Source organism: Diabrotica virgifera, chromosome 8, assembly GCF_917563875.1.
Source record: "Diabrotica virgifera virgifera chromosome 8, PGI_DIABVI_V3a".
NCBI lineage: Eukaryota > Metazoa > Arthropoda > Insecta > Coleoptera > Chrysomelidae > Diabrotica > Diabrotica virgifera.
Genome location: NC_065450.1, coordinates 151,763,247 through 151,907,425, shown reverse-complemented (window position 1 = coordinate 151,907,425; position 144,179 = coordinate 151,763,247). Strand labels below are relative to the sequence as shown.

The 144,179-nt window shown below is 33.8% G+C and overlaps 1 protein-coding gene and 1 long non-coding RNA gene across 3 annotated transcripts; both read right to left on the bottom strand.

The window, feature by feature from the left end:
* Window positions 1-51,745: 51,745 nt before the first annotated feature.
* LOC126890050 (macrophage mannose receptor 1-like) lies at window positions 51,746-128,753 on the bottom strand. Its single transcript, XM_050658880.1, has 10 exons — window positions 128,598-128,753; window positions 114,080-114,174; window positions 104,195-104,303; window positions 92,610-92,867; window positions 88,921-89,015; window positions 82,465-82,570; window positions 82,105-82,359; window positions 79,553-79,662; window positions 60,314-60,422; window positions 51,746-52,127 (listed from the first exon to the last, which is right to left on the bottom strand). Exons 1-10 carry the CDS (start codon window positions 128,698-128,700, stop codon window positions 51,796-51,798), a joined length of 1,572 nt encoding a protein of 523 aa, XP_050514837.1. The 5' UTR covers window positions 128,701-128,753; the 3' UTR covers window positions 51,746-51,795.
* A 10,041-nt stretch (window positions 128,754-138,794) lies between these two features.
* On the bottom strand, window positions 138,795-140,967 carry LOC126890052 (uncharacterized). 2 transcript variants are annotated; one of them, XR_007700266.1, is made up of 3 exons: window positions 140,529-140,967; window positions 139,874-140,229; window positions 138,795-138,977 (listed from the first exon to the last, which is right to left on the bottom strand). It is a non-coding gene; the product is annotated as an uncharacterized LOC126890052 (long non-coding RNA). The 2 variants fall into 2 exon arrangements; XR_007700265.1 differs by lacking the exon at window positions 138,795-138,977 and adding an exon at window positions 139,362-139,575 and having other exon boundaries at window positions 140,529-140,965.
* Between the last annotated feature and the right edge of the window lie 3,212 nt (window positions 140,968-144,179).

Below are 144,179 nucleotides of genomic sequence, written 5' to 3'. Positions count from 1 at the left end.
AAACCTCTCCGAGGTCTATACCCATACCGTGGCATTTACGTTTCCACTGGTTTAGTGCTTTTGCAACATATATCTTGAACAAAGTTGGTGAAATACAGCAGCCCTGGCGCAGACCCTTGTTAACTATGAACTTTTTAGATAGTGTGTTGCCAATTTTTACTTGTGATGTAGAATTTTCATATAGATTTTTTAAGGCTTTGACTAGAGTAGCTGATGTTAGTTTCTTGTAGTGATTTCCACAATTTAGTACACTACGAGTACATGCAAATTAAAAAAATTATGATCAAAATCCATCAACAACCTCCGGAGATATTAATCGCAGCATAAAAATGCTCATTAATCAAATTTAATCATTATAATTTTCTGAATAATAACATTGCAAAAAAAGCTCTTTGAGATAAACAAATTGAATAAAATTTAAACTATCTGAGTCTTTTTAAACTATGGTCTCAAAAATTTTTGTGCATTATACGGACTGTTTTACTCAACGTTTCATACAATTTGAAAGTCTTAAGGTCATTTTCGCAAAAGTTATAGCAAATTTTTTATTTTCGAAATTTTAGTTTTATTTTGAAATTTCCGAAGCAACAAATAATCGGACCAAAATTCAAAAACTGCCATTTTAAACCTTTGCTCATCTACTAAAAGATGGATACTATAAATAAGATATTTAATTACCATATTTTTACCTGTGGCGATTTAAATGAAAAAAACTGCCATTTTTGACACTTATTTGTTAATAACTAAAATTCTCGTCTGAACTGTGACGGGCATTTTTGTATTTATAATGTATTAGGTATATAGTACCCAAAAAACCCATTTGCAACCTGGCTGCTCAAGTGTCCCGAACATGGTATATTTTTGCCTTATTTCCCTGGTGTAATATGCAGTAGCCTAGGTGCTAAATTAAAAAACATACGTCGTCCGTGTTTAAAATGCTAACTTGCCTATATCCTATAACTAACAAAGATTTAGCTCTAAAAGTGCCTCGAGCATGATTACACTCATCGAATTTTGCAATAAAATTTGGAAAAAAAACACATAACTAAAAATTGTGTAGCGAATTGATTTTCTTAAGCATTTGTTTTCCTTCAGATTTTCCGAATCGAATCTAAGCAGAGATAGACCGTCAGATAGTAATCTCTCCAATCTGATGATGGGGCGGAAATGTCACCCTAATAACCAGCAAATTGTTCAATATTGTCGAGGCTGAGGGGTGAATATTCTCACCCTTAAATATTTCATTGTCGAGCCTCTTCTAACGCTTGATTCATTATTTTGAGATTATATCTGGCGGCCGTTCCGGACGGTTTAGTCTCTAACTTAATTGCAGTCGTTTGATGAAACATTCACGCCTTTTATTTACATATATATTAATGAAATTCTTTTGGATAAGTCCCTTTAAGAGAAGTCAGGTCGGTCGAGAGCAATGATAGAGGTATTAGTGCAGTTTGATTTCACAAGGGGTCCCATCAAGTGGTGTTTAAGTTTGATCATCCTTTAAGTTAAAGGCTGATTTAGCTTTGGATAATTTACAAATTATTTCCATACATTCCCAGAATAATTTTTTTTTAAATTTTTTTACCTTTGAGGTGAAACCAATACGCATTTTTTGCTTTTCTAAAAATAGATATTAAGCGCCTTTTTCACTCCAATCGAATCTGTATTCGTTAGCAGCAGTTTAGCATTAGCTGTATTAGGTAAGTGTAAATTATATGTCACAACATATACTCCTGAGCTAATAAAAGCCATACAACCATCAAAATATGACAGAGCGACAGGTCTTGATGAAATTCCAACTGAAATATACAAGCTCATAAATGATAGCAATGTTTTAAAGGCTATAACTTTGTTTTTCAATACCATTTACACCAGCGGGCAACTACCTAATGGTTGGTCCCATTCATTGTTCATAGCTTTACCTAAGAAGACAAGAGAAAAAACCTGTGCTGATTATAGAATCATCAGTTTGTTATAAACCATTTACTGAAAATTTTTCTGAAGGTACCTAATACATGGTCGTGTCTACAATAAATGCGAAGAATACCTAAGTGACACACAGTTTGATTTCCGTAACGAGTTTGGAACGAGAGAGGCATTGTTTGGAATGAACATACTTGCTCAAAGATGTTGAGATATATCTGTAGACATATACTGTTGTTTTATTGACTTCCAAAAGGCATTTGATCGTGTTAAGCACTCTATATTGATCAAAGTTCTAAAAGACATTGGCTTGGACGGCAGAGATATTCAAATAATTGCAAATTTATATTGGAATCAAAGATCATCAGTTTTAGTAGATGGTGTGGAATCACAGGCTCTTAATATTAAAAGAGGAGTACGGCAGGGATGCCTCTTGTCACCCCTGCTTTTCAACGTTTACTCCGAAAGAATTTTTAGAAATGCACTTTCTTAAAAACTAGAAGGAATAATTATAAACGGTGAAGTCATGTACTCCAAGCTTCTAGTCAAGAAGATCTTCAAACACTAATGATAGTGTCGTTGAGAGTATCTATATATGTAAATAATACCAAACTTGAGCAAGTTGATAAAATTGTTTACCTTGGACAGCAATTAAATTGTAACGCAGAAAGTCACGGTGAAATTAGATCTAGAATAGAGCAGGCCAGAGCCGCTTTTAGGTGTTATGAGGTGTTATGAGTCCAAGGTGTTATGAGTAACAGAGACCTAAAATTGGCATTGAGGATCCGCCTGCTTCGCTGCTACGTGTTCTCGGTCTTACTTTATGGTGTCGAGTCTTGGACTGTGAATAAAATCGATCTAAATCGCCTTGAGGCTTTCGAAATGTGGTGCTATAGAAGAATTTAAAAAGTTTCAAGGAAAAGCAATTTGGACAAAATGAAGGCACACTATACTATTCTGGAAGTGTAGAAGATGACGTATATCATAGGAATGGAGTTGGCATATTTATAACATCTAAATTCAAGAAATATGTAAAAAATTTTGTACTTGTAAACGACAGACTAGCGATACTCCAATTAAATGGTAAACCATTTAATGTCAATGTTATCCAGATATATGCCCCTACTTCAGAAAAGAAATATGACAATGATGTTGAATCATTCTATAGTCAATTAAAACAGACACTTAACAATCTAAAAAGGAACGAAATCACATATATTATTGGATATTTAACGCGAAAATTGGTCAAGAACGAAGATCTGACCTGGTAGGTGAATATGGACTAGGGGAGAACAATGAAAGAGGCGGTAGATTATACCAGTTTTGTCAAGAACATGACATGATAATCGCAAATGTATGTATACACCGTTCTTAGGCGTCAACGCCCTTCGGTAGGGATCTATGGAGGAGTATCACCAAGCCGCAAGCCCTTATCTCTTGCCGTACCGCTCCTCCATAGGCCGATCCGACGCCAGTTTATCCAGACCAAGCCGTAGACTCTATTGAGTTTTATACTACGGCGTTGGCCTTTTATAAATTTCATGACCTAGCTGAGGCTCGAACCAGCGACCGCAAATCGCAAATCCACTAAACTTGTCGATCGACTGAGCTCCAGCTAACTGGACCGTCAAGACCGACATAATCGACAAATACATGGTTCAAATTACACAAAAGAAGATTATATACATGGAAGGGACCAGGAGATAACTCACTTCATATAATTAGAAATCAGATAGATTATATTCTAGTAAACAAGAGATTTAAGAATGGTGTCAAGAGATCAACGACATATCCTGGTGCAGATATCGGTTCAGACCATAACCCTCTAATAGCTGACATCCAAGTGAAGCTCAAAAAAGTCGAAGAAAGCCCCAAAACACCAAAATTACATATATCAGCATCCAACAAAACGCTAATAGAAAATGACTTGAATAATCAGCTAAAGAATTCAACAAATGAAAACAATACAGAAATATGGAACACGTTTAAAGATCTTACCTGGAAAGTAATGGAAAAATATACAACAACGATGCAGAGGCACAAAAAACAACAATGGATGACTGATGAAATCCTGGAATTGATGGAGCAGAGAAGAAAACTGAAAGATAACAAAACAGAATACAAAGAAAAACAGAAACTAATTAAACAAAAAATAAAGGTAGCTAAAGAAAAATGGATGGAGGATAAATGCAAGGAATTAGAAAAGTTGAATGAAAAACATGATACGTTTAATATGTTTAAAAAAGTTAGAGAAGTAGCTGGTCTTTATTATAAGAAAACTCCACATACTATAACCGATTCGTCGGGAAAAATGATAATAGACGAACACGAAATTCGAACTACCTGGTATAATTATATAAATGAACTGTATAATGATGATAGACCCGAAGAACTGGACACTTTAGATGAAGGTGAAGGACCAGAAATACTAAAATCAGAAATACAACATGCTATAAAATTGGCAAAAAACAAGAAAGCCGTGGGTCCCGACAACATACCTACAGAAATGTTAAAGCTCATAAATGAGGAAAACATTGGAATACTAGTCAAACTTTTCAATGATGTTTATTCGACTGGTGATATCCCTGAAGATTGGTTAAAGTCCGAATTCATAACCCTACCAAAAAAACAACGTCCGAAAAACTGTAGCGAATATAGAATGATAAGCCTTATGAGCCACACCTTGAGAATCTTTTTACGTATCATCCACAATAGAATCAGAGATAAATGTGAAGAAGACCAGGATGAAACACAATTTGGCTTCAGAAATGGACTGGGAACCCGGGACGCACTCTTTGCACTAAATGTGTTATTGCAGAAATGCCGAGATCAAAGGAAAGACGTCTTTGCTGTATTTATTGACTATGAGAAGGCCTTTGATCGAGTACAACATCACAAATTAATTAAAATATTAAAGGATAAAGGAGTTGATAGTCAAGATGTGCGAATCATAGAAAAATTATACTGGCGTCAAACAGCGACAGCCTGCATAAATGGAAAATCAACAGAAATATGCAAAATACAAAGAGGTGTCAGACAGGGTTGTATACTGTCCCCACTGTTGTTCAATTTGTATTCAGATAAAATATTTAAGGAAGCGCTGCATAATTTGGAATGGGGTGTGAAGGTTAATGGAATTCTGATAAATACAATCAGATATGCAGACGATACAGTTATTTTAAGTGATGATATGAATGGATTACAACACCTTTTAAATGCCATTGACACAGTGGAAAGAGAGTTTGGCCTAAATATAAACTGTTCAAAAACAAAATACATGGTATTTAGCCGTTTGGCCCATCAAGATTCACGTTTATATGTTGATGGTCATATAATTCAAAGAGTACCCAGTTTTAAATATCTTGGTTGCCATATTACTGAACAACTAGATCCAGATAAAGAGATAAAATGTAGAATCGAGATAGCCCGCACGACATTTTTAAAAATGAGGTCATTCTTCTGTAATGATACCTTGCAACTTCAACTTCGAAAGAGCATGATTAAATGCTACATTTGGTCAGTTCTCTTGTATGGTGTCGAAGCATGGACATTAAAAATATCCACCATTAACCGTTTGGAGGCCTTTGAAATGTGGCTGCACAGACGTATTCTGAAAATACCATGGACGGCTATGCTGACGAATGTGGCAGTCCTTAAGAGAGCAAATGCTACCCGCGAGCTGCTTGATAACATCAAATATAGAAAGATGGTCTATTTTGGACACGTAGTAAGGGGAGACCGGTATAATATTCTTCAACTTATTATGATGGGTAAAATCGAAGGACGCAGAGGAATTGGTAGAAAGCAGGCCTCTTGGTTGAAGAATATCCGGGAGTGGACAGGAATAAAGAAAGCAGAACACCTACTTAGAATAGCTCGAGACAGAGACAGTTTGGCCATGTTAATCGCCAACGTCAAGGGGACTTGATAGGGCACGTTAAGAAGAATACTGATGGTAACCAACGTTCTGAAAGGACATGTTACATGAAGAAGAAGCAGAAGAACATATACTTTGAGGAAATCTTTCTCTGAACAAGTCAGGAGTTTCACTAAACACTAATAAAACAAAATGTACGAATATCTCTAAGAAGGAAAAGCAATTTGGACGAATCAGTGTGAACGGTCAGCAAATAGAAATAGTAAAAACACACAGCTACCTTAGTACGAACGTCCATGAAAATTGGGACCATTCCATAGAAAACAAATGTAGGATAGAGAAAGAGAAAGCAAGATCTGCATTTCAAAAAATGTCTAAGTTATTCAAATGTCATGATTTACCAATATCCATAAAAATCAGGTTACTACGATGTTATATCTTTCCTGTACTGTTGTACGGAGTTGAGTTATGGACTCTCACAGACGCCACCTACAAAAAATTTGAGGCTTCTGAAATGTGGCTTTATTGTCGAATCCTGAAGATATCTGATACCGATCACGTTACTAATCAGGGTGTTTTATTAAAAATGCAGAAAGCAAAAACCAGTTAACCACAATAAAATCAGCCAAAATCGAATACCTCAGTCATACATGAGGAACAGCGAAAGATATGGACTAGTGCAACTAATCTTGCAAGGAAAGGTAAAAAGAAAACTAGTACCAGGAGGCGAAGGATTTCCTGGCTCAAAAATCTACGTACCTATGCGGTACAACACAACATATTTTTTTAGAGCAGCAGTTTGTAAAGTACAGATTGCCATGATGCAGTGCCGGATCTACGGGGAGAGAAAATGGGGAAATTCCCTCCCCCCTGACTCCTTACACCCCTAACACGGTCCCAAATTAAAGAAAAAAAAATTGTTGAAACATAAAAAATATGGTAGCTGATATGAAACTTAGACAACATACAGACAAATTCAACCCAGTAAACACGCTAGTTAGGAAAACTAAGGAAACTTAATGCATATACCAAAAATGAATAACCATTTTCAATTTCGTTGCAAAACGAAAATACAGCTCACCATATTCTAGTCCAATCAGGGAGTTCAGCAAGCACATCTACCGGTTTCGAAACTTATTAGTCTCTCATCAGGAGGCACATATGCTCTCTCTGACTTAACCAAAACAAACCCACGCGTGCAGTTCACAAATCCTATACTATTTCAGTCATGGGGACGACTGAATTCGAGTAGGTTTTGTATGCAGAATATTAGTTACATACCCTATGCTATTTCGGTCCAGAAATTAACTGTATCGGTGTAGGATTTGTAAGCGAAATATTTGATTATTATTAAGCAAATGTCTATACTGTTTCAGTCATGTAAGTAAAACTTATCAAATATTTACTAAGTGGATTTATTATTATATCATAAAATTTAGATATGTTTTGAAAATTAAAATCAATAATATTATATATTTGGATAATATTAAAAATTAAAAACAGATGAATAATTACTAATATAGGAATATATACAGTCCCTGTAAGTTGGAACCATATGGAAAACTTTTTATTATTGATTTTACGAAAAAAAGATACATATTCTTCATAAAAAGTTCTTCATGGTCTAAAACCGAAGAAGCACTCATCTGATATTAAGTTTTATTAATAGTATGTGATAGATGTCAAAAAATATGAATTTTTGTCAAAAGTAAAGTATTTTTATATATTTCACAAGATTGAAAATTGTTATTATGAAAATTTATTTGGACTTAAAAATAATGTTCTACTATGCAACTACATTCTTCTAATTGAAAAAAAAAAATTGAAAATTTCTCAAATTATCTCAAATTAATTTTCTCGATATTATTAGTTTTGCGAAAAAAAAAAGGTATTCTTTATAAAAAGTTTTGCATGGTCTAGAAACTAAGATACAACCTTTATTTATCAAATTTTATCAATTGTATACAAGGTTGGTTAAAAAATATAAATTTTGTTCAAGAGTAAAATACCTTTATAGTTCACAATATTTCAATTAAAAAGATGTAATTGTATACTCATACATGTTTTTGAATTTTGAACAACTTTTTATAATAAAATTTTTCAATATTGTGCAAAATAAAGGTACTTTACTCTTTAGCGAAATTCATAATATTTTTTGACATACCCCGTATAAAATTGATAAAATATGAAATATTATTATTGAATCTTATTTGGTAGAACGTGCAAAGCTTTTTATAAAGAATAACTTTTTTTGGTAAAATTAATAATTTCGGAGTTAAAAATAAAGTGATGTTAGGTATCTTCAATTTTTTTTTTCAATTAGAAGAACATAATTGTGCATTAAAACATAATTTTTAATTCCAAACAACTTTCGATAATAACAATTTTCAATATTGTGGAATATAAAGGTGCTTTATTCTTGAGAGAAAATCACATTTTTTTACATACCTCGTATACTTTTAATAAAATTTGATATATGATGATTGTATCTTAGGTTTTCGACCATGCAAAACTTTTTATAAAGAACAACTTTTTTCGTTAAAGTAATAATAAAAAAGTTTTCCATAAGGTTTAAACTTAGTGGGACATATTGTATAAGAATTAAAAAATATCTAACATGGGTATTTACTAATATTAGATACTTACTAAATTATTGAACAGAGCTTAGTCGGTGTTTTTTTGCACTGGACTCGTTTTTTTCTATGCTTAAATTAATGTTGTAAGGTTTCTTCTTTTTCTTTTTTTTCCAGAGTGGTTGGTCTTCCAGACTGTATGCGATTCTGACCTTTTAATCCCCTATCCTTTCTTCGAACTATAACGGTAGGTTGTACTCGAATTTTTCGGTTCCTGGCAAATCGAGTTGTGTGGGAAAACATAGATACTATTTGTGACGGAGTTTTCATTTTTTCCAATGTTGTCACAAATTTTTTCAGCACTGTGGTATTCGCGGGACATTGATATTTTTTAATATATCTGAAAGTCTTATAAATTCGGCGTGCATTCAATCATTTTTTTTTCAATTAGAAGAATCTAGTTGCATATTAGAAAATTATTTTTAAGTCCAAACAAATTTTTGTAATAACAATTTTCAATCTTGTGAAATATATGAAGGTACTTTACTCTTGAGACAGATTCATATTTTTTGACACCCTTGTATACTATTGATAAAACTCGATATCAGATGATTGCGGTTTTAGACCATGCAGAACTTTTTATGAAGAATATCTTTTTCTTTTTTCGTAAAATCAATAATAAAAAAGTTTTCCATATTATGGTTCCAACTTACAGGGACATACTGTATATATTCGTGTATTAGTAATTATTTATTTGTTTTTAATTTTTAATATTATCCAAATATATATTATTCATTTTAATTGTTAAAACATATCTAAATTTTATGATATAATAATAAATCCACTTAGTAAATATTTGATTAGTTTTATTTACATGACTGAAACAGTATAGTCATTTGCTCAATAATAATCAAAAATTTCGCTTACAAATCCTACACCGATACAGTTAATTTCTGGACCGAAATAGCATAGGATATGTAACTAATATCCTGCATACAAAACCTACTCGAATACAGTCGCCCCCATGACTGAAATAGTATAGGTTTTGTAAATTCGCGTCCCGGATTGCAACGAACGAAATGTCATAGATGCCCTAGCGGCAACTGCTAGCAAAAGACTAAGTTTTCACTCTAATGGCATATAAAACAATCTCCCACCAGACTGAAAACAATGGGAACTTTCTCTGGTTACACCTCCGAGGATTCTACAATTTGCAAGCCATACGGATGCTGAGACTAAGGAAGGTGAGACAAATTTACAATTTATAATGAGCAGATGGGACGTGAATTATATTTACCGCGCTGAGCAGATGGGACGTGAATTATAAATTGTAAAATTCCCTCATCTTCCTTAGTCTCAGCATCCGTATGGCTTGCAAATTGTAGAAGCCTCGGAGGTGTAATCAGAGAAGGTTCCCATTGTTTTCAGTCTGGTAGGATGTAGAGTAACAATATGTTGTTTTACATGCCATTAGATTGAAAAATTATTCTTTTACTGCATATACTTTATTATTTATGTCTTATTGTGTAGTTTGGGTTTATTTTTTAGGTCTTTTGCTTGGTGTTTCATTGGAAGTTTACCCCCCAACCAAGGTAAATTTCCCCTCCCAAGGCAAATGTCTAGATCTGCCACTGCAGGATGATCGCCAACATCCGAAACGGATAAGTAATACAAGAAGAAAATATGTTACAAAAATAAATAAAACCACACTATAAATCAAAATTGCAAAATTTAAATTAAATATACTCTTGTGTTTCAATGCTTTGAACTCATTATTAAACTACATAAGTTCAAAGCTTTGAAAAAAACAGTAACAACATACTCGGGATAAAATTAAATCTTGACAACAGTTATTTATTATCATTATCCAATTACGCACCTGTTAGTCCCTTTTTAAACGCCATCTAGTAATCTAACCCCCATCCTTAAACAAAAGAGACACATTGAAACAAACGAGGATCCTAACAAAGCCTACTCGACACAAATAAAGCCTCTTTTTGTGACAGTTTACACGCATTGGCGACGAGGCAAAAATCGTGAACAGTTGCTCCAAAACGGCAATATGTGAAGATGGAGAGCATTATACACCACTCAAATCCATCTTTATTATACGGGGTCATGAATATCGAGTGTTAAAATTAAAATACACGACCCTTAAGCCGAGCTACAATGGGCTAAGGACCGTCGAGGAGGCGCAGCTGTGTTTGAAAACGCTATGGGGATCCTCAGGATCGGATCTATGATCGTAGGAGTACTTAATAACAATAATTTTAAATTTCTATAATTTAATTCATATATGAATAACCAAGGACTCTTTAATTTAACGTAATAGATCAAGTATTAAGAAGAAATATTATAACAAATATTAAGGGGAAAGGCGCAAAATGTCGCCTGTTAAAATTTTCAATGTGTTTTAAATGTATTCATTTTTTTCTAATCCTGAGAAAACCAACAAGTATTTTTAAAACATTTAAATGCAGAATGAAAGATTAAGTTATTACCGAGGGCCGAAAGTCCAAATAAAAAATTTCTTTTGAATGAAATGTTTGCAAATAAAAATCACACTAAATTTTCTCTTTTATTTTCACCCCTGTAACTTAATTAAAATAAAAAATATAGTTTTCAGGGATTTTCGGCCCTCAGTAATAATGTACATAATCTTTCATTCTGCGTTTCAATTTTTCAAAAATATTTATTAGTTTTCTCAGGATTCGAAAAGAATACCTACATTTAAAACACATTGAACATTTTGACAGGCTACATTTTGCGCATATGCCCTTAATAACCAATTAAAACTAATAAAAACATCGCACTAAAACAAATTACGTAATACGTTTATTTATAAGGGATTTAGCCACAATTATTAGTGTAATGAAAATGACATTTTTAATTAACTAATGTTTTGACGTTTCGATTTCTACTCCAGACATCGTTCTCAAAAAAGAAAAAGAAAATTATTCTGAAAAATTCTGGGAAGATTTATTAAATTTATTTATTTCTAAAAGCTAAGGTAAAGTTTTCATCCTAATAGCAACATATAATATTGAAAAATATTAAAAATATTACTAAAAGATTTTTAAATGAAAACTTTTTGGTCCATTTCCCTGGTAACACCTCCATGGCTTCTAAAATTTGCAAGCCAGATGGATGCTGAAGCGAAGAAGACAAGAGGGAATTCAAAAACTTACAATTCACGACCCTGTCGGTTCAGCTGGTAAATTTTAACAGAAAATGGACCTAGTTACTCAAAGGAGTAAAGACCAATATAAAAATAAAATAAAAATTCCATTTTTATTCAGTTGCAATGCGAAGGCAAAACAATCTTATTTTTCACTTAGAACAGGGAGCGCAGACCAGCACTCTGAATCGAAGATTTTCGACTCATGCTGGCCACTCACTTACGGATATCGAAGAGGCTATGGCATGCAGGCCAGAACTGAAGGCCGTTATTTGAGTAGTTAAGTTAATGAACTGCAGTTGAGACGCCACACACATGCAGTTTTGTGATCGAGCGTGCCAACGCCTTTACGAAAACTGCATGTATGTGGTGATTTTGGCTTCAATTAACCGCCGGTCAGTCGCTCGGCCTCTTCGATATCCGTAAGTGAGTGGCCATCATTATTGCAACAACATAGTCTAGAATTGATTCTTCGGAATCGGAGGAAGATTTGATATTGCTGGTAGCTTTAGCAGACGAGGAGGATCAAAGGTAAAATATCTAAATATATATTAAAATTAAAGATTGTCTTGTTATGTACTCACTAGGCAACTGGAAATATTATACCAAATATCTGTTTTCATATAATGTGCAAGTTTTAATATCTATTTATATTTTTGATAGAAAAAGAAAAATTTGGACTCATGAGATAAATTTGGAAAGACATCAAAAAGGACAATTTCATACGTTAGTAATGCCACAACTTCGAAATGACGAAAAACGTTTTTATAAATACTTCAGAATGAAAATTGCTTATTTTGATGAAATTGTAAACTTAATAAGGGAAGATATTTCTAAGCTTGATATCAATTTTTGGTGAATCTATTTCAGCGGAAGAAAGACTAGCCATTACTTTGAGGTAAATCATCACTCATTGTATTTTTATTTTACTATTTTTTTTATATATCAACATTACAAAGGAGTATAAACTCGTAAAAAGGTGCCTGCTGAAGTCGGAAATGATTGTTCGCAATCTGCACTGCTGGTACCTGGATTATCTTCATGGGAAATGGTTCCTTGGTGCGGCGAAATAAGTGGAGTTTCACAGAAGTTCGAATCAGAGGTGTAACTATTGGAAGTTGATGGTTGAGCACTCTGGTATAGTTCAATTATCTGCTGCTGCTGCTGCTCTTCATAATGCATTAACTCTTGCTTGGCAATTACTTCAGCAATTTGTAATTTTGTTTCGGCCTGACGTTTTCCAGAAAATTGTTTTATCAAGCCTGCATATGATAGAAACAATAAATCTGTGGAGTCTTTTTCTGTTTTTTTTTCTGCTTTCAAAATAACTAATAATAGAGTCAACTGAACTTGGTTTCGTATTTTGTACATTTCTGACTTTTCGTTTTTTTGGTTCTGGTTCTACAATCGGGGTGGTTACATCAGCGCAAGTAGCAGACTCTTTATTTTTTGTAGGTAAGGGTACCTCAGATATATCACCAATTTCACTCTCTTCATTACGCGAAACATCTACACCATCATCTTTCTCAGTTGCAGACTCTACATTAGTCGCAACTTCCGGCACATTTGAAGAGGTTTTAGCAAAAAGCAAGAAAGGTTGGAAAATTTTTATACTTTCAGCCCATTGCCATGTTTTATTTTATGCACCTTGCCCAGTTCTTGTTTTGATTACTCTTAAGTATCGCACATAAGAATCATGTAAACTTCTCCACCTTCTCTTTAGTTCCTCACCTAAAAAATATACTGTTTTAGGTTTTTAGCAACAGGCGACAGCTTCAGTCCAATAGGGCACAGTTATCGTGTTGGATTTTCAACAGTCTCTACAATTATAAATGAAGTATGTGAAGCTATACGTAAAAGATTACAGCCTATTTATCTTCCCGAACCGACAACAGAAATATGGTAAAAATCAGCTGAAGATTTTCTAAACATGTGGCAATATCCTAACTGCATCGGCAGTTTGGACGGAAAACATGTAACTATAAAATGCCCTGGAAAAACCGGGTCAAACCATTTTTGTTATTTGAAAAAATTCTCAATTGTACTGATGGCCATCGTTGATGCTAATTACAAATTTATATGCATTGCTGTAGGAGGCTACGGAAAAAAGAGCGACGGAGGCATATTTGAAAATTCAAACATGGGCCAGAGATTTGAAGCAGGTTTAATGAACCTTGTCCACATGTTTTGATTGGAGATGAGGCCTTTGCTTTGAAATCTTTTTTAATGAGACCTTTCCCTACAAGCAATCTAGAAGTGACAGACGAAAGAAAATTATAATACTCGTTTATATCGAGCTAGACGTGTGGTGGAAAATGCATTTGGCATTTTAACTCAAAAATGGCGAGTATTTTTTAGGCCAATTGAGACAAAAGTTGAAACGACAATTTCAATCGTTGAAACTTGTTGCATTTTGCATAATTTTTTACGCACTAAAGTAAACCAACAAGGACGAGAGTTTTCAGAAACTGAAGAAAATTCAGGTAGAGCTTTTATCAATATAGAAAGAGACCCAAGGCGTGCAACCAATTTAGCATTTTCAACTAGAGAAAAGTTTGTTAACTATTTTAATATTTGAAATGTGAATAAAAACTCTAAATTAAAATAATTAAAGTGAATGTATAAAAATTATTATTTAATATAATAATTAAAGTGAATAAAAACTTACAACTAAAATACTTACGGCATTCTTTCATCTCTTGACCAATTTCATCCCATATTTTTTATCCTTCTTTCTAATATTTTTATAGTCATAGTGTATAGTGTGACAAATCATAAAGTATTGGATATTTTTTAACTAATTCTATTAATTTTTCTGTTGGAACCATTGTAAAATCGCAACGACGATGACAGAAAACGCAACCAACTGCGATAACAAAATATAACGCAGTACTAACGTTGTCGCTGCGAGTAATCATCGCACCTATGTGTTGGTTCTCGTTAACCGCCGGCGCCGTGGCCATTCGTCTCGCGAAAATTTCGCATTGCGATGTTGTCGTCGACGCAACGATTAAATCGCAGCAGTCTGTTCATTCCTTTAATCCCCGCATTGCAACTGACGTGTATGGAGTAGGTGACTAGCGTCATCTGACAACTGAAAGGTAAGGTAAAGTTTTTTAAAAGATTTTTAAATAAAAACCTTTTAGTAATATTTTTAATATTTTTCAATATTAATAATGTTGCTATTAGGATGAAAACTTTACCTTACCTTTCAGTTGCCAGATGACGCTAGTCACCTACTCCATACACGTCAGTTGCAATGCGGGGATAAACTTTTATGGTTTGGTCACTTCGAACAGAGAGCAGCAGGCCTACGCCTCTCCGATGATAACTCCAATAAGAGTCAAAAATCGTCGGTTCAGAGTGCTAGTCTGCGCTCCCTGTTCTAAGTGAAAAATAAGATTGTTTTGCCTTCGCATTGCAACTGAATAAAAATGAAATTTTTATTTTATTTTTATTTATTTCTTTTCAAATAATAAAATTTTGGTCTCCATCCAATGGACTATAGTAATGTGTCGTTGAAAACATTGTTTGAAAATTATGTTATTGCCCTAGGGGGTAAATTCTGCCTGTTATTTTGTGTTAATGTGTTTGTATAATCTAGCAAGTATAACATCACAACAACGTTCAAAACAAATAACACTCTGAGGTCCATCCTGTCCAAAACCAAACCCAACAACACATAAGAAAGATCCAAAAACTGCATCTACAATATACGTGAATGCAACAATTTCTAAGTGGGTGAAACTGTAAGACCACTAAGTGCCAGGGTAAACGAGCATAAAACATACATCAATAATAGTGACTTCGAGAAATCCCAGATATGTAAAAATGCCTGGGATAAAGAAGTAAAATAGAAAGATGCATCAATAATCATGAAAGAAACAGACATGAAAAAGTGAATAGTCAAAGATGAAGCCCTCATCCTATTTAACGAAGAAAAATGTGTAACAAACCCATCAGCAGAATGTAGTAGGTTTTGGTTGTCAATACTAAAAGAAGAAGTCAAAAACAAGAACAACCCAACAATAGCGGAATAAAGGAAGTTGAAGAGCAAACCATCGAAAATCCCTTACAAAATACATAATATGTATATGTAACACACAACACAACCATGAACAAAATTTAAAAAGTTACTTTTTTCAACAATCACACCTATGATACATTATTTTTATTGCATCGTCTCTTTTCCAAGGTTGGCGATCCAAATGGCAACTGTAGCTTTGGAAACTGCTGCACGAAAAATTTCTACGGATGAGCGGTCAAGCCATCTTCTCAGGTCCCTCAGCCACGAGTTCTGGGAGTCAATTCTCGAGAACGATCGTTCGCTGAACGTATACGTTCGTGACGTAATGAGCGAACGTTTCTAAAAAATGCAATTCTGGAGGAATGAATCTTGAACGATTCGTTCGAAATCATTGCTCAAAGTGATCGTTCGACAACGAGTGGTCTTCATCATACGTTCGATAATAGTAACGGCGTTCTTCTCAACCCAACTCTGTTTTTTGTTGTAAATAAGATTTTGGGAAAATGAATGTGGAAGATTTGATATTAGAAAATATGATGAGTGTTGTGAGGGAAGCTGAAATTTTAGTGGAAGACGGCCGCGAAAGACATTTTTATGATATATTTAGGTTAGATTCCTGGTAATTTTACATTCTTTCAAAAATTGATTGGTACAGTAAATAAGTTATTTTTAGATATATGTAGTAATTATAAGATAATAAATGTAAATACACGTTATCCAGGCGCTACACATGATGAACTTATTTGGAATCAATACTACTACCAAAATGTGGCACGAAATCTTTTTTTAATATCAAGGTCCTTTTACCTATTAGGTCAGAATTTATTTATAATATACCACAAGGTGTGGCCTAAAAATTGAACCTGAATTACGCCCGATCTTTTCACCTCCGGAAAAAAAGTTGTGAATGATGAGTGTTGTGAGGGAAGCTGAAATTTTAGTGGAAGACGGCCGCGAAAGACATTTTTATGATAGATTTACGTTAGATTCCTGGTAATTTTACATTCTTTCAAAAATTGATTGGTACAGTAAATAAGTTATTTTTAGATATATGTAGTAATTATAAGATAATAAATGTAAATACACGTTATCCAGGCGCTACACATGATGACCTTATTTGGAATCAATACAACTACCAAAATGTGCCACGAAATCTTTTTTTAATATCAAGGTCCTTTTACCTATTAGGTCAGAATTTATTTATAATATACCACAAGGTGTGGCCTAAAAATTGAACCTGAATTAGGCCCGGTCTTTTCACCTCCGAATAAAAGTTATTCGGAGGTTTATTTGACAGATTTACATGTAATCTGCCGGATAAACTTCCTAATAAATATTTATTCGGAGGTAAAAAGACCGGGCCTTAATAGAATAAGATTTAATTAGTACTGTTATACCTATTATTATGAATTATTTTCACAATTAAAGAAATAAATTGAAAATTTACTGACTTTTACTAATTATTAAACTGATATCATTTTCCATTTTCATAATGTAATATATTTCTATATTGGTGAATGAATGTGACAAATCAGGTTTTAAATAAACACCGAAACAGTTTTATCACATGGAACACAAACTTTTCAATAATATTTACCACGATGCCAAATCTATAGATCTGTTAAAATGATCGAATACGTTCATCGGAGCGAGTAGTTAAAAATATACTCGAGAATTAACATTGCAGGAACTATACGTTCAATTTCATTCCTTCGTGAGCGTGTACGCTCAGGGAACGATCATTCCCGAGAATTGACTCCCTGACGTCTTCCTACTGATCTTTCGCCTGTACTTTACCTTTCAATATGATTTGGAGTAGTTCGTATCTTCCCCTCTCAACACGTGGCCTATTGAATTTTTCTTAAACGTCACACTTTACATGTGACTTTTATAACGTTACAATTTTTTCTTATATTTTTTTATAATTTATTGTTACTCTGGACTAATTAGCAAAATATAAGGAAAAGTTATCTACCAGAAATTTTATTACTGGAATTAAATCTTATGATTCTGTGTATTAATCATATAGGTATGTGCTACTTTTCTTATAAACAAAATGGCGCCTGAAAATCGTGTTTTTCAATTTTTTCTCTATAACTCCAAAGATTTTAACTTTACACCAAAAACACCCAAATAAAAATTCACTTTTTTAATTAAATTCTGCATAGAGACATGATTTTCCCGATTTACTCCGACGAAAATTTTCCTCGGAAAATGCGGGGTTTTCCAACAAAATATTTAATTTTCTACTAAAATTTTAGGTAAGTAATTATTTATGAATAATTAAATAACTTGGTGATATAAAAGCTCCTTTGATATAGATTATATTTCCAGAAGTCGATGGAAATTGAATGAAGAGTTTAGAAACAATTAAATTGATAATTAAAAATTTACGGTCGGTATAATAACCACAATAATTATGATGCCACTCCCTGTGGGAGTTTTTTGTCAGTTCTTCTATCAGGCGCTGCCCCCTGCGAATGGGGGATGTTTTCTTGGTGTTTGTAGCGCCAATACTCGGAGGGTAGCAGGGATACCTGTAGTGGAGCAAAAACTGACACCTGGCAGTAGGTATAAAATGCAAACCCATTAATATGTTGAATAATGATTTATGTTTAGGATCGCTGCCTGGGGATTGACAGGGCACGTCTGGAGTTGACGCTGGACGTGACAGCATGCGAGACGTCGGTGGCAGGGCGTTGAGGAGGCGGGCCCCTATCACACAAACAGCTACAGCCCAATAACAACAACCACCAGAATGAGCCAAACAACAAGAGCTCCACTCGCTGAAGTTGCTGCGCTGGAACATCAGCCAGTGCTCATTCAAGCGGGACGACCGAGACAGCGTATGAAATGGACTGTGTCCATGAACGAAAACATCCTGCGCTTTTACTATAAGGTGACAAACCTCGGTGAAGAAGCAATCGGCTACCGACAACAACTGTATGCCGAATTTTGCACGGAGTACCCAAATATTCAAGTATCTGAACAACGAGTAGCAGACCAATACCGGGTAATCATCAGAAATAATCTTATCCCTGAGACTAGACGCGATGCCATCAAAAGCGAAGTCGAAAGGGAAATTAATAACCAAGAGCTAGTTGTGGATCAAGTCCATAACGAAACACATGAGCAGATTCCCGAGCCTGCCATACAAGAAACTCGACCTGAGAACACACATGAGAACAACAACGAGTTGCACGATAGTCTGTTAAACGAAATGGCACGAGTCGTACAAGAGTTTAGTGGAACAAGCCCACTTAGCAAACCACCGCTACCAAGAATAAACTCTTGTAAGAAACTAGGTGCGCTGTTACAAATTATGAACACTGAAGTCCTACCCAATTATGTCGTAGAAACTCAAACATTGGAGTATTTGCATATGATGATCTACTGTGCAGCAACATCTATTGCTAATTTAATGGGCATTAAGATCAGAATACGACGGGATACTAACAACGGAAGGACTGGTGACAGAATTGCACCTTGGGAAAAACGGCTGCAAAGAAAGATTGAATCGTTGCGAAGGGATATTGGTCAAATAACGGAATATATTCGAGGAACAACGAGTAGAAAATTAATTAGAAGAGCTGAAGAAATAATGAGAAATACTCCGAGACCCTCACAGCATGATCCAGAAAACAACATAGCTGAACATTGCCTGGACACATTAAAACAAAAATTCTCTGTTTATTCAGACCGTCTAAGGAGATACAAAGTCAGTAACAACCGAAAATGCGACAACATACTCTTTAGCATTCATAGAAGGCGTTTCATAGGAAACTTAACTCCACTGTAGAAAATGAAAATAAAGTATACCCAAGTCAAGAAGAAATTCATGAGTTTTGGGGAAACCAACTTTCAACGCCAGCTACTCATAACAACAATGCTGGGTGAATTGAAGACACGACGAAGAACTGTCAACATTACAATAATATTCCTTACGAACCTTTCACCACTGAAGAAGTCTCGAATACTATCAAAGAGCTTCACAACTGGAAATCTCCTGTCCCGGACGGAGTCCAAAACTTCTGAGTGTTCATGAGCGATTGTCAATTTTAATTAATTATGTTATTTCTAATCCGCAGGAAATACCATCATTCCTTACTAAAGGGACCACTTATTTAATACCGAAGGATCAAAATAACACCCAAGATCCAGCCAAGTACCGCCCGATTACTTGTCTACCAACATTGTACAAATTGGTCACATCCTGTGTAGCTCAGCGTATCTACCAACACTGTGCTCTAAACAATATCATAGAGCCTCAACAGAAAGGATGCGCTAAGGGTTCCATGGGCTGTAAGGAACAGCTTATTATGGACTCAGTCATTTCTAACCAGGCATATATCAAAAAACGAAATCTCTTTACTGCTTTCATTGACTACAAGAAAGCGTTTGATTCAGTGCCGCATGCATGGATTATCGATATATTGAAAATATATAAAGTCGATGAGAATATAGTGAGCTTTTTAAAGCATATAATGACTGAATGGAAGACAAAAATTCACCTTCAAATACCTGGTGAAAACAATATCGAAACTGAAGATATCCCAATTAACCGGGGGCTTTTCCAGGATGACTCCTTGAGTCCACTTTGGTTCTGCCTAGCAATGAACCCACTATCTCAGCTACTGAATTCCACTGACTCAGGCTTTAGCATCAAAAATAACAATACTGTTTGTAGCGAAGCTTAATCGTTTGTTGTATATTAGTCCTGTCGCCAGCGGGGGTACAACGGCCTCCTTAATTCAGATGAACTTACCCAAGTTTTTTTTATGTATTTTGACCCGTAGAACACGAATTTTTTGGGTAACAGTTGATCCGGATGTCGATAAGTTTGTTATAAACAAAGACCTTGAGGAATTACATAACAGAGATGTTTCGCAAAACAAAACATTTTTTTGTATTTTTTTGGGCGATTCTCAGCAAAAAAGTTACAAGTTTTTTCGTCGGATTCATAGTTTTAGAGATAAACGCGGTTGAACTTTCCAAAAAATCGAAAAAGTACAATTTTTGAACCCGAATAACTTTTGATTAAAAAACAAAATAGCAATTCTGCTTACTGCATTTCAAAGTTCAAGTCAAATTCTATCGGTTTTGATTATTTACATTGCTAAAAATTAAGTTTTTATTTGTTAAACAAAGCCATAAACACATAGTATTTCCCATGCACAATGCATGCGTTTTAATGTACGTAATCTACGTAGAAATTGTCTGTATGCGCTTCTATTCGTTCGATTTCAAATAAAAAATGCATTGAAAACATCATTCAGTCACTATGTGTTTATAGCTTTATTTAACAATAAAAAAATTAATTTTTAGCAATGAAAGTAATCAAAACCCATAGAAATTGACTTGAACTTTCAAATGCGGTAAGCAGAATTGCTATTTTATTTTTCAATCAAAAGTTATTCGGGTTCAAAAAATGCAATTTTTCGATTTTTTGAAAGTTCAACCGCGTTTATGTCGAAAACTATGCATCCTACGAAAAAACTTGTAAAAACATTTTTTGCTTAGAATGACCCAAAAAATACAAAACAATATTTTGTTTTGCGAAAAATCGCTGTTATGTGATTCCTCAAGTTCTTTGTTTATAACAATAATATCGACATCCGGATCGACTGTTACCCAAAAAATTCGTGTTCTACTGGTCAAAATACATAAAAAAACTTGGGTAAGGTCATCTGAATTAAGGAGGCCGTTGTACCCCCACTGGTGACAGGGCTATATGGATGATTTAAAATTAATGGCTTCAACTCGAAAACACTTAGATCAGATGCTAAAAACTGTAGAAACCTTGTCTAATGATATTAGTATGCACTTCGGTCTAGACAAGTGCCGTATCTTAAATATAGTCAGAGGACAGGTTCAGCCCGGTGGTTTCGATATGCAAAATGTCCAGAACATCGAGGCCATGGGTGAAAATGATATGTATAAATATCTCGGTGTAAAGCAAGCGCGGAAAATTGACCATAAACAAATGAAAACCGAACTAACTTCTGAATTTGTACGAAGGGTAAGACAGCTTAATCGGTCATATCTCAATAGTAAAAATTTATTTAAGGCATTAAATACGCGCCTTTTCCGCGCTTAGCTACTCATCTGGTATTATCAAATGGTCAAAAACCAATATAGAAACTCTTCAGCGGAAAGCAAGAACACTTCTTACAAAGGCACACAACCATCATCCTCGCAGTGTAGTAGAGAGAACAACATTACCGTGGTATCTAGGAGGAAGAGGACTCATAGACATAGGTGAGCAATTGGATAAATAAGTGGCTAACTTAAGAACTTATTTTCAGGCACAGGCTGAATCATCTACTTTACATCGTGCAATCTTCTCAGTAGATGACTCAACGCCGCTTAAACTAAGGGAACAAGAAATGCGCATAAACCACCTATCTAAGGACGAAAAAATGTGCATCTGGATGGGTAAACCATTGTATGGACGGCATCTCAATGAGGCAACCAAGAATATGTCGACAGTAGAACGTCAAACTATTGGTTGGTATCAGGAAAGATGTTTCCCGAGACAGAAGACAGAAGGTTTCCTACTTGCCATTCAGGATCAGGTTATTCCAACTAGAAATTACATGAAGTACATTGTAAAAGATCCTTAGGTCCAAAACGACAAATGCCGATATGGATGTTAAGCTCAAGAATCCATCCAACATCTTACCGGGGGCTGCCAGGCGTTTGTCGGAACTGATTATAAAGAACGCCACGACTCAGTAGGAAAGATTCTCCACCAAGAACTAGCTAACAAACTTGGACTTCTCCAAACCGACCATCTTCCTTATTATCAATACATCCCTGATAGAATGCTTGAAAGCGACAACTACAAGCTATACTGGGATCTCACTGTGCTTACAGACCAAACAGTGGCACACAATAGATCGGATCTCATACTAGTTACAATAGAACGAAAAGAGAATGGAAAGTACCCAGACAATACCTATTATTCTTTCTACTACTGGAGTCATTCCAAAAAACCTCATAGAAAACATAAAAAAGCTGGGTCTAAATGAACATCTTTACAAGACTATGCAGAATGCTGTGCTACTCTCGACCTCCAGATGCGTGCGAAAATTTTTGGGAGATACTCCGGCGTTCCAAGTCACCTAGGACTCGATAACACGGAAAGAGTCCCACCAGAGCTCAATCCTTTTGATACCCTAGGTATCTGGGATGAGTGAATTTTCCCCTTAGAGGGAGTGCGGGCCGTATGGCTAAATCTGGATGATGCATAAGAATAACTATTATTTTTGTATAAAAAAGCACTATACCTATCTAATGTACTTTACAGAATTTGAAATTGGACTATTTAAGCAGCCTCAGGAATATTTTAAAATTATAAATAATTTTTTGGCTTATAAACAAATAAAATAACTCGGGAAATATTAAATTAAATTAAATTATGAAAACGGTATTGAAAAGAACGCGGCAGGACGCTTCTTTTAAAAGAAAAACGTTTAATTGCGATGAGTGGTTCCTAAGATACAACCGGTCAAAGTTGACCGGTATGTACGCGAAGATATAAATAATAGGATGGTAATTTTTGAACCATCCCCTTTTCATTTCGGTCCTCTTTCTCCACACAAATTTTCATATCTTTAAAAGACTCATAACATATATTACAATAATAAAAACTATCGGTATTACGAGTGAAAAATACCAAAAATACCGAAATTTCAATCAAAAATCAGGTTGGAGAAAATGGGATCTCAAAGTTCAAAATCGGTGTACGTTAAAAAAATGCATTTTCTCGGCTTTCCATGGAGAAATTTTCTTCATTTCTCTCTTGCCAAGTAACTTAAGTAGGCGAGTAACTCGAGCGGACTTTGCATACCTATATTATTAATAAACTGCTCGTCAAAAGTTAGGGATATAGAAAATTCTGCTGAAAATTTATAGTGGATTTTTTCGTGAACAAATTAACGGATTCCGCTAATTTCTTTTTTATTATTTTAGACTTTTCTTTAGTATTTACACAGTTATGCAAAGGTTTACTCAAACTTTTTTTTGTACTTATACCGGGTGGAAGAAAAGAAATGTTTTTCTTATGTTAAGTTTGAGACGCCCTGTAGGGAGGACGCGGTACAAATGGGAGTATATATCGAAATCGTATTAATTACGTCTTATGTTTTGTGAACATTTTGTTTTTTGAATGTTCCTGATATCTTTAGAAATAAAAAAAAATAACGGTTTTGTAATTTAACATGTGTTTTAACCGAAACAAAAGTTTGAGACACCTTGTAGGGAGAAAAAGGCACAAAGGTGAATATACCTCGATATTTTGTTGTAGTCTCATATTTTGTGAATATTTTATTTTTTTAATTTCTCTGATATCTTTAATAACAAAGAAACTAGACGATATTACTCTTTAATATGTGTTTTAACTGACGACATGCGTCACATCACACATGTGAAACATAGAAAAACATATTAAAGAGTAATACCGTCTAGTTTCTTTGTTATTAAAGATATCAGAGAAATTAAAAAAATAAAATATTCAAAAAATATGAGACTACAACATCATATCGGGGTATGTGTACCTTTGTGCCTTTTTCTCGCTACAAGGTGTCTTAAACTTTTGTTTCGGATAAAACACATGTTAAATTACAAAACCGTCTATTTTTTTTTGTTTCTAAAGATATCAAGGACATTCAAACAACAGCATGTTCGCAAAACATAAGACTACTATATTATTCTGATGTATACTCACATTTGTACCTCGTTCTCCCTACAGGGTGTCTCAAACTTAACCCAAGAAAAACATATTTTTTTCTTCCTCCCGGTATAAGTACAAAAAATAAGTTTGAGTAAATCTTTGCACAACTGTGTAAATACTAAAGAAAAGGCTAAAATAAAAAAATAATAGCGGAATCCGTCTGTTCGCGAAAAAATCAACTATGAAAATCAGCAGAATTTTCTATATCCCTAACTTCTGACGAGCAGTTTATATAGAATCATAACATTCGATTCCAATAATAAAATTGCTGGTAAATAACTTTTCCCAAAAATGGCCTATTCTCCGATAATCTGTCCAGACTATATTTACGGAACAACTATTTTTAAGTTCAGTACGGTTCTGTTCCTGTTGAATATTTACTACCCTGGCAAAGTGGATAGATAGCAGAGGGACTGATAGGGGGCTCTAATTTCGAGGTAATTTCGTTTGGGAGATGTCAGGTGCATTTTCATGACTTTAATTGTGTCGATAGCAGGGATTTTAACAAGTTGTGTAGTGGATTTTCCTAAGCGGCAATTTAGTAAGCGTTGAAAAATATTTTACCTTTTCATTTTAATTAGACTTTAAACTTTCAAACTCCTCTAAAAGCAAAATAGTGATCGTTACGTAGAACAATGTCGTCAGAAATAAATACTACCAACATGATGTCGATAAATAAAAAAAAAATAGCTATTTGTATAACAAGGGAGGAAAGTGCTAGTTTTCCTCCAGAGAATGAAGTTTACTGCCCGACGCGTAGCGGAGGGCAGTAATCATTCAAGGGAGGAAAAGGCACTTTACTCCCATGTTATACATATGGTTTTTCCACCTTCCTCAAATAAAAAGTCATTTTTTCATTTGTACTTAAGAGGAAACAGTAGCGATCAACAGGTAGCGAAAACGCGTTCCAAGATTGCGGCTGTAATTTTAAATATTTTTTCGAGATATTTGGCATACGTATTCGTAATATAATAAAGAATGGTGGTACAGAGCCCAATTTGAAAAATATATTAATATGTGGAAATTACTCTGTAATTAAATACAATATTAAAAAAACGAGCCTGTACCGCCATTAAGAAGAACAAAAAAATACACTTTCTTCAAATAAACTTTTTTATCCGATGCCTAGATTTTTTGTCATTTTGGAACTACTAATGAAATAAAAAATTTTAGTAGTTCCAAAATGACACAAAATCTAGACATCGGATAAAAAAGTTTATTTGAAGAAAGTGTATTTTTTTGTTCTTCTTAATGGCGGTACAGGCTCGTTCTTTTAATATTGTATTTAATTAAAGAGTAATTTCCACATATAAATATATTTTTCAAATTGGCTCTGTACCGCCATTCTTTATTATATTACGAATACGTGTGCCAAATATCTCGAAAAAATATTCAAAATTACAGCCGCAATCTTGGAACGCGTTTTTGCTACCTGTTGATCGCTACTACTGTATCACCTTAATTTATTTATGTAACTAACCAACAAAATTTATTAAAACTAAAACTAACAAGTAGGTACAATATAACTGTCAAATATAAGTCAAATTATTAATGTAAACATTGTTAAATCAAAATAACAATTTACTATTTTTTACCATTCTGCAAAATAGGTTTTTTAAACGTTAAAATGTATAGATACTTACGTAATAGAAAATAGATATTGTTTGTACAGGGCGTAAATAAGTTATATTTCATGAATGAAATACCAGGACGTCACTTTTACTTTTCCTCCCTGGGGAGGAAAAATATTTTCCTCCCTAGGGAGGAAAAGTACAACTTTGCTCCCTACAATCAGGTCCGGAAACGTATACTTTCGGTAGAGGTAGGTGGAAAAATATTTTTCTGTACATCACTGCTATTACAAGTAAAAATATCTGTAGATTTTCCAAAACAATTATTATAAATGCGCTGTTTTTATCTGTCTTTGTTGCATGCAATGTTGCCAGATTTACCATTTTTCTCATATCATTCGTAACTTTGATTTTTAATTACAAAACTCTTACATTGTTTGTTTTCAAGTCTGAGAATTTTTAAGGCTAGCCAATATGGATCGATTCTGTTCTGTTCCTATTGTACCGGGTGTCCCAATAAGAATGGCTCTCGGCCATATCTCAGGAACCGTTTATAGTACAGCTTTGAGAAAAAAATATTTATAACATAAGTTGCCTCAGAAAAAGCCTGGAAATTATTTTCATAATTGTGGGTCCACCGCTAGAGGGCGTAATTGAATATCAAAAATTAAAAAATCTAAATTTTGCAAAATTTAGCTAATGAAAGGGCACTGGAAATCCAATCATCGTATTCTTCATAAAATTCTGCGCGTATTTGATTTCACAAGTTTAAGTCTACCTTTGCAAATAAGAGGTGGGGGTGAGTGGGAACCTTCTTATGAAAAAATGGCAGTAAGTCAGGTTCTGCTAAATCGAATTTTGCATACTTAGTCTTGTTGAAAACAGCTCTTTTTCGTCAATGTAAGTGTCTTATTTTCGAAATAGCCTAATAAGTAATATGCAAGCTAGGAGACGTTATTTAATTATTTTCGGAAATCTAGTTTTCTTTGGAGAATAATAAATAGAAGTATACATTTTTAATCCTGTATTACAAAATTAGACCAAATTAGCAACATAATACCGAAAACCACATGTCGATACCTTTTTTCTATCTCGAGATATCTTAAGAAACGTGTAAATTTTAAACAACTGTTAATGTCATCGGTAAACCAAGTTAAGGAAAAGTAGTGTGCTATGGAAAAAACAAAGAAACATTTTCCAGATGTAAACGTATATAATTAATTAAAACAATGATACAAACAACACTATAAAATATAACAAAGAAATTAAAGCAACTACTTACTTAGTGACGACCTAAATGTTCAAATTGTTGCCCATCATTTTCGATGCAAGCATTTACTCTTTCAAAAGTAGATTGAACAGTACTCTCAATTTCTGCTTTCGCAATGCTTTGAATGGCGTTTCGTATTCTCTAGATTCTAGATTAGGTTTTCTCGAGTAGTGGGCCTAGCGGCAAAAACAAGGTCTTTAATCCGTCCCCATAAATAAAAGTCTAAACAGTTAAATCTGTTGCTATTCTATCTACTCTTGAAAGAGTAAATGCTTACATCGAAAATGATGGGCAACAATTTGAACATTTAGGCAGTCACTAAGACTAGGTAAGTAGTTGCTTTTATTTCTTTGTTATATTCTATAGTGTTGTTTTAGTTAATTATATACGTTTACATCTGGAAAATATTTATTTGTTTTTTCCATAGCACACTACTCGTTTACCGATGACAGTAACGGTTATGTTTAAAATTTACACATTTCTTAAGATAGCTCGAGATATAAAAAAGGTATCGACATGCAGCTTTCGGTATTATGTTGATAATTTGGTCTAATTTTGTAATACAGGATTAAAAATGCATACTTGTATTTAATCTTTTCCAAAGAAAACTAGATTTCTGAAAAAAATTAAATAACGCCTTCTAGCTTGCATATTACTTATTAGGCTATTTCGAAAATAAGACACTTATATTGACGAAAAAGAGCTGTTTTCAACAAGAGCAAGTATGCAAAATTAGATTTAGCAGAACCGGACTTACAGCCATTTTTTCATAAGAAGGTTCCCACTCACCCCCACCTCTTTTTTGCAAAGGTACACTTAAACTTGTGAAATCAAATATGCGCATAATTTTATGAAGAATACGATGATTGGATTTCCAGTGCCCTTTCATTAGGTATATTTTGTAAAATTTGTATTTTTTAATTTTTGATATTCAATTACACCCTCTAGTGGTGGACCTACAATAATTAGGAAAATAATTTCCAGGCTTTTCTCGAGGCAACTTTTGTTATAAATATTTTTTTCTCAAAGCTGTACTATAAACGGTTCCTGAGATATGGCCGAGAGCCATTCTTATTGGGACACCCGGTACATTATAAATTGAATTATTGTAAGCTAAAAATTGGTCAAGTTGCCTGTTGGCAGCCTACTATAGCATTTTACATAGGTTATCTATCAGAAGTTTCCATGTCAAAAAATAACTTCGAGGTAGAACTGAATATCATTAAACAAATAACAGTAAACAATGGATACAAGGAACAAATTATGAACAAAATTTTAAAACAAAAACTGCATAATAAAGCCCTGAAATTAGTCTATCCATCACCAGCCAAAAAATCCAGTAGCTTCTACAGGCAAAATATCAACTAAAATAGTCAAACACATAAAAAAGAAAAGAATAACACCAGCCTTCAGGACCAACAACAACTCCAGCAAATATGTATATCAGTGTTTAATTATTAGATAATATCATCTATATCTGAGCCACTGGTTTAGTGTTAAGAATGCTTTTAGTAGCAATGAAATAAATATATGCATTTCATTATTTTAACACCTTTTTCAATTCCTAAAGGTTCCCACACAGTATGAAGGTGGTAAATCGATTAGCTCCCCCTAATATATCAACATTCACAAAAAACAAATGAACAAACAAACAAATCCTTGCCTTAATCAACAAACTTTGAAACATAAGAGGCTTAGCCTAAACTAACAGAACTATCGAAATGGGTCACGTGTCAATCTTGTCATGGTCGCCTACAACATCCTCTTCACAGAGTTATATGATCCCCTAAGGGAGTGCCCCGGGTTACTTACACTTTTCGCGCTCAAAGGTTGTTGTTTGTCACTGTGCTATGAGCTTTTGTGTAAATAAAATCGACAATCAATTTAGTGTTTTAGAGTTTGCCAGTGACAGGATCGGACTAAAGTTAGCATGTATGGGACGTCACATAAGGTTTAGATATACAGGGTGTTTGGTAAAGAATGGGCCATAGCTTAACCGTAGATTCCTTAAATTAAAATATATCGTTTTAAGCTAACTTACCTTAGTACGAAAGTTGACAATAATCGAAATACAGGGTGACAAAGTTAAACTTTTATTTTATTTATTTTTGAATATTTCCTGACAGGAATGGGATAACATCACGAAATTTGGTAAGTGGGAGTATTTTGGAACGACAAACCTAAATTCCTTACCAAAAATTATATATTACTCAGAGGGCGCCACATACGTCATTCAGCGCTCATTTAATACGTTCAATTTTTTTTTATCCCCCACTCTACATAATTTTGAGATCAAAACTTTTATTCTTCTATTATTTTTACTTAAAAAAGGTTATACTACGTTTATCTCGCTAAACTCAACCGTTTTCGAGGTAAACGCATTTTACATCTAAGATGCAAAATTAAATTTTTTGCATTTCATTGTAGTTACAAAAAACCATTTTACATATTCTTGTCATACTTGGAAGCAAGTCTAGCTACCTACTGTACACCCTACTAAATTATGTTAAACCAACGTTTCTGACTACCACCAGAGGCGTACGACGGGGGAACGTGAATGTTTGACTCTTCCCAAATTCTACGCCACTTGGGATCTTGGGAAATTGCTATTTTAGTGCAATTTTTGGATTCTCCAATATTTTCTTTTTAAATAACATACTTTTCATTCGTAACGATTAAGTAATTCGTTTTCGAGATATTTGAAGTTAAAAGCGAAGGGGCATAATACATTAATCAAAATAACTATGCCATTACATTTTAAACGTCAAATATCTCGAAAACTAATGACTATCATTATTCATTACGGATGAAGAGTATATTATTTGAATAGAAAGTATTGGAGAATCAAAAAATTATGCTAAAATATAAGTTTCGTCAGTGGCGTAGAATTGGGAAAGGGTCAACCATTCACTTTTCTCTGTTGTACGCCTCTGGTAATAGCCAAAAACAATTATTTAACATAATGTAATATAACCTACAGTACCCACACTTTTTGCCAAGTATACCACGGAGATGGAGATGTCAAATAGTTTTTTAAGTACTGTGTAAAAATAGTTCTTAAAGTTTTAAAGACAGAATAAATTATTAAAAAAAATAATACTTTAAAACTATTTGAATCTTTGTGTCATACTTGGCAGAAAGTGTGGGTGCTGTACGTTACTAAATTATGTTAAATGTTCGTTTTTGGCTACTACCAGATACGTACGACAGGGGAAAGTGAATGGTTGACCCTTCTTAAATCCTACCCACTGACGTAATTGCTATTTTAGCATAATTTTTAGATTCTAAAATATTTTCTATGCTAATAATATACCTTCATTCCTAATAATAAAGTCATCACTTTTTGAGATATTTGAAGTTAAAAATGAAAAGGCACAGTTATTTTGATTGATGTATTATACCCCTTCGTTTTTAATTTCAAATATCTCGAAAACTAATGACTTTATCGTTACGAATAGAGAGTACGTTATTTACATAGGAAGTATTGGAGAATTAAAAAATTGTACTAAAATAGAAATTCTGCCAGTGACGTAGAATTTGGGAAAGGTCAACCATTCACGTTTCCCCGTCGTACGCCTCTGGTAGTAGCCAGAATCCTTTGTTTAACATAATTTAGTAGGGTATACAGTACCTACATTTGCTGCCAAGTATGACAAGAATATGTCAAATGGTTTTTAGTAACTACAATGAAAGGCAAAAAATCGAATTTTGCATAGTAGATGTTGGAAGCAGTTGGGAGGAGGTACAATTACACACCACTTAAACATGTCGATAGTTAAGGGTTAAAAATATTTGTCCAATTATCACAGAAATATTTTAATTCCTTAAAACTTAAAGCTGATGACTTTTTTAGTAAAAAAATGAATGTGTGTGTACTTTGTACGCACGTAAGAAGTTATACTTCTATTATATGATTATATGATTATAAACGAAATTAATATACTTTTTATTTATATTTTATTTAAATAGTAAACTAATTTATACTTAAAAATACAAAAATAGACGGTTTAGTTTTGATTTAAATCTGTCTCCTGCCATCCCCCAATTTTTTAATTCTCCCTGCCTGTCTCCTAGGAGACAGATTTAAATCAAAACTAAACCGTCTATTTTTGTATTTTTACTAATGCCATACTCTGTATAAGAGTACAAAGACTCGTTTCATATAGTTTCTCTGAACCGCATTTTTGGAATATTTCCCAGCGGTGCCTGTTGATATTTTGATATCTAGGTCAACAGAAAACTAGAATCGAGTCGCCATTTATTTCACTTAATTTATACTTACTACTTTTCAAACATTTTTATTAAAACAGTGCCAAAAATTAAAATAATAAAAGAATAAAACACACAGAAACACATTAAAAATGCCACAAATGATTTCTGAACATTAATTGTTGGAATTTTTTTTTTACTTACAATCAGTGGCGGCTCGTGGCTTTAGGGACAGGGTCGGCAAGGTTTTGTCTCCTCAGATAGGTATGCCATCTATTTAAAAGGCTTCAATTTCATAGAAGATTTTTGGTTTTTGTTTTTTTTATTTTTTTTTATTTTTTTTTGTTTTTTTTTTGTTTTTTTTGTTTTTTCCTATAAATTTAGAACCTAAACCTGTTTATAAATTAACTCTAGTCTATGTTGTTTCGAAGTAGCAAAATGGGTTATAACGTCATTGTAAAATTTATTATTGTTTTGAAGAGGTTTTAAAAGTTTTTTTCTATTGCCATTTGAGACAAGTTTGACATTCTGTCTTGTTTCATGGTGTTTCGACCATACGTTTTGACTCTTTTGAGACAAGAGAAATCCCGTTCATTTGAGGCAGAATTTTCCCACATTTGAGCACAATAATTTATTAATTTCGGGAACAGTTTGTTATACCTAATGAATTATTGCAGTATATAAAATTAAACATATTTTGTAACTATCCCACCTTCCGAAAATATTTAGATCAGCATATAAAACTGTTAATCCATTTTCTTATTTTATTTGATTAAAGAATGATGGATAATTTTTAATGAACTTGTCTAATAGATATTTTAAAAATTCTTTTGAAATAATAATTGAGTTATCCTTCCACTCAAAAAGATCCGGAACATTGTTTAAATAATCAAAATGTCAAAAAATGATGTTCTGAAGCTATTTACTTGTGGCATTTTAATAATTAAGTATTTTTTATGGGGATAAGCCACAATTTTACTAAAAAATAAATTCATTTTTTAGTAAAATTGTGACTTATTTCCCATAGAAAATACTTAATTGTCAGAAAATGAAGAAAAACTTCGATTTTTTTCTTCGTTTTTTGATTTTAACTTTCAAAGTATTCACTTCAGAGAAAAGTTACACTTACATAAAAGTTGCGTAATTAAATTTTATACAATATAGGATTAGTTAAAATTTTTAAAAAGTATCATCCTTGTTGCAAAACAGCAATAATTGCGAAAAAATCATAAAAAACAAGTATTCGCAATTTACGTTTTTCAACCATTTATGCTACACTTACGATCTTCATATTTTAACCAGAAAACCTGTATGATATAATAAAACAATACTGTAAATTTGATTAAGATCGATTGAATACATTTTGCAAAATAAATTTTGCAATCCAGCTTTGGCAAAAAAAAATATTTTTTTCAAAATGTTGCAGTACTGACAATAAAGCAGATAGCAAGTTGAATTTTTTTTACATACAGAAGAAAGGTAACATATTCTATACGTAAAAATAAATTTAACTTGCTGTCTACTTTATTTTCAGTTATGCAACATTTTGAAAAAACGAATTTTTTTGCGAAAGCTGGATTGCAAAATTTATCTTGCAAAATCTATCGAACCGATCTTAATGAAATTCACAGTATTGTTTTATTATATGATATATTTTTTCTGGGTAAAATTATGAAGGTCCTAAGTGTAGCATAAAGGGTTGAAAAACGATTTTTTTCGCAATTATTGCTATTTTGCAACAAGGGTGACAATTTTTTAAATATATAACTAATCCTATGTTGTAAGAAATTTAATTACGCAACTTTTATGTGAGTGCAACTTTTCTCGAAAATGAATACTTTTAGAGTTATAATCAAAAAATGAAGAAAAAAATCGAATTTTCCTTCATTTTTTGACATTTTGATTATTTAAACAATGTTCCGGACCTTTTTGAGTGGGAGGATAACTCAAATATTATTATATGAGTTATTTTCAAGCAATTTCTGCAAACAAATATGAGTCACCTTTCAACGTCCAAATTAATGTTACTAATATTTTTACAGATGAGCCCCTGGTCTATAGGTACGTGTCTTGTTGCCGTTTGCAGATCACCGCTCGGCAGATTGTTTTTCTGACGTACTTGCCATTCAAATAAATACGGGGAATGTATAATTGGTGCCTATCGGCTAATATTCCATAGCTTGTTATTACAAGCAAATGGTCAAACTGGGTACGGCTTGCCGAAGCGGGCCTTATAAGAATTCACACAATCGCAATCGGGTGCATGGCTAGGATCATTAATTTGAAAAGTATCTTACGCACAGCGCACAGGGATCACTAACGTTAACGTATCGGATCGATCGAATTCTTTTAAAACAATGAATAAAATTTATCTGTATTATCTCACAGATATTTTTTTTATTTCACAGAAACGAATATCATCAACTCTGATTAACTTATATATTTAAAAAAATCTATAATGTGTCCATAAATGTGTGGGTCGGCACTGCCGACCCTGCCGACCCTGACCAGCCGCCACTGCTCACAATCATAAAATGTATAAAAATAATAAAAAAATAAAAGTTTCTATTGGGATTCGAACCAACTTATCAGCGCGGTTGGTATTGGCGTTGTATTGGGGTTCATTCGCATTAAACGCTTCGCCACGGAGACAACGTGTCATTATGTGCGAATATCGACTAACTAAACGGATTAAACTTTTGACATTTTTGAATTACATAAATCAAATTATTTTGATTTTGAATTAAAATGATTTAGAATTGAAAAAATACAACAAAACATAGAGTGAGAAAACAATATATTAGGTGAATATTGATAGAAATTTTGATGGTAATCAAATTATGTAAATAAAAGTATTACATACTATATATTTTGGTAGGTTCAAATAGGTAGGTACCTATGATAAATTTACAATTATTACGTACCTGTTGCTTTAAAAACTATTTAAAGGTCACTACAATTAAAAACTTTTTGTTTCTGTCCTCACAACAATAAAACTAATATATTATACATTTGTTTACCTTCATATTGAACAATTATTTATTATTGACAGATCATTTAAACACCCTATCAGAGCCCGTATAACGACTATTACCATACTGTCGGTGTGCGCATGCGCGCAGATCAATATAAATTCACCCTCAATATCAATCGCGCCTAAAGAAGTATAACTTCAAAAAATGTCAATTTGCGTTTGATAAATAATAAATAAATACTAGTGGCATGTCTATCTAGATTAAAGAGTAAAAAAATTAACAATAAAATACTAAAGACTTTCGTCTTCAACTTCATCTTCTTTCTTTTTTTAGTGGCGACTACACTAATGAAGGTTGGCTATAACCACTGCAAATTAGTCTCTATCTTCTGATTTTCTGAAATGCGTTTGTGTGTTTAACCCGGTCCAGTCGCGAATGTTTCTCAGCCAGGATATTTATCGTCTATCACGAAGTAGTGATGTTGATTATAGTTACTTTCGAGTATTCGTTACAAATCGTTACTTTTGTATAAAGTAATCATTTACAGTATTCGTTACTTTGATTATTATGATTACTTTTGTATTTGAGTACCGGTAATAATATCGAAAATCGTATTTCTCAGTAGGTAGGTATTTTGTATAGGTATTCCAATATAACAACGACCTTCACCGATCTGTTTAAGGGATAAAAATGATTTGATTACTATGATTACTTTTGTTACTTTTATATTTGAGTACCGGTAATCATATCGAGAATCGTATTTCTCAGTAGGTAGGTATTTTGTATAGGTATTCCGATATAACAAGATCTACTATCTAATCTACATCGGCAAATGGCGTAGATCTGAATAAAACTATTGGGTTTTCGCATTCGATCTTTGTTAATGACATACATTACATATTTTACGTAAGTATAACATTATACCTCCCTCTGTTTCATCTTCTTTCTTCTCCTCACTCTCACACCCTTAAAACGCTTCATACCGATAACGATATTCGATAACACTCATAAAATACCGGTCCCGTCCGTTACTTGCTGGGATACGATTGGTAGAAAATAATCAAGTGTACTGGTTGTAGATACAATAGTCGTTACTCGCTCTGATACAATTGGTACGAAGTAATCAGAGTAATCAAAGTATATACAGCTTTTCATTCACAGTCATTTGTTTCGAGCTTCTGTCATATGTCGTATATTTCGTGTATATTAATATTATACACAGATTATACAACATATGACAGGAGTTCGAAACAAATGACTGTGAATGAAAAGCCACATAGTCGTTACTCGCTCTGATACGATTGGTACGAAATATCAAAGTAATCAGAGTAATCAAAGTATATACAATAGTCATTACTCGCTCTGATACGATTGGTACGAAGTAACGAAAGTAATCAGAGTCATCAAAGTAAATATTTGACTCTCTCTCTATAGTAATCGTTACTTTCGGTATTTGTAAGTAACGAGTACTTTGTAACGAATAGATACTTTTTCAACGTCTCTACTAGAAAGAACATCTTTTTCCTTCGATTTTACCCTTCATAATCAGCTGTAATGACTCTTAGTGATCATTTCTAACTATGTGCCCCAAATATGCTGTTTTTCTCTTTTTAATGGTGGTCAAAAGTTCTCTGCGTTTTCCCATTCTGTACAACACCATTTCGTTCTTAATATGATCAGTTCACGGTATTTTCAAAATTCTCCTAAAAAGCCACATCTCAAAAGCTTCGAGCTTTCTCATTAAGTCAACATTAATAGTCCAAGCTATATAATAGTCCACCATAAAGAAGAATAGAGTGGATATTTTACCATGTAATATCGGATTTGCCGATTGAGTCTTTCGTTACTCAGAAATTTTCTCATCTTCAAAAAGGCTACTCTTGATTCCTCTATTCTTGATCGAATTTCTGATTTCGGACTTAGATCTTCTGTAATCCATTCTCCTAAGTATTTCATTTTGTCTACTTGTTCGATATCTTCATATTTTATCTGGATCCTTATTACGACTTTACCCCTTTTACTGATCACCGCGATTTTTGTTTTCTTTTTGTTTATTGGTAAACCAAACTGTTCCCCAGTATCACAAATTGTTTTTAGTAGCGTCTGCAGGTCTTTCTCACTTTCAGGCGATGATGACTGGATCGTCGGCATAACGGATGTTGTTTATATTTTCACCATTTATTCTGATACCTTCTGTGCAATTTTCAAGTGCTTTTGTAAGTAGGTAAGTCTTCGGAGTATATATTAAATAATAATGGTGAAAGTACATAGCCCCATCTCACTCCTCTACTTATCTGTTGCGCATCCGTGCTATTTCCATCCAATCCGAAGCGATCCGATCCGATTCAATCCGATCCGACGTCGGATTGAAAACAAACTCAAGGTATTAAAGCGAAGTGTCGTCGGCCGACATCGGATCGGAGAAATACGGATCCAATGTAGGTGCAGCCTAATGTTACAATAGCATGTTCGCCTGTTGATTCCAATAGATATTTCTCACTATATTAATATGATTTTTGTTGAGTCTCTTCGCTTAAGACATTCCATGAGAATGTTATGGTTACTTTAATTTAATGTTAATTTAATACAACAAAAATATATTTTGTTGGTGTCGACATTTTTGGGCAAGCGTTGTGAAATTATACAGATACAGCTACTGTGCCGAAGCCATTACGAAAGCCAAACTGTTTGTTACTCGTATCCGCTTCACAGTTTCTGAATATTCTTGCATGTATAACCTTTAAAAATGTTTTCAATAATTATTGTGACATTAAGCTGATCAATCTATATCACTACAGTGTTTGGAGTTCTTGGTTTTTGGCAGCGGAACAAAGGTCTATAGTAGCCAATCTCTAGGTATCTCACCAGATTTGTATATTTTATTAAAGAGGATAGTTATTGCGCTTAAGTTGCCTTCATCTATAAGTTTAATCAGCACGATGTGAACTTCATCTGGGCCAGGGGCTTTGGCAGATTTGGAGTTGTTTATAGCATGTTGCCTTCAGATTTTAATATTATTGGAGCTTCCTCGCTATCAATTTGTGTTGGTTCTATTCTTGTATCCATAAAAAGGTTTTCAATATATTTAGTCCATACTTGTTTTATTTAAATTGGGTCATTAATAGGTTTATTGTTGCTGTTAATTAATCGGTTAGGTGTGTTTGTTCGTGATTTTACAGATAATTCTTTAACTTTTTTACGGAAATTATAGTGACCATGCTTTTTCTGAAATTCCTCCACTTCAATGCATGTGTCCATCATCCACTTTTCCACCACTCCCAAAAAAGGAGTGGTGGAGTGATTGGGGGTTGTAGGGGACTGTTTCCGCAACATAAGTACTTCAAACTACATTATATGATTTTATAACTTTTTTATAACTGTAATGATACACCGCGAGCACGCACCGACAGCTAGAACCGTATGAGTTCCACAATCCGCGCAGATACCCCACTCATTTCCACTTCTCCGAAACATCACAGGCAGAGGGATACTTAAGAAGGCCAGCGAATGGAAATTCTCCAGTCTTGAAGCAACAACTCTGGTCTTCACTACCAGCCAAGCGAAATGAGCGAGGCAGGCCGACCTGAGTAGCGAGACACCGTACTGACGTGATCTCGCAAACTGAGGCAGGCCGACTTGAGCAGCGAGGTGTACCGGGGTGAGGTAATTCGCAGGCTCATAATTAAACGGTAGCAAGTGAAGTGAACGAGCTCCCGATAAATTTATATATTTTAATCGCGTGACTATTTTGCAACTTACACTGCAGTGAGGTGTAAGGATATTTCGTTTTGTTATTTATTTTACTTTTCTTTTGCAGACGTCTATCCAGGGGACGACTTCGCTGGAACGGTACGATAAAGAGAATTGTATTTTATTTTTATTTTTGATCTGTACATGCATTTTTTGATCTGCAGTCACTCGAGCGCTTTGGGGACCTATTGGGTTGTGAAGAATAGGTCCCAAAACCAAAAAAAAGTACCAATTTAATTTTCCATTTCCAACAATCGTTTTTTCCGATTATAACGCCATCTATCCATAATTCAACAAAATGTTTCGCATAAAAGTTATTGATTTTGACGTATGGAATCCAAATCTGCAATAAAAAATGGGGGCTCCTATTTAGGATTTTAAAGTAACCCCACCCCACCTCCGTGGGAGGTCGTGTGTGGTGCCATTCTACAGATTTTTCAAAAATATTGAATACGTGCATTTTACAGTTTTTCGATCTGATGTTCATTTCGCGAAATATCGCGGGATTCGTATTTAAAATATTAAATTTACCCCCCATCCCCATCCGTGGGAAGTCGTGTATAGTATCATTCGATAGATTTTTAAAAAATATTGAGCACAAATTTTTTAGTTTTTCGATCTGTCATTTATTTCGCGAAATATTCGCTTTTTCTCGTGAAACTTTGGGACTCGCCCATTTCCTTACGCCCCAGGCTCAAATCGTCAGATTTTTGAAATATACACTCCTTTTCATTTATTTAACTTACCTTATCTTAATCTGAAAATTTGGAGTTTTATTAAGGATAGATTTTTTTCGGGCACCCCTTAACGAACTTCCCTGTAAGAGCCAATATATGGTAGACGTACATCTGCAGGGTACCAGGTTTCTCCCCATATGATAATCTGACTTGCTCGAGTAACTGCAAAAATGCCCGCTTGGGCTCGCCTACCATTAGTGTCTTCCAATATAAACACTAAACGTTAAAGGGTTAATACTTTATTACTATTATTATAATTAGGTTAGGTTAGTTATCTTGTACTTTGTCGTCTAATAATTTAAGTATTCTTTTCGTTCTGTCTCTCATATTAACATCCAATTTAAAGTTTACTGCACTCACTTTGATTTACTGCACATAAAGAGCACCTTTGAAAATACTTTTTTTGCATAGAATCGGATATATATCTCCATTGATCGCAGCGATTTAAGCGGTATAACAAATCGGCGCGAAGTAACATGAGTTATATTAGGTTATATTAGGGAAAGGCGGGGTTGTCAGATTTATGGTGCCACTATGCCACTTTTTTTATTGATGCCAAATTGACTAAAATTATATAGTTACATACAGTTGTATATAGTAGAGCGCCCTCTATCGAAAAATGCCTGAACAAATCAATATGTCCGTTTAGAAAAAGCCTCAATCTGGCACCATTACGTTTTTTACATATTCTGCATTAGGAACACTTGTACTCTCCTAGGACGAAAACATACACGCTGTCGTACTGGCACCCAAAATCGGGTGCCACATCGTCAAATTGGGTGCGACATTGACATGTTTTGCTTAAAAATGGTGCCAGATTGACAGAATATATATATATATATATATATATATATATATATATATATATATATATATATATATATATATATATCAAACAGATGAAATAGAGAATGTGGAAAAATCCCCTTACGAACAATTCACACATCCACCATTTCGGGTTGGGAAAAATTTTTTGAATAGAATCAAAGATCCAAACACCAGTTCTTAGAAATGTGTTTCGCCCTCTTCAACCTCTCTGGGCTTATCAATAAAGATGAGAGGTTGAATATCTTTAGACACATTCCAATCAAAAAACAACATTCGAGACCTAGACATAGAAGGTGCGTAAATCTACGGCAAGTCCGACAATGACAGATTTATTTAAATCGGACTTGCCGTAGATTTACGCACCTTCTATGTCTAGGTCTCGAATGTTGTTTTTTGATTGGAATGTGTCTAAAGATATTCAACCTCTCATCTTTATTGATAAGCCCAGAGAGGTTGAAGAGGGCGAAACACATTTCTAAGAACTGGTGTTTGGATCTTTGATTCTATTCAAAAAATTTTTCCCAACCCGAAATGGTGGATGTGTGAATTGTTCGTAAGGGGATTTTTCCACATTCTCTATTTCATCTGTTTGATTTCGTACGAGTGGTCGTCAAACCATTAACCTTGGATCTTTTGATCACTGAGTGTGTTTCAAGGATCTACATCTCATGTTTTTATATATATATATATATATATATATATATATATATATATATATATATATATATATATATATATATATATATATATATATAGATACAAGTTTTTATTGAGGTTGCAGTCAGTGTAAGGGGCAGGATGAGAGAAACTCTTTGTTACAATCGAGCTTTCGCAAAATTTATTTGCTTCGTTTTATTTTATATATACTTTATTATATACTCTTCTTCTTCTTAAGGTGCCTATCCGTTCCGGATGTTGGCGACCAGCATGGCTATCCTAACTTTGCTTGCTGCTATTCTGAATAGTCCGGTTGTCGATGTATTAAACCACTTTCTCAGGTTTTGAAGCCAAGATATTCTTCTTCTCCCTGGTCCTCTCTTTCCAAATACCTTGCCTTGAAGAATGAGTTGCAACAAGCCATATCTCTGTTCATTCCTCATAACATGGCCAAGATATTCTAGTTTGCGCTCTTTGATTATGTTAATAATCTCGCATTCCTTGCCTATTCTACGTAGAACCTCAATATTAGTCACACGATCCACCCACGAAATTCTCAAAATGCGCCTGTAACACCACATCTCAAATGCCTCGAGTTTTCTCAAAGAAGCCTCGGAAAGTGTCCAGGCCTCTACTCCGTATAATAGCGTAGAAAATACATAGCATCTGATGATAGAGATTTTGGTAGCAAGAGGTAAATCGTGGCTTCTGAAAAGAGACTTCATCATTATGAACGCTGATCTCGCTTTTCCTATGCGTTGTTTTATTTCACTTGAGTGGTCCCACTGGCTGTTTATGTTGGTACCAAGGTATGCGTAGCTGTCGACCCTGTCAATTAGTTGTTGGTTAACCAAAAGCTGTGTATTTAATATTTCGCGCTTACTGACTACCATATACTTTGTTTTTTTCGTATTGAGATCAAGTCCGTATTCTCTACTTATATCTGATATGCGCGACATTATTCTTTGCAAACCATCTAGACTGTCTGCAAAAACTACAGCGTCGTCGGCATATCTAATGTTGTTCAGACGCACTCCGTTGACTAATACGCCTTCCTGTAGTTCTCCCAGCGCTTGCTCGAAGATACATTCAGAGTATATATTAAACAGCACCGGGGACAGGATGCATCCTTGCCTCACTCCTCTATCTATGGAGACTGCCTCTGTTAATTGGTCTTCCACTTTAATATTGGCAGTTTGGTTGTAATACAAATTATATATGATTCTCAAGTCTCTATCATCTACTCCCGCTTCTTTCAAGATGTTTATGAGTTTATCATGTTTTACTCTATCAAACGCCTTTTTGTAGTCGATAAAACAAATATACACTTCACAGTCAACATCCCTGCATCTTTGCATAAGCACTTGGACAGCGAATAGAGCCTCTCGGGTGCCTAAGGCATCGCGGAATCCAAACTGCGTCCATGATATCTGTTGTTCGCATTTTTTATATATTCTGCCATGTATCACCTTCAGAAACGTTTTGAGTAAGTGGCTCATTAGGCTAATGGTTCTGTAGTCTTCACATGTTTTGGCATTTACTTTTTTGGGTAAAGTTACGAAGGTCGACTTTAACCAGCTTTGGGGTATTTTTCCAGTTACGTATATTTTGTTGAATACGGTTGTTATCCATTTTATTCCTTGTTCATCCATAAGTTTTAGGAATTCTACATAAAACTGGTCAGGCCCTACAGCTTTACCATCTTTAGTTGTTTTAATAGCTGACGTGACTTCTTCAATGGTAATCGGGGGTCCTGTTTGGCATTCAATGTCTTCAATGGTATTCTGCCTTTCATCTGCAAAAGTTACTTCCACATATTTCTTCCACGTGTCTAGTTTTTCTTCCACACTTAACAGTGGTTTGCCTTGGTTATCTGCCAAACACCCAACTCTTCTAGGTTTGTATAAGCCTGCAGCTTCTTTAACTTTTTTGTGCATATTGAATGAATCGTGTTTATGTTGCAATTGCTGGATTTCCGCACACTGTTCTCTTAGTCGTGTATCCTTAGCTATTCTAATTGCTTTTTTGATATCTTTATCTATTCTTTTGTATAATGACATGTCCTGATCTTTGGACTTTCGCCTCTCTTCCATCATATCTAAAATCTCGTTTGTCATCCACGATTTCTTCTTTATTTTTGGTGGTTTGAGGAATTTCTCACGTATGTCTTGTGAAACTGTATGCAACTTTTCTATCTCCTGGTCCATTACATCCGATTGAATAACGGTATTCAAGTTGTTCTGTATATACCGTTTTACACTCTGTTCTGTGTTTTGGTCTTTTAATAGCCTTATGTCGAATTTTGGATTGACACTACGTCTAACCTTCTTTAGCCTGAGCTTAATTTTGCCAATCAGTGGGTTATGGTCTGACTTGATATCAGCTCCTGGGTATGTCTTGACTGATGTTATGCTGTTACGGAATCTTTTATTAATCATGATGTAATCTATTTGATTTCTCACTATGCGGCCTGGAGTGTCTTGAGGTGATTTCCATGTATATAATCTTCTGTAAGGGAGTTTGAAGTAAGTGTTAGTAATCACAAACTCTTCTTCTGCCACAAATTCACCCAGTCGGTCTCCTCGCTCATTTCTTTCTCCAAGTCCAAATTGCCCTATGAATTCTCCCGATTGTCCCCTACCAATCTTAGCATTTAGATCACCCATAATCAAAGTTAAATCCTTTTTGGGGAGGCATTTTAAGGTGTTGGATAGTTCATTATAAAATGCTTCAATTATCTCGTCCGGTTTGTCAGCTGTAGGGGCATATACCTGGATAATGTTAGTTGTAATTGGGTAGGTATTAAGTTGAAGGAGGAGTATTCTTTCCGATATAGGTACAAAATTTTTAACATGTCTGGCAGTTTCTTGATTTAAGATTATACCTACCCCATTTTCGTGTCTTCCATTAGGGTTACCTGAATAATATATGTGATGATCATTAATTTTACATTGCCCAGAGTTCGTCCATCTCATTTCACTTATTCCCATTATGTCTACTGATAGTCTATCCATCTCCTTGATTGCATTATGAGTCTTACCTGCCTCGTATAATGTTTTAACGTTCCATGTGCAGATCGTGAGGTTTATCTTTACACTATATTGGCAAGGATTTCTTCTGCTGGCGACCGAGAAGGCCTTGCCGTCTTGTGATTGTCCTTCTCTGCCGGATCTTGGTATCCGAGTTCCATGATCAGTAATATCGTTTCTATGATTTGTCGTAGTCATGCTAATTGTACTAGGGGTACTCTCCGAGTCTTTAATGCAGTGGTTCCCCGTTGCCTTCTGCATCTTTATGCCGTTGACCGTTACGTTGTTATTAGGTTCATCCGCCTTCGAGACCGATTTATCAATCTCAGGACAAAAAGGTGCCCTTCCACTTATCAGCTCATCCGCCCGAAGCCGTTGGCCAGTAAGTGGGGGGATTGCTTATACCGGCAATCGCTCGGACGTCAGAGCCTCGTTTGTTATCTGGCAGGATGCACCGAAAGGTCAGTATCAAGACCATTACACGGGCAGGTGAGGTTGACATTTGGATAGGAGAGGCTATACGTTGCGCATCACTATCCCTTACATCCCCTTATTATATACTCATTTTAGCTAATCTTGACGAAGCAAATAAATTTTGCGAAAGCTCGATTGTAACAAAGAGTTTCTCTCATCCTGCCCCTTACACTGACTGCAACCTCAATAAAAACTTGTATCTACATATTGTCAGTCAATAATACCAAACTATTTTATATATATATAATGTTCTTGAACTCCTAAGTGGAGCATACAGCTTCAATGAAAACGCGCCATCGGGTTCTATTTTGCGCTAGGGCCTTCAGCTCATTCCAAGACTTTCCTTGACTTCTTATCTCGTCCATGATGGATCTTCTCCAAGTTTGTGCTGGGCGACCTCTTTTTCTTTTTCCTTGGGGATTCCACTCTAGGGCAGTTTTTGCTATACTGGAACTATCTTTTCGGAGTGTGTGACCTATCCACCCTCACTTTCTGGACTTTATTTCATATTCTACCCTATTTTGTTGGGTCAGGTGTAGCAGATCATCGTTTCTGATGGTGTTTGGCCAGAAAATACGCACAATTCTTCGTAGACATTTGTTAACAAAAACCTGCAATTTGTCTGTAAGGGATTTTGTCACTTTCCAGGTTTCACATCCATAGAGTAGAACAGACATAACATTTGACTGGAATATTCGGATCTTTGTCCTTGTAGTATATTCCCCAGACCTCTAAACAGGATTCAGCATGCTGAATGCTTGTTTAGCTTTTCGTATCCTCATACGAATATTGTTTTCTGTACCTCCGCTTTCTGTTATGACACTTCCAAGATACGTGAAGTTTTCCACATTTTCAATCTGCATGTTGTCAATATTAAATAGCGTGTTGTTCCTTGCGTTTATTCTCATGGATTTGGTTTTACTAATATTGATGTTTAAACCGATTTTATTGGCCTGAGTGGATAGTGTTTCCAATTGGTCGGCCACATCCTGGAACCTTTGTCCTAACAGGCAGATATCGTCGGCGTATTCCAGATCACTTAGGCGTGTGGTTAACGTCCATCGTATCCCTTTTGTGTCGAAGTCTAGTTTGGAGAGAACATAGTCTAGAGCTATGTTAAACAGAAACGGAGAAAGCACACATCCCTGTCTGACTCCAGTAAGTACGTCAAATTCGTCACTGTTGATCCCATTGTGTGTCACGCTGCACGTCGCCTCAGTGTACAGTGACTTTATAATCGAAATTATTTTATGTGGAATGTTTCTTAGCTCTAAAATTTTCTATATAGCAGCATGAGATAGGCTGTCAAAGGCACGTTCGAAATCAACAAAAACCATGTATAGAGGTGTGTTCCATTCAACCGATTGTTCCATTATTACCCTCACAGTATTAATGTGATCTATGCAGGAAGATTCTGGTCTAAAACCTGCTTGATTTGCTCGAAATTCAACCTTGTTTGTTAATCTTTTATGTACGATGGTCGTAAAAATTTTATTTATGACGGTAAGCAAGGTTATTCCTCTCCAATTTTTGCACAGTGTGAGGTTGCCCTTTTTTGGAAGCTTAATAATGTTACCTTTTTTCCAGCCCGCTGGAATGCGGTTTGTTTCCCACACCTCTCGGACTATGGGGAGCAAAAGTTCAGCGGTTAGATGCGGGTCAGTTCTAAGTAGTTCGGCAGCAATGTTATCGATTCCCGGGGACCTGTTATTTCTCAGAGATTTGATAGCTCTTATTATCTCCGTTTTGGAAGGGGACTCGCAAGATATATGTAAGTCTATATTCTGAGGGTGTTCAACAATTTCATCTGCGTTATCCCCGGGCGTGCCTAGAATCTCCTGAAAGTGCTCTTTCCATCTCTCTACTTGGTCATCCGTTGTAGTAAGTAATTCGCCTGTCTTGGATCTTACAATGTTCGAACAGTTAGGCCCATTTTTTGTTAATCGTCTAGTAATTTGGTACAGCTCTCTAGTCCTGTTGTGTTGTGCAACTGTTTCTGCTTGTTTCGCCAGTTCTTCAGCCCACCTTCTTTTGTCTCTTCTTGCATTTCTTTTAACTCCTTTATTTAGTGTTTTATATTCTTGTTGTCGATTCGTTCTTTCTTTTACAGTTCTTGCTTGCAAGATATCTTTTTTTCGTTGTTTTCTTTCCTCGATAAGATTCCAAGTTTCATCTGATATCCATTCCTTTCTATCTTTCTCTTTTTTACCCAGTTTGTCTTCAGCTATTTCTGTCAGAATATTTGCCAAGTCTTCCTAGCTATTTACTTCACGTTCTCTTGTTTTTACTTGAAGCTCCTCCCTAAACATTTACAGTATATACATTTACAGAATATATTTACAGTAGAAAAAATGAAAGAATACTCATGAACCAACATATAAAACACGCTGTATTTTTCTGTCACCGTGTCACACAAAAAATTGGCCAGCGCAAGTACATGTAATAATTATTATTACATGTACTTGCATTGGACAATTTTCTTTTCCGCAAATCGCCAGGAAATTTTGACATTCCTGTCAAAATTTCTTGAAGAAAAAGTCAGGACTTCCTTACTGTAAGGAAATGTCATTTCCTTACTGTAAGGAAATGATATTTCCGTACAGTTGTTAGTGTTCTACATAAATGATAGAAAACACATTGCTATTAAAACCTTGTAAATTACCTTAATCATTAAATTTTCTTTATCTGGAGCTTCCTGGATAAATTTTTCAATTTCTTCCTTCGTTAAAATCTTAGATTTCTTTGCCCTATAACCTTGAGCTTGCCGTTTCAATAAAGAACGAAGTTTTGAGTATGTAGATATATCTACATTGTGTTTAAGTGCAAGGGTTGACTTCAGCATTGAATAATTGGCCCATAATGTTGAAGATTTCATCTTTAAACAAAGGTCTAGGAAGTATGCCATTACAACATTTTCTGAGAAAGAACTCGTATTTTTACTCATGCGATAATCCATAAAACGTCTGTATGCATTTTCGTACTTTTCTCTTGATTTCTTTGGCAATAATTCTAATGAAGCAGTATTCACTGCCTCAACCAGCTCTGGAGGAGTCCCAGGAATGGAAATTTCATCATCACTTATCATTTTACTTTCGAGAACACCAGCAATTAAATTTATAAGCGTCAAGTTTGACAATTCAACCTCAATACGTTTCCATAGTAACCCAAGTAATTTTATTAGGAATTTCAAAGCACCATTTATTTGGGAATAAAATTATCGCGTTTTTTTTAAATCAATCAATATCTGTCGAATTTTAAACGATTTGCGGAAAAATAGTATGTTTACCTCGTAGGAAAAGCCACATTCCTGGACTCTGTGTTGCTAAGTCTCGGCTTGCGCCTCGACTTAGCAATCTTCACAGTCGTCCAGGAATGTTAAGCTTTTCCTACCCGGTAAACAATGTACTATTGTGACACGGTGACAGGAAAATACAGCGTGTTTTATATGTTCATTCATGGGTATTCTTTCATTTTTCCGACTGTATTTTATTTTAACCTGTGTTTTACTGAGTCTGTCGTCTCGAAAGAACTACCCGTCACATAGCTTGGTATAAATTACAGTGGGTGATCAAATTATTATGATCAGTCACAAAATTTTAAGTTTTTCAAATTTGTTCAAAAATTTTATAATAAAATCATATGCTGCTATACGATTAAGGTATCTTCTTCTTCTTTAAGTACCGTGCCCAAATTTTTAGGCGTGGGTAGCTTCCATAACAATTTGCCGATATCGTTCTCGATCTTGTGCGGCATGTAACAATTGATCTGCTGATAAGCCAGTCCATTGCCGAAGGTTTCGGAGCCATGAATATTTCTTTCGACCAATTCCTCTTTTTCCGTCGATCTTTCCATTGAGTATTAACTGCAGCATCCTGTATCTGCTACCTCTCATTATATGCCCCAGATATTCAAGTTTTCTCTTTTTTATCATCTTCATTAAGTCACCTTCGCCTTGACCTACTCTGTTTAAGACTTCTCTGTTTGAAATGCGTTGAACCCAAGATATTCTGAGCATTCTACGATACGACCACATCTCAAAGGCTTCTAATTTGTTCATCATGTTAACCTTCATGATCCAGGTTTCACATCCATATAGTAATACAGGATACACATAACATTTTAGGAACTTGATTCTTAGTTGCAAATTCAGCTGAGAGTTGCTCAGAATATATCTAAGTTTCATAAATGCTCCTCTTGCAATTTCTATACGAGTTTTAATTTCTTCATCCGGATTTAGTGTCTCGTTTATCCAAAATCCTAGGTATTTAAAATGGTTAACTTTTGTTATTGATTCATCACTGACAATTAGTTGCATAGGGCCGACGTCTTGTTTACTAACCACAAGTAACTTTGTCTTTGTTGCATTTATGTTAAGTCCGTTATTGGAGCATTCTCTAGTGACTCGATCAATAAGGAATTGAAGATCTTCGATATTTTCAGCCATGATCGCGGTGTCGTCTGCATATCTGATATTGTTAATAGTTTCTCCCCAGGCTTCCAGTTTCCAAGGCTTCATTAAAAATTATTTCTGAGTATACGTTAAACAAAGTTGGGGATAACACACAACCCTGTCTGACACCTCTTTGAATGCAAATTTTGTCTGTTTCTTTTCCGTCTACCAGAATAGAAGCTTCTTGATTCCAATATAGATGTTGTAAAAGTCTCAGATCTTTATCATCTATTCCAATCATTTCTTGATATTCAAACAACCTATCATGTTGAACTCTATCAAACGCCTTCTCAAAATCTATAAAGCAGACGTAAATTGGTTTCTGTACTTCCCATGATCGTTGAAGTAATGTTAACATTGAGAACAAAGCTTCCCTTGTTCCCAATCCTTCTCTGAAACCGAATTGTTTGTTTCCCATTGTCTCTTCACATTTCTGCTTGATTCTATTAAGAATTATCTTAAGAAGTAGCTTGAGAGAGTGGCTCATGAGACTAATTAGTCTCTATAGTCTTTACATGATGATGTATTAGGTTTTTTTGGGAGTGGAATAAATGTAGACTCCAACCATATCTGTGGCATCATTCCAGTCTCGTATATATAGTTATAAATGTTTGTTAATTGTGAGACATTATCGTTATCCAGAAGTTTGAGCCAGTCTGATGGTATTTGGTCAGGGCCTGGAGATTTCCCATTTTTGCTCTGTTTGATGGCTTTTTCTACTTCCGCTTTTAAAATACTAGGACCAGTATTCGTATACTTTGTGGTGTTAAGTGGTGGCCTCGTATCCAGGAAGAGCTCTTTTATATAGTTAGTCCATGCTTCCTTTTTTTTAAGGTATGCCAATATATTTTGTCACTAATAACTTTACTTTTTTGACGTTTACAGCTCTAGAACTGTCATTTGTGTCAAATTAAGTGACAACAAACACATTGTGGTGAATTTGCGCTTGGAGTTTACAACTGAATTTGTATGTTTTTGTACTGTTTTTGAAAGTTAGTATCGTTTTATCTTTGTAGTACGTTTTATTGATGTATTAGTGGTGATTTTGAGTAAAAACTATCAGTTTTAATTATAAAGACATTTTCAAAACATTTCGATTGTTGATAAGAAAATCATAATTGGTAAGGTTAAAGACGTCCCTGTATCTAAAATAGTGGAGATAAAGACACTTTTATCGAATACAAAGCTTTCCCAATGTCAGATAGCTCAACAGCGCCAAGTAGTGCAAGCAACAGTGAGCAATATCAAGAAAAAAATTGATACCAACAAACCCCTGACTCACCACCGTGCCCAAAAATGTGGTCGAAAGCGTGTCACTACACCCAGAGACGAGATAAAAATGAGGGATATCTTCCTAAACTATAGAAAGAAGCCAAGAAGAATCCTCACGGGACTTATTTGTGAAGCTGGGATGCCAGTTTCTGACATGACAGCCCGCAGAAGGCTTGCTGAGCAAGGTTTCAAATCATGTCGCCCTTCCAAGAAAACAAAGTTGACCATCGCAATGATAAATAAAAAAATACGAAAAAAAATTTTTTCAGAAACGCTTTTGTTTAGTTACGAATGACTAAAATTAAAAATATGATAAAAAAAATCAACTAAAAAGCAAAAAAAAAACAATTGAAAAAACCTAACCCATTCGTCAAAGAAAAACGTGGCGCGTCTTCATCGAATAAACGGTTTTCGCCCCACGCTTTTCTTTAACGAATGTGTTAGATTTTTTCAATTTTTTTTTTGCTTCTTAGTTGATTTTTTTTTATATTTTTAATTTTAGTCACTCGTAACTAAACAAAAGCGTTTCTTAAAAAAATTTTTTTCATGTTTTTTTATTTTTTACTTTTTAGTCTTACACTTTTCAAACATTCAAATATATCGTCATGTTTATTAAAATATGTATAAAACAATATGATGTACCTACTAACATGAAAAGTAGTCGGAATCGGCAAAAAATTTGAAACTTTATTGTTTATTTATTAAGCATAACGTAACCAACTAACGTAAAAAGAGAAATTATGTATAGTTCATATCATTAGCTACAATCCGTAAAAGTTTCAAGTTTTTACATTGTAAAAACAAGAGAATTTAAGCATTTTCCATTAAAATCGTTTTTTTATTTAAACAATTAATAAACATAAAAATTTTTTTTATTGACTATTCGTGTATTGTTCCCGCGAATGCCTATGTCTGCAAATTTTCATTCATTTGCATTGGAGAAAAGGCAGTCAAATTAACGGCCAAAGATTTGATGCAAACTATTGAACTAAATAAAAGCGTTTAAAAAAGAGACTGGAATGAGTCAAAGAACACCAAAATTGGACAATTGAGTATTGGAATAAGGTAAATTACGTCACTACTAAAGTTTAAATCCCTATAACCACTGTTTTTATTCTAAAAAAAAACATCTTTTAGTTTTTTTTTATTCACAGGTTTGTTTCTCCGATCAGTCTATATTGGAGATACTCATGGATAAGTCGGCCTTCGTCCGAAGGCGGGTGGATGAAAAATATCACAAGGATTGCATAGTGGAGCGAGTAAAGCATCCTCTCAAGATCATAGTATGGTCTGTGATCAGCAGAAAGGGCACAGGGAGGCTGTACATTGTGAATGGAATGATGAATCAACATCAATATAATGAAGTTCTGGAAAGAAAGCTCATGCCACAAATCAAAGACTGGTTTGGCGAATCGGAAGATTTTACCTTTATGCACGATTCAGTACCTGCCAAAAGGCAAAAACAGTAACATAGTACCTGCATAGGCGTAACCAGAATGATCCTAAGGGGGGTTACAACTACCTGAAAGAGGGGTTACAACTAATGGAAGGTCTCTGAGGGCTATGGTGTTAAGCGTATAGAGCTCAAAGTACATCCCAATGGGGGGGGGTTATAACCCCCAAAACCCCCTGGTTACGCCCATGCGTACCTGTAAAAAAGAAAATTAAAGTACTGAAGTGGCCAGGTAATTCCCCAGACCTCAACCCGATTGAAAATCTATGGAAGCTCATAAAGTGGGGGATTGCCCAGGAAACTGTTACAAATAAGCATCAGTTAATTGAGAGACTCATTGCCACCTGGCACAGAGACGATAAAATAAAAGAAGACTGCCTGAGAAATATTTAAAGCATGCCAAGGAGGATCAAAGCTGTCATCGAAGCTTAAAGTGACACAAAATATTAAAAAAAATTGTTATTTAAGGTCAAAGAAAAAAATATTTTAAAATTTTGTAAAAAAACGTGTTTATGATCAATTTTTATATTATGTTTAGATCATTAGACGCTTATATGTATGCAGTTTTATTCTTTATTAAACACCAAAATAAAAAAGTTTTTTGAAGTGATCATAATAATTTGGTCACCCACTGTATATTAACATTTGTTTTTATTATGTTTTAGAAATTATTGTAAATGATAAATATCCTTAATATAAATTAGGTGTTTTCATTTAAAATAAAGTTAACAAATAAAGTGTTAAAAATAATAAAGCAGTAAAATCGTATCAGTATATTTCACAAAATTTACAGATCAGAAGAGATTTCTTACTCTACATAATTATCTTGGTCTCTATCAACAAAAACATTCACAACTGGAGCCTTGCAACATTCATTCTGAGAAGCAATGATTTTTTCACGTGATTCTTCATTCTGAACAGTAACGGCTATTTCACACACCGGAATAAATTTGAAATCGCAAGGATCATCGTTCCATAAAGAACCAGTACCGGATTTAAAGACTGTGAGGCAATTTTCATTTCCTCTTTTATTGTTTGGTTCTCCATCGTTCCAATTAGTAAATGTTATTGGTTCTCCTTTCAGCCAGAACCATTTGTTATCAATTTTGTGACCGGATGTCCAGAAGGCACCAGTTTGAGCTAAAATATAATAAAAAATCATATTTTAAATATTTCAGTCACAATTTAATATACGGTACATTCCATGTCAAATCACTCGAGACAAAAATTTGCGCATATCCGATTTAAGCTTCTGCAGAACGTAAAAATAAGACATTTAAGCCCAAACAGTTGTTTTAGCATAAGAGCTGTGAGACATTTTTGAGTAGGTATTTTAGGCAACCTGAAATTTTTTCAGGTGACTCTTCCATGACAGCCTAATACAAAAATGCCGGTCTGGCTGGAGGGTAGCGGTTATTTTCCCCAAAAATCCCCCCCAACAGTCCCGGCTTAAGAATCTTGAGGCCCCTAGACAACCCTATCTAGGAGGCCTCTTAAGAAACTTTTGTCTTTTCCCTCCAAAACCTTGGATAACCCCTCCATCTCCGAGGGGTATTCCCTTGATATATCAGTGAAAATTTTGTAGAATTAAACTTAAATTTTTGTTTCATTTTGTAAAACGTGTTGCTTGAAAAAATAAAACAAAGAAATAATCAAGAAATTGTTTGTTTATATAATTTTGTTTAAATTTAAACAAAAATTATTCCAAGATATTTTAAATTTTAACGCAATAAAACATTATTCTAGTTTTTTGTTATAGTTATCAATAGATGAACGATTTATTTTAAAGTACAATAATTTTTCTACCAATGAAAAAAAAAACAGAAGGTCGTAGAAAAAGTACAGTATTCTACTCACATGTAATGGCTATTACTCACTCTGATGAATAACGACACTCGCCTTCTGCTCGTTTCGTAAACTTCATCATCGTGAGTAATACCCATCATTACATACTCGTTGAATAATATACTATTACTTATTACATAATGTAATAATAAATACTTATGTATTAAGAGTTTTCAAAGCCTTATAATTATAAAGCAATTTTTCTGAGTTTCATAGAAATAAAACTACTTAAAATATCTTCAAATTCCAAATTTTCGAGCCTATCATTCTCAATAGCCATAATTGAAAAAAATGCTAGTTTGTTTTGTGCCATTGTTGAACGGCGACAGTTTTTAATAATTTTAATTTTTGAAAATGACCGTTCGCCTGTTGCATTTGTAATCATTTGCGTAAGATTAATTTTAAAAGCTACTGACAAATTTAGAAATTTCAATTCGAATTTGTTCACATAAATAATCCAAAAATACTATGAAGCAGAAATAAATTGTTTTCGCTACAAGTCCTAAAGATGGACAATAAAATATTTGAACTGCGTTCATCTTAAATTTCAGGTTCAATATCATCAGTATAGTTTTCATGTAGTACACACCTTTATTTGAGTATCACTCAGTTTTGAAAAAACACACAAAACACCAAATACTGAGTTCACCGACTCGTACGTTGTCAACTGACGACTCAGCTCAATAATTAGCTTATCCAAAATTGGTAGATTCGTTTCAACCATTAACTTTTCTCCACCCTGTAGAAAAACGTCAATGGAATTAGCATCATCAAAATGTAGTTTTCTTGCTCGCGTTTGTTCACTCTCGTTAGAATATTCAGATTATTGTAAATCGCAGGCCTTCTGCTCGTAGTAAGCAAAATGATCTCTTTGGGATTTTAAGAACTCCAAAAGTGAATTTAGAAGTTGAACTGTAGTTTCAAGTTCAATCTCTTCTCTTTGTAATGATACACTGACAGCATTGAATTTCTAAAATTGTAGCCCAAAACTCATTCATTATGAATGATTCTGTTTTGACATTTTTTTCAACAAACACCTAGCCTTATGAACTGTTTCAGCTTCCTGATTAGGGTGTTCAGCAAGAGTATGAAGAACAGAATTGAAGGCGTTGTAACCTTTAGACTAAGCTCTTGTTGAATCAGCCCTTGTAGTACATCTAGTGCTACTGGTTCTTTTAAGGACAAGGCTTAGATCGTGGCGAATGCGATCGCTCACTTGAGTTTAATTTAAGCATTTGTTCGTAGCTTCCCAACGGTGGGTAGAGGCTGAAAACAAAAGTTGTACACGGACTGAACAAATCCAAAATACGACATTGCTCCAACGTTTCCAACACAACTTTTAGCAGCGCTCACTCCAACTAAAACGAGTGTGCGGCACATGAAAATTTCATTTAATGCGGCATTTAATGTAAATTGCAAGTTTGTTAATCTTAGATAAATGTACCTGGAAACCATTGTATTTGCCTGATATGTAGCGAAAGGTATTGGTAATGAAGTAAAAGGTAGCGAAGGGGCGCTGACTCATTTGTTGCTCTTGCTTTTACTACTTTTCTAAGAAACCAGGCAGTATTGTTCCTCTACCAAACGGTATTCATTAGCGACTTATTTTCACAACATAGGCTTTCTACGTGAACAGAAAGAAGTACCTATTAATTGTAATGTAGTTTTATACGTCCACCATGACTTTTATGGTATTGCGTGATATTTAAATTTTTCAACATAATACAGCGTGTCTACTTGAGTTGGAAACATATGGGAAACTTTTTTATTAATAATTTTACGAAAAAAAGGTATTCTTTATAAAAAGTACTGCATGCCCCAAAACCTAAGATTCAATTATCAGATATCAAATTTTCTCAATATTATACGAGGTATGTCAAAAAATATGAATTTCGGCTAAGGGTAAAGTACCTTTATTTCTCTCAATATCGAAAATTCTTATTATGAAAAGTTGTTTGGAAATAAAAACCAAGCTCAAATATGTAATTACATGCTTCTAATTGGAAAAAAAATATTTTCCAAATTTTTCTCAAATTTATTGATACTAACTTCGTTTTTATTCATTACACATACGATAACTCTTTTATTATTACTTTTACGAAAAAAAAAGGTATTCTTTATAAAAATCTCTGTATGTCCTAAGACCGAAGATTCAATGAACAGATATGACATTTTATTAATTTTATACGAGTTATGTCAAAAAATATGAATTTCACTCAAGAGTAAAGTACCTTTATTTTTCACAATATTGAAAACGGTTATTAAAAAAGTTGTTTAGAATTAAAAACTATGTGTCAATATGCAATTACATCCTTCTAATTGAAATACTGTGAAATATAAAGGTGCTATAATATTGAGCGAATTTCATATTTTTTGACACACCTCGTATAAAATTAATAAAAGTTGATATATCATGGTTGTGTCTTAGATTCTAGACCATGCAAAGTTTTTTATGAAGAATAACTTTTTTTCGTAAAATGAATAATAAACGAGTTATGATATTTGTAATAATTAAAAACGATGTTGGGTATCCATAAATTTGAGAAAAATATTTTTTTTCAATAAGAAGCATGTAATTGCATATTTCATCTTAGTTTTTAATTCCAAACAACTTTTTATCATAAGAATTTTCGATATTGAGAGAAATAAAGGTACTTTACCCTTAGCCGAAATTCATATTTTTTGACATACCTCGTATAATATTGAGAAAATTTGATATCTGATAATTGAATCTTAGGTTTTGGGGCATGCAGAACTTTTTATAAAGAATAACTTTTTTTCGTAAAATTAATAATAAAAAAGTTTCCCATATGTTTCCAACTCAAGTAGACACACTAATTTTTATTTATATCTAATTATTATTTTTTCATTTTGGGACCTACGAGGCCCTTTTGGTGCCGAGGCCCCTAGACAACTGCCTACTTTGACTAATGGTTAATCCGGCGCTGCCCCCCAAAGTTAAAAAAAGGGGTGAACTTGTTATTACAAAAAATATCATTGGCGTGACTTTAAACTAAATTTAAATATCCAAATATATAGAAAATAAACAGGCCAGGCGATTTGAGGGCGATTTTAACTCTGCAAGATACTTGCATGGGCGCCCCAGGATTATTTACGGGGGGTGCATCTGAACTTCAGAAGATTTCATGTGAATCTGTACATACTATTAAAGAGTATAAAATACACAACTATACATGCATAGATATGTACATTCCTTCCGGATTAAAAATAAATATTCTAAAAAAGACAGGTTTTTTTTGGTGAAATTTTCCAACTGCCAGGTGATTAAACAAATTACGCGTGCATGTAAATGAAAAGCGCTATAGGTAAGCAGCAGTGTGAGAAAGAACGTATACCGATAGCTGTTTGCGTCCTATATTGTAGCTGAGCGAGAACATTTTATTAATTAAAGAAAAATAATATGTACTATACAATAGATTTTGTAAATATGATAGAAAAAGACAAATTGGTATACTTTGGTATACTTTGGTCATATACTAAGGAATAAAAAACCTGATGTGATTGGTTATATAAGGAAAAGTGCAAGAAAAAAGAGAACCGGGAAGACGATGCATATCCTGGTTGAAAAATTTAAAGTAATGGAGTGTTAAAAACAACAATAGAACTCTTCAGAATCGCTGCAGACAGAATAACATGGGCCGTGATGATCGCCATTGTCATGAAAGGATGAGGCACACGAAGAAGCAGAAAATTGAGTTAACTAAAAAAAAAAAAAAGATTTCAGTTATAAAAAGAACATGTATGTAAGCTTACCTTCAGCAATATAGCTGAAATTCTCTTTGGTTCGCTGATGAACTATAGCATCATAAACTGATTGAGACAAACAATCTCCCTCAAACTAATTAAAATATAATTTATCCATATTTAGTATCCATCCATTTCCGTTAGGTGTTAAAGAACTGGGGACTTGCAAATATGCGATTCGCCAAATTCTCGTGATATACTGAGTTCTTAGCAGAGGTTGTCTCAATTAGGCTTTGCACAGAGGCAAAGTAATTGAATCACACTTTTTCAATATTTTCTTAAAAGGCTCATTTTTCTTATTAGACTTTTAATTTCGGCAGAATGTTTGAAATCGTGCTGTGTTGATATATGATAAATTTTTTGTACCATAAATTTCGCACACAAATTCTTCTAAAGTTTCGAAAATTTCATCGCGCATACCGGTAATGTGGGCAACTCCAAGATCCGTTAATGCTTTCTGATAAATTAATTTTTTTTTAATATTTTAAACGGTCTTATCTTGCCCTTTTGGAAAAAGACGAACTATAATCACATCCGGTTAATGCGTGGAAAGCAGGCAAACTCGTACATAAAGATGGCTCTAATTCATTTATGTGCATTTTAGAATTTCTTATCATACTCCATGAAAATCTCCAGATCGTCACTTTGGAGATGATCCATGTTTTCAAGCATAATTATTAAAACATCTCTATCAGAAGTTTTAATAAGAACATTGGTCTTTGCTAATGTATTAAGCTTACATACGTGATGAACTATCTTCGTGTCGGCTTCTTCGTGATTTTCGCAGGTCATGTTATCGTCGATCGATATTTCTATACCATCATTATTTACAACATACGAATAACATAAATCATAATTTAAATTTATTAATAAATTACCAATAAAAGGCACCATCTCATCTGTAGACCAATGTTCAATAAAATTTTTTACAAAACTCTGCTTAAATTTAATATTTTTTAAATCCTTGACAAAATTTGTTAGTATCCATCCATTTCCGTTAGGTGTTGAAGAATTACCTATAGCCCTTTTCATTCACATGCACGCGTAATTTGTTTAATCACCTGACAGTTGGGAAATTTTACCAAAAAAAACCTGAATTTTTAAGAATGTTTATTTTTAATACTAAAAAATACTCTGTCAAAATAATAATTGCACCTCCCTGTCCGGAAGGAATGTACATAGCTATGCATGTATAGTTGTATATTTTATACTCGTTAATATTATGTACAGATTCAGATGAAATCTTCTGAAGTTCAGATGCAGATGATAAATAATTCTGGGGCGCCCATGCAAGTATCTTGCAGAGTTAAAATCGCCTGGCCTGTTTATTTTCTTTATATACATATTTGAATATTTAAATTTAGTTTAAAGTCACGCCAATGATATTTTTTGTAAAAACAATGTTCACCCTTTTTTTAATTTGGGGGGATTTTTGGGGAAAATAACCGCTACCCTTCAGCCAGACCGGCATTTTTCTATTAGGCTATCATGGAAGAATCACCTGAAAAAATTTCAGGTTAGGCCAGTGGTTTCCAACCTTTTTGTACTGGCGCCCCCCTTAAAAACCCAAAAATTGTTGCGCCCCCCTTAAAAACCCAAAAATTGTTGCGCCCCCCTTAAATACCCAAAAATTATTGCGCCCCCTTAATTTTTCTAACAATCTAATTTGATAAACTCAACTGATACTCTAATTTATTTAATGAGCTACAAAATAATATACCTACAATATCATGTAAAAATAAAACAATTTCCTAATGGTAACAAACAATTGTAACAGCTACAAGCCCCCCTTGTAACAGTCTCGCGCCCCCCTAGGGGGGCGCGCCCCACAGGTTGGAAACCACTGGGTTAGGCCTACTCAAAAATGTCTCACAGCTCTCGGACCATTTTCGGAACGAATTAATGAATTTAGTTCCGTGTCATCCTTTAAAGTAGAAGACGTCGAAATTGAAGTTGTTGACATCTACATATACCTTGGACATATGATAAAAATTAGCAGAGACAATCAAACTTCTGAGTTGCCAAGAAGAATAACTCTGGGATGGGCAGCAGATGGAAGACTGCGTTAGGTATATTTTTAAAGGAGACATACTTATCAGCTTAAAAAGAAGACTGTTTAATCAATGTGTCCTGCCTGTTCTTACATATAGCGCAGAGACAGTAATGACATCTACACGAAAACTACAACTGACGCAACGTAGAACGGAAAGATCAGTGTTGGGCATTATGTTGAGAGATAGGGTAAGAAACAAATCGTAGAAGAAGTGGTGTAGAACACATTACAAAACACATAGCCAAAATTAAATGGAAGTGAACAGGAAACGTCACTAGAATGAATGAAAATAGGTGGACCAAAAAAATCTTGGAGTGGAGACCGGGAGCGGATAGACGAAACCCGGGAAGACCACCCACAAGATAAGGAGAATTACCCGACCATGACATAAAGAGAACTTGTACCAACTGGATTGCAGCAGCGCAAGATATATCTGAATGGAAGTTTTTCGAGGAGGCCTATGTTCAGCAGTGGACGACTATGAGCTGATGATGAATAGTCGTTTTCCTGAAAACCTACAATGTTTTAGTTAGAATCTAAAAATATCATTTTTAGCGAGCGATTTTACAGTAATTTGGTATTTACACTGCGCGCCAAAATTACCGCATAATTTTAAAATAATAATTTCAGTCGCAATGAAAAGAAATTTGTTTGTTCTTTTGTTCTTTAAAGTTGCATTTAGAACATATGAAACACAAAACTTTTCTTTTTTTACAAAAAATGTATTGCAATAAAACTATCTATCATCATAAATAAATGACGGAACTGAAAATTTTTAGAGTCCAAGATACTAGAATATAGCGAGTATTGCATCCTCTGGCATTTATTACTGCTTGGCAACGATCTCATACAACAATTACAGTTCTTATTCCATCATGATCAATTTGATCCTAAATTTCATCTAATCGCAAAAACAGTTGATCTTCTAAAGTATTTGGTGCATTAGATAGTTGTCGTAGTAGTCTCCGTACGCTGTCCCCAGGGGCGTAACAGATGCCCACTCAGCATAAAGCTTGCGGGGGTGAGGGGGGACAATATGTCAGGGGCCCCATCTTGTCGTCTAATATTATGTAAAAGGGTGTTTTATATGTTTTATATTATTTTAGGCATAGATGAAAAATGTAAGTTGCCATAAACGGTGCATGAATACACTAGTATCCCAGTAAATAGCAGTTTTGGAGTGTAATTATCAGCGCCACGACGGATTTGCTTGACAATTTGGATTTAGGTTCCACTTCATCTTTAAAGTTAGACATGTGTAGTTGGTTACTTTTACTTGGGGGCGAACGGGGTGACCCTCGGGGGTGAAAAACATACGTTTAAAATTAGTCCTGAAATGGGTAAATTGACCAATTCTATGCAATCGCTATGACGCTATCGAAAAAATCGCGTCGCAAAAGTGGAATTGGGTAGGACACGTCGCCAGATTGTCAGACAACCGATGGACAAAACGTATTGTCGAGAGGAGGGCACGAGAAGAAGCACTACGGAGCAGAGGACGCCCACTAACCAGATGGATCGACGATCTGAAGCATGTTATCGGCAACTGGATGCAAGCCGCACAGAACAGAGACAGATGAAAAGAGCTGAGGGAGACCTATGTCCAGCAGTGCATGCGCACGGGTTGATGATGATGAAACTTTATACAAATAAAATTACTTACAGATTTTTTGAAGTTTAGAAGTAACACTGTCGCTTTTTTCTTTTGACTGGATACTAACTAATGACATTCCAGCTGCCTCACATGCAGCAACAGCCTGCTTATAATGAACCTATAACAAATTTTATGCATTTTTTATATTATATTTTTTTAAATGACAATGTAAACAGTTTTTTAAGAGATGGATTAAAATTATCTAAATTAATAAATTAGAGCAATAGCTGTTTGCGTAAATTTTTGAGTCTATTCTTCATATAAAGAGTTTTTGGTTCTACAGTGTGCTTCTAAAGTATGGAAACAAAGATATCTGTGACGCCTATGTTTATATTTTCGACGTTGTCAAAAAATGTACATTTTGTGATATACAGGGTGTTAGTAAATAAGTATGAGATACTTTAAGGGCTAATTCTACATGAAAAAATAATGATGCTTTTCTCTATAAACATATGTCCGCAAATGCTTCGTTTCCGAGATACAGGGTGTTGAAATTTTTATTTCAAACTTCCAATTTATTTATTGCTCTAAGACCAGTTGAGCTATGAAACTGAAATTTGGAGAGTTTTAGGAGGTGGTTATTGCGCATTTTTTGACATACAATAAAGAATTTTGTATTCATCATTGGCGCGCATACGGGTAATAGTCTGAATTTTTTTAAAATATAAAAATAGTACGCCACTGAGATATTTCAAATTAAAAATTATTTTTAAATTCCACGTTTAATTTTTGATAAAAACTATTTCTTGCATTTTTTTCATATGGTGCACCGTTTTTATGCAGAAAAATAAATCATGTTGACGCGTATTTTTCATTTTCTTAATACTTTAACAAGAGACAAGAACTATCCAATATAATAATAATACTAAACTAGAACAATAACAGAAAATATTACTAATACGATTTTAACTAGATCCAAAGCTGCAAGAAATGTTTAAAATGATCTCCATTATAGGTAACAGAAGAATTTTATATTCATCATTGGCGCGCGTACGGGTAATAGTCTGAATTTCTTTTAAGAAAAAAAAATAGCACGCCACTGAGATATGTCAAACTAAAAATCATTTTTGAATTACTCGTTCAGTTTCCGACAAAAAATCTTTCTTGCCTTTTTTTTCATATGGCGCCGTTTTTATACAAAAAAAATAAAACATCTTAACACTTAGGTACAAAGTATTCGAGGTAGTTTCCATATTATAGAAACTTAGTTCAAATACTTTGTAAACGTTAAGATGTTTTATTTTTTTGCATAAAAACGACGCCGCACATAAAAAAAGGCAAGAAAGAGTTTTTGTCGTAAATTCAACGAGCAATTCAAAACTGATTTTTAATTTGACATATATCAGTAGCGTACTATTTTGTTCTTAAAAAAATTCAATATTGTTGCCATTACCCGTACTCGCGCCAATGATGAATATAAAATTCCCCTGTCACCTCTAAAGGAGGTCATTTTTAACGTTTGTTATAGCTCTGCATCTAGTTAAAATCTTATTATTAATATTTTCTGTTATTGTTGTAGTTTAGTATTATCATATTGGATAGTTCTTGATAAATGTAATAAAAACATGAAAAATACGCGTCAAGATGTTTTATTTTTCTGCATAAATATGGTGCACCATATGAAAAAAGGCGAGAAAGGATTTTTATGGTAAATTAGACGTGAAATTTAAAAATAATTTTTAATTCGAAATATGTCAGTGGCGTACTTTTTTTTCTTTAAAAAAATTCATACCATTACCCGTAGGCGCGCCAGTGATAAATACAAAATTCTTAATTGTATGTCAAAAAATGCACAAATACCTCTCAAAACACACCAAATTTAATTTTCATAGCTCAACCGATCCTAGAGCAATAAATAAATTGGCAGTTTGAAATAAAAATTTCAACACTCCGTATCTCGGAAAGGAAGCATTTGCGGACATACGTTTATAGAGCAAACTGTCATTATTTTTTCATGTAGAATTACCCCTTAAAGTTTGTCATACTTATTTACTAACAACCTATATATGGTTAATATGCGTATTTTTAAATGGGACCACCCGTACATTTTACAATCTTTGTATATGTATGTAGAAAAACGAAAGACAATTCATAACGACGCGTTCCACTTGCGACAGAATAATAATAATAATAATAATAATAATAACCTGTGGGAGTTTTTTGTCAGTTCTTCTATCAGGCGCGGCCCCCTGCGAATGGGGGATACTTTCTGGGTATTCGTAGCGCCAGTACCCAGAGAGTAGCAGGGATACTTGCCGTGGAACAAAAACTGACACCTGGCAGTAGGTATAAAATGCACACCCATTGATATGGAGAATTATGGTTTATGTTTAGGATCGCTGCCTGGGGATCGCCAGGGCACGTCTGGAGCCGGCGCTGGACGTGACAGCATGCGGGACGTCGGTGGCAGGGTGTTGAGGAGGCGGGCCCCTGTCACACAAACAGCTACAGCCCAACAACAAGAACAACAACCACAAGCGAGCCAAACAACAGCAAGAGCTCCACTCGCTGAAGGTGCTGCGCTGGAACATCAGCCGGCGCTCACTCAAGCGGGACGACCAAGGCAGCGCATGAAATGGACTGTGTCCATCAACGAAAGCATTTTGCGCTTCTATTATAAGGTGACCAACCTCGGTCAAGAAACGATCGGCTACAGACAACAGCTGTATGCCGAATTTTGCAGGGAGTACCCAGATATTCAAATATCGGAGCAAAGAGTATCAGATCAATACCGGGTAATCATAAGAAACAACCTTATCCCAGATACTAGACGCAATACGATCAAAAGCGAAGTCGAACGGGAAATTAATAACCAAGAGCTAGTTTTAGATCAAGTCCCTAATGAAATCCTTGATGAGCAGATTCCTGAGATTCCCATACCAGAAACTCAACCTGACAATACACAGCAGGAAAACAACGAGTTGCGCGATAGTCTAGAAAGCGAAATGGCTCGTGCCGTACAAGAGTTTAATGGAACAAATCCACTTAGCAGACCACCGCTACCACGAATAAACTCTTGTAAGAAACTAGGTGCGCTGTTACAAATTGTGAATACTGAAGACCTACCCAATTATGTCGTAGAAGCCCACACATTGGAGTATCTGCATATGCTAATCTACTGTGCAGCAACAGCAATTGCCAATGTAATGGGCGTTAAGATCAGAACACGACGGGGTACTAATAACGGAAGGACTGGTAACAGAATTGCACCCTGGGAAAAAAGACTTCTCGGGAAAATTGAATTACTGCGTAGGGATATTGGTCAAGTCACAGAATATATAAGAGGTGTAACAAGTAGAAAAATCATTAAGAGAGCTGAAGAAATAATGCGGAGCACTGCAAGACACTCGAGATACGATCCAGAAAATAACACAGCTCAACAGTGTCTGGATACATTAAAACAAAAACTCTCCGTCTATTCAGGACGATTAAGAAGGTATAAAGTTAGTAACAACCGAAAATGTGACAATGCACTTTTTGAGAACTCTGAGAAGGCGTTTTACCGAAAACTCAATTCCACCGTAGAAAGTGTCGACAAGTCTTACCCAAGCCAAGAAGAAATTCATGAGATTTGGGGAAATCAACTTTCCACACCAGCTGCTCTTAACAACAATGCTGGCTGGATAGAAGATACGACGCACAACTGTCACCACTACGTCACTGCTAACTACGAACCATTCACGACTGAAGAAGTCTCAAATGTCATCAAAGAGCTTCATAACTGGAAATCTCCTGGACCAGACGGAGTTCAGAACTTTTGGCTTAAAAAGTTTTGGAGTATTCATGAGTGCTTATCAACATTAATTAATCATGTTATTTCTAATCCGCAGGAATTACCATCATTTCTAACTCAGGGAACTACTTATTTAATACCCAAGGATCAAAATAACACCCAAGATCCATCCAAGTACTGCCCAATTACTTGTCTTTCAACTTTGTATAAATTGGTCACATCCTGTGTAACCCGGCGTATCTACCAACACTGTGCTCTAAACAATATCATAGAGCCTCAACAGAAAGGATGCGCTAAGGGTTCCATGGGTTGCAAAGAACAGCTTATCATCGACTCAGTCATTTCTAACCAGGCATTCACTAAAAAAAGGAACCTTTTTACTGCTTTTATTGACTATAAAAAGGCCTTTGATTCAGTACCGCATGAATGGCTAATAGATATATTGAAAATATACAAAGTCGATGATAACATAGTGACCTTTTTAAGGCATATAATGAGAGATTGGAAGACTAAAATTCACCTCCAAATACCTGGTGAAAACAATATCGAAACCGAAAATATCGCAATCAACCGGGGCCTGTTTCAAGGAGACTCGTTGAGTCCACTGTGGTTCTGTTTAGCTTTGAACCCCCTTTCCCAACTATTAAACTCCACTGACTCAGGTTTTAGCATTAAAAGCAATAATACTGTAGTAGCGAAGCTCAATCATCTGTTGTATATGGATGATTTGAAATTAATGGCTTCCACTCGAGAACACCTAGAAGAGATGCTAAAAACTGTAGAAACATTCTCTAATGATATTAGTATGCAGTTCGGTCTAGACAAGTGCCGTGTTTTGAATATAGTCAGAGGAAAGGTACAGCCCGGTGGATTCGATATGCAAAATGGCCAGAACATCGAGGCCATAGGCGATAACGATATGTACAAATATCTTGGAGTAAAGCAGGCGCGGAAAATTGACCATAAGCAAATGAAAACTGAGATAACAACTAAGTTTATAAGAAGGGTAAAGCAACTGCTTCGTTCACAGCTTAACAGTAAAAATTTGTTTAAGGCACTGAACACCTACGCTTGTTCCGCGCTTAGCTATTCATTTGGTATTGTTAAGTGGACAAAAACGGATATAGAAAATCTTCAGCGAAAAGTACGAACACACCTCACAAAGGCACAAAAACACCACCCTAAAAGTGCAGTAGAACGAACGACATTACCCCGATATTTAGGAGGAAGAGGACTTATGGATATAGGTGAGCAATTAGATAAACAGATTGCTAATTTAAGAACTTATTTTCAGATGCAGGCTGAGACATCTACTCTACACCGCGCAATTTGCGCAGTAGATGACACAACACCGATCAAACTGAGGGAACCAGAAATGCGCATAAACCACCTTACTAAGGACGAAAAACTGCGCACCTGGATGGGTAAACCTCTGCACGGGCGACATCCCAATGAGGTTAGACAAGACTATGTCGACAATACAGCGTCGAACTATTGGTTGACATCAGGAAAGATGTTCCCTGAAACGGAGGGTTCATTACTGGCCATTCAGGATCAGGTTATACCAACCAGAAATTACCTGAAATATATCGTCAAAGACCCTCAGGTTCAAAACGACAGATGCCGATATGGATGTCAAGCCCAAGAAACCATCCAACATATTACAGGGGGCTGCCAGGCATTTGCTGCAACTGAATACAACGAACGGCATGACGCAGTGGGAAAAATCCTTCATCAAGAGATAGCTAACAAGCTGGGACTTCTCCAAACGGACCATCTCCCTTATTATCAATACGTCCCTGAGCGTATGCTTGAGGATGGCAACTACAAGCTATACTGGGACCGCAGTGTGCTCACAGACCAAACAGTGGCACATAATAGACCAGATCTCGTACTAGTTAATAAATTAACAAGACAAACAACACTAATTGATGTGGCGATACCTAACAACAATAATCTACGTAGTAAATTTACTGAAAAGATCGCCAAGTATAGAGATCTGGAAATTCAAATACGGAGACAATGGAGAATGCAAAGTACCCAGACGATACCTATTGTTATGTCTACTACTGGAGTCATTCCGAAGACCCTCCTCGAAAGCATAAAAAAGCTGGGTCTCAATGAACATATTTATAAGACCATGCAGAAAGCTGTACTACTTGCGACGGCCAGAAGTGTAAGAAAATTTTTGGGAGATACACCTGCATTCCAAGTCACCTAGGGCTCGATAACACGGAAAGAGTCCCACCAGAGCTCAATCCTTTTGATACCGTAGGTATCTGGGATGAGTCAATTTTCCCCTCAGAGGGAGTGTGAGCCGTATGGCTAAATCTGGATAATAATAATAAACCGACTTTTATTAACAAAAAATAATAAGTATAACAAAAATGTACATTCTCTAAAGTAGAGGGCGAAGTTTATTTTTGCTGTGTTCTAAGACACAACAAAAATATTCTTCCACTTAACCCCAGTGTAATAGTAGTCTTATGGTTCTAACAAAACAGTAGTAAAGAATATAATATTGAACAGTAAGATAGTAAAAAAAAATGCACCTCACAAGGAAGACGGACCCACTTACTTTTTTATTACTATGAGAAAGAGAAAAAAATCACGGCACCTTAATTTTGAATGTTTAGGAGACGGCGTTTAAGCAAGAATTTAAATTTTGGTATGTTACATGTTACATGTAGATGGAATCTTATTATATAAACTGCTGATTTGATAACTATAAGAGCGTCGATAAAGCTCACTTGAAAAAGGAGGAATAGTCAACAATCCCCTATTTCTTATATTTATATTGTGAACATCAGAGCGATATTTTATTTTTTGATGTAGGTAAGATGGTTTTTTATTTACAATTACTTTATGACAAAGAGTGAGAAAATGATGTTTTCTTCTATTCTCCATATTTAACCATTTAGTTTCTTTTAATTTATGCGATACTCTTTGTCGCCTTCTTATACCAAAAATTAAACGAAAACACAAATTTTGAACCTTTTGGATCTTATTTTTATATACTAGAGTTAAATTTGGTCCATACAATACATCCGCGTAATTAAATAATGATAATACAAGTGTTTCACAAAGCTGTTTTTTCATATGAATTGAAAATAAATGGCGATTTCCATAAATCATTTTAATATTACAGTAAGCGCGTTGTATCAGTATATTTACATGTTTCTGGAACCTTAGTTCGGAGTCAAGAGTAACACCTAAGTTTTTTGCAGCATTTACAACTTCAAGTTTTTCATTGTTTATATAAATGTTAATTGAATTTATCAAATATTGCTGATGATGCTTATTACCAAATAACATTACTTTTGATTTCGTTGGATTAATAATCAGGCAGTGCTCAGTTGCATAATCAATAAATGCTTTTAGATTGTCATTAATAATTTTGCAGGCATTTTCCATATCATCTGGCTTAAAATTTAAATACAATTGGGTATCATCACCATATAAGTGCACGTTGCAATTCCGAATTTTGGTTAAAAGTTGCGAAGTATATATAGAGAACAATAAAGGTCCAAAGATGGAACCTTGTGGAACACCTGATTTAAGTAATAGAAAGTTTGAATTTACACCATTGATATAAACTTGCTGCTCTCTAAATTTGAGATACTGTTCAAGTAAAGTACTGGCATTATTAGAAAATCCTATATATTTTAACATGCTAATCATAAGATCGTAATGTATGGTATCGAATGCACGACTGAAATCTAATAACACTAACACTGTGCACTAACCTTGATCTACTCCTTTTAAAATATCATCAGTAATATGAAGTAAAGCAGTAGTACAACTATATCCTTTACGGAAACCTGACTGAATAGAAGGAAGTAATGAATTAACATGTAAATAATCTTTAATTTGTGTTTCCAAAGCTCTTTCTAAAACTTTCGACAGGGTAGGCAAAATACTTATTGGTCGCAAATCTTTAAATTCAACAGGATTTTGCTTTTTAGGCAAAACCTTAATAATTGCTTTTTTCCAGGAAGTTGGAACGACACAGTTAGTTATGCAAAAATTAACAATATGAGTAATATATGAAATTATATGTGGACAACACAGTTTAATCAAATTAACATTTAAACCATCACATCCCACAGAATTAGTTTTTATGTCACAAATTGCTTTGTAAACAAACAAGTCATTAATTTCATGAAAGTTAAAAGTAGAATCTATAATTTTATTAGTTTTATAAAAAAATTTAACATCTTCTGATGGTTCAGATTGTGGAATTGATTCAATAAAAAATTTGTTTATCTCATCTGGATTATTTAAATTATTTGGTATCTCAATTCTTTTGTCAGGTATAAATTTATTATATTTTAGAGTACGCCACATTTCTCTAGGAGTGTTATTATTAAATTGTTGCACGACTATTGTTGCACGAAGAAGTGACTACTTTTTATAAAGCGTTCATACTACATATATATTGTTATGATCTGCTCCTTATTAATTTTATATTAATTATTATTTATCTGATTAATTATTTAATTGTCGCAAATCATACATAAAAAACAATAAAAAAATCTTAGGGTGCCTTTTTATAATCTTAAAAAAATGTCTAAATAATCTTATGTTATACTTATCTTCTCTCGTGGGTTCAGTATCTCTTAGTTGATCCTAATCGGGGTAAAATAGGAAAAAGAAATAAAGCAAAAATATAAAATAAAAATACAGAATTGTCTTTTATTTATCAAAATTAATACTCGAAAAATCTATCAAATCTAAAACCTGTGGACACAGATGTCCGAGTGAAATTTTTACCACTTAAATTTATTCTATTTAAAAAAAAAACAATTTTTCGGTTTGTTCCCGATGACTTTGGTAAAACAAAATAAACAAAACCAAATTATATATTCGCAAGATTAGCTATACTTCCTATTTACTTTTTGAAATATTGGAATTTTAATTCCTATGCTTTTTACTCAAAATTTTAGTTTCTGAACATAAAAATATCTTTCACATAAGTTGACTGACCTTTTTCTTCACTCACTCTGATGTCTTCTCGTGACCCAAAACAGCTCTCCCTCGTTGACTATGTTAAAGGCTACTCATCAAAGCCCTCTCCGTTCTCCAGCTTCAAAACTATCAGCATACCAGCACCAATTCTCCAACAAGCCGGGCCTCTTTTGACACGTACTCGATTCAAACAAAACTCCAAAAATTCTCTGCTCTCCTTCTCACAATAATACAGAATCAAAGAGGTATTTCGTCTCAATTTGATCTGTCTCTCGTTTCACTTTTCAACACTATTCTCCACTATCAAATAGCCACTGGTACTTGCTAACTACTTATCCACGAAAACGTCGAACTGCTCCTCAGCGATGCCAAAAACATAATGACTTCTTTTTCAAACTCTCTCAATCATTCAAACCACTTTTCCCCTTCCAACTTGCCAAGAATCAGAAACAATCTTTTCCATTCGACAAACAAACAGTCATTTTCAAAATTATTCCGACCATCCTTAATTACTTTCGGGGAAACTCTACAACATTCACTCGGGTTGAAACAAATATTAAAATTCCAAACTTTCTTTTAAACCACCTTTTCTAGAAAGTGATAATTACATCTACCTGTGGGTTCTATAGTTCTCGTAATAAACAATCTATTTCCATTTTAAATCTAAATACATCGTCCTTTTCACTTTAATTATTCACAAAAGTCTTTAATGGTTCATCGGAAAGCTCATTAAAAGAGAAATCCACTTACATCCAAACTAAATTCTAATAAATATTTACAGCTCAATATACAGGATTTATCAAATTTATGTGCCCGCGTTATTAAATAAAAAAATTTAATTTAATTTTCATTTTGCCTTTGATTGATAAATTGAAAACACAATAATATATATAGATTAATGAAATTTTATGTGTGCTTATTACTGAAGTAAAGTCCTCCTATTATGCTATCTTCAACAAAACCAACTTCGTCCGACCTTTCATTAGATATCACAAATCAGTTTGGCTGATTTTTTCTGCAGATATATGTTTGATAAAACTTTTTGGTGAGATTTGATATAATATATGGCATTTTTCAAACATTAAATCACATTCATAGTAATCGTTGGTACAATTACGATCACTGAATAGTTTACGCCTTAATTTTTATTTTGTAATACTGTAAAATTGCAGTGTCGTACGGATTTCATAAATGTCAAAGTCAAAAAATTTTGAAAAGTCAATGGCTGTCAAAAATTTCGCGACTGTTGAAACATGAAATAAAACGATATCAAACATCTCCAAAATGAATAGAATGCATTTGAATGATGGGCAAAAAGCAAAAGAAATAATTGCCAAACTCGAATAAGGTTGGTCACTAAGGCAAGTTGCTGCAGATTTGATCGTGAGCCATATGTGCATATGGAAAATCCAACAAAGACTGGATAATTTTCAGTTTATAGCACGATTGGGCGGTTCAAGAGGGCAGAAGATCTCCACAGATCAACAGGATGAGATGTTAGTAGATTATTTGAAGGAATATCCTTTTGCTACAGCTCAAAAAGCGAGCGAAGAGACAGCGTTTTCGGGCAGTATTTGCACTGAACGTAGAAGAATTAAAGCAAGTGGACTGATAAATTGTGCAGCTTCAAGGAAACTTTTTTACTGAGGATCACAATAGGAGACTAGTCACGGAATAGAATTGTATTATGGGAAGCAATTGATCAGGTATGGGAAGAGCTTGTTGACTATAACATGAGACAATCGGTGCTATCTGTGAACAGAAAACTGCAAAGTTGTATTGACAATAATTAATTATTAATAAATAAATTTAATATCAAATAGATTTAAAATAAAATGGATATTTTAAAGCCAGACTTCCTTAATTTCGTTATTAAGACCCTAATCCAGTTTATTCAAAAAACTTCTTTCTATACTTTCCATTTTGTTAAATTTTGTAAAATACATATTTTCATTTTTTAATTTTAACCAACCTATTCTAGGTACAACACTGGTAACGTCACTTTGACGTAAAAGGTGCGTTTAAACGAGGTAATAATTTAAAAAATCGGCTCCTAGATACGTAAGCCTGTAAACTATTAAATGATCGTACATAAGAATATTAAACTGTCCAATGTTACGGTAGGTAGGTACATCGCAACTATTTCGACTTAGTGAGCACCTACATACATCGGATCCGTATTTCTCCGATCCAATCAGATCCGATCCGATCCGATCCGATCCGATCCGACGTCAGATTGAAAACAAACTCAAGGTATTAAAGCGTAGTGCCTACACTGCAGTGGGAAGCCCGATCCGATATCGGGTGATTTACGCTTTAATGCTACGTACTACGCTTTAATACCTTCAGTTTGTTTTCAATCCGACGTCCGATCGGATCGGATCGGAGAAATACGGATCCAATGTAGGTGCAGCATTAGTCGATTTCGGCACTTTGTTTAATCGAATGTATTAAATAGTATATAGAATTTATTCATTATTTACATTTTTATTATTATAATTATTAGCGGCCAGCTGGAGTCTCGAAATCCCTACTAAATAGTTGACGCTATTCTCGACTCTCTGGTGCTTGTCTATTATCGAAATTTCTAGCAAAACATCGAAGCAGGTTTACGGAGTCCCCGCCAAAATGACTAGTCTACACAGGAAGGTTCTCAAATTATTGCCGTAGCATAATAAGAGAATTTTTAATGAAAGGGACTTAAGGTCTGCGCTCATTAGATCGAATCGGTCGGCAACGGAACGGACTGCTATATCCCGGAATTAAATGCCTAAGCGTGTATTTACGGGTAATACATCGGCAACTTTCCGCAAGCCCAGTCAGTGTGTTTACATATTTCAGAGAAGGTGGATCCAAAAACGGTTATTGTTAGTTTGTTGTGCGCGGAAGAGGAACAACAAAATATTAAACTTTCCAAAAGGATGCGCAATACATGGGTGCATGAAATTAGCAAAAAAAGAAACACGGAGAGTAAATTTGCTACATTATCGGATGATTTAATCCAACACTTCAGAATGAGTTACGAAAAATGTCAAGAACTCTAATCTGTTATAAAAACTGATATCACAAAACAAAATACTTTTAATTCTTTCACTTTAAAAATCATCTAATTTATAGTTTTCAAAGAAAGCATATAACGCTTGGTTCACACAATAAGAATTTTGACCGTGCGATGGTTAAAATCTACATAGTGGCCTGAGCAATCATAATATGGAATCTTTCTCCCTTCACCGCTTGAAACGTTCGGTGAAGGGAGAAAGATTCCATATGATTGCTCGAGCCCAGGCGCGAATCTAGAAATTCATAATAGAGGGGGGGGGGCAGACTTACCTCAAATAAATATTTAGCCATACGACTCACACTTACTCTAAGGATAAAATACACTATACAATCCCAGATACCTACGGTATCAAAAGGATTGATAGAAAATTCACGACTATTAATCTCACTGGTCGTTCTTTACCATAAAGAATAACCTTTTTACCATCAATGGGTAGGTACGCATGGATTATCTAGAAAAATACAAATTTTTATATCTTTCTTCTTCTTCTTCTTCAAGTGCCATCTTCGTTCCGAAGGTTGGCGATCATCAGGGCTATACGTATTTTCGAAACTGCTGACCGAAACAATTCGTTGCTGCTACAGCTATACCATTCCCGTAGATTTTTAGCCAGGAGTTTCGTCTTCTTCCTATGGATCTTTTTCCTGCTATCTTCCCCTGCATAATTATTCGAAGCATTATATCTTTATTGTATCGCAAATTTGAAACGTGACTTTTCATGAGATAAGGTTTATACCCAGTGTAATGTATTTGCATTTTAAAATATCATTTTTGTTATACTTTGAATTAAAAAAAATATTTCCGTTGTCTATGGTTCCACCGGTACCCAAACAAATGCGCCTGCAGATTATTTTTCAGAGAAGGGTGTTTTATTAGATTTTATGGCTTCTCTCAATTCTTTGGAAGCGGTTGTCGTGTAATTTAGTGTTATACTGATGGCTTAAAGTTTAGAGTTAACAGAAAAAAATAATAAATAATAAAAAAATACTTATAGACTAAATACAATAGGGGGGTCCATGGACCCGTTGACCCCCCTGTATCCGCGCCTGCTCGAGCCACTATGTTAATTTAAACCATCGTACGTTCAAAATTCTTATAGAGTGTCTCGACCGTAATGGTTTTCGACAGCAACATATTGAATTCGGCATCTATCCTCACATCTGGTTATATTAAAATATATTATTATACAGCTCTTGGGCACCCTCGTGAAAGTTTTCTGTTCGTTCCGTTATCGAAGCGCTAATTGTTCAATATGTATCGAATCGCTAGGCTACTGTGGCGTAATTGTCTTTTTACGCGGTTGACTCTACCATTTTATTTATTTATATTTTTAGGCACTAATTTAAATAAAGGAAGACTTACTTATATTATTTTATTTACATCGCTTATTTATTTAATAATTACAAATAACACCAACTAACACATCTAATTTATTTACAACTCAAATTTATGATTTAATTAACTAAACATACTTCCGATAACTAATAAATACATTTCACTAAATCCGATTTCGAATACAATTATATCACGCGTCGCGGCTCGTTCATTGACTGACTGACTGCTGCTTAAACATCATCCGCTTATATAGATACGGCTCTGCTTCGAGAACATTTGGAAGGCCTGAGGCGGGTCTCCGCCTATCATCGGGAAACTTCTGGATTAGCGGAGACATTACTCGTCGATGACGTGTCGCTGTTGTTTGTTGACTGCTAGGGGCAGGACCGGCCTCAGTTAGAAATTCGTCACACTACACTACACTCCAACGGCGAAAATATTTCCGTCCGCTTCAGTAAAGTAAGCCCATGGTACAAAGACGCCAGGTACAATATTGCGCATGCGACGATCAGCTGATCGCGTTCTGTCGACGTCACAATGAGAGTAGCCGCTGTTGGAATACATATATTTATATGGGAGTTTTATCGATTTTTTAGCTTTTGAGGAGATTTTTGTGAGATTTAAGTTGATTAGTAAGCCTGTTAGTGTAAAAGAATTATTATTTACCCCTTAATGTATTGTCCCCAAAAATAGATTATTTAAAAAACAACTGAACGGTATCTTAAAATAAGTTTATTGTAGTTTATTATTCTGAGATGTTTGATAGTTTAAAATTTATTGTTTATAAAGTACAGCTTTATTAAAACTTTTGTAAATGAATGCCGTTAATAAATAAATAATGTACAAATTAGTTTTGAAATTTCATTTGGTAGACAAATTATTGAATTTTACAGAAATGATTCAAATTTAAAGATGGATAACTATACCTAATATTGATGATTTGATATACTTACTACATAAATTATATCCAATGTTCTTAATTTATGGTAGGGGAGCCCAAGCGGGGATTTTTGCAGTTACTCGATCGCGTCAGATTATCATATGGGGAGAAACCTGGTGCCCTGCAGATGTACCTCTACCATATATTGGCTCTTAACACAGGGGAGTTAATTAAGGGGAGCCCGAAAAAAAATCTATCCTTAAAAATACTCGAAATTGTCAGATTAAGATAAGGTAAGTTAAGGACATGCAAAACAGTGTATATTTCAAAAATCTGACGATTTGAGCGGGGCGTAAGGAAATGGGCGAGTTAAAAATTTTCACAAAAAAAAGCGAATAATTCGCGAAATGAACGTTAGATCGAAAAACTTAAAAATACGTATTATTCATATTTTTAATGTTTTTCAAAAATATATCGAATGATAAAAAATATTAGCCCCCACGGAGAGGGGTGGGGGGTAAATTTAAAATTTTAACTACAAATCCCGCGATATTTCGCAATATAAACAGATCGAAAATTTGCAAAATACACTTAATCAATATTTTTGAAAAATCTATCGAATGGTACCAAAAACGGCCCCCACGGAGGTGAGGTGGGGGTTACTTTAAAATCTTAAATAGGAGCCCTTAAATTTTTATTCCAGATTTGAATTCTTTGCGTAAAAATAAGCAACTTTTATTCGAAATATTTTGTCAACATATGGATAGATGGCGTTATATGGAAATCTTTACTTAAATTTTTTTGGTTTTAGGACCTACTCTTCACAACCCAATAGTTCTCAAAAGCGCTCGAGTGACTGCACATTTAGCCTACTTCGCTCCCCTACTATTACAATTTACGCTATATATGTCGGTATATACCTACTCAATATTTTTCATATGCTAAATAGTTCAAATTTCAAAATTGCTGTGGTAAGTATTTTATATTGAAGACCAAAGTAATAATTATTTATTCATCAAATTTTGCCTTATCGCAAAACAAAATTCTGACATAAATACGTATCAGTTATCAATAGTTCCAACTGGACGTTATTAGATAGAAAATAAATATCATCTTACAGTGACTCGACCCCGGCTGGGCATTGAGCAATAAAAAAGGTACTATTTAGATAGGTACTGCCGCATGTATAGGTATACTTATTGCCATTTTAGTCCAGAGAAATAAAATTTTCGTCGGGACACTTGAGCAGCCAGGTTGCAAATGGGTTTTTTGGGTACCATATACCTAATACATTATAAATACAAACATGCCCGTCACAGTTCAGACGGGAAATTTAGTTATTAACAAATAAGCGTCAAAAATGGCAGTTTTTTCGTTTAAATCGCTACAGATAAAAATAGGATAATTAAAAATATCTTCCGCTTACACGTGGATTGACCAAGTCTCCGAAGGGGGCCTAAAGAAACCTCTAGAAAAATTGGTGGTAAAAATGCATCAACTGGATACTATATTTAATAATTTTAAAATGGGTCTGGACTTCAGTTAAAGTCAGGGAAAAATTATTTGCAAAGACTTGTCTGAAAAGATTGAATGTGATTACAAAACCAAACACCTGTTTTTTCGGTCGCCCATGTATTTTAGGATTAAGAAATTAAACACACTTAAAAAAATATGAGAAATAAGAGAAAATTAAAGAAAACCGTAACTTAGTCTTGTGTTTTATTTGTTTTGTGATTTTGTTTCACACCATTAATGTAGGATTGTAAATAGTTTACCTTATATTTTAAATTCCCCTGTATATCATTTTTTTAATTATTAGTATTTACAAACACGAAACGAGCGGTTGTCGGCGAGGCTTTAATGCACAGATGGGTGGGCGTATCCAATCGAGGGGTAGTATAAAGAGGAAAACTGACAGAGCTTGTTGCGACATTATGAGTGAAATAAAAAAATGTAACAGAAAAAGATAAAAACTGAAGACGCGATTCAACCCAACGTGAAAAAGATTAAACCCAAGAAGGGATGGAGAAATTTCTGTCAAAATTTGGTATTTATGACCCTTAAAATAACACCAATTGCTAAAATTTATTAGCCTGTGGATAGTGTGGATGTCTCGTCAGCCGAGGGTACGATCAGTGGCGTGGTAATTTTATGGTCAAACTACGTTTTTTTCTAATTTTTATCATTGTGAGAATTAAAAAAACCAACTAATATTTTTATCTCCACCACTGAGGACGGTCAACTTTTTGGTTGCCTGTATTCTTTGGGACATATTCGGGACATTTTATCACAAAGTAAATATTACTAATTTTACCGTCTTTTAGGGTATCTGCGTTCTCTTTCTTTTCCACTATTATATATATTATATCTCTCTTTGCCGACGTTCAAATTAGGACCCACTTGAAGCTCGCTTCAACACGCGCCTCGACCTCGTCGTGAGAATTCTCCATAAGTGAGCAGTTTCTCTTTATTTTTAAGACATAAAAATAACAAAGTAGAGCCCTTTGACCCAATTTTTATTACTAATAGGCTAGTTCCCTTGAAAGCTAATTAAACCATGAAAATGGGAAGATTAGCAGTAAGGGAATTTTGGTTGTGTGGGAACGAATACATTTAGTCGATGATAACATCATAAACGCGACGGACCTATGTTCTTAGGTTAAGGGATAATACTTATTAGACGGGTATTATATTGATTAGACGCAAATTATTTATAAATACATTTCCCTTTTGTAAGAGTAAGAACATGTAAGATTTTTGGTCGCAATTACACAAGTACTTTTATATTTCGATAATTTAATAGTAACAATAATTTAGACATCTATTTTATTAATTAAAACTATTAAACATCAAACGGACTTTTATTACGATCGTCTCTAAACAAAACCTACATTAATATAATCAATTATTTTAATCTGCTTACGTGCAACTAAATAAGGGCTCGATTCATAGGCGCCCATACATATATGGGTAGGGGGGCGTGGCCCCCCATGGCTTTTCGGGTGCTTTAAACTATATATTGTCATCCAAAGTATACAAAATGTAATGTGCAACATCTTCAAGTCTAGCCCCCCTACAAATTTTTATATGTACGCCCATGGCTCGATCCCCTCCTTAACACTGGCCCCAAATAAGACAAGCCAATCAAAAATAAGCTCGTAAAATTTATTTAAAAATCCACGAATACAAAAAAATTTTTGAATATACATCACAAATTTATTTTAGAAATTTATTTTTGTTCAATGTATTGTTAATTAATTTTTTAAATCAAAAGAATAAAACACCTACATTTCAATAAATCCTAGATAGTGAAACAGAAATTATATTAATCTATTACAATGACTCTTTATGACCAATTTAAGACTAATTGTGCTCCGAGCGCTAATGTTTTAAATGGGGAATATTTAAAATCACTCTCATTGTGACGTCATGCGCGAACTCATGCGAATTTCGGATATTCCGGCTATCGTACCTGGCGTTTTTGTACCATGAAGTAAGCCTGAGTAATGTGAATATACGAAGATATTAAAATACCGATCGTCCTGGTCCGTTCCGGTGCGTGCTGTTCCGGACAAGTGAGAGCGAACATTTAGTCGTTAGATAAATATCTGAGTTTAATCTCGATGTAACAGTCTCGTTTATAAATTGTAATAAATTGTAGAGAATAATTAAGATATAAATTATATGTATTACGTAGTATGTGTTTAAGTTTTATTTTATTTATTGAGCTTAACAGGCCTTGTAGGCCTAGTGCTAAAATATATAATTATTATATATCAAGTCTTATAAATTCTATTTAATTTCACTTCAGTCTTTTTATACACTCCTTCGCCATCTCCCTCCATTTCCTTCTGTCCAATGCTAGTTCTTTCCATCTCTCAATGTTACTTCTCTTCAAATCGTCATACACACTGCTCTTCCATCTTTTTCTTGGACTGACTTTTCTCCTTTTTTGTATTGGTCTTCGTGAGAGTACGACTTTTGGCATTCTTTCACTTCCCATAGGTATGTGTCCCGTATATAGTATTCTCTGTGCTTTGATTGTCGTCGTCATCGTTGGCTCTTGATATAGTTCTTCCAATTCTTTATTGGTTCTTCTTCTCCACTGATCTTCCATTTTCACACCTCCATATATTGCTCTTTGAATTTTTCTCTCCCATCGTTCTAAAAGATCTATTTCTGACCTTTTAAGCACCCCTGTTTCGCATGCGTGTATTACTCTAGGTCTGAAAACAGTGTTATAAATTCTGATTTTTGTTTTTCTTGATATGTATTTGGATTTCATTAGGGTTCGTAATGCTCCATACTTTTTATTTCCTTTAGCTATTCTTCCCTTTATCTCCCCTTCCTCATGGCCATATTCATCTATTTTGGCTCCCAGGTAATTAATTTCTTTAGCTCTTTTGAACGAGTATGTTTTTCTCAATCGATTTGTAACATGATGTTATTTTCTTTTTCTTTGATCTGTCCTGTTATCATATATTTGGTCTTTTCTTCATTTACATGTATTTTAAGTACAAACTTTTTGGCTTCGTTTATTATGTTTTTCAATAACTGTTGTAGTTCTTTCTTGCTTGTTGCTAACGGTGTCAGATCATCTGCAAATGCTATGGATTGGTGACCGTTTTTAAATATCGTTTCTTACATGTTTATTTTGCTTTTCCTGATTATTCCTTCCAATGTAAGATTAAATGCGGCTGTTGATAGTGTCGTAGTCCTTCCTTGGTTTCAAACTTTTTGGATGTATGCCCTTCCCGTGCTATTTCGTTTGTTGTGTTTTTCATTGTCATCTTTACCATCCTGACAATTTTACTTGGTGACACCAATTCTTTCACAAGTTCGTATATCTGCTGGCTGCTTACTGTATCCTGTATCGTATGCCTTAAAGTCGATGAACAAAGCAAATACTACTATTTTCTGTTAGTTAACAGGTAGTCTGTATTTCTTTTAAGGCAAATGTTTGGTCCGTCGTTGATATGTTCTTTCTAAAACATTCCTGATATTCTCCCACTATTTTTTCCAAATATTGGTTTAGTCTTTTTCTTATGCTTTGTGCCAAGATTTTGTAAGCTATATCTAGTAGTGCAATGCCTATATAGTTCTCGCTCTATGTTTCAGTTTTAGTGTGTTATAAATTATTGTAAATAATGAATGAACTGAATAATAAATGTGTGTAAATGAAGAAAATAAAATAAGTGTTTTAATTTAAAATAAAGTTAATAAATAAAGTGTCAAACATATAAAATGTAGTAAAATCATAACAGTACTTACTGGAGTAGTCAGTACTTTGTAGGTATGGTAGGTATTGACTACAGGGGATATTACTTCCTTTACTTCCTTTACTTCCTTTACTTCACAACTTCCAGAATTCCCATTGGGACCTACAAACAGGTATATTTAAATAGCAGATGTTAAGAACTTTATTTTCTATAAATCCAAAATAATTCAAAAACAGCAGAGACCAAAACAAATTATACACATGCAAGTAAAAACGCAGAAATAAGGCAGCTACAAAATCAAATAATAAGGGAATAAGGGAATATAACATAAAAGTGATAAACAACTATTTATACATACTTAGTACCTCTGGTTACTTCTGATAACAAAGTGGCAGAGGAAGTAAAGAGATGAATATTTATTGCCAATAGTACTTTTCAACGCTTCTCATTTGTTTCGAGCTTCTGTCATAAGTCGTATATTAATATTATACACGAATTTTACAACATATTATGACAGAAGTCCTATTGATGTTAGCATGGCTACTTTAAGCAACATAGATCAGACAGCTTGCAAAAAAAAAACAAAATGCCAAATACAATCGAACCCGCTTATTGGAATAGCTCTGGAACATTGGAATGGAAAATAGAGCATTTTTTTGGGAAAAGTTCTTTACCAGTAATTTTTTTGCTGGAATCGAATAGAGAACACTTTTACCTTCTCACAACATTTCAAAGAGAAAAATCATACTCTGAATATCCCAGATGACGTCTCTCTTCTACACAACATCCCACAGAGAGACTTCTTAAAGTTGGACTTGTACGAGGACCTAGAAATTGTCAAAGAAAAACAAAAAAGTCCAAATTGTTTCAACCGCCATGATTCGTTAAACCGGGACTTCCACCCACTTCATCGACAACTCTTTTCTTAATTCCTTTCTTAATTACAATAATACTTTCCATCTCTTTATTACTTCCTTCACTTTCCTACAGTCACATCTACAGTTGATTTGGCACAATCCACAATGATTTTCTTTCCTGATTCATCTCTACCTATAACCATTATCATCTATCCAATGATACACATACAAACTAACATCTGCTATCTGCTATGACTATCTTCACCCCATCTATTCTCATTATAACTAAATTTAGAAGTCTCACTACTCTTTTTGGGTCCCGTTCATGTCACATTTCCATTATAATCTCATAAACCTCTAACACTCAACCCTCTCTCCTATGGTTAACTATATCATATATGACGGTCTGTTTTGTCGAACCCTTAGAGTCCTGATTGGGTAGCCTGCAGGGACCTTAGGAAATAGTCGCATGAATCTGAGCTTGTCTTATACATCCCTCCCAAATTATGAGACATTTCTACATCTCTGTCTCCCCCATTGTGATCTTTTATGATACTTCCACATACTATAACAACTTCCGGTCATTCGAATAAAATCGATAGCTTGATATCAACATAAAATTGCTTTTCTAAGCCCTAGATGTTCACATAAGAGGGCTTGGTAAGGTTTATTAAGTTTTCGTTCTAACGTGTAATGTGGTTTGCCTATCTCTTTCATTACAATAATATACTAACTTTTACATCAAGTTTATTTTCATTTAACAGATTATTTACCACAGTGGGAGCGACTGTTTTTATTGTTAATAATTTAACAAACTTTACAATAAATATCACAAAACCAACAGGGAAATTTTCACTTCCTGTGGAACTGTCATTTCTGTCATGTCACTATTCAGAATTTCCGCTATTAAAGCCACTTGCTTCCATACAGCCATTATGTGAACAAGTCAAATTTAGCTCAATGGTACCTCGAGCGTGAAACATTGGATATTTTAACCATCCATGTTTAAATTCACATCATTTTTATATGTTCCTATGACGGATTAATTTTAAAGGGTTTTTACCCAAATATTTTTTACTTTGGTGGTTAGCATGTTAGATCCAAGTTAGGTTAGCAAGTTATACACATTTTAGGAAAACACTGATGATGATCGATCAACCGATTGAAAACTAGTTCTGTTTGTTCTGTGCTGTAGCCCTGTATAGGGATTTTAACAAATATACCTTTTATAAAGGATTTCATGGTTTTTTGTAATAAATGGTACACAGCCAACTACAAGAAAATTTTTTCCTCGTGGATTTTTTTATTAACTTTTTATTTCGGTCCTCTTCCTAATACAACTTTTCATATCTTCAAGGGACTCATAACATATGTTATAACAATAAAAACGATCGGTATTACGAGTGAAAAATACAAAAAATACCAAAGTCTTAATCAAAAATTAGATTGAAGAAAACATAATCTTAAAGTTCAAAATCGGTATACGTTAAAAAAGTATTTTCTCGGCTTCCCATTGAGAAAATTTCTTCATTTTTTTATTCCCAAATAATTTTAAGAATGCAAAATCACTTGTAATTTATAATTATTGTTTTTATGCAAGAGTTTTTAATTTGAAAGCCAAAACTTTGAAAATTTATTTATTTTAATGAACTTGTAGATAGAGAAATTTACAGATCAAAATACGATAGCTAATATAAAGAAGTCGAAGTAAGTCGAAAACTGAGTCAATAATAAGAAGGTACATTACCTACGGTCGCAGGACGTCTTGTAATTTTGTCAGTGGGTGACTGACAAACAAAAGGTAGAAGTACTTCACATCCCAAACTGACCCACTCCATACCAAGGCCCTTATTAACTATTAATTGGATACATCTTTGGTTAATGGTGGCTGGTTGACCTTTCATCCATTTAGTGAATACAACCTTTCTTCCTGACGAGAACCATATCCAATCGAAACCGTTTATCAAGTTGGTACCACCTGACCAATAAGTGGTGCCCAGGTCTAAAAAATTGATTAAACATTGATGATGTTAAAAATTCGTTAATTTGCTTTTATTTATTTATAACTGCAAAAAATTATTAAGAAATTTGTATATTATGTACTTACTTATATTTCTCAACCATCTGTACACCCAAGTATTTTCTGCATCAGATTCAATAGACACCAGCTCCATATTAATCATTCTACAGAATCTGTTAGCGTCTAGGAAAGACTAAAAAGAAATTTTATAGAAACTATATTATATAGATAGTCTATGCGCCAGCTATAGGCCTGGATAAGTGTTTTTCGGTGGTTAGAAAAACTATTATTTTGACAACGTTTCGGCAAGGTCGTACTTGCCATTGCTAAGTCAGGAAATAAAATTTTGGGTAGCTCACCATGCAAGGTTAAATCAGTGGCGGATCTAGACATTTGCCTTTGGAGGGGAAATTTACCTTAATGGGGGGTTGAAACATCAACCAAAAACATAAAAAAGATGAAGGCAAACTACATAAAAGACATTAATAAAAATTTACATGCATTAAGATCCGTTAATTTTCCCAATTATTGGGTTGAATTTGTGTTTCTGCGGTTTAAGTTTCATCATAGCTAATATAAAATATATGTTTGTGTTTCTTTTTTCTTTAATTTATTTTGGACCTTGTCTCGTTAGGGGGAGAAATATTCCCCCCCCCCCCCGTAGTACCGCCACTGGGTCAAATGTTAATCCGACTGGACTAATATATTTCCAGTTTTAATATATTGTTGTGATCTTGATTATTGATATGAGATAATATTTTTATATGTCATTTAATTTAATCAATGCATTAATAATAATCTAATTAATTTACCAGATCACATATCAATATGTTTTCAATCTCAGGGCTTTTTATAAAATTAATTACTTACATACGTGGCTTCTAAGTATTTCTTAATGGTTCCTAATCGGGATAGGAAAGAAAAGAGTAAAATAATAACACATATGGGTTACAATTGTAATCAAAATATTGTTTATTTTATTTAAATGGCAATCACTGCTTAATATTTGCTATATCTTATTTTTCTTAAACATAACATTTACACATGGGAATCTTATTTTCTTTTGATTTCCAATTGAAAGTTTTTATTAACATTTAACTATTATGATTTATTAGCAACAATTCTATTTAAGTTTGATGAAGCTTTTCTGATATTATTGATTATGTTTCTTCAATTTTAAATGTGGTATTTACTACGAAAAACCCATACATTCATGTCCAAACAAATAAGACTGACCTTTTTCTGGTGCACTGAGAATGTCTTCACACAAGACCCGTTTCCTGCTATCCTTGGCTGCAATCCAAACCTCGTCCTGGCTTCCAGTAATGTTCTCCTCTGAAACTAGCTCGTATAGCTCTCGTTTCCTGCTTCTGTCGTGATGCTGTGTTCTACCTTTTTCGAAACTGCAATCAGCTACCGGGAACTCTTGGCTCAAGGAGGTTCTTTTACTCTCAACCTGGCCTACCTCTCGTTCTACGATAGATACTTCACACTCACGGAACTACACAGGCTTTCTCACTCTCCGTACACTACCGTCTACTACTCGACTTCACTTCTCGACAGCTCAAAACATTCTGATCTCTATTTGTCATTCATTCCCCTGATTTCTAAATATCCCTTCCAGATTCACAAATCAAACTTCCACCACCAACTCTCATTCGCAGTATTCCTCAAAACCAATTTTTAAACTTTCTAAATATGCTTAATGGATTTCAAAGAAAATAGTTAATTCCCATTCTAAAATTACTTTCTACTATATACAAATTTTAATGACCTACTCTCTATTTCCACTTAGTCTTATTTAGCATCGGCTAATGATCGATCCTTCCGCGAACAAACGATAATGGCCTATTATCGATTTCACTTGAGTCTTATTTAATCACTTCTTAAAATTAAATATAACAATTTGTTGTATACAGGTTGTTCTAAATTTATATGCCCGTGGTTGAGAAAATTGAAAATATTTTATATTAAATTGAATTCTGTTTATAATTATCTAATTTTAATTTTCATATCCAATAGAAATATAACAAATCCCCGCCTTGTATTCGATAAAATTTATCTGCATTTTTAAATAAATTTTCTCGAGGGCAAAACCAACTCCCTGTATATTTCCTTACTTTAATCTACGTCTTATACCCCTTCTTCTTGTATTACTCTAATTAGTCCCACCTGTAGAGTAATTGTTTCTTTATTTTCAGTGTCCTCATCCTGTGTTAGAGTGTCGGCTATTATGTTGTCTTTCCCTTTTTCCCATATCAATCTTCTGTCTTTTTCCTCAGATTTTTCACATACTTTTACCGTGTATTCTGCATCCTCGTTTTCATATGCCTCCTCTTCAAATGTCACTGTTTCGATCATATCTTTTTCGCTTTCATTTGTTAGCTTTATTTCTTCTTCTCCTGAGCTCATCTCTTCTTTTGAGGAATCCCAGTTTTCTTTTGCTTTTGATACTCTCAATTTTTCTTCTTCTGGGCTCAACTCTTCTTTTGAGGAGCCACAGGTTTCATTTTCTTTTGTCTTTTTCTGACTTTTTCTCCCTTTTCTTCTTTGTCCTTGCTTCGTTGCCAGATTCATTTCCACTGTTTGTTCTTTACCTGATTCGTCCGTATTTTGTTTCTCCTGTTCCTTGTTCTGTTCTTCTTCTTTTTCTTCTGTTAGATTCATCGTATTATTTTTAAAATCTATCACTACATGTTTTTCTGCCAATTCGTCAACTCCTACTATCATGTCATGTGACATGTTTGGCATTATTACACATTGTAGTGCATACATATTCTTGCCCAGTCGTACCATTACTCGTATGCCTTCATTTATAGTTGCCAATGTCCGTTTGTTTGCGCCCACTAAATTTACCCTAGGTATTTTATAAATTAAATTTGTTAAGTTAACTTCTTCTATTAGTTTTCTGTTGACCAATGTTATTTCAGATCCAGTGTCTATCATAATTTTAATTGGTTTCTCGTTGATAAATCCATCCACAAATTTTAAATTAACTCCATTTTTCTTTTCGTTGTTTCTTGCCAATTTAATAAACTCCTTGGGGTTACAAAAGATTCCTGTTTGATTTTTGGTTTTTAGTGAGCGCCGTCGTGAAAAAACGCCGGTTGCTCATCGTAGTTTATATTTTCGTCATAATGTCTCTCTCCGTCATATTCATCTGTCTGGGTATTATTCACTTCTCTTCTATTTTCTCTTGGTCTGTCGGATCTGTTTCGGTTTTCTCGATATCCCTGTTCATTTTGTCTACCATTATTTCTGTTTTCTTGATTTGCGAGTGTGGTGTTTCTATTCTGGTATTCTCGATTTCTGTCCTCATTCCATTGCCTATTTCTTTGTTCATAATTTCCTCTTCCGTTGTCTCTATTTTCGTTTTCCCTTCTGGGATTAAATTCTCGTCTTGTATAGTCCCTCCTATTTTGATTTCTATCTCTGTAATCCTGTGTTTCTCGGAGCCTGTAATCTTCTCGCGACCTTCTTGATTTTCTTTCTCTTAAACGTGATTCTCTTATTTGTAGGAATTGGCATAAACTATCTATGTCTTTGTAGTTTTGCAATGTGATATGGTCTTCCAGCGTTTCTTCGAAATGTCTTGCAATCAGTTCGACTAATTGTTCCGATGAGTAATTATATTGTAGATGTTTTGCGTTATAGTAAATTTGTAATGCATATGTCCTTTCTGACATACCCATCCTATCATTGTATTTCCCATTTTGCAATTCCTTGTTAATTTCCAATTGTTGGACTTTTCCCCAGAAATAATTCAAAAATTTTTGTTCAAATTGTTGCCAACTGTCAAATTCTTCTTCTTTGCAATCGAACCATAGGCTTGCTTCATATTTTAGATGGTTTCTGATAGTTTCTTTTGCTGTTTCGAAATTTCCGATGTGCTGTATTTTCTTTTTCAGGCTATTTATGAACGGCACTGGGTGTAATCTTCTTACATCCCCGCCAAACCTTATCTTCACGTCATCTGTGCTATGTATAACCATTTCTCTTCTTTCTCCGACATTTTGTTGGGTATTGATTTCCGCAATCTTTCTTTCCACTTCTTCTATGTCTGCTTGAATAGCGTTTTGCAACTTGTTTTCCAAACTTTCCATTTCTTTTTTCTGGCAATTCGTTATCTCCTTTATTTTATTTTGAATTTTCATTTCTTGTTCTTTCATCTCGTTTTTCATTGTTGTTAAACATCCTTTTACTTCCTTTTCTATGCGTTCCTCCATTTTCTTGTTGTTCTCTTCTATTGCTTGTTTCATTTTTTGTTGTGTTTCATCCATTTTTTTATCCAATTTTTGTTGTGTTTCATCCATTTTTTGTTGTGTTTCATCCATTTTCTGTTGTGTTTCATCCATTTTTTGATCCAATTTTTGTTGTGTTTCATCCATTTTTCGTTGTGTTTCCTCCATTTTTTGATCCATTTTTTGTTGTGATTCATCCATTTTTTGATCGACTTTATCCATTTTCTTTGATGTTTCTTCCTGATTTTTATCCATTTTTTGTTCTATTCTTTGTGACTGGAGTTGCATCATTTGTAATAATTTATCTATTCCTGATAATTCTTGCTGTTCTGATGCCATGATTGTCGTGTCTAAAATATCTTCTTGGTCTGAATTATTCTCTTGATTTGAATGTTCTTTTTGTTTTTTGTTGTCTTTGCTTTGGCTTCTTGTCACAGACATTTGTTTTCAAGAAGTACTGTCCCCGCCAAATATGAAATTTTACTAGTATGTTACCAAGACGACTTTTTCTCACCCAAATATTATAAATTGTCAATAAATATATCAAATGTAAATATCGTAAAAATAAAATATTAAATCAGTTATGTAAAATTTGTACCTAAAGAGATCTAAAATTTTATGTTATCAAATGTAAGTATCTCACTTTTTACCACAGGCATATAAATTTTCAAATACCGGCTTTACTCTTTCTATCCTTCAAATTTGCCACTAGAAATACTTAACAATGCCCCACGTTGGGCGCCAGTTGTTGTGATCTTGATTATTGATATGAGATAATATTTTTATATGTCATTTAATTTAATCAATGCATTAATAATAATCTAATTAATTTACCAGATCACATATCAATATGTTTTCAATCTCAGGGCTTTTTATAAAATTAATTACTTACATACGTGGCTTCTAAGTATTTCTTAATGGTTCCTAATCGGGATAGGAAAGAAAAGAGTAAAATAATAACACATATGGGTTACAATTGTAATCAAAATATTGTTTATTTTATTTAAATGGCAATCACTGCTTAATATTTGCTATATCTTATTTTTCTTAAACATAACATTTACACATGGGAATCTTATTTTCTTTTGATTTCCAATTGAAAGTTTTTATTAACATTTAACTATTATGATTTATTAGCAACAATTCTATTTAAGTTTGATGAAGCTTTTCTGATATTATTGATTATGTTTCTTCAATTTTAAATGTGGTATTTACTACGAAAAACCCATACATTCATGTCCAAACAAATAAGACTGACCTTTTTCTGGTGCACTGAGAATGTCTTCACACAAGACCCGTTTCCTGCTATCCTTGGCTGCAATCCAAACCTCGTCCTGGCTTCCAGTAATGTTCTCCTCTGAAACTAGCTCGTATAGCTCTCGTTTCCTGCTTCTGTCGTGATGCTGTGTTCTACCTTTTTCGAAACTGCAATCAGCTACCGGGAACTCTTGGCTCAAGGAGGTTCTTTTACTCTCAACCTGGCCTACCTCTCGTTCTACGATAGATACTTCACACTCACGGAACTACACAGGCTTTCTCACTCTCCGTACACTACCGTCTACTACTCGACTTCACTTCTCGACAGCTCAAAACATTCTGATCTCTATTTGTCATTCATTCCCCTGATTTCTAAATATCCCTTCCAGATTCACAAATCAAACTTCCACCACCAACTCTCATTCGCAGTATTCCTCAAAACCAATTTTTAAACTTTCTAAATATGCTTAATGGATTTCAAAGAAAATAGTTAATTCCCATTCTAAAATTACTTTCTACTATATACAAATTTTAATGACCTACTCTCTATTTCCACTTAGTCTTATTTAGCATCGGCTAATGATCGATCCTTCCGCGAACAAACGATAATGGCCTATTATCGATTTCACTTGAGTCTTATTTAATCACTTCTTAAAATTAAATATAACAATTTGTTGTATACAGGTTGTTCTAAATTTATATGCCCGTGGTTGAGAAAATTGAAAATATTTTATATTAAATTGAATTCTGTTTATAATTATCTAATTTTAATTTTCATATCCAATAGAAATATAACAATATCTTGCTGATTTTTATGAGAACTTTATACAGTGCACATTGTAAGCAAAAAACAAAATGAAGTACGAGTAGTATTAGTAAGTAAAAAAAAAGTAATATTTCATTTAATCGCCGCACTTTGATTCAAATAACGCAATTATAGTCTATATCCCAATCCCATTAGTTATAACTTTGTTATAACTCATCTTGTATAATGACATAATAATATTTGGCCATCAATACTTGTTTAAATTTAATGTTATCTTACCATTGCTTGGGTGTTTACATAGTAACTTTTTTTATTGTAGTTGAACAATGGAAAGTTTGGAGATACTGACGGATCTGCAAACAATTTGGCCCAATCTGAAAAGTTGAAAGAAGATATTTTTCTACTCAGATTTAATAAATACTTATATTTAATTACCATTAATTTATTTATTGTTTATATTTAGAGGAGTCAATAGAGTTTGTGCTTACGGAAAAATCTAACAAAATAGAATTTATAATAAATTGCTTTTAATGGGAAATAAGCCACAATTTTATCAAAAAATAGTATATTGTACAACAAGAGAGAAAAAAGACATATTTCTCACGAGCGCAGAAGTTTGTTGCCACGAGCCGAGGCACGAGGCGAGTGCCGCAAATCAAGCGAGGGAGAAATATGTCGTTTTCTCACGTGTTGTACACTGTACTTTTTCTATGGATGCGTTTTTGTCAAGAGTTCAAACTTATAATTTAGGTGCTTTTAGGTATATTATATGTCTAAATTGAAATAAAAGACATATATACACATAGGTATTTAATATTCTTAATATTTATATACTTTATTTATTTAAAATTTTAATTCACAGTTGAACAGTCTTAAAAGGTAATTTTTGATAAGTTTTGACAAGTTCAAACACATTTTGTTTGACAAAAATAATTGTGTTTGTATTGTGCATGTTACCATGGAAATGACGATCATATGTATATAAACCGGCGGTGAACCCGTGAGAAAAAATATTTCTCACTGCAATGGCCGACTTTTCTCACTGCCTGAGAAATTGTTCATTTTGAACGTATGTAAGTAGTGAGAGAAGTTGCACATTGTATAGCATCCATAGAAAAAATGATTTTATTAACGTTTCGAAGCCCATTAAAATAATAATTTATTAACGTTAATACAATAATTTTTTTGATAAAATTGTGGCTTATTTCCCATTAAAAGCAATTTATTATAAAAATGCCACAAGAAAATAGCTTCAGAACAACAAAATAGAATTTTTTGTAATTTCATTAAGAAATGTTTAATAAACAACATATCAAAAAGTTCTACTCCAGAAGTGGGTGCCTCATTTTTTATTAAACAAATGAACTGCGAAATTAGTTTTTTACGTATCTACGACAATATAAATGTCAAAAAACCTGACTAGATCATTGAAGAATTTAGAAAACTTTACACAAAAAATTTTATGTAAACATTTTTCTAAAATTAAATCTATAATTTTTATAATTTTTTATTTATAACGCCAAAGTCACCCTTCTCACAAACATTGGCGGACTGAATAGTAACGTTCGGCGAAGCGCACAGTTGAGTTATTTTAATATAATTCTTCAACTAAGTACAAAATCAAATTAAATTTTACAAATTGGAAATAAAAGAAGAACAATAAAGCTATCTATCTAGTTATAATAAAAAGAAATAAATTATATGGGCATAAGTACAGTGTGGGCAGAAAGTGAGTCTTACATACATGAATTTTGTTTAAAAACATTTAAAAATGTGTAAGTAATACAGTTTAGTATAGTTTTGACTATAAAGCTCTCTAATTTGAAAACTTATCTCTCAAATATCTTACTAAACGATGTTTCTTTCAAAAAATCTAAAATATTTAATTCAAATGATACGTCGCAAAAAATATAATTTATGAAAACTTCATAGTTCTAAAGAATTACTACCACTTTAAGATATATAGTTTGAATAAAAATATTACAATTTTATAGGTGTTTTTTTAAAGCTTAAGATGTAATCTTTAAAATGCACTAAATTATTTTATTTTAGAAACAAAATAAACAAGTTCTTTTTGATGAAATTAAGAAAGATAAAAAAATGTAATATCAAAACCGAAAAATATCAGTTCAAAAAAATGTTTGTACAAAGTCATCAAAACTTTTTTCTGTACATCTTACCTAAAATACATTAAATTACAAACTTTCAATATAATAAATGTTAAAAATTTTTTTTGAGCTCTTATACATGTCTGTGTAACTTGGAAACTATTGACAACTTTTTTATTATCAGTTTTACGAAAAAAAGTTATTCTTTATAAAATGCTCTGCATTGTGGTATAGAATTTAAGATACAACCATCAGATATCAAATTTTATTAATTTTCTACGAGGCATGCCAAAAATATGAATTTCGCACAAGAGTAACGTATCTTTATATTTCACAATATCGAAAATTATTATTAAGAAAAGTTGTTTTGAATTAAAAACTATGTTCTAATATTTAATACCTTTATATTTATATACTTTTAAGATGTATGTCTGTAACTTTGACTTGTCTCATACATGTACTTTGTATAATGTCGCATGTGATCAATAAATTTGACTTGACTTGACTTGACTTGACTAATAACATCCTTCTGATTGAAATATTTTGAACTATAAAGGTACTTAACTCTTAAGTGAAATTCATGTTTTTTGACATACCTCGTATAAAATTGAAAAAAATTGATATCTAATGGTTGCATATTAGATATGAGACCAGGCAGAGAATTTTATTAGGAATAACTTTTATTATCATAATTTGTAATAACATGATGTTGATTATCCGTAATTTGAGAAAAATTTGCATTTTTTTCAATTAGAAGGATGTAATTAACATAATTTTTAATTCCAAACCACTTTTTGTAACAACAATTTTTGATATTCTAAAATATAAAGGTCCTTTACCTACCCTTGAAGGAAATTCATATTTTTGACATGCTTACCACGTAAAAAATTGATAAAATTTGATATCCGATGCGAGTTTTAGATTTTAGACCATGTAGAGCAATTTATAAAGAATAACTTTTTTTCGTAAAATTGATAAGTAATAAAAAAAAGTTTCCAATATGGTTCCTAGTTACGCAGACATACATACTGTATAAGAGTAATTATTTTTTAAATTTTTTCAATTGTAACGTCAAATTTGGATTCAGTTTAATGAAACACAAAATAGAAACATTTTTGATCAAAGCAAAATGATGAAATCAGTGATATTATTAAAAATATTTATACAAAACAATTATTATTGTTTACCTTCCGATGACCAACCTCTTTTTGTTACACGGATGACCAAGGGGGGAAAAATGACCCCAGGTTAAAAATGTCAAAAATGACAATTAACAAAAAAATGAAGTTTTTTTTAATTTTTTTTGGCATGGACTTTATGTCATTCAGCCAGTCACAACATGAGTATTAGTGTCATGTGTAGTGTGTATGTTGAGTAAGGGTCTTGTTACTTTGCAAAGTCGACGTCATTAGCGTAAAACTACTTGAAATTACACATAATAGACGGTATTTTACTAAACATCAACTTCAGAATATATTTTTTATTCGTAAAATATAGGGAATTTTTTTTATTTCAAAGTATGAGGATATCTAGAATGATATTAAAGTCAAATAAAAAAATAATGAGTTAAAAATTGAAAATACTTTTGAACTTATTAAAGAAAACATACGCTGGGGTCACAATTTCCCCCGCTTGGTCATCCGAAGGTTAAGTAATTAATAAACAATTATTATCCGCTAAATCTGCAAGTAGAACTTTTTACCGTAACATGTATATAAACTAACAGTAAGTTTTAGAAGAATATAAGTTTGTTTGAATTTTCCCGAAACCATGAAAATTTTCGTTCTATACTGACTCCCCTAATTATTATATGCTGCACTCTATCAAAACTTAAATATAAATTTATATCCTGCTACTTACTTTCACTGCCACCAGTCTTACTGGAAGCAGCTGGTTCTATAGATTCACATACAAAGTTGTAAAGGCCATTACAGTCTACGTTCATCCAAAGGAAATCCTTTCCTCTAATCATTTGACCCAAAAGACATCTGTAAGCGGAAGCTGTAGGTTGTCCGACGTTCCAGTTTGAGTAAGTTATGGGTTGAGCATTAGACATCCACATCCATGACACTTTATCCACTAAGTTCGTCCCAGAAGTCCAGAAGTTAATTTCGCCATCTAGAAGAAAATAAATTGTTACGGTCCAAATTTTTTTTAATATTTAAATGTTTAATAAGGCTGATATTAACCCGTGGTCGGTCGTGCCGTAAGAAAAAATCTAACATTTTATCCTTTTCCGTGATAACTTGATGAAAACTTTTGCAACATAACCTTCCACTCGTAACTGCCTCGAGGAAGGGTGTAGTAATGCGTAGGCATTTTTTTTAATATTCATTATTTTATTTTTTTTATTATTTTTTGTCGAATTTATATGGTTTTGGTGATAAACAACTACATAGCTTTAATAATTGTTATAAATAGATATTTTAACTTCTTCTTCCTTGTTGTATGTAGGCTTTGAAGCCTATTTCTTCTTCAATATTAGTCTCCTAAATTGTTTAAATTATCGCACCATCTTTTTCTTGTTCTGCCAATCCTTTTTCGTTCATTTGGTGACTTATCTCATGCTATTCGTACTATCCTCTCCCAGGGCCGCGTTTAGGTAAATTGACGCCCTAGGCAATTCTCTAGTAGCCGCCCCTCAATCATGTACCATTTTTGCGAAAAAAAAAATTGCAGAAATTTGCAAACACACTAAAAATGGATTTAAACTACGATGTGTATATACCTACCACCAGATGTGAAAACTACCGCACACTGTCACTAATAACACATGGTAGTAAAATCTTGTTGCATATCATCAAAAACAGATTAAAAACCTATCTACATTACCAAATACCTCAGGAACAAGCGGGATTTGTAAAGGGTAAAGGTACAAGGGAACAAATCCTGAACCTGAGACAACTTATTGAAAAGTCTAGAGAATTTCAAGTACCTATGATTATATGCTTCGTTGACTATCAAAAGGCATTTGATTGTGTAAGCTGGATAAATCTGTGGTCAATTTTAATAGAAATGGGCGCACCAATGCACCTGGTGACACTTATTAAAAATCTGTACCAGCCTAATATAGCGACAGTACGACTAGATCAGAAGTTCTCAAACCAATTCAAGACCGAGAGAGGTGTTAGACAAGGATGCGTGTTGTCACCTGACTTATTTAACATTTATGATGAACATGTCATGAGGATGGTTTTAGAAGGATGGGCCGGTGGAGTAACAGTAGCCGGTAGGAAAATCTCCAATTTGAGATTTGCTGATGACACTACACTTATAGCAGCAAATGAGCAAGAAATGTTTGATCTTCTGCGAAGAGTTGAGCACGAAAGCAATAAAGTTGGTCTGAAAATCAATAAAGCTAAGACAAAAATAATGGTGGTCGACAGATTCGACACTATTCAATTGACTAACATGTTACAGGAATACCAGATAGTAAACACCTTTGTCTATCTCGGGTCTAGTACAACTAACGATGGCAACTGTGAAGCAGAAGTTCGGAGAAGTATTGGTATGGCAAAAAATGCGATGAGTCGCCTAACTAAAGTTTGGAAAGACAGATCTATCTCTCAAAATATCAAGATGAGACTGGTGAATGCCCTTGTATTCTCAATATTTCTATACAGAGCAGAGACTTGAACTCTTCGCGCATGCGAGCGCCAAAAAATTGATGCCTTTGAGATGTGGTGCTGGAGAAGAATGCTGCGCATACCATGGACAGCTCATAGGACAAACGTTTCCATTCTAAACCAACTCAATATTAAAAAAAGGCTGTCTACAATATGTCTGCAACGAATTCTGCAATTCTTTGGTCATGTGGTTCGCAGAGGTGACGACAGTTTGGAGAGATTAATCGTTTCTGGAAACGTTCCGGGGAGAAGATCAAGAGGACGATCACCAACTAGATGGTCCGACCAAATAAAGAATTCAGCTGGAAACTCATTCTGCGAAGCTCTTAGAGCAGCTGAAGATAGAGACCAATGGAGAAACATCGTTAGGAATATTGGAAGAAAGCACGAACCTCAGTAATGGGGAAACGACAAGAGAGAGAGAGAGAGAGAGTGTATATACCGATAACAGAAAAAATTTTCATTCCAGTTCGATCACATCAGAGACTTCTTTTCAAAAAAGACTTTTGAAAAAAAAAATTTCTTGACAAAATCGACAAATTGCACGTTCTTGCGTCATACTTGATGAGAAATTATTTTTAATTCTTGAAAATGATCTTTCAGCGGATACGTTGACACCTGGGATGCACAAGTAAATGTGCAAAGCAATGTCAAAATTAGGGAAAATATATTTCAATCCACTTAGTGCAGTCACTGAAGGTTTTCACCTCCGATATCGTTGAACCTCCATCAATTTTCATGAAATGGATACCTCAAGGAACAAAGGTGACATGGTGCTAACTTGCGCTTTTACCGTGATGGTGAATGCCATCCCTTCTCGAGGATGAAAATAATTATTATTCTTTAATAATTCCATAAATCGATAGAGAGACAAATTCTAAGCAAAATTTGTTATATAAAGTTATTAATATAAATCAATACTTTTGGAGTTATTAAAGATCAAAGATTTTATTTTTTCGTAAAAAAATACATATTTTAAAGCTGTTTTTCACGTAGAACTCAATAACTATAAGCTTTAACAAAAAAGGAATTATTATCAAAATTGAAGATAATAAAAAGCTGAATACACTCCTTGCTTAAAGAACTAAACTAATGTTAATTCAAAGTGAGTTATGGTTAATTGAATGTATATTTTTTTCGACGGGTACTCAAATCTAAGTGTTCAAGCTTAAATAACGGGAAAAAGATGTATTTTATAAAATATACCTATTAAACACTTGTCAAAGTACTTCGAAGTACCTATCAAATGAGCTCCAGTAGAAGTCAATATCATCACAATTAAGCAAGTTATGATGAAAATAAGAGAACCCTTTAAAACTTTTTAGGAAAAAGTGAAAAATAAAACATACGCCATTTCCACAAAAATTAAAATTTATAGTAATCCTTAGAAGAATTTCTTTATATTAGCATAAATAATGATTTCAACAATTTTGACTGGTTTAGAATGCATATTAAAAAAAAAGATTTAATTTTAAAAAATCAGAATTTTTAAAGGTATCGTAATTTTCATTTTCTTTTGATAATAACTCCAAAAATACTCAATATACGTAAAAAGTGATATATGTATAACCAAATTTTAGTTTTCACTGTATCAAATATTTTAACTTTATATAACTTTATATAACTATGTAAAACTATAGGGTATATAACTATAGGGTAAATATTAACCGAGATAGAAACGTTTAAAGCTTAAATTTTGCTGCGAGAACCATGTAACCAGGGCAATTTAACCTTTTATTTTTAAAAAAGTAAGGGGTTTAAAAGAATTAATTCAACGTGGTTTAATAGTCAATAAAATTAACTTTTAAATGGTGTTAAGGCAAACCTGATATCGTAAAAATTAACGGAGTTATAAAAAAAATAACTTGTTTGGAAGAATTCTTAAAAGATAAATTTTGAAAAATATTTGGTGCATAAATTTTAATGCTATTAACTTATTCGGGATCTCATTTGATAGATATTTCTAAGTACTTTGACAAATTAATGTTTAATAAGGTTATGTTATAAAATGCATCATTTTCCCGTTATCTAAGCTTGAATGCTTAGATTTGGTTACTCGCCGAAAAAAATATACATTCAATTACCTATAACTTACTTTTATTTAACATTAAAAGGTCTTTTCAGTAAGGAGTTTATTTCATTTTTTATTAGATTCAATTTTGGTAGTAATAACCTTTTTGTAAAATCTTATAGTTTTTGAGTTATTTATGAAAAATAAATCGGTTAAAAACATGCATTTTTCTCACAAAATATTAAAATCTTTGATCTTTAATAAAAAGTTTTGATTTATTTTAATAACTTTATGTAACAAATTTTACTTAGAATTTGCCCCTCTATCGAATTCGGAGGATATTTTAATAAAATAATTTTCACTCCCGAGAAGGGGTGGCATCCACCCCCAGGGTAAAAGCGCAAGTTGACACCATGTCACCTTTGTCCCTTGAGTTATCCTTTAACCACTCACCAATTTTCATGCAAATAGTTGGATGTTCAACGAAATCGGAGGTAATAGCTCATATCCACCTTCAGTGACTGCACTAACTCTCTTTAAATATTAAGATATGTCAATTGGTGATTTTATTGTGGTATCCAAATGATCCAAATGCATTCCGAATGCATTCATGCATGAATGATGTATCTTGGTCGTCTTTATTTTGTACCGGATTTTCAGCTTCTTTAATAATTTCTTCATTGCTTAATTTTGGCAAATCTGTTAATAACACGAAAACGTTGATAAATAAGTCGATAAAATCCTAGACGTCTATTCAGGTCTCTTATCAGAGTGTCGATTATAATATAGAATGTGTGGATTTTCATCTCATCACTAGCTGAAAAGTTTAGTTCATCATCGGCTCCCTCGTCAAATTGAATTTTTCTTTTTCTCTTTCGTATTTCTTTATATGTTTTATTTGGGCACAATTTTTTGGCTTCCTTGCGGTAAAGTAATTTGAAAGAGCTTCATACATTTTAATGACAGAACCCAGATCCATAATTTTTATATACAAATATTTTTTGTACAGTATTTGTGCCGCCCTGGCAACTGCCTATATTGCCTAATGGATAAAGCAGCCCTGTCCTCTCCTCTGCCATTCTACTAATGTGTTCGTTCCACTCCTGTTTCCGTTTTGTCACAAGTCATCCATCCATTTATGTATTCTACATTGCATGCTCTCCTTTATGTCTTCGCTTCTCTCCCTATCCAACAGACTTTTCCCTGCTATTCGTCGAAGTATTTTCATCTCTGTTGTTTCTAGTACTTCTAGTAGTCGCTCTGTTGTTACTTCTAGTAGAAGTATCGTTTTAGATGTGTCAGATCTTGTCTCCGCCGTGTATGTCAATATAGGTCTAATTTCTGCTTTTAGATTCTTGCTTTTGTGTTTTCTTTTAAGGTACGTATCCATACAAGGGTCAACCGCGCTTCGTGTAGCAGCTCGAATGGATACTGTATGAGCTCTCCTACATATAAACCGCAAACCGGTTGGATTGAAGAGTGTGAGCGCCGAGCAGGGTTCACCGACGTATCCAATATGTGGAGCTGCTACACGGAGCGGGGTTAGCCCTTGTATGGATACGTACCTTTAGGTGTTTGTTCTTCCAGATTGTGTCATTAAGAGATCACGACGGTTTACTTGCTTTTACGCTTTGTTGTCGTACTTCTTCTTTAACATCTCCGTAATTATTCTATTCGTATCTATTCCCATGTATCTAAATCTTGCTTCCTGCTTTATTATTTTCCCACCAATTTCGATTTTACAATGTAGTGGTGCCATATATTTGTTTTTCTGCTGATATTATTATATTGTATTTCTTGGCTGTTGTATTGAAGATGTATGTTAATATTTGGAGATCGTCTTCTATCTCAGCGATTAATGCGGCTACGTATGCATAACATACTATAGGTCTGGATCCCGCGTATGAAAAAAAAGTTGATTAATAGCAAGCTGAAAATTTGTTAATAGCTTAACGGTGTCTAGTCGGATAAACTTTGATAAGTAGAAACACTGGAACAGGGGCAGTTTTAATTGTGGAACAGGTTAAAAATTTGGAACGGTCAGACCACGAAAACGGCACATTTATTTTGTCCGACAGAACAGACTTAAACTCTCCGAACAGAGATTGAACTCTCATGCAAAAATCAGACTGCTATTTATCACCTGTCATAATTCCTGTCATTTGACATATTCTACATGTTCCACTCATTAAAACGCCCATTTGGTGATAAGTAGCAGTCTGATTTTTGCATGAGAGTTTAATCTCTGTTCGGAGAGTTTAAGTCTGTTCTTTCGGACAAAATACATGTGCCGTTTTCGTGGTCTGACCGTTCCAAATTTTTAACCTGTTCCACAGTTAAAACTTCCCCTGTTCCAGTGTTCCCATATATCAAAGTTTGTCCGACTAGACACCCTTAAGCTATTAACAAATTTTCAGCTTGCTATTAATCAACTTTTTTTTCATACGCGGGATCCAGACCTACTATTTAGATTTCTTTGTTCCTATTCTCTAACCATGACCTGTACTTGCTGCTTATATTATTTCGGCCATTATTATATTAAAGAGCAGTGGGCTTAACGAGTCACCTTGTCTGACTCCGCTTTTTACTGGTATAAACTGTATTAGTTTTCCATTTATCTTTGTCTATATTCGATTACGGAAGTAGATATTTTCGATGGTTTGTATAGTATTTATTGATATGTTATAATGTTATTGATATACAGTAGGTGTAAGACGTCTTCTACTTGGATGCAATCGAAAGCCCTTATCAGATCTATAAAACATAGATATGCTGGTTTATTGCACTCGATGGCCTTTTCTGTGATTTATCTTAGTACAAATATGGCATCTACGCAGGATCTTCCGGATCTGAATCCATGTTGTACTTCTGATAAAGTCATAAGTTTATTGATTTTGTTGGTTAGGACGTTTGTGGTTAGCTTAAGTGCGGTGTTCAGTAGATTTATACCTCTATAATTGTTAGGATCTTCTTTGTCTCCTTTCTTGAACATTGGCATCATTATACTGTTTCTCCATGCATCTGGTATCTTGCAGTGCAATAATAGTTTGTGCATAAGTTTTGTCATCTCTAGGGTAATATTGTTTTGAAGCTATTTTCTAGGGTTATACTTTCTCCTCCGTGTTTTAGAAGCTCGTTGGTTATTCCGTCTGGTCCTGGTGACTATTTTAACATAATAAGTAAATAAAAATACCACAAAATAAAAATTTGTTATAAATTTGTACCGTATTATTGGATAAAATCTAACGCGGGACTGTTCCTGGGTTAAAATACGAGTAAAAGAAGCACTTATTTCACAAAAGCACCATACACCTAAAGAAAACTGAATACTTATCAACGGATAATACAGGACTAAAACAGCTAAAAATAGATGAACGTAAGCAAATCAAAGTACCAGATAAGTACAAGTATTTAAGTTTCATAATCTCAAACAAAGAAACAACGAAATAAGATTTAAAAAATAGACTAGGACAAACAAGAGACTGCAAACGAAAATTGAACCCGGAACTGTGGGATAAGAACATTAGTATAAAAATAAGAAGAAGAAAATATAACACCATGGCAAGAAGTATCCTGACTTAAGGGTGTTAAAAGTGTATAATAAATAAGAAAACCAAAACCAAAACCAAAATAAGAGTAACATAGATGGAATTCCTAAGAAGCTGTAGAATACCAAGAAGAGATAGAATAAATAACACAGAGATTAAGAAAAGAATGGGAATGAATCAGATATAACAGAATACATAGAACATAAGAGATTAACCTGGTACGGACATTTCAGAAGTGCAGAAAACAAGTTGGTAAACATAACAGAGTGGAGCACGATAGGAAGAAGGAAGACCAAAAGATCTTTCAGAGATGAAGTAGATGAAGCAATGTAAAGAAGAAATCTGCCGGAAGGGGACTGGCAAAACAGAACGAACTGGAGCGAATAGCTGAGTGAAGGAATACAGTGAAAACAGTGGAACTCCTTAGTTTATAAATATACATACACCATACATATACGAACAAACAGGAATATGGATAATTATGTGACTGTCATAGTGTCACGATATAAATATGCTGTCATCTAAAGATATATAAAGTGTATACTCTTTAAGTGGCGTCTCCCAAACGGAGGTTGGATGTCATCATTCAACTCACTATCACTATCAACTCCAATCACTATAATAAAGGCAGATTTTGTTTTTATTCGACTCAGAGTTGGACCACCATCTCCATATAGCTATTTCATCTCATGCATCTTCAGTGAAGCTATGCAGTCACAACTCTGAAGCGAATATTAACAACCTTGCCTATTTAAGTGAAACCATCGCGATAAAATGATTCCACCTTTTGAAACGAAATCTAGCGACATCTCTCGCAAAACGAGGAAAACAACGAAAACCCCTAGATACAAAGTTTACTACTTTTTAAACAATTAGAATAATTGAAATAAAAATATAATAAACAATATTTTAAATCCAACACTTTTCGTTAAGAGGAAACAGTAGCGATCAGCAGGTAGCAAAAACGCGTTCCAAGATTGCGGCTGTAATTTTGAATATATTTTCGAGATATTTGGCACACGTATTCGTAATATAATAAAGAATGGCGGTACAGAGCCCAATTTGAAAAATATATTAATATGTGGAAATTACTCTGTAATTAAATACAATATTAAAAAAACGAGCCTGTACCGCCATTAAGAAGAGCAAAAAAATACACTTTCTTCAAATAAACTTTTTTATCCGATGCCTAGATTTTGTGTCATTTTGGAACTACTAATTTTTTTTATTTCATTAGTAGTTCCAAAATGACAAAAAGTCTAGGCATCGGATAAAAAAGTTTATTTGAAGAAAGTGTATTTTTTTTGTTCTTCTTAATGGCGGTACAGGCTCGTTTTTTTAATATTGTATTTAATTACAGAGTAATTTCCTCATATTAATATATTTTTCAAATTGGACTCTGTACCGCCATTCTTTATTATATTACGAATACGTGTATCTCGAAAAAATATTCAAAATTACAGCCGCAATCTTGGAACGCGTTTTCGCTACCTGTTGATCGCTACTGTTTCCTCTTAATAAACTAAATTTTTATTTCAATTATTCTAATTGTTTAAAAAGTAGTAAACTCTGAATTTAGGGCTTTTCGTTGTTTTCCTCGTTTTTCGAGAGATGTCGCTAGATTGCGTCTCAAAAGATGGAATCATTGTATCGCGATGGTTTCCCTTAAATAGGCAGGGTTGTTAATATTCGCTTCAGAGTTGTGACTGCATAGCTTCACGGAAGATGCATGGGATGCTGAAATAGCTATATGGAGATGGTGGTCCAACTCTGAGTCGAATAAAAACAAAAACTGCCTTAATTATTTTTCATCTTTACTCAGATTTGAGTATTTAGAAACTGTCTTTCGGTCCTTTTCCTAGACGGAGAGAAGCTAAATGCGTGGCCAAAGTGTCCTCCATTTGCTTTCTCCTATTTTCGTCGTCTCTTGTGCTTATATATTGTAAAAGCCAGAGATACAGGATGCAGCCAGAAATCAGTTTATTAACGAAAAGTCTTGGATTTAAAATATTGTTTATTATATTTTTATTTCAATTATTCTAATTGTTTAAAAAGTAGTAAACTTTGTATCTAGGGCTGTTGGAAATTTGAACATTACGTTTAAGAGAAAATCAATGTTTATTTTTTAAATAAAACATTTTTATGTTTTCTGAGAGCAGTAAAATGTATTTAGAATTAAACAAATTACGTACATTCATCGGTTTGGGCCAATTAATTTAATAAAAAAAAACCTTTTTAAACGCTTTTTTTAGTTCAATAGATTGCGTCAAATCTTTGGATGTTAATTTGACTACCCTTTCTTCCATGCAAATGAATGAAAATTTGCAGACATATGAATTCGCGGGAACAATACACGAATAAACAACAAAAAAATTTTTGTTTAAGTTTATTAATTGTTTAAATAAATAAAAACGATTTTAATGGAAAAAGGCCTAAATTCTCTTGTTTTTTACAATGTAGAAACTTGAAACTTTTACGGATTGTAGCTAATGATATAACCTATACATAATTTCACTTTTTACGTTAATTGTTTACGTTATGCGTAATAAATAAACAATAAAGTTTTAAATTTTGAACACTCATATATTTGTTTATACAGTACGATGCAAATAAAAGGAATAAATTCGTTTTTTCGTAAAAATGCGACTTTAAGGAAAAATCCCGAAAGAGGTCGATTTTTGTCAAACTAGTGACGTCATCCATCTGGGCGCGATGATGTAATCGATGATTTTTTAAATGAGAATAGGGGACATGCGATAGCTCATTTGAAAGATCATTCAATTCTTTATTCAGCAATATAAAAATTTATACAATTATTTGTACAGGGTGTCCAAAAATAATTTTTTAATTAAATTATTTGACAAAAATGAAGAATGTAGGTATGTTGTAATTTATTTAACTCAGAATACATTTTACAGCTGCCCGTAAACAGAAAAAAATGTGTATTTCAGAAATAAACATTGCCTTTTGATTAAATTAAACATTCAAGCCAGCTCCCGCCAGCCACCTGCCTCTTGGAAGTTTTAACATTCAATTTAAGCGAAAAGCAATAATTATTTGTGATATAAACCTTTTTGTCTGGTTTCTGACAGCAGTAAAAAGTATTTTAATTTAAATTGAATAAGTTACACATATTCTTCTTTTTTTAAACGCTTTTCTTTAGTTCAATAGTTTGCGTCAAATCTTTAGAGATTAATTTGCCTACCTTTTCTTCAATGCAAATGAATGAAAATTTGCAGACATATGCATTCGCGGGAACAATACGCGAATAGTCAATAAAAAAAAATTGTTTATGTTTAATAATTATTTAAATAAAAAAAAAACGATTTTAAAAGAAAATGCTTAAATTCTCTTGTTTTTTACAATGTAGAAATTTGAAATTTTTACGGATTGTAGCTAATGATATGAACTATACATAATTTCACTTTTTACGTTAATTGTTTACGTTATGCTTCACAAATAAACAATGAAGTTTCAAATTTTTTGCCGGTTCCGACTACTTTTTATGTTTGTACATCATATGTTTTATATACATATTTTAATAAACATGACGATATATTTTAATGTTTGAAAAGTGTAAGACTAAAAAGTAAAAAATAAAAAAATATGAAAAAAATATTTTTAGGAAACCCTTTTCTTTAGTTCCGAGTGACTAAAATTAAAAATATTAAAAAATCAACTAAAAAGCAAAAAATAAAAAAAATGAAAAAATCCAACACATTCGTTAAAGAAAAGCGTGGGGCGAAAACCGTTTATTCGATGAAGATGCGCCACGCTTTTCTTTGACGAATGTGTTGGATTTTTTCAATTTTTTTTATTTTTTGATTTTTAGTTGATTTTTTAATATTTTTAATTTTAGTCACTCGGAACTAAAGAAAAGGGTTTCCTAAAAATTTGTTTTTCATATTTTTTTATTTTTACACTCTGTATAAATAATTATGTTAATGTTTATATTATTGAATAGAGAATTAAATACCCTTTCAAATGAGCTATTACATGACCCCTATTCTCATTTAAAAAAATCATCGATTACGTCATCACGCCCAGATGGATGACGTCTCTAGTATGATACATATGCCAAAAAATCGTAATTTAAAAATAAAAATCGACCTATTTAGGGATTTTTCCTTAAAGTCGCCGGTTTAAGAAATAATGAATTTATGCGTTACTTTGTGGACGCACTGTATAAGTTATAAAAATAATTAAACCAATTTTCCTAAGCTTCTAATAATTTTTAAACAATAATAATTAAATACTTACTTGCTGATAAAACTGTGGTGTATAAGAAATCATTAACTTCCTTCGATGGTATTGTTACCAATGTCATGTTCATATCTCTACAAATTTGGTCGGCATGAAAATAGTTTGCCTGCAAAAAACTTGTATTATTTTATGCATAAAATCTAATAAGAAAATTCATTATTTTTAGTCTAGAAAATTACACTATTTTTATTCTTAATATTACATTATTTATTGATATTCTAAGCTTTGCAAAATATTCCTTGAGAAGAAAATCATGTGACAAAAATGATCATCTACAGATGGATATCTGTATTCTGAGTCATTTATTATTTAACATCATTTACAATTACTATATAAAAGAACATATTGTTTATTTCTTCTGTATAAGCTTCTACTGTATTGTTTTTGTTCAGTTTTCTAATATTTGATAATCCCTTCCCGTTCTTTCTTTTGGTTATAGGGAGCCTCTGTTTAATATCTGCAATTAAGTGTGTAATCTTAGTAGTAGTTTTCCTGTACCCCTTATTAATCATTACGTAAACTATTTGATTCCCTATAATACTCTGGTGTCCATCTAAAGGCGACCTCCATGTATAAAGCCTCATGGCGGTAAATTAGATCAAGTGAAATGAGAAGTCCCAGATCCAAACAATAAATCTGCAACTTCCCGTGGAACCACTTTCTGGAAACATCCTTAATCTCTGCCTTTTACAATTTATAAGGCAAGGAGACGACGAATAAAGAAGACGAAAGGAACTCTAAAATATGCAGTGATATTCCGAAATGCAGAAATATTAAAAAACAGCTTATGTTATATTTCGGTTCAGAGGTGATCCACCATCCCGATACATACATTTTTTTCTCCAGACGTCTTCCTTGGGGCTACGTGAACACCTCTGAATACCTCGAAACAAAGCTGGCCAAGCTGACTATTTAAGTAAAATTATGAAAATAAGTCTGCTTACCGGACGCTCGGTGGCGACATCTATTAAAGAGGAATGAGAAGTGCTAGATCTAAACAATAAATCTGAAACTTCTCGTGGAACCACTTTCTGGAAACATCCTTAATCTCTGCCTTTTACAATTTATAAGGCAAGGAGACGACGAACATAGAAGACGAAAGAGGCTCTACAATATGCAGTCACATTTCGTCTATTCGTCTAGGAAAAAATTCGAACTCAAGTTGATTCCGTGTACTCAAAATATAAGTAAAATGATATATTTAAAAACAGCTTGCTTCATTTCGGTTCAGAGGTGATCCACCATTCCCATACGTACATTTCTGTCTCTCCAGATGTCTTTAGTGGGGCTACATGAACACCTCGAAATCGAAATAAAAGCAAACTAGCCAAGCTGCTTTTTAAGGAGAATTATCAAAATAATTCTGCTTATCGGACGCTCGGTAGCGGTAGTTCTCGCTGGCGCTGGGTTTCGAATCTCGGCCTACCTGCATGGAAGTCACACATCCTACCACCTGAGCTACTCCGGTCCACTAATTTATTAATAATTAAAAAAAAACGGCTCCGAATTCTATGCGAGAAACAGGTAGGTTTTCTTCCAATAACTAGGAAAAAGTTGTCACATACATGGATTAATCAAAGTCCCGAATGTGGTCTTAACAACGAACGTTGGTATTTTTTGCTTATTTCCCTGGAGTAGAACACTACTAATTTTTCCAGTCTAACCTTCTTCTTCTTCTTCTTTTTCTTTTTATGTAGACATGACTCTGTCTGTTTTTCAATGTGCTTCCAGTGAGTTTTTATTCCATCTTTTTCGTGGTCTTCCCACTGATCGTTTTCTTATTGGGGAACCGCCTCTCGCCGTCCTTACTACTTGTTTTACTTATTATTTGTTGTCATTCGGCTTATGTGGTCGTTCCATTCTAAAATGTTTTCTACCTTGCATCTCCGTCGTATATCTGTACTTTTAGCTCTATCCACAGTGTCTTACCATCGATTTTTCTCAGTATCTTCATCTCTGCTGTTTCTAGGATTCTTTTTATGCTTTCAGTATCAGGTCGTGCTTCTACTGAGTATGTCATTATTGGTATGTGTAGCGGTTACGATATTAACTAAATAAATCCCATTAAAATTTCATTAAAAATACCCCTCTAGAAAATTCTTTGGAGACGCCTATGGAATCTCCCAGGTGCCTACTTTCGCAGCGAAGCAAGAATAAAGCATCGCGCATGAATTATATCGGATCGACACGAATCGATTCATTGAACATTGAACGGCAGTTGGTCAGGAAACGGCTCTAAGGGCAGACGCCGCGCCGCTAGTGAGGTTATTCTCATTTTTAAGCAGTGGCGGCTCGTGGCTTTAGGGATAGGGTCGGCAAGGTTTTGTTTCCAAAGGCTTCAATTTCATAGGAGATTTTTGGTTTTTGTTTTTTTTTATTTTTTTTTGTTTTTTTTTGTTTTTTTTTTCTATAAATTTAGAAATTATACCTGTTTATAAATTAACTCTAGTCTATGTTGTTTCGAAGTAGCAAAATGGGTTATAACGTAATTGTAAAATTTATTATTGTTTTGGAGGGATTTTAAAAGTTTTTTTCTATCGACATTTGAGACAAGTTTGACATTCTCTCCTGTTTCATGGTGTTTCGACAATACGTTTTAACTCTTTTGAGACAAGAGAGAACCCGTTCATTTGAGACAGAATTTGCCCACATTTGAGCGCAATAATTTATTAATTTCGGGAACAGTTTGTTGTACCTAATGAATTGCAGTATATAAAATTATACATAGTCTGTAACTTATCCCACCTTCCGAAAATATTTGGATCAGAATATAAAACTGTTAATCCATTTTCTTATTTTATTTGATTAAAAAATGATGAATAATTTTTAATGAACTTGTCTAATAGATATTTTGAAAATTCTTTGGCGTAACTTTTAAATTTTGAATAATCAAAGAGGTCAATGACTTATAACAGTGAGTAAATAAGTTTTGCTTGGTGCAATTGTTTTAAATTTTGTCCGAAGACCATACAATTCATTGGACATCAAGACAGCCCCGTCATAAATTTGCCTTACCAATTTATTTTTGATATCAAAAAATTTTAATCTGTCCTTTAAATTAAAACACCAAAAATATATTCTGTCTTATGGCTTCTACTCACGTCTGAAAACCTAACAACCTCTCATAAATATTAGACGTAACGCGTATCGAAGAACAATTATTGATACTTGTGAATGACATGTTACCTCTATCAGAAGATTCGTCTACTTCTACCGAAAAGGATCAAAATGTAACTACCAATTGATTCTTTCATTCTGTGCTGTTTTAGGTACGCCGCTATGTTCTTCGAGTCAGAAAATAAATTAAAAAATTCCAGATCTTATTTGTTAAACAATTTTATTTGTTCTCTATAATTAACTTGATTTAACGAATACTCCGATACATCCTGTCCCCTAAATGGTAATTCCTAACAACTTAAAAGAATTACAATATCAATAATAATTAAACGACGTAAAACTACTTACCTATTTCATAATTTTATCCCGAGCGCGCTAGCAAGGCAATACGTGGCTACGTACGTGCCTTTCTGCCGTTGGCAGATCACCGCTCGGCAGAGGTACCCGCTGCCGTACTTACCATTCAAATAAATACGGGGAATGTATAATTGGTTGCCTATCGGCTAATATTCCATAGCTTCTTATTATAAGCAAATCGTCGATCTGGGGACGGCATGCCGTGCCGGGCTTTATAATAAGAATTCACACAATCGCAAACGGGTGCGGCTGCATGGCTATAGGATCATTAATTTGAAAAGTCTCTTACGCACAGCGCACAGGTATCACTTAACTAACGTACCGGGATCGAATTCTTTTAAAAACAATGAATAAAATTTAGTCTGTATTATCTCACAGATATATTTTTTATTTCACAGAAACGAATATCATCAACTCCGATTAAATTAAATATTTCAAAAATCTATAATGTGTCCATAAATGTGTGGGTCGGCACTGCCGACCCTGCCGACCCTGACGAGCCGCCACTGTTTTTAAGTGACGGGATTGAAACAAATTTTAGATGGAAATCAAGTAATTATAAGGAAATTAAACGTCAGCTAATACCATCTACAAAACTAGATAATCAAAATTAAACATCTCTTTGGACTTCTTCTCATAACAGAAGTGGATATTCCGGCGTGCCTGCCTAGTTTCAGTAAGTACATAATACATTTTTTATCTCTCATTCCTTCGTTGTGAAATCCAATGCATCATTGTAGTCAGATCTTTCGTTAGATTAATTTACCACATAAATTCCATATTATGGCTCATATTATCCTTTAAATATTTGCAAAGAACGTAGAAGGTCGAGTTTTTATAGTGTCAAACCTAAATTCTAATATCTTTTATACTTCATCGTTAGGCTTTTAGTTAAGTTTTTTTTATCTGTGATTTATGGAAAGTTTTACAAATACTATACAGCCTTCTGACACGCCCATCTACTGCGCGAGTCTCTGTCATGTTACCTTGAAAGTAGATTCAGAAATTTTGACATGACATATGTATACCTAACCTGAGTTTTTGTTTTGGGTCCAGTTCAGTGAACTGCTGTACTGGTTCACAGATTCTAATAAAGAATGTAATTAAACTTGATAAATTTTATTTTAGATTCCGTCACTTAGTTATTTAGTCACGTAACGTGACTCTATAACGTTAATTATGTACCTGATTTTTACAACATCAAGAATTTTTCGGTAGGACTTAACCCACCAAAGCAGCCAACTAGCTTTGTTGTGCCAAGAGGATTTTCCTGAGGACTGTAGGACTGTAGGATCTTCCTAAGGACTTTTCATAAAGGACTATTTGCCCCTTTTAACAACCGGCTGTTGTAAAAGTTAAGTTTGTTTACCTTTTTATATACTTTTGGTTCATATATATTTTCGTACAGTGTAAACTTATTGTATGCATACGATAGAGTACATATTTTCGTGGTAGATAGGGTTTTAGGTCGTTTTTTTTCTCTTTGATTCAATATAAGTAGTAGTTAGTTCAAATAAATAAAATCAGGTCTTGTTTAATAATCATAAATAATTGTATCATAAAATTTAATAGGGAATCGGGTTGTAAAATTTTTGTCGCGGATTTTAAAAAGGGATACGTCTAGTAGGTTTTTTTTTGTATAGTATATAACGAGTCACTGACCAGTTCATTTATAAAGATCTTTTTGCTATTCTAACGGACTTTTGATTTTGATTTGGTGATTAATACCTTTACTTAGCGCAGTGTGTAGTAGTTAATGGCATGTTGGCTTTTTGGTCCTGTTTGACCGTTACACCACCCACTACCACTGTTATTGTGTTTCTAGAGTTATATGTAAATTGTTAACATATATAATATAGTTATTGTTAATAATATATTTGTTATAAGAAAGGTAGATGTTTTATTTCAGTCTGTATCAATAGTATATAAAATAGCAAGACAAAGTTAGTATTTAGTATTTTTGTGTTTCAGGTGGTTGTAACCAGTGTCATTTAGTTCCTGTCGTTCGTTACTTCAAAAATCTCGAGCTGTTCAAATTCTGGACCCAAAACTTAGGTTTTTTTCTTTTTCGCTACAGTAAAGTGGAGTGAGCTTTCAAATACTGTGCCCCAGAAGTTGAGCTGTCCGAGTTGGCGCCCATTTCCTGCTCTCTTTATCGGTCCTTTTATCTCGATCTCTCTCCAGTGGTCTTACCTAGTTGTATTAAGTTTTTGTATTAACAGGTCTCATTTTCTTCCTAGCTACTATCATTTCATTATCAAACTTTTTTTTTATATCTCTAAAGCCTATATTCGGTGTATTGAAGCTAGCCCGAATACCCACTTGAGATTTAGTGTCTCTCTGCTCTTTTGATTATTTTTTTTCCTTCTGAGCTAAGCCCCTCTTCTTTTTGGTCTTAAATCTCTTCTCTCCTATCTTCCCCATATTTCGTCATTCTTTTCTTCAAAAATCTCTATACCCAGAGTATAGAGGTTTCATGTGATGACTGTTTTGTAAATTCTGCCTTTCACGTCTTTTCCGATGTTTTTATTTCTCCATATTGTTTCATTTAGGCAACCTGCGGCTGTCTTTGCTCTATTCACCTGATCTTCCTCTTATGTTTCGAGCTTTTGTAGCTAGATAGTGTTTTGCCTAGATATTTAAACTCCATGACTTGTTCTATTAGTAGTCTAACCTACAGTATTCTATTAGCGGGCCGACTTAGGTTCATTTCCTCTATGCTTATTCTAGTAGTATTCCTTAATATTATAATATGAGAAAATATTTTTTTTATATTAGTCTGAGCAGATTACCGGAAAATAGGCCATTTTTGGGAAAAGTTATTTACCAGCAATTTTATTACTAGAATCTAATTTTCTGGTTGTATATATTGTCACGTGCCTTTGTCACTCGACTGTTTTCAGCTCCTTGCCTATTTATTATAATTTAACAAAAAGGGTCTTGTTTACCGAATTTGATTTATGAATGCATTTAGAAGGGGGACCTTTTTAACAGGTGTATTAACCTCGATATTTCTTTCTAGAAAATGCTTATTTGATATTTATGTAAATAACCCTTCGATTTTTATTCTAGAATAAGATGAATTCTTCCGTATAAATCTTTCTTATTCTGGAACATTGTAATAATGTATAAATAGGGGTTTTTGGAATTAGTAAGTGAGTTGTGAATTTGAATACGTCGGTAGAGGTACTGTGATATGTATCGAGCGCGATATATTTTTGTAATTGTAATTATGTAGATAAATTATTGAATTTGGTGTAATAAATGAATTAGATATCGTAGTTTGGAAAATAAAAGATAGAAATTCAGTGTCTTTCATTTGTTTAGAAGTAAGTAATTAAAAATAAATAAAGTCAACTAAAATTAAACGTAGTGCCTAAACATATAAATAATGAAATAGTAAAGTCAACCGCGTAATGTCAGTTTTGTAACAATATTAATAACACTAGTTTACAACCAATTTGCGACTCTAATGCAAAATGCTGTTTTTTGTTTATTTTTGTTCTCTGAATATGATTATGATGGTAAAAAGTTTCTAACACGTAAGATTTTGAGTTATGATTTTTTAAAAAAAAAAATGAATTATGATTTTTAAGTTATGGATTATTTTACTAAATTTTTTTTAAAACGGTCATTTGTAATATATTGTGGCGTGATCTTATCAAATTAACAATTTTCCTAAAAATTGTGCATAATTTGGCAACACTGGGATACCTTATTTCTACGAATAACACATTAACATTTAAATAAAGAATTAACCAAAGGTAGTCCTTAATCACTAAACCTACCCATTTAAACTTATACATATATTATTATAGTTCTAAACCATTTTAACGACTGTTACTTCTGCACGACAGAAGTGTCTATGTTTTCAAGGAAAAGCAAGCGTAAAACTGATTATCCAGATATGTATTACCTCAGCAATAAAACCAGATTTTTATGGAGAAGATTTACCTGTTTCAGGACCTCGGCAAATTGGGGGAAAATTTGGAAATGTATGGTGATAAAAGTGAACCTGATGATGTATCAGAAAAGAATGATTCTTATTTTCCCGAAAGCGACGAAAAAGCACATTATTGCATCCAACAAGCCGAATTACATGATTTAGTTCGAGACCTTCACTTGTCCAAAGGACATGCGTAACCCTTAGGTTCTAGATTACAAAAATGGATTTTTTTAAATGGAACTTACTAGCCAGTACAACTTTAATATTTAGGAACCGTAACCAGGAGCTATCCTCGTTTTTTACTATGCAGGATAAAATGTGTGTTTGTGTTAATCGAAATAGTGATATGGCAAAATTGGGATATGCACAAAATTGTGTACAAAAGACACTATAGTATTTGTTTCTAGTTCTGAACATATGTGTATATAGTATATAATAATTTTTATAATAAATAGCAATATTTGATGCATTCTATAACTCCAAATCTAACATTTCACCTGGCCTGTACAATGTACGGTGGACCCCTACGCAGAAATGCGCGGCACTTTAAGAAGAAGATAACTCAAAATATATACGTGGTGGAACATTTTGGTGTTTGAATTCGCATTCAGGACGCTTTAAACTCCCCGGTACAGACATTTTAACATCAGTCGCAACTTTTTTTTGTAAATTTGTTGACTAGTGTAATATAGGTATGCCAAGTCCGCACATAGTGTGTAATTTTTTATAAACAAGTTAGTGCTACAAATTCGTGTTTTTTTTTCAATTATGGCTCTGTTACTCAAAAGATTAACATTACACGAAAAACACCCAAATAAAAATTTAAAGTAACTTAATACTACATGGAAATATATACAGGGTGAGGCAAATAAAGGGCCTATTAGAAATATCTCGAGAACTAAAGGCAACAGAATCATGAAAATTGTAATAAAGGGGTTTTGAAGGATGATCTATTAAATGAAAATATTTTCATCTCTTTGCAACTTCCGGTTATACCGGAAGTTGCTCATAACTTCGTTTTTTTAAATGGGACACCCCGTATATTTTTACATTTTTGGATTCTATTCGATGTCTTCTTTCTTAAAATATGAGGTTTTGTAATATTATACAGGGTATTTTAAAAGATAATTACGTTTTTTTTATTAATTTTGTAGCAAAATTAACACCCTGTAGAATTGTAGTAGTTTGACATCTAAAACTCTACTTACGTTCAAATAATTTTTAATATACTCTACTATTTTTAAGAATCATTAGTATAGCTAAATTTTTAATTTTAGTATACAAGGTTGGTCGAAACTTGGAATGAGTATTTTCTGAGTTCTCTTAAATGGAACACCCTATATTTTAGTATTGTAATGAAATGATATTTCATGGTACTTTTTTATTTCTTTAGCATTCCCTATACCTAACTGCTTTAATTTGTGCTTAATTGTTAATCGCACCAAAAATCTTAATTATGTAGGTATTTTGATAGCTAAACCATTATTGGTAATTTTAAGGACCAGTCTGGATTAATATGTTTTTATTTCTAAAAAATTATTTAGGATTGAGTATTTTCACGGCCAACCTAATAAAATTTTACGTATTTTTTGTTGCAATTAATGTTTAGCTTGAATCACCAATAACTCACAAATTAAAGCAGTTAGGTATAGGGAATGCTTAAGAAATAAAAAAGAACTAAAAAATATCATTTCACTACAATACAAATATACAGGGTGTTCCATTTAAGAAAACTCAGAAAATACTCATTCCGAGTTTCGACCAACCCTGTATACTAAAATTAAAAATTTAGCTATACTAATGATTCTTAGCAATAGTAGAGCATATTAAAAATCATTTGAACGTAAGTAAAGTTTTAGATGTCAAACTACTACAATTCTACAGGGTGTGAATATTGCTACGAAATTAATAAAAATACTTAATAATCTTTTAAAATATCCTGTATAATTTTACAAAACCTCATATTTTAAGAAAGAAGACATCGAAGAGAATCCAAAAATGTAAAAATATACAGGGTGTCCCATTTAAAAAAACGAAGTTATAAGCAACTTCCGGTATAACCGGAAGTTGCAAAGAGATGAAAATATTTTCATTTAATAGATCATCCTTCAAAACCCCTGTATTCCAATTTTCATGATTCTGTTGCCTTTAGTTCTCGAGATATTTCTAATAGGCCAGTTATCTGCCTCACCCTATATTTCTTTGCCGATTTACCTCAACGAAAATTTTCCACGGAAAATCCGGGTTTTTCCAACAAAGTATTTTATTTTCAACTAAAATTTTAGGTAAGGAATTATTTATCAAAAATTAAATATTTTGGTAACATAACAATCATAAGATTCGATTTCAGCAATAAAATTGCTGGTAAATAACCTTTCCTTATTTTTTTTCTTCTAATTTTCCAGAGTGTATTACTGCCTTTAATTTATATCGAAATGTTCAATAAAATTGTACCTACTTACCTTGAACTTATATGAAAAATAATAATTCTTGTTGCCACACTTTTCACACTTTTCCAAAGGAACGACACCCGCAGGATCAAAGACACTTGGAGCATCTGCAAATTAATATAAAGAATATAATATTTTGTGATTAAACAGGTAAAACACATTGATATCATAGCATGAAAGAAAGGCGAACCAGGTTCAATCGTTCACGGCATGGAAGCAGCAGCAAAAAGAATGGGGCTATAAGTTAATACTAACAAAACTACGTCTATTTATGAATACCTCAAATATTAATCAAGTAGCAGAACCTGAAGATCTAATGGTTAAAACATATACTTTCGAAGCAGTAAGAGAGTTCGTATATCTAGGTTCACAAATGAACCAAAGTAATACTGTAACTGCAGAAATTAACAGACGTATACAGGGTGAGTCATGAGGAACTGTACATACTCCTACCTCGTATAGAGTAGGGTGGTGCGAAAAAAGTCAAGTGGATAATCCAGTATCGTTATAGTGCGGAAAAGTTGCGATTGGTAATTACAAGAAAAACAAAACAAAAATTATTCAAATCGGACTTTATCTTCCGATCCCGCAACGGGCCTAAAAATTATGAAAAAATGAAATTTTACCTTTTTTTCGGAAATTTTTATTTATTCCCCCTGTACATTTTATTTATCGCTATAGTAAAATTTATTTACAGTTTGCATGATTGAGTAATAAAAACAATAGTTTTATGCACTTTACGAATATCTTTTGATCCCGCAAGGTCAATCAAAATCTATAAAAATTTGAAATTGTTGATGATTTTGATAAATTAAAAAACATTTAGTTATCTCATTTTTCTGCTGCATTGTGAAGCTCTTCGCTTGTTTAGATATTGTATAATAATATTTAAACGACCCAGAACTCACAACAAGAAACTGGTTGCACTTTTTACTCCACCCACACCCTTCTCTCCATAAACCAATGAGTGTGTGTTTTTTACATTATTTACATAGTACATTTCTTTTTCATTTGTTTGTGTCCAGCTTTTAAACGTCAACTTTGAATTTTGATTTGGTGGTAAAATCTGGCAGCATGGACCTTGATTTAAGGGTTGCCTTGATGAATCCATCTCTTGATTGGGTCCCAAATACATTAGACGATACTTCCGTGACCAACTCTATGTACCGCTAGACAGTTTGCGTATGACAGGGATGGTTTTGTACATTCCAGTCTGGTGTGTTGCCTGATATAATGTAGCAACTTATATCTTCATTTGAAACGCTTTGAAGAACTGGTGGAGAAGATAGTTTTGCGACATTCCAATCTAATATTTCAGTGTAGTCCTGCGCTTGAAAATTTAAAGTAGGAGGGATGAAATTTCTAATACGTTTGTCCTTGGCTTTAATCTATCCGGCTTTTAACACTCTCCTTAGCCCTAGCTCTCTAATGTGTTTTCTTTCTCCCTAGTACTTGAAATTTTGAAGCACGGTACTAAACAGAAATAATAAACTGGAATAGAATGTTGCAAAACTATTGCAGACTGTTGCAAAACTACCTTCTCCACCACTTCTTCGAAGTGTAAAATGAAGATATAAGTTCTTGCATTACATCGGGCGACATACCAGACTGGAATGTACAAAACTATCCCTAGCACACGCAAGCTGATGAGAGGTGCCTAAGGTTGGTCACGGAAGAATCGTCTAATGAAGGGGAGGCAAACCCGTCGATCGCGACCCCTAGGTCAGTCTATCGATGGCAAGAAAAAATTACCTACCTACCTATTCCCGTCCTAAATATTACGAAAATTCCTAGTCGGTAGATCGCAGAGAATTAGAAAGGCAGACAGTAGATCTCGTGTCCGATTAAGTTGGTCACGCCTCGCCTGGTCTAATGTATGTGGGCCCCAATCAAGAGATGGATTCATAAGGGCAACACTTAAATCAAGGTCCATGCTGCCAGATTCTACCACCAAATCACAATACAAAGTTGACGTTTAAAAGCTGGATACAAACATGAAAAAGGAATTTACTATGTAAATAATGTAAAAATCACACTTATTGGTTGGTTGGAGAGAAGGGTGTGTGTGGAGCTAGAAGTGCAACCACCTCCTCGTTGTGAGTTCTGGGTTGTTTAAGTATAAGCGAAAAACTTCACAATGTAGGAGAAAAATGAGATAACTAAATGTTTTTAAATTTATCAAAATCATCGAAAATTTCAAATTTTTATGATTTTGATGGACCTTGCGGGATCGGAAGATATTCGTTAGATCCGTAAAACTGTTGTTTTTATTACTCAACCATGCAAACTGTAAATAAATTTTACTATAGCGATAAATAAAACGTACATGGAGGATTAATAAAAATTTCCGAAAAAAAGGTAAAATTTCATTTTTTTCATAATCTTTAGGCCCGTTGCGGGAGCGGAAGATTAAGTCCGATTTTAATAATTTTTGTTTTGTTTTTCTTGTAATTACCAATCGCAACTTTTCCGCACTATAGCGATACGGGATTATCAATTTGACTTTTTTCGCACCACCCTAGTATAGAGGCCCTTATGGGGAATAACAAATGACCATTAAAAAGTATCTGCTCCCATTGTTTAATAATATACAGGGCGAGTTTCGCATTTTGACGGAAATTTGTATTCGTCATAATTTTTGAACGGTCAGATCGATGTATTTCTTATTTTGGTCAATCGTTACACTATTACCACCTAATCAACTGATTTAGTCAAACTAGAAAAAAATCAGGTCCGGCTTTAAAAAATTAGTTTGTTTTGGTCTTAGAAAAAATTTCACCCTGTATACGCTTTTTGAAAACTCTAATATGAATTTTACAAATTAGACAAATAGGCCATTAAAATGGCATATTTATTTTTTCCCCACACGATTACGTAATTTTTTTATAAAAAAATCAATTTTGACTACTAATTAAAAGTTTGGTAAAGTGAACCATAGATTTAATAAAATTCACTTTTATTACAAAAATTATTTTTTTTAAACAAATATTTAATTTATGTTAACACCCAATTAACTGATTTATTCAAACGAGAAAAAAATCAGGTCCGGCTTTAAAAAATTAGTTCGTTTGGGTCTTAGAAAATATTTCACCCTGTATACGCTTTTTGAAAACGCTAATATGAATTTTACAAATTAGACAAATAGGCAATTAAAATGGCATATTTATTTTTTCCCCACACGATTGTTTAATTTTTTATTAAAAAATCAAATTTGTCAAAATCGCAATTTTACCATAAAAATAAAAAAAATTAAACAACGTTTTTCTTAAAATTAAAAGTTTCACCATTTTTTTTTTCTATAACACGTCTAGATCTAGAACTCCCCATACACTTCTCTTTGGACTCTATAGTTTAGCCTAGACGTGATCAAATAGACAAATTTTAAATTTTTTCACTTAATTTTTGTGATTTAACTTTGCAATTCACGAATCTGCACCTTTTATTTTTTTAATTCATAACTTTTACGAGAAGAAGACTGAAAGTCTACAACAATTTTTATAGTCTTCACAATGGTAAGAGATATGTGCTGTAAAAATTTCAGAAAAAAAAATATTAAAATGGAACAGAGATTTCATTTTTTTTTCATTTTTAGGTTAAAATTCCCATTTTGACAAATTTGATTTTTTAATAAAAAATTAAGTAATCGTGTGGGGAAAAAATAAATATGCCATTATAATTGCCTATTTGTCTAATTTATAAAATTCATATTAGAGTTTTCAAAAGCGTATACAGAAATGCGTGAAATTTTTTCTAAGACCAAAACGAACTAATTTTTTAAATCCGAGCCTGATTTTTTTCTAGTTTGAATAAATCAGTTGATTGGGTGGTAACATAAATTAAATATTTGTTCAAAAAATAATAATTTTTGTAAAAAAATTTAATTTTTTTAAATGTATACTTTACCAAACTTTTAATAATTATTCATAGTCAAATTTGTTTTAAATGTATACTTTACCAAACTTTTAATAATTATTCATAGTCAAATTTGATTTTTTTATAAAAAAATTAAGTAATCGTGTGGGGAAAAAATAAATATGCCATTTTAATTGCGTATTTGTCTAATTTGTAAAATTTATATTAGAGTTTTCAAAAAGTGTATACAGGGTGAAATTTTTTCTAAGACCCAAACGAACTAATTTTTTTAAAGCCGGACCTGATTTTTTTCTAGTTTGACTAAATCAGTTGATTGGGTGGTAATAGTGTAAAGATTGACCAAAATAAAAGACACATCGATCTGACCGTTCAAAAATTATGACGAATACAAATTTCTGTCAAAATGCGAAACTCGCCCTGTATATTATTAAACAATGGGAGCAGACACTTTTTAATGGTCATTTGTTATTCCCCATAGGAGCCTCTATACGAGGTAGGAGTATGTACAGTTCCTCATGACTCACCCTGTATTATATCTACGTCTAACAGACGTTTACAGAACTCTAATCAAGCCCGTCCTCACTTACGCGTCAGAAACGTGGACGATAACAAAAAGTGATAAGGAACGGTTAGGCTGTTGAACGTAAAATCCTCAGATATAATCTGTAAAGGGACAGTTGTATGAGACAAATAGGATAGAACTAAGAAAGAAGGACGACCTGCTCCAGGAAGTATATAAAATAATGCCCTCTATTCGTAACGGAACATTACAAGAAATATGTGAGACTTTTAAACATTGTGTAACAACACCAATTGATCATCCAAAGATAAATAATCCTGTGAAACGGAAACACTGGATAACAGATGAAACCATTCAAATCATTGAGAATAGAAGAAATCTTTGTCAAAGTGGCGTGCATAGTGAAAGGCAAAAAGCTAGTTTAAGAAACCTCAATAGAGAAATAAAACGAAAATGCAAGGCAGACAAAAACAGTACTACCAAAGTATATGCAAAGAAATTGAGAGACATGATCAGAATAATCAGCCGAGAGATCTATTTAGAACAATACGCTACTTAACAAGAGACTTTAAAGCCAGAACTTGGGCCATTGAAGACAACACTGGAACTCTGAGAACAAACAAAGAAGATATAGCAGAGACATGAAGATCGTATTGCAGGGACCTATATAAAGATGATCACACCAAGAACCTGTTAACCAAATCTCTGATGAGGTGGAAGAAGAACCTGATATACTTGAAAATAAAGTAAGACTCGAGATCAGTAAGCTCAAATATAATAAAGCACCAGGTCCAGATATGATAACAGCCGAAATGCTCAAAGGCACAGAAGAAACTAACGTAAAATTACTTCATCTACTCTATAACCAAATATGGCATTCTAAACAATGGCCTGAAGACTGGACAAAATCTACAATCACAACAATTCATAAAAAAAGGCAGCTTCCATAAATGCGACAATTATAGAACTATTTCTCTTATATCACATGCCAGTAAAATAATGTAGGATTGGAAATATTTTATCTTAATTTTTAAGATACCCCGTATATAATATTTTTTAATTATTAGTACGAGAACGGGATAGTCTCACACATATGTACCTACGTTGGCACATATGGGTGGAACGAATTGGGGATTACAGCGACGGTAGCGGACTACTTTTAATTTTTGTATTATTGGGTTATTGGAAGATGTCGGTATATGCTTTGAACCAATTTTAATTGGGTTGTTTCACAGGAAAAAGGAGATTAGCCCAAGACGGTTTGTTTTAGCGTAGGGAAAGAGGACGAATACATTCAGTCGATTCTAACATCTTAAACGCGACAGACCTGTTCTTAGGTCAGGGATAATATTTAGACGGGTATTATATTGATTAGACGCAAATTATCTATAAATACATTTCCCTTTTGTAAGAATAAGAACACGTAATAATTTTGGTCGCAAATTACACTTTTACACTTTTACACTTTTACATTTCGACAATTTAATAGTATCAATAATTTAGTTATCTATTTTATTAATTAAAACTAATAAACATCAAACGGACTTTTATTACGATCGTCTTTAAGGAAAACCTATAATAATGCTACATATAATCAATGAGAGACTAAAAACATTCCTTCAAAGACAAATTCCACAAGAGCAAACTGGATTTACCAAAGGTAGAGGTACTCGAGAACACCTGTTGAATATAAGGCAAATAATCGAAAAATCTAGGGAATTCAATATTTCACTGTACATAATATGCTTTATAGATTATCGTAAGGCGTTCGATAGGGTCAAGTGGAGACACTTATGGCGAATACTAAAAGAAGTACGCGTACCCCAACACCTTATTTCGCTTAAATAACTGAACTATACGCACACACTACTGGATCAGTTAAAGAACTTGACACACTTTCAAATGAATTTCATCCAGAACGGGGTGTCAGACAGGGATGTATACTATCTCCACAATTATTCAATATACATGGAGAGCATATTATGAGAAGAGCACTTGAAGGATGGGAAAAGGGCATCTCAATAAATGGTCATAAAATAAACCACCTACGTTTCGCAGATGACACGGCCCTTCTTGCAAATACTCAAGCAGAGCTGATTGATCTTATACGACTGGTTGAAAACGAAAGTCAAATATTTGGTCTGCAATTAAACATATCAAAGACAAAGATCATGATAGTGGATAGACTACATAACAATCATCCACACATAACCACAATTGATCGGTTTGAGGTTGTGAGCTCATACTTATATCTGGGATCATTAATCACAAACACAGGGTCACTACAGGAAGAAATAAAACGTAGATGTGATCTAGCAAAAGTCGCCACAGCAAAATGACCACAATATGGACGGAATTGTCAAATTTCAAGAGCGTTAAAGATGAGGTTGATCAACTGCTTAATATTCCCAATACTGACCTACGGATGTGAATCTTGGATCCTGAGAAATTCGGAAAGAAGAAAGATAGACGCCACTGAAATGTTCTGTTGGAGACGAATGCTACGAATTCCTTGGACCGACCATAGAACAAATAATTCAATTTTAAGAGAGCTAAAAGTTAGCCAACGTCTCCAGTAAAGTCCATCTCCAACAATTAAAATACTTGAGAGCAAAAAAAAACATGGAAAGGCTCATTATACAAGGAAAGGTGGAAGGCCGAAGATCACGAGGAAGATCCCCAACAAGATGGATCGATCAAATTACAGGAATATGCAAAAGACCTATGCATGAGTTAAAAGAAATGACTAGAGACAGACAGACAATACACGACATCACGTCGACCATTACACTCCCTCCGGGGGGTCAGGATTGAAGAGAGAGATCTCTAAAAGTGTGCAGGAAAACGGATTATGGCGTAGACACTATAATTTTGAGCTTTACCACTTTTATAGTGAGCCTAGTATTGGTAATACATACATATATCAAAATAAACAGGTTGCGGTGGCTACACCACTTAGAGAGAATGAATGAGGTGGAGCCGTCGAAACATATTTATAGCCAGAGATCTGATGGAGAGAGGAGGAGAGGCAGGCCCAGAGTATGATTTAAGGATCAGGTGGAAAACGACTTGCGAGTGTTAGGAGTGTGAAATTGGAAATCCAAGGCGAAGGATAGGAAGGAATTGAAGATGATTCTGGAACAGGCCAAAACCAGTAGCATTGTAGAGCCAATGATGATGATGAAAGAGGTAAAATGATAAATTATACCAGTTTTTACAGGGTATAAAGATAATATCTGAGGAAGAAGAAAAAACATATTCAACAATTTCAGAATAAAGTACTACGAACAATAAAATGGTTGATACTTCTTGCCACAGTAAAAACAAAAATATCTATAGGACACTATAGATATTTATACAGAGTCAGTTTCATATATGGAACGCTCAATTCTTCCGAAAACGGCTTGCATGATTTTTATAGATTTTGGTAAGCGTTTTCTAATGCGTCCGACATTATAGTGGTATTTACATTGTTGTCAGATCTTCCGTCTTTCTGGAAATCTAATGAAGTTTCTTATTTTAAACTAAACACACTGTACATTTTTTTGCATTTTAAAGTCCTTAAGCGGGGTTTAGGAAGGAAACAGGAACAACAGATAATATATACATACTGAGAAATATAATTGAAAGGAAAAACGAAATAGGAGAAGACTTATATATTACGTTTATAGATATTAAAGCTGCTCTTTTGATTATATAAATAAAGAAGTAATATGGTCAGTAATGGAAGACCTGCAAATCCCGCAAAAGATATTAAGCGGGACTCGCTAAAGTACAAATAAACGGGAACAGATCGCCAATAATAAACCTAATAGGTCTGGATACTGCGTACCAAAAAAAAAGTTGATTAATAGCAAGCTGAAAATTTGTTAATAGCTTAAGGGTGTGTAATGGGACAAACTTTGATATATTGGAATACTGGAACAGGGGAAGTTTTAATTGTGGAACAGGTTAAAAATTTGGAACGTCAGACTACGAAAACGTCAGATGTATTTTGCCCGACAGAACTTCCAATTGATTTGTTACTCTTTCATTAAACTCTCATGCAAAAATCAGACTGCTATTACTAACCAACATGATTCCTGTCATTTGACATGTTCTTCGTCTTCCACTCATTAAAATGCCCAGTTGGTGATAAATACCAGTCTGATTTTTGAACGAGAGTTTAGTGTAAGAGCAACAAATCAATTGGAAGTTCTCTCCGACAAAACACATCTGACTTTTTCGTAGTCTGACGTTCCAAATTTTTAACCTATTCCACCATTAAAACTTTCCCTGTTCCAGTGTTCCCATACATCAAAGTTTGTCCGACTAGACACCGTTAAGCTATTAACAAATTTTAAGTTTGCTATTAATCAATTTTCTTTTCTTATGCGGGATCCAGACCTATAAGGCGAGGAATAAACCAAAGACAAGGGGACAGTCTCGGCCCAGTTTTATTTATATTAGTAATGGATAGAGTAATGAAGAGCACTAAAAAAGGTCAAGGCAATTAAATTACAGTCAATATTAGGGTATAGGAATTTACTACCAGTGAGAATGACCTAGTAATAATAGCAGATGATAAAGAGAAAATGTAAATTTAATCGATAACTGCGTGGAAGAAATGGAAAATTTGAAAATGGAGGTAAATGTAAAGAAAACGAAGACCAGGATAGTAACCCAAAAGAAAAGGGAAGAAATAAAACAACGATATTTAGGTGCAAATATGAAATAATAGAAACACGACGTTGGAATACCTCGGAGTAATAATATCAGAGGATGGAAAGCTAGATCAAGAAATCTCATACAGTACGGAAAAAGCAAATATTATTTACTATGCACTAAATAAAACAATATTTGGAAAGGATGAATTAGGTAAAGAAATAAAACTGAAGGTATACAATGCAATATCTGTACCAACTTTAATATATGCAAGTGAGACATGGGTAAACAATGCAAAAATAAACAGTACAATAAACGCAGCGGAGATGAAGCAGCTGAGAAAAATACCAGGAAAAACGAAATTGGACAGAATAAGAAATGAAGATATTAGACAAAGACTGAAACAGGAATCGATAATAACCAAGATCCAATAAAGAAAATTAAAATGGTATGGACACATTAAGAGAATGGACCAGGGAAGACTACCAAAGCAGGTGATGGAATCAAAAAGATTTGGTAAAAGAAGGAAAGGGAGGCCAAGGAAAATATGGATCGATCAGATTATAGAAATTGCACAGGAAAAAGGAAAAACACATCAACAAATGAAATAGTTAGCAAAGGACCGCAAGAAATGTATAATATGGATAGAGGATGAATAAAACCTCCGACGCCCCTGACGGGCATAAGGAGTTTCGAGAAAAAAGAAGAAGACCTTAAGAAATACTGATTACTTCTCATGTAATATTCCCTATACCTAAATGCCGTAATTTCGGAGTTATTGCTACATAATATATAGGGTGTCCCGAAAAGATTGGTCATAAATTATACCACAGATTCTGGGGTCAAAAATAGGTTGATTAAACCTCACTTACCTATATACAATAGTGCTCACAAAAAAAGTTACAGCCCTTTGAAGTTACAAAATGAAAATCGATTTTTTTTAATATATCGAAAACTCCTAGAGGTTTTTTATTGAAAATGGACATGAGGAATCTTTATCATAGCAACATCTTAAAAAAAAATTATAGTGAAATTTGTGTACCCCATAAAAATTTTATGGGAGTTTTGTTCCCTTAAACCCCCCCAAACTTTTATGTACGTTCCAATTAAATTATTATTGTGGCACCATTAGTTAAACACAATATTTTTAAAACTTTTTTGCCTCTTAGTACTTTTTTGATAAGTCAGTGTTTATCGAGATATTTTGAATATTTGTCGAATCCACCACTATTTGTATATGGTTGAGTATGATTATAGACACCTGTTAATAATCTGAAAATTTATTTAAACTTAAATTTTTTGGTATATTTTGAAAAAGAAGCCACATCTCGATAACAGTTGACTTATCAAAAAAACACTAAGAGACAAAAAAGTTTTAAAAACACTGTGTTTAACGAATGGTACCACAATAATAGTTTAATTGGAACGTACACAAACATTTGGGGGGTTTAAAGGAACAAAACCCCCATAAATTTTTTATGTAAATATAGTAAAAAAGTAGCCGCATCTCGATAAAAACTGGCTTATCGAAAAAATACTAAGAGGCAAAAAAGTTTTAAAAACGTTGTGTTCAACTAATGGTACCACAATAATGAATTAATTGAAACGTACACAAAAGTTTGGGGGGGTTCAAGGGAACAAAATCCCCATAAATTTTTTATGGGGTGGACAAGTTTCACTATAATTTGGTTTTAAGGTGGGCCTGTCATAAGAATTATACATGCCCGTTTTCAATAAAAAATCTTTGAGAGTTTTCGATATATTGAAAAAAATCGATTTTCATTTTGTAACTTCAAAGGGCTGTAACTTTTTTTATGAGCACATTTGTACTAAGGTAAGTTAGGTTCAATCGAACTATTTTTGACCCCAGAATGTGTGGTATAATTTATGACCATTCTTTTCGGGACACCCTGTATATTTTAAAAAAGATTTTTAAACAAATGATAAAAATCAATTTTATCGGCCTGAGCAGACATTATTTTAGGTTCTTTGGATCATTAAGAACAAAAAAGTTCTGTTTAATTTTTCTCTAAAGTTGATCGTTTTGGAGGTATAAACAATTTCAAACTGAAAAAAAAAAAGAAAAATTATGATCTTCAGGACTCAAGAACATAAGTAATTACGAAGTGTCTAAATTCAAGCTCAAACCTTATCTTGCCACTTTCCGATTAGTACAAGTAGTTTGGGCATATTTAATTCAAAAATATTGTTTTTGGGTTGTTAATGAAGCCCGATCGCCCATCTTCTCATAAGAGCTTCATTAACAATTGAAAAAGAAATGTTTTGGATTAAACCATGCCCAAAATTATTATGGGGTGTATATAGAAGAAGGTTTGAGCTTAAATTTAGGCACTTCGTAATTTCAAAAAATTATAATTATATTTTTGGTTGTGTTTTTGAGCCTCGAATATCGTCATTTTTAGTTATTTTTCAGTTTTAAATTGTTTATAACGCGAAAACGATCAACTTTAGAGAACAATTTTAATAGCTATTTTCCTAACAAGTGCAGAAAGTCACACTTTTCCGCGCGCGACTGCAGTTTGCCGAACGACGCGAAGCGGGATTTCGGCAAGCAGTCGAGTGCGGAAAAGAGACTTCTGCAAGAGTTAGGAACAATTTTTTTCTACGAGTCTTTAAAAATTTTTGAAAGTTATTAATTCATTGACAAAGTAAATTAATTCTTGGACAAGGTTGTCAAAACTTTCAATATAATTAGTTAGCATGACGACGATCTTGGTTTTCATGACGATGATTCAAAACGACTGTTATTGTCTACCGATTTGACTTTGGAATATTATGTCAAAATAATTTTATTTCATCGAATTGTCGCGTTAATTTCATTAAAACAGGAACACAATAAGATACATTTGAAATAAAATAGTAAATAATATCTAAATATTAGTTTATTGCATGTATTATAATTATTTTAAGGCCATATTAAAAAATCTACACGCGTGCGGAAAAGTAAAACGCGTGCGGAAAAGTAAAACGCGTGCGAAAAACTGAAACTTTCTAAACAAAAACGCGTGCGCGAAAGTAAACATTTTTGCACGCTTGTAGAAAGAATACCTTTTTGTTCCCAGTGATTCAGAGAACCTAAAATAGTGTCTGTCTGGGCCGAAAAAATTGATTTTTTTATTTTTTAAATTTTTTTTTAAATATCTATAGCAATAACTCCGAAATCACGGCATTTAGCTATACTTAGAGAATGTCACACGAGAAGTAATCAGTATTTCTTAAGAACTTTAAAATGCAAAAAATATAGAGGGTGTTCTATTTGAAATAAGAAATTTCATAAGATTTACAGAAAAACGAAAGATCTGACAGAAGTGTAAATACTGCTATAATATCTGCCGCATTAGAAGACCCTTGCCTACCAAAATCTATAAAAATCGTGCACGACGTTTCCGAGATAATTGAGAGGTTCCATACATAAATTTTACTCTGTATACCTTAGTATAGACCAGGGGTGGGCAAATACTTTTAAGCGCGGGCCAAAATGAAATTTTCAAAATGTCTCCCGGGCCGGAGGACTATACCCAGTATGTACGGTAATGTTTTTTGTGGAGTTTTTCTATGCCCAAGAAATTTTTTTGGCAAAAATACTATAAGTATCATTTTAAAGCATTTGAAGAAAGACATTTGACTGTTAATAATAATAAATTGCCTTTCTGGTGTGTACATGCGAACAATTTGTTTCCAGTAAAATTACGAAATTTTTAATACGGTCTATTATATGGTATATAAGCCATAACAAGGATGCAGATAAAAAATGAACTTCAGAAATTCGATCATGAATAGATCTTTTTGAAGATGAGGAAATTTCTAAGTAACCAAAGATTCAATCTGCAAAGCTAATATCGGATGGTAAAATGTTATGTCAAGTCAACCATCATAGACGAAATTCAAAGGAGACAACTGCTCTGTTATGGCCATGTACGACGTCAATGGACGACGACAGGCTGCCAAAACAAATTTTAAAATGGACGCCAAGGGAAAGAAGGAAGAGAAGAAGGCCGAAACAATCCTGGCTGGGCGGCATTCAGAAGGCAATGTCGGAAAGGAACCTTCACCCTGACGAATGCAACGACGGACGAAGCTGGAAACTGGCAACCGGAAGACGGAGAACGCTATAAAAAACCAGGATAATAATAAAAATGTTATTTACACTCTCTTCTTCTTTATTGGATTGTTAATGCTGACTTAATGAAAGAGCTGCAAGCTTTTGAGATGTGGCTTTTTAGGGGAATTATGAAAATACCATGGACCGATCAAATTACGAACGAAATGGTGTTGCACAGAATGGAAAAGGAACAGAGAACTTTTGACCATCATCAAAAGGAAAAAGACATATTTTGAAATTAAAAATCACACTAAATTTTCTCTTTTTTTTTCACCTATCTGATAAACATTATAGAAGTTTTCAGGGACTTTCGGCCCTCGGTAATAATGTAATATTTTATTGTGCGTTTAAATTTTGCAAAAATACTTATTAGTTTTCTCAAGATTCGAAAAAAAATAAATGCATTACGCTCTTAAAAAAATTGCTTGCGGGATTTCTCAATGGGCCGGATAAAGTAAGCAAAAGGGCCGAATCCGGCCCGCGGGTCGGCATTTGCCCACCCCTGGATAGACCCTATAAAAAATATCAAGAGGTTGAAAATTGACCCCAAAAAAATCATTCTTAACAACTTACGCTTAATAACAGGAATCAAAAAAGAAAAAACCGCGAATCCAAAATTATTTTACACATCCTAGTTGAAACATTATTTTGGTTCAAATATCTCATCTTTGTTGGTAAAAATATATATTAATTTTTTTGGACTAAATTACGATCCTCTTGATATACGAGAAGACTTGGTATGCACACAATGTTGCCAAACTGAATTTTGTTATATTCGGTTTAAATTTTCTGGCCGATTTCCGAGCCTACTTTACACCTGAAACCAGAGTGCCTAAAAGTTTATAATATAAATAATTTATAATTTATATCTATGTAATCAATTAATCATGGAGTAAATTAATCAATTAACGAAGCACTAGTGATTAATCTCAGACCAGAATAAAAAACCGCTAAACGCTGTAAAAATGAGTGGTTCACACAATATTCAAGATACAAAAAAGCTGATACGAATATTACGTAACGCAAAAATGTATTTGCATTTTGATGGAGAATAAAATCAAAGCTTTAATTTGAAAGATGTTTCCATACTCTTTGTTAAATTTGAAGTAAAATTCGCCACAAAAGAGTAACTTTGATACAGTTTGCAGTTTAGGGCTCTTTTGTGGTTCGTTTTACTTCAAATTTAACAAATAGTATGGAAACATCTTTCAAATTAAAGCTTTGACTTTATTCTCTATCAAAATGAAAATACATTTTTGCGCTACGTAATATTTATATCAGCTCTTTTATAGTTTTAATATTGTGTGCCCCACTCATGTATACGTTATACATTAAATAAAAAATAATAAAAAAGCTAAAATATATAGTACCTCCAAGAACCAAGGGAAAAAGAAAGAGTAACGAACAAACCCACCAACGGCACATTTTGTTTTTGTAAATTTGTTTGAATCTTCGAAATATATATAGGCACATCTTATCTCATGGCAAAACACATAAATTATCTTCTTGCAAGGAAAATATTATTTATTCCTATTTTATCAAACAAAACAATTAGGAAGTTTGATTAAATTATAGTTAGTTTTACTTAGTAAACAACTAGTATTTATGCGGATTTAGAAAATTCATTACTAGTCCATTTACTCACGGTTTTTGCTGTGTATTTTAAAGAACCGCTTGGATTGACATACAATTTGGCATACACATACACATAACTATAGTCTAAGAGCTGGGAGCGGATTTTGCTCGTGATAAGTAATATGGACAAACTATACGGGGATATGTTGAATTAGTTGTGTACATGCCTTTACCCAACGGGCGGAAACCAGAGTGGGGGACGAGGGTAGTTGTAAGGGGTCAAAGTCGCGGTTTTTTATTATTTTTTTTGTGACGCTCGTGATTGAGATAGTACACCAAAATTTGGGAATAAATAGGTCATGACGTAACTAAGTAAAATCTCCAGGGGCGGAATGCTGCATGGCCGACAAAGGGGTGGGGCAGGGGTGAATATTCGTTCCCCCAGCGTTCCCCCCTTGTAAGGGGGAACGCTGCAAGGGATCGAGATAGTGCACCAAAATTTGGGAATAAGTAGATCATGATGCATCTAAGCGAAATCTCCAAGGGCAGAAAGCTGCGTGGTGGACAAAGGGGTGGGGGCAAGAGTGAATATAAAAATTATAAGGTGTTTTTTGTGACGTTGGTGATCGAGATAGTGCACCAAAATTTGGGAATAAGTAGATCATAACATAAATAAGTAAAATCTACAGGGGCGCAAAGCTACGTGGGGAGAAAGGGGTGGCGGGCAGGGGTCCGTTTTTTGTCCCACACGCAGCGTTCCCCCACTGGAGATTTTGCTCAGTTACGTCATGATCTACTTATTCTCAAATCTTGGTGCACTATCTCGATCACGAACGTCACAAAAAAAACTCCTTATAATTATATTTACCCCTGTCCCTACTTCTTTGTCCCCCTCAGCATTCCGCCTCTGGAGATTTTGCTTAGTTGCGTCATGATCTACTTATTCCCAAATTTTGCTGCACTATCTCGATCACTAAGGTCACAAAAAACACCTCATAATATTTATATTCACCCCTGCCTCCAATCATTTGTCCCCTAAGCAGCGTTCCTCCCTACAGATTTTGCTTAGTTATAACTACCCTCGTCCGCCGCTCTGGTTTCCGCCTCTGGAGATTTTACTTAGTTGTGTTATGGTCTACTTATTTCCAAATTTTGGTGCACTATTTCGATCCCGAACGTCACAAAAAACTCCTTATAATTTTTATATTCACTCCTGCCCCCACCCATTTGTCGGCTACGCTGCGTTCCGCTCCTGGATATTTTACTTAGTTACGGCATGACCTATTTATTCCCAAATTTTGGTGCACTATCTCGATCATGAGCGTCACAAAAAAATAAAAACCGCGACTTTGACCCCTTATAACTACCCTCGTCCCCCACTCTGGTTTCCGCCCGTTGGGTAAAGTCATGTACACAACTAATTCAACATATCCCCGTATAGTTTGTCCATGTTACTTATCATGAGCAAAATCCGCTTCTATCTCTCCGACAAAATGTCAAACAAAAAAAAGTGATACTGTGTCGATATGTGCTTTTGCCATGGGCTGTCACCCCTTCTTGGGTTGAAAAACATACTTTCAAAATAAGCCCGGAATTGGATAAAATGATTCTAAATTCTAATTCTAAATAACTTTTGATGTATGGAGTTTTTCACCAACAATTTCGAGTTATTTGCGAGTGAATTTCTTCATTATTCTACACAAAAACCACGTTTTAGACGGTTTTTCTCAACTAACTCAAAAAGAAAGTATTTTATCGAAAAAATATTCTTAGCAAAAATATAGGTTAAGTATAACAAATTGCAAAAAGACGGTGTATATGTGAAGTCTGTAAACCCAGTAGAAGCAGAGTTGTAGCTAATGAAAAGTAGGTTCTCATTCGTCAAATTTCAAATCGAATCTTTCAACGTGAAATATCCAAAAAATAAAGCAAATTTCGGTGAAAACTAATCGTAATGTTTTTAAAGCTTTTAAAAAGCTTTATTTCTAATTAACTCTTTAGATGGTAAATAAGCCACAATTAAATTTAAAAAAATAATTTTATCTACTCTATGTCATATTATGTATAAGTTTTTTTGAAATGTATAAGTTTGTGAAAACTGTCATTATAGATAGCAGTGCGTGAAGGGTTTAAAGTGTGGGTGAAATAACAATGTATTTTAAATGGGATTTACTTTTTCGCATACTTTCAATGGGTTTTTTGGCACACTTTCATTTAACTTTTGCGTTGTCATGGTGATGACAATATGAGCAATGACTTACAACAAAACTTTTGACAGTTTTGTGGTTTGAAAGTAGTTAGGATTTTTAAATGTCAAAGTTCTAAAAATTGTAGAATAGAAATGAATTCCAGTGACGAAGAGTTACAGTTTTTTTATTTGTTTATCGTAGAGTAGTTTATCGTAAAATAACTATTATTAACGTTTCGACGTCCAAATCGGGTTTTTTTTCTGTTTTTTAAAAAAGTTTCTAGCATCAAAGGTAAATAAGTTACGCTCAAAATAAAGTTTGTCCTTTTTTTTGATAAAAAAAAATCGTAAAAGTCGCCCCCTCATTAGTATTTCAAAGGAAATTAATCATTACCGCTTAACAAGTTACTTTAGTTATGTACTATTTATATGATCTCTAAGTTTTATCGGTTCAAAATGTTCATTTTTGAAAAAAAATTGGTTTTAATTAAAAAATACATATTTTTTAATTTTGAAAAAAATTCTTTTTTTTTCGAAAATAACTTAAACATTACGAAAAAACTGTAGGTTTTTTCTTTTCTGAATATTTTGGTTTTTTTTTGTTTTCCTGTAAGACAAAAATTGGTTAAGATATGGCTGTTAAAAATTTACATACACTCGTGACTAGTGACTCGTTCAAGCCATGTTGACTACACCCTTTTCAAAAATAAGCACTTTGAACCGATGAAACTTACAAATCATATAAACAATACATAACTAAAGTAACTTGTGAAGCGGTAACGATTAATTTCATTTGGGATACTAATTAGTGGGTGATTTTAATGATTTTTTTTTAACCAAAAAACAAAAGAGGCCAACATTATTTTGGGAGCAACTTACTTAATTTTGATTGAATTTGAAAGTTAAAAAAACTAAAGCTCATTTTAAGATCTTTAAAAAGGTTATAATGAGTTTTTCCCGAAATGTGCTTCATTTTTTAGTTATTTCTTACTTTTCATTAGCTACAACTCTTCTTCTACTGAGTCTACAGACTTCACATATACGCCATTTTTTCACTTTTTATATAGGCTATTGATTATGTACTTCAGAAAGGAGCTACAACGTTAACTTGGTTTTGTTGTTTCATGTGGTCAATGGACCTCTAAATATGAAAAAACTGCGGAGTGCTACCGTTTAAAGGAGTGCGTTTTTAAGAAAGGGGTGAATTAGTCCCTAGGCACGGGTGCATTAGGGTGAGTTCTATCTACTTTTGGTACAAACACGTCTACAGAAAAATTTTTCCAGATTAAATTTACTATCGAAATATCACCTTTTAAAGTCAAAATATTTTTTTTGCAAAAATATATTCAAAAAAATAATCAAAAAAACACGAAGGAAGCTTGAATATTTTATTTTGTAGTGATAATTACCGAATACAATTGTTAGAATTCATTAGTTATTAATTTATACTGTAATTTATAGTGCAACAAAATATTTTCTTTTTCGTTAATAAATATTTATTGACATAAACTGCGATAGTGAGGTTATGCATACAAAATCAAACTGATAATCAATATTGGAAAGTGAAGAATTTATAGTGCGTTTTTATTTTCTGTTTATATTAATACATAATATCACTAGCGTGACACGACATTTTTTTAAATGTCTCATTTAAACATACACAAAGCGTCCTTATAAAATTTCAAAAAACCGCCACCATGAGCAGGTCGGTCGATTTTGCTTTGACACTTTGTTAACGCTCGGAGCGAATAGGTGTATAGGTATTGCTTTACATAAAAAATTACCATCCTTCTTCTTTAAAATGACGTTTGGTAGAAGTCTCTGGAATTTCTTTTTTTTATTTACGGTTTTGGGCCATTTTCCTTGTTATTTCGGAAACATTGTTCTGTAATTTTTTTCTACGCAGTTTTAAGTATACGCAATGGCACATTTAGTAGGAAGAATATTTAATTACCTTTAAAATGGTCTATTGTAGAAGGCTATATGATTATTCTTAAGCAAGATATATGGTTTTTTCAAAATTTTATACTTTTAATGATTTTTGATATATTTTACCATTATTTTTAAATTTCTGATTATAACTTCTAACGACGAAATTAGAAGAAATTCGCTCGAAATCCAGGTTCTTATATTTTCGAATACTTCGTGTACGAATTTTTTCGCATACGACGCGACGACTCGAATGGGTGTGAACCATTCGAATTTCAAAGCTCATATAAGAGTTACATAAAGTAATAATTGTCATTTCAGTTGTCACTTGGTCCGTGTACGTCAGATAAGATATTATATCAGCTGATATAGTTTTAGTCGTTGTTGTATACAATATATTTATATTGAACTTACATTTTAACATTTTTTTTTCCTTCCTGGAAGCCGTCCGTGCATGCACCCCGGTCGCACTGCAGCTTTTCAGATTATTGTGCTTTCTTCCATTTGTTCTCATGACACCCAATCCAATATAGTAGTGCCCTTCACTAGCCTGTAAAGGTCAAATGGGTTAGTGCCATATACTGTCGGACTTGGTCTGCAGTCTCCATATATTGCTTGTCTCTTGCGGTCCAGAGCCTCGCAGTCGCACAATAAATGTCTGACTGTCTCGGTCTCTCTATTGCATCGTCTGCAACTGAGAGCTCCGTTATATAGTCCTGTCATGTGTAGGTGTCGTTTTACTAGAAAGTGTCCAGTTAAGAAACCTGTAGTGATTTTGAGCTGATTCCTGTTCATTTTGAACAGTTTTTTAGCTCTTTTTGCGTATGTCTGAGGTATAAATCTCTTCGCATGTTTTTGCGTGGGAATTTCTTCCCAGTATTCTTTGTGCTGTCTTCATATCCAGCCTCTTAATCGGTCTCTGATTGTGCTTTTGGGCACTCCCAGTGCCGGTTCTGGACCGAAGTATCTTGTTGCTGATTCTCGTCTAGCAAGTTCATCAGTTTTCTCATTACCAGCGATCCCTTGATGTCCAGGCACCCGAATGAGTTTTACCTCATTATGTTCCGCCAGGGTGTCAAGTTCTTCACGACATTCCCATACAAGGTTTGATGTTATCCTTGGGTTCTTTAAAGCCCTCAAGGCCGCTTGGCTGTCTGAACAGATATTGATTTTCTTATTAGTATAAGTCGTCAATCTGTTTATCCGTGCACAGTGCAGGATTGCATATACCTCTACCTGAAATACAGAGGTATATTCTCCTAGTGGGATGGAACCGTTATACTTCCTATCCCCACTATATACTCCTGATCCCGAACAATCTTCTGTCTTGAACCCATCTATATACCAGGTGTGGACCTCATACTTCAGATGTCTGAAAGGATCTTCCCATACCTCTATGGAGTGTATTTCCACCTGAAAAGGTATTTCCATTTTATACTTGGGGATATAATGATCTGTTATCCCATATCGGATCCCCGTATATATCTTTGATGCTGCAGTGTCCTTTGCCCACTGCAATTTTGCTTTAATTTCCTTGCAGTCTATGTAACCCCATCCTTGCCTCGCCCTTCACTATGATGTGTAAGGGAGGAAGGTCTAGTAAGGCTTCCATTGCTGCAGTTGGTGTGCCTTTCATTGCGCCTGTTATGCTGAGACAGACAAGCCTTTGTATCTTGCCTAACTTCCCTATAGCATTTCTCTACTGCACCTTTGACCACCAGACCAATGCTACATACGTTATTGTGGGCTTCACCATCATGTTGTATATCCAATACATCATGTCCGGTTTAAGTCCCCATGTTCTGCCGCATGTGTGCGTCTGGTCACCATTAAAGTGGCCATCGCTCTTTTGGTTATTCGTTCTAGGTGTTGATTCCAGGTAAGTCTTGAGCCTTAAGACATTTTAACATTGGATTCGTCTCAATAAATTCTATCAGCTCTCCTTTTGTTCGGAGGATACTGAACCACCATATATCTCATGCTCTTTCTTCCGCCTTTCAGCTAATTTCCAAGAAACGAATTGTTTTAGATGACAAACTCAATATAAAATAGGTTAAGTAAAACTGTCAATTCGACACCCCCATCGAACTTACTTACTTATTTCTCTTCACTCCATGCGGAGCATAGGGCGTCAACTGTCTGCCTCTATTCTGTCCTATCCTTTGCACTGATTTTTATTTCTGCACAGGTTTTCTCAATAGGAATTTCTCAATTACCCTACAAGAGCGGAAGAACGGCCAGTGACAACAATACTACGAAATAAAATACAAACAATCCATTGGAGTTGGAGTTTATGAGAAGGTGTCTACAAATTACCAGGTTGGATAGAATAAGAACAGCGGAAATATCAAACAGAATAGAAGAAGAATGCTCAATTACAAAAAAGTTGTGGTAGTAAAAGTAGAGCCTTGAAATGGTACGGGCATGTACAAAGAATGCCGGACCACATGTGGCCGAAAAGATTACTGGACTGGGACCCGCGGGGAGGAAGATAGAGAGGAAGACCTGCTGTGAGATGGAAAACTTACATAGGAAATGCTATGATAGATAGGGACCTCAGAGATGGCGACTGGGAGAATAGAGGGCTATGAAAGTGGAAAACGGCAAACTCATAATAGGAAAAAGCCAAGAAGAAGAAAGTAATTCAGCGAACTAGTACGGCTTAATATAAATAATAAATTGAATAAAATACGTTGTTCTTGGAAAAATAATGAAACAGGAAAAATAATTTTAGAGTCATGAAACCCGAAGTATATATTCGTTCTCGTCTTGCGAAATCGTGTCGAATAATATATCACTTGTACTATTCCGGTGACTCTAAAACAGTACTTCCGGTCGCATTTCTTAAACCGGAAGTCCTAGATCAAATTTCTCACCTTTAGTACCATCCTTGGATTATAAGCTTTCATTTGACAGCTCCTTTGTCATTCTGCCGGGTATAATGATGGAAGAGTTTAGTTCACGGACAGACAGACAGACGGACGGACGGACGGACAGACGGACGTGGATAATTCAACGTTTTCACATTTTTTCAAAATTGATGAAAACAATATTAATTCGTACTCGATTTTATTCGTAAGTGTATCTTTTCTTTTAATGTTTGGAGAAAACCTCATCCTTTTATTTATTTATATTATATAACTAGATGACCCGGTGAACTTCGTTGCACCTTAGATAGTGTGTCAGAATTAGATAATGTGTCATATTTTGATTCTAGATCAATTGCTTGAACGCAATTGCTAGAGATCAATTACTCAAAATCAACCACTCGAAAATGAATTGTTCGACATAAAAATTGATTGAAATACAAATTGCTCGAATAAAAAAGAAAATTATATGTCCAAATATTCATTCATAATAATGCAAAGTTTGTAGGTACATAATAAAGATACATTTAATATGACAAATTATATGATATTCCACGTACACAGTACGTAAATCGTTCAGCTGGACATAGGGAACATACAATATAATATATATTTAGATACGTAAATACATAATTGTGGCAACTGAGCTGTCTCGATGACAATATTTTCGGCCTCATATGAAAAGTGCCTAAGTCCCAGAATAAGCAAAAATGAGATTTTTTGCGCCATCTGATTAATATTTATGGTACGTATGCATAGCAAGTTAAAAAAAGAAAGAGTGTACTTTTTACGCACGTAAGAAGTTATACTTTTATTATATGATTGTAACGAAATCAATATACTTTAAATAGTTTATTTATATTTAATTTAATTTAGCAGGGACATTACAATTTCTTTAAAGATAAGACTTCTGAGATGCTACGTGTTCTCCGTATTATTCTATGGGTTGGAGGCTTGGACATTAAAGAAGGATGTTTCGGACAGATTAGAAGCTTTCGAGTTATGGGCCTACAGAAGAATATTAAGAATAAGTTGGGTGGATAGAGTCACGAACATCGAGGTGTTGAGAAGAATGGGAAAAGATAAAGAGGTTTTAAATACAGTTAAAGTCAGAAAACTACAATATCTGGGACATGTTATGAGGGGCGAGCGTTATAACTTGTTACAATTAATAATGCAAGGAAGAATACAGGGTAGAAGGAGTCGCGGAATAAGACGCATCTCCTGGTTAAACAATTTGAGAGCTTGGTTTAATTGCACTTCTGCTGATCTCTTTAGAGCAGCGGTATCGAAAGTGCGAATTGCCGTGATGGTTGCCAACCTTCTTAGAGGAGATGGTACATGAAGAAGAAGATTTAATTTAAATATTAAACTAATTTTAATACTTACTACTTTCCAAAAATTAAAAAAATAAAAGAATAAAACACACACAAACACATTGAAAAATGTCACAAAGAAATGATTTCCGAACAATAATTGTTGCCAAAAATTTTAATTAAATACGTATTTCCTGGAGAAATTATATAATAATATACTTACAATCATAAAATGTATAAAACAATAAAAAAAATAATAACTTGCATTGGGGCTCGAACCCGCTTCCCGTCGATCCCGCCGCTCGAAAGTCAAAGCGACAAAGTATATGTCATGTGGAAATATACACCAACTGAACGTTTACACCATAAACTTTTTGACATTGTGTTTATTTATATGAATTTAATCAAATTATTAGTTTGATTTTTGTCGAATTAAAATATTAAAATACAACAAAATATAGAGTGAGAAAACGATATATTAGATGAAGATTTGTAGAAAGTTTGTTCGTAATCAGATTATGTAAATTAAAGCATTGCCTACTAATAGGTAAGTACATTCTTTTTTTTTTTTTAGATTTTCCAAATAGGTATGAAGATAAGTTTTTATTGCAATACAACTGAAACATTTAGAATTACGTATCTGTGGCTTTTCAAAACTATTTAGAAAGTCACTACAATTGTAAATTTGATTTTATTTCTGTCCTCACGACAATAAAAACTATTATAATATACAACATTTTTGTTTACCGATAACCTCCATATTGAACAATTATTGACAGATCATTTCAACACCCAATCAGAGCCTGTATAACGACTAATACCATACTGTCGGTGTGCGCATTCGCCCAGTAAAATAAAAATTCACTCCAAATCGCGCCTAAAGAAGTATAACTTCAAAAAGTTCAAAAAAGTCAATAGATGTCGCTAGAACCACAAAAAAGAATTATATCCAACTCCATGGCGTTGATGACATTTGGAAACATGAATTAAATGTTGGAATTGTCTTCAGGAACAGATTAGAAACCGGATCTGTACCAGCTGGTATACCGTTTAATGGTTCAGGCGGTGTTTCAATTTCAGGAAGTTTCACCTTTCCTGACACGCAACACATTCCGGCTGGCTCATTTTCAAATTTGAGGGCAATGAGGGCATTCTTTATCCATAGCACCAATTGTCACTTTTGAATGAGTATAATATTCAATATTTGGCTCATACTTGAATGCTAAACGCAGGAATGAATCAGACGTAAATACTCTATTTATCTGTTGGTGTTGTTGGTCATTGACCAGATATGCCAGATATGCGCCTCCGCCAAAATTTTGATGATTATACCAGAGATATGGTCCTTCGGCAAAATTTTGAAATATTTTTTGGTACATTAAAAATAGTAATCGTAAAGTTAAAACTTCATATTTTCACTGATTTTAGTACAATTTTCGCTTGTTCTTTTTGTGTGCTTAGTGTCGTCTCTCGTGCTCTCGTATTGTCCTAGGGCCTAGTTTTGCTATCTCGGAAACTAATTGAGCTAGAGAGACGATTTATACACCGTTTTTTTCGCACTGCAGCAAGGAGTCCACCTGCCAAATTTCATGAAAATCGGTCAAGCGGTTTCGGAGGAGTACGGTAACAAAGCCTGCGAATTAGAATTTTATATATATAGATGTTAAACCACGAATTTTTTTTAAAAAAATAACGGTTAAAGATAGAAAAGTGAAAATTTAGGATTGTATGTATCTTTTGCTTCTGAATCATATACAATTAAGAAAAATCGGTTTGTCGAAAAATAAAAAAAAAATTTAGGGGGGGCAAAGCCCCCTTATGACGTACGGCTATGAAATATAGATAACAACCTACTCCCTGTCCGGTCGAGTCCACCTGCCAAATTTCATGAAAATCGGTCAAGCGGTTTCGGAGGAGTACGGTAACAAAGCCTGCGAATTAGAATTTTATATAATATATAGATGTTAAACCACGAAATTTTTTAAAAAAAATAACGGTTAAAGATAGAAAAGTGAAAATTTAGGATTGTATGTATCTTTTGCTTCTGAATCATATACAATTAAGAAAAATCGGTTTGTCGAAAAATAAAAAAAAAATTAGGGGGGGCAAAGCCCCCTTATGACGTACGGCTATGAAATATAGATAACAACCTACTCCCTGTCCGGTCGAGTCCACCTGCCAAATTTCATGAAAATCGGTCAAGCGGTTTCGGAGGAGTACGGTAACAAAGCCTGCGAATTAGAATTTTATATATATAGATGTTAAACCACGAAATTTTTTTAAAAAAATAACGGTTAAAGATAGAAAAGTGAAAATTTAGGATTGTATGTATCTTTTGCTTCTGAATCATATACAATTAAGAAAAATCGGTTTGTCGAAAAATAAAAAAAAAATTTAGGGGGGGCAAAGCCCCCTTATGACGTACGGCTATGAAATATAGATAACAACCTACTCCCTGTCCGGTCGAGTCCACCTGCCAAATTTCATGAAAATCGGTCAAGCGGTTTCGGAGGAGTACGGTAACAAAGCCTGCGAATTAGAATTTTATATATATAGATGTTAAACCACGAAATTTTTTTAAAAAAATAACGGTTAAAGATAGAAAAGTGAAAATTTAGGATTGTATGTATCTTTTGCTTCTGAATCATATACAATTAAGAAAAATCGGTTTGTCGAAAAATAAAAAAAAAATTTAGGGTGGGCAAAGCCCCCTTATGACGTACGGCTATGAAATATAGATAACAACCTACTCCCTGTCCGGTCGAGTCCACCTGCCAAATTTCATGAAAATCGGTCAAGCGGTTTCGGAGGAGTACGGTAACAAAGCCTGCGAATTAGAATTTTATATAATATATAGATGTTAAACCACGAAATTTTTTTAAAAAAATAACGGTTAAAGATAGAAAAGTGAAAATTTAGGATTGTATGTATCTTTTGCTTCTGAATCATATACAATTAAAAAAAATCGGTTTGTCGAAAAATAAAAAAAAATTTAGGGGGGGCAAAGCCCCCTTATGACGTACGGCTATGAAATATAGATAACAACCTACTCCCTGTCCGGTCGAGTCCACCTGCCAAATTTCATGAAAATCGGTCAAGCGGTTTCGGAGGAGTACGGTAACAAAGCCTGCGAATTAGAATTTTATATATATAGATGTTAAACCACGAAATTTTTTTAAAAAAATAACGGTTAAAGATAGAAAAGTGAAAATTTAGGATTGTATGTATCTTTTGCTTCTGAATCATATACAATTAAAAAAAATCGGTTTGTCGAAAAATAAAAAAAAAAATTTAGGGGGGGCAAAGCCCCCTTAAGACGTACGGCTATGAAATATAGATAACAACCTACTCCCTGTCCGGTCGAGTCCACCTGCCAAATTTCATGAAAATCGGTCAAGCGGTTTCGGAGGAGTACGGTAACAAAACCTGCGAATTAGAATTTTATATAATATATAGATGTTAAACCACGAAATTTTTTTAAAAAAATAACGGTTAAAGATAGAAAAGTGAAAATTTAGGATTGTATGTATCTTTTGCTTCTGAATCATATACAATTAAGAAAAATCGGTTTGTCGAAAAATAAAAAAAAATTTAGGGGGGGCAAAGCCCCCTTATGACGTACGGCTATGAAATATAGATAACAACCTACTCCCTGTCCGGTCGAGTCCACCTGCCAAATTTCATGAAAATCGGTCAAGCGGTTTCGGAGGAGTACGGTAACAAAGCCTGCGAATTAGAATTTTATATAATATATAGATGTTAAACCACGAAATTTTTTTAAAAAAATAACGGTTAAAGATAGAAAAGTGAAAATTTAGGATTGTATGTATCTTTTGCTTCTAAATCATATACAATTAAGAAAAATCGGTGTGTCGAAAAATAAAAAAAAAATTTAGGGGGGCAAAGCCCCCTTATGACGTACGGCTATGAAATATAGATAACAACCTACTCCCTGTCCGGTCGAGTCCACCTGCCAAATTTCATGAAAATCGGTCAAGCGGTTTCGGAGGAGTACGGTAACAAAGCCTGCGAATTAGAATTTTATATATATAGATGTTAAACCACGAAATTTTTTTAAAAAAATAACGGTTAAAGATAGAAAAGTGAAAATTTAGGATTGTATGTATCTTTTGCTTCTGAATCATATACAATTAAGAAAAATCGGTTTGTCGAAAAATAAAAAAAAATTTAGGGGGGGCAAAGCCCCCTTATGACGTACGGCTATGAAATATAGATAACAACCTACTCCCTGTCCGGTCGAGTCCACCTGCCAAATTTCATGAAAATCGGTCAAGCGGTTTCGGAGGAGTACGGTAACAAAGCCTGCGAATTAGAATTTTATATAATACTAGATGACCCGGTGAACTTCGTTGCACCTTAGATAGTGTGTCATAATTAGATAATGTGTCATAATTTTACTCAAATCAACTGCTCGAAAATGAATTGCTCGACATAACAATTGATTGAAATACAAATTCCTCGAATTAAAAATAAAATTATATGTCTAAATATTTATTCACAATAATGCAAAATTTGTAGGTATATAAGAAAAGGTACATTTAATAGGACAATTATATGATATTCGGAAATTAGAAAAAAATTAGACGGAAAGGTACATTTAATAGGACAAATTATGTGAAATTCATATTTTGTTCAATTTGAGTTCAAAAGTTAAACTGTTGCACTTTTCTTTTATAAAATTTCCCGCTCGTTCTTCTTCTGTGCTCAGAATTTTTCTACTGCTTACGGTTCGCTATTTCGGAAACGGACGGCGCTAGAGACAAAAAAATAGTACCATTATGTTCGAAATTCAGTAGGGAGTATGCGCTAACACAGACGGAACGGCGTACGTCGACTGAACCCCCGCTAAAATGTCGAAAGCGACGCATCCCTTACTATACTTTGATGCAGTGACACACACCAGGCGCTCTTAAAATTTTCGTTGCAGCGGCGTTACCGCGACCCATCCTAGAAACCATATCTCGCCCTAATGTCGCCAATCGGTTTTACGACTTCGACTGCATATCATAAATGCGTGTATCGTGGTATAACACAGACGTTTGAGCTGTTTTCTAGCGAATTTTGTTGTGAGTGTTGCCAAAGCTTGTTTAATGATGGAAATTACAGACTTGAACTATATTTTGCCTTGAATTTTTTACTCCCATATCAAATTATTTTTATATGGGACTCATTTTATTTTTAATTTTTTATCTTATAGCTTAAAGAGCAACTTAATTAGGTACAATATTTCTATCTGGAAAAAAGTAATCTACTAAAAATAATTTTTTTTTCAAATTTTACACAATACAGTTTATACTAATAACTTATATATAATTTTATTTGATGTCTAGGTATGTAAAATAGTTCTCCAGTTCTCTAGTTCTCCACTATATCCTATTTTTCGCCTTTCCTTTCCAGTGTGTAATTTTCATCGATACTATTATATTCCTGAAACTTTTTTGCAGTCCTAGTCTACCTCGTCCCTAGTCCCAACTGGTCTTCTTAGCAGTACCATCTTTGGCATTCTTTCCTTATCCATCCCCTCAAAATGACCTGCCCATCTGATTCTTTATGACTTTGTTTATCTTGTTATACTTGGTTCCTTGTAATGCATCCTTAATTCTTGATTGCTGCTTCTATGCCAGCCGTCTTCCGTATCTGTATTATTTTCCCTGAAAATAGCTCTCAGTACGTTCCGTTCTCAACTCTTTATCATTTCTCCTTCTGTTTTATTTAGCACCCATGTCTCACATCCGGCAGGTGACTGTTGCTCTTATTACGGTTTTGTATATTCTGGTTTTCGTCTTTCTCGATAAGTACTGTGCCTTTAATTCGAATAATTTTTTTGTTAATAATAATTTGTGAAACATCACTATTTCCCAATAAATTGGGTATAATAGAGGGGCATCAATTTAACACCTGTATTTGCTCAGTGGCGTACCATTGAATGGACAGCCTCTTAGCGTTATAAATAGTTTTTCTTAGGTGATATGCTTTCCCTCATAATGGTGTTATTTCTTGAAAACGGCTCTTTTATACTTACTAATAACTCCTGAAAATATTTTTTAGACATTCTTGTAAAATTAAAAAACTTTTCTGGGCCTTTATTATATTAATTTCGTTATATAATGTGTAACAAAATTCCTTATAATTTCGTTCCTTTATGATGGGATGTATCCAATATCTGTGTTTCTTTTTTTCTTTAATATAAGATAAAATAAACTTGCATTTATTACAAAAGACAAATCGTCATAACTTTCAGATATCGTATCGTCACGTATCGTACAGCAGCCAACACGCGACTAAATTTGGCAACTACAAACCTCCACCAAAAGCATCCGCCAAAATTTCGATTATTCCAGATTTGCGCCTCCGCCAAAATTTGATTCTTATACCAGAGATCTGGTCCTTCGGCAAAATTTTAAAATATTTTTTGTACATTAAAAATAGTAATCGTAAAGTTAAAAACTTTATATTTTCACGGATTTTAGTACAATTTACGCTCATTCGTTTCGTGTGCTTAGTGTTGTCTCTAGTGCTCTCGTGTTATCCTACGGCCTCGTTTTGCTATCTCGGAAACTAATTGAGCTAGAGAGACGATTTATACGCCTTTTTTTAGCAATCCAGCAAGGAGTCCACCTGCCAAATTTCATGAAAATCGGTCAAGTGGTTTCGGAGGCGTTTGGCAACAAAGCCTGCGAAAGAGAATTTTATATATATAGATGTTAAACCACGAAATTTTTTTAAAAAAATAACGGTTAAAGATAGAAAAGTGAAAATTTAGGATTATATGTATCTTTTGCTTGTGAATCATATACAATTAAGAAAAATCGGTTTGTCGAAAAATAAAAAAAAATTTTAGGGGGGGCAAAGCCCCCTTATAACGTACGGCTATGAAATATAGATAACAACCTACTCCCTGTCCGGTCGAGTCCACCTGCCAAATTTCACGAAAATCGGTCAAGTGGTTTCGGAGGAGTACGGTAACAAAGCCTACGAATTAGAATTTTATATATATAGATGTTAAACCACGAAATTTTTTTAAAAAAATAACGGTTAAAGATAGAAAAGTGAAAA

Excerpts from the sequence above, each read along its gene's own strand:
- LOC126890050 (XM_050658880.1), bottom strand. The coding sequence starts at position 128,700 with ATGTGCCTATATATATTTCGAAGATTCAAACAAATTTACAAAAACAAA. Across the intron at positions 104,304-114,079 it reads ATTTTTCATATAAGTTCAAG|GCAAACTATTTTCATGCCGA; the intron begins GTAAGTAGGTAC and ends AGTTTTTTGCAG. Across the intron at positions 79,663-82,104 it reads AAGACGTCCTGCGACCGTAG|GTCCCAATGGGAATTCTGGA; the intron begins GTAATGTACCTT and ends ACCTGTTTGTAG.